General features: G+C 45.0%; 4 protein-coding genes across 4 annotated transcripts; 2 read left to right on the forward strand and 2 right to left on the reverse strand.

The window, feature by feature from the left end:
- Nucleotides 1-5594: 5594 nt before the first annotated feature.
- On the reverse strand, nucleotides 5595-30724 carry PANX1 (pannexin 1). The gene is made up of 5 exons (XM_075140132.1): nucleotides 30531-30724; nucleotides 19946-20085; nucleotides 9633-9856; nucleotides 7951-8621; nucleotides 5595-5893 (listed from the first exon to the last, which is right to left on the reverse strand). Exons 1-5 carry the CDS (start codon nucleotides 30709-30711, stop codon nucleotides 5808-5810), a joined length of 1302 nt encoding a protein of 433 aa, XP_074996233.1. The 5' UTR covers nucleotides 30712-30724; the 3' UTR covers nucleotides 5595-5807.
- Nucleotides 30725-34400: 3676 nt separating this feature from the next.
- Nucleotides 34401-70966, reverse strand: HEPHL1 (hephaestin like 1). The gene is made up of 20 exons (XM_075140400.1): nucleotides 70797-70966; nucleotides 61248-61492; nucleotides 60266-60478; nucleotides 58280-58459; nucleotides 57021-57275; nucleotides 55814-55982; nucleotides 54991-55130; nucleotides 54690-54821; nucleotides 52250-52461; nucleotides 51658-51808; nucleotides 50251-50463; nucleotides 43356-43569; nucleotides 41581-41720; nucleotides 40625-40765; nucleotides 37897-38003; nucleotides 37229-37451; nucleotides 36350-36489; nucleotides 35599-35758; nucleotides 34683-34763; nucleotides 34401-34603 (listed from the first exon to the last, which is right to left on the reverse strand). The coding sequence occupies exons 1-20, from the start codon at nucleotides 70964-70966 to the stop codon at nucleotides 34401-34403; spliced, it is 3489 nt and encodes a 1162-aa protein (XP_074996501.1).
- A 15361-nt stretch (nucleotides 70967-86327) lies between these two features.
- LOC142077967 (transmembrane 4 L6 family member 1-like) lies at nucleotides 86328-102149 on the forward strand. The gene is made up of 6 exons (XM_075140412.1): nucleotides 86328-86393; nucleotides 89362-89544; nucleotides 92974-93039; nucleotides 98510-98655; nucleotides 99431-99617; nucleotides 100131-102149. The coding sequence occupies exons 2-6, from the start codon at nucleotides 89374-89376 to the stop codon at nucleotides 100149-100151; spliced, it is 591 nt and encodes a 196-aa protein (XP_074996513.1). The 5' UTR covers nucleotides 86328-86393; nucleotides 89362-89373; the 3' UTR covers nucleotides 100152-102149.
- Nucleotides 102150-106831: 4682 nt separating this feature from the next.
- Nucleotides 106832-114643, forward strand: LOC142077972 (high affinity choline transporter 1-like). Its single transcript, XM_075140424.1, has 8 exons — nucleotides 106832-107112; nucleotides 108136-108249; nucleotides 109843-109998; nucleotides 110493-110641; nucleotides 111182-111325; nucleotides 112322-112475; nucleotides 113362-113579; nucleotides 114018-114643. The coding sequence occupies exons 1-8, from the start codon at nucleotides 106935-106937 to the stop codon at nucleotides 114537-114539; spliced, it is 1635 nt and encodes a 544-aa protein (XP_074996525.1). The 5' UTR covers nucleotides 106832-106934; the 3' UTR covers nucleotides 114540-114643.
- Nucleotides 114644-134814: the final 20171 nt, after the last annotated feature.

Below are 134814 nucleotides of genomic sequence, written 5' to 3' on the forward strand. Positions count from 1 at the left end.
AGCAAATAAACCTTTGGGAATGCTGAGTACCTAAAAATATAATACTATGCACTTGAAAGAGGAAAGCAGTGATGGGGTATTTTTAGAACTGCAATAACCTTGGACATACTCTGAACTGCTGTAAATCAGACCCATTCCCTGATCTCAGTTGCCCAAGATCTGTCCTATATGTTCAGTATGAATTCAGATTTAAATTAACATGCCAAAGCAGGGACCTGAGCCCATTTCTGCTCTACAGGAGAGAGAGAGGTCTGTAGTGTTGGAAAACCCTCTTCGTGAGAGTTTGGGAAGCTAGCCCATCCCTTCCAAAGCCCGTTCAGTGGACATTATCCTTTCATTTTTCCCTTTGCCTCTTCCTTCCCTGTAATTATGCAGCACCAATTTAATTTTGGATTCCCTCATAACCCCTTGTAGTCATCGTTATCAGTTTTCAACTGTTTAAACATTTCTCCCAGATACTAAAATATTTCCCCAGGAGAGGAAAACTGTGTGCGTGCACATATGGGCAAGGGATAAAGCAACAAATTAGATGCTACATTTGGTTCTCTCAGTCAAAAGAAAAACGGTCTGTGTTTACGTGCGGTTTCTAGCAGCAAGCGTTCACTCACTGGTAGCAAAGAGGAGGGAGAAGAGCGGTGAGGAGGAAGCTGAGAGGGGAGGGAGTATGTGATGGCAGCAGGAGGAAGAAGAGACTCGGAGACAGGACACAAGGGAAGGGGATGGCGTGAGGAAAGGAGATAGAGGGAGCCAATGTCATCTTCTTCCCACCTTCATTTTGTCACAGGTTTTATAAATGTTGAACAAAAGCATTTTGAAGGCTATACATTTGTTACTTTGTATTCATTAACAAAAATCTTTCTTTACTTGGATTTCTGGAATGGCTTTACTCAGCTTAAGTTAGTAATGAACAGAAGAGCTTCCCTGTCTGGGGCAAAACGGAGGAGAGTGAGAGCAGATCAAGAGACCCTTCCCCAAAGCATCCTTTCTTCACTCAGGGGAGCAAATGGTCAAGGCTACGGTTGGGTTTACCTATAGAGTCACCTGGCTTCAGGAATGGAAAATGTTGTCTACTTGTGTTTGGTTTTTTTTTTTTAAGAGTCTGCCCTTACGGAAATGCAATGTTTCAAATCTTCATATAGTATCCAATATTTTGCAGGATTCTTTCTCTGTTTGGTCTCTCAACGATTTGAGAGAGGAAGTCTGCCTGGAAATCTACTTCTGAAAGTTAGATTTTGCTAGTAGCTTGACCTTCTCCTCTGAACCTTCAAAGCATCTCCACTCCTGTGCATGGCCACGTGCCTGGCGTGGCTTCTGCCAGACCAACACCGTGGCCCCCTCCTGTCAGCATCACCTGCCGGCTGGGGAGAGCTGAGTGAGCAGGGCTGGGCGACCCTCCTCAGAAAACTAGAGCAACGCATTTTCAAAGTGTGATTCTGCTGTTGTCAGTCTTATCAAAGAGGAGAGGAAAAAATGATCTTTTGCATTTTGGATTCATCTTTCTATGCTTTAATGCTTTATTTTTTTCTGTCACATCTTCTGTCACAGTAAAAAACTGGCTGGACGGCCGAGCCCAGAGAGTTGTGGTGAACGGAGTTAAATCCAGTTGGCGGCCGGTCACGAGCGGTGTTCCCCAGGGCTCAGTACTGGGGCCGGTCCTGTTCAATATTTTTATCAACGATCTGGACGAGGGGATCGAGTGCTCCCTCAGTAAGTTTGCAGATGACACCAAGCTGGGCGGGAGTGTTGATCTGCTGGAGGGTAGGAAGGCTCTGCAGAGGGACCTGGACAGGCTGGATCGATGGGCTGAGGCCAACTGTATGAGGTTCAACAAGGCCAAGTGCCGGGTCCTGCACTTCAGCCACAACAACCCCAGGCAACGCTACAGGCTTGGGGAAGAGTGGCTGGAAAGCTGCCCAGAGGAAAAGGACCTGGGGGTGCTGGTTGACAGCCGGCTGAACATGAGCCGGCAGTGTGCCCAGGTGGCCAAGGCGGCCAACGGCATCCTGGCCTGTATCAGAAATAGTGTGGCCAGCAGGAGCAGGGAGGTGATCGTGCCCCTGTACTCGGCACTGGTGAGGCCGCACCTCGAATACTGTGTTCAGTTTTGGGCCCCTCACTACAAGAAGGACATGGAGGTGCTGGAGCATGTCCAGAGAAGGGCAACGAAGCTGGTGAAGGGCCTGGAGCACAAGTCTGATGAGGAGTGGCTGAGGGAACTGGGGTTGTTTAGTCTGGAGAAGAAGAGGCTGAGGGGAGACCTCATCGCGCTCTACAACTACCTGAAAGGAGGTTGTAGTGAGGTGGGTGTTGGTCTCTTCTCCCAAGTAACAAGTGATAGGACGAGAGGAAATGGCCTCAAGTTGCACCAAGGGAGGTTTAGATTGGACATTAGGAGAAATTTCTTTACTGAAAGAGTGGTCAGGCCTTGGAACAGGCTGCCCAGGGAAGTGGTTGAGTCACCATCCCTGGAAGTATTTAAAAGACGTGTGGATGAGGCACTTCGGGACATGATTTAGTGGGCTTGGTGGTGTTGAGTTGGCGGTTGGACTCGATGATCTTAGAGGTCTTTTCCAACCTTCTATGATTCTATGATTAAATGGGGCTCTAGGCCTGGGCCCTATACTTGTCATCAAAACTCCTACTAAAAAAACACCCAGTGCTCTCACTAAGAGAAACAAAACATGGACCTAAAATATACTCTTTATTCTGAAAGTGACTGACAACATCCAGAGGAGGAAAAGCAGCGGGGTACAGGTGCTTTTAGAGGCACACCATCTTCTACTGGAATAAACATTTTTACTCTCTTTCTGTGTAATGCAGTTTATATCACGTTTTAAATCTCACAAGGTAGCTACAACGCAAAGAGCATGCAGAGGAGCTGGTTGCAACTCTCCTGCATTTGGAGGACTATTAATACCCAAGTGATGGAGAGAGAAGGTTTGGACAAAGGATGGCATAGACCAAACCTGAATCTCAACATTGCCATTTTACTTTCTGGGGTATTTAAAAAAAGACAGATGGATGTAGCTGTTTCTAGAAAGAGTGTAGTGATGAAGAGGCTGAAGATGGACTCTTTTCCTTAAGATCTAAATTGGAGTTTAGTCCATCTTCTGAAAACGGCAAAATACAGCAGGAGCAGTGCCACTAAAAAATAAATAGAACTGAGCTGGGCAGCTGCAGAAACACATCTTAAAACAGCAAGATACAGCCGAAAAGCTCAAACATGCTGAGACTGTGGCCAACTTTTAGATGGCAACTCACACAATAGATAGGCTATTTATCACGTGCTGATGTTTTCTCAACAGTTTTTAAAGGTTAAATAGATTTTGAACTAGTTCATGTTGCTCTGACAATTTTATGAGAACAAAAATTAAAAGAACACAATTATAACTACTGTCCAAAAGTTTGCTCAGGATTTAGCATCAGACCACGTGTATTGCACTACGGGTTTTCAGATGGCGACATGCGACTGTTTCTGGAACCTTCAGTCACTTTTACACTGCTGTAGTTCACAAAATTGATTTTATTTAAATAACAAAGAAGAATTGATACATATTTTATTGAGCACTTTAGAAGACAATGAGAGATTCACTGCAGCAAGTCATATTTTTAAATACAAAATGGGAATTAGTAAAAAGTTAGGTTCATATCCAACATGAAACATGAACATGTTGCTTTCAGGAGCTTCGAGTTTTAAAGACTGAGAACTCTACTTATATCAAACAGTTCAAACACATCCACATCACAAAATCTTAGTATTGCACTATAGCTCCTTGTTCGAAACACACAACGCACAATGTGCATCTGCATTACCCACATATAAAGGGCCATCAGCAACATACCAGCACAGCCAGAAACGATCTAGAAAAGGTCAGAGGGGTTGTAGGTTTGCTGGGAGAAGTATGGCGGTAAAATTGAGCAGTTTGGACCACCAGTATCCAACACAAGCCCTGTTTCTTGCTGGTAATGCAACAGACATTAGGACTGCAGCTGTGCTACTGTCCTATGCAGAGGTAGCATAATACTATGGCTTTAAAGACTTTCTTTTAAATAAGGCTTGTCTTAGCCGAAAGCCATATAACAACTGAAGAGTTCTTGTAATACTAGCCCAAAGTATAGTATGGCAGCACTTTGGGATCCACTTCTTTAACAACAGCTGCCAAATTCAAGTAGGTGCACTCTCTTTGAAATCTGCTGCAGTACATGAACAGTTCTGTGCAAAGGTGGTAACACCAATTACTTCTTTTTCCCCCTCATCCTCAGCCATATGGAGAATGCTAACAGTGGAGAACACAACAGCAGGTGACACGATGAACCAGAAAATGGAAGTCCTACCTAGCTATAAAAGAGGTCCTACTTTGTCTAAAAAGACAACTTGGGAGAGGTGACAGGCAAAACGTTTCAGTTGCATGGACAATACGAAAAAACAAGTGAGCATACAACGTTTGTGGAAGATACACACTGCCATTGTGGTATTTAAACCCCCACCCACCTCACCTTGTGTCTAAAATTCAAGACAAAGGTCATTTTAATGTTCATTGCAGGTAGAGGTGCTGGGCAGCGGGGACGACGTTAAAGCTGAATGCTACTCTCCCAAACCAGTCCAGTAACAAACCAGGCCAGTTTTCCAATTTACAAACGCTTCCCCTTCTTTTGTCTGTTCCAATCCACTTCAGCATCTTCTCTTTAATTAAATTTAAGTCACAGGGTGTGCGGGGAGAACAACCTTTCAACCTGTTTACATCTACCTCACTTTGGCTATCGGGTGCTTGGCTCTGCTGAGGCACTCAGGTGCTACTGTAATACAAATAAGACTGTCTTCTCAAGTGGGCTTTGGAAAACAGCACAACTGATACTGCGTTTGATGCTACAAACACGTTGAAACAAATTCCACACATACAAACATCACAAAACAACTTTAACAAACCATTACAAAAATGGAACCAACTTCACTGATCTTCAGTCCAAACTCCAAGGTGGATTTGTTAGTCACTAAGACCGAAACAACTGAGAAATAGAAATTAAATTAACATTTAGCTTACTACCATTACATTTTGTAAAGTGTTAAGACATTATTAATTTATGAATACACAGAAAATTCAAAATCCCTAACATTTACAGTACCCCCTTAATACTAAGCCTCTTTGTAGTTTCTTTTCCATCAGTGCCAAGTAATTAATCCCAGACATCAATGTTGAGATGGCTAAGCAAGACATCTCAGGCTGAACAGAGCAACCTCTATTTTTGCTGTGAAGACACAGCCAATACCAGTGGCCAGCCACCACCTGGTACAGATTAACCAGACTCATTAAAAAAAAAAAACAAACCAAAAAAAAACCCTTTTCCAAGGCAGAGAGCTCCAAGATACCTCACTTAAACCCCAGAACTGAGATGGCCACTCCCAGCAGAGCAGCACTTTGGAATGCAACGTGGCCATCTCTTTTTGTTACCTCCAGGGTTATGTTTCCCATCCCCGTACAGTATGGTGCTAGCTCTTTCCTGCTGCCAGCTTCAACTGCATTCAATGCATGTCATTTATTACTCATGATAGAAATTCTTTGTTTTTGTTGTTCCTTGTGTGTGGTTTTTTTTTTAATAAATAATGAAAGTCTACAACATGCTTTTTCAGGTACATGATTGCTGATGATTATACAACAAGTAATCTGTAAACCAGTTTGGCCTCTGAGGAATTGTCAGGCTATCGAAACGGTTGCATTCAAAGAGCAGCACCTAGCGCTGAACACAGCGAAGGTGGCGGAGAAGCCCTCCTGCGGCACGAAGCTCCTGCCTGCTGCAGTGGGGAAGCATCAGCATGAAGAATCTATAAGTCTTTGGCGAAGTTTTTTATCTTCTCTTGGACTCACGTTGCCACTTGCATCATGGTCTGTCAAAACTAAAGAGAAAGCAAACCTTTAGAAGTGAAAGGGCCATCAAACGACATGACATATTCTCGTTTACAAAGGAATTGCCACCGAGACAGTGCTGCAAGGCTGGCTGTCCTGCGCTGTGCTGGAGCTGCTGAGAGCCTGCAGCTGCCCCCGCGCAGTCCGGATGCGGCACCCAGCGGCAGGATGCCCTGCAGCCTCTCCTGCCCTTATGGTCCAGGGTCAGCATCTACCACTGGTTTGTTAACACGGTTACTAATTAAAACACGCTGATGCCACTAGTGACAGAAGAAAAGACGATGAGCCACGGGTGAAGCTTTGCTGACGGGCGGTGAAGTCTGCAGCTGTACCCAGGCAGAAGGAGAAGGCTGCACCAGCTGGAGCTGGTGTTGAAATGGCATCTTCTTTCTGCAATGCGTTTTAACAGAGCTTCAAGAGTGAATTTGTTCTGCTCTGGAGGAAAACGAGTCTCTGAACTGTTTTTGTGAAATGAAAACAGTCTCAAAAGTCCTGCTTCCAGATAAAAATGAATCAGATTTTCTATTAGCTTTTTCAGCTCCTTGAGCAGAGACATCCACCTTGGGTTCTTAAATTCTCCTATCAAAACCCACCCACCTGTTATTTCAAAAAGGGACACATTTAAGAGGAAAACTATTTTCTGTCCGAATTTCTCCAAACTGCTGTACTAGCGCTGGCTGCCAGAAGCGCTGCTTCTAGTTTGAAAATAATTCTGCTTGTTTTTTCTGAATTCCCCTGTTGTATAAATTGACTTCTCCAAACCTCAGCCTACCAGAACTGCTTGACCAATGTACAGAGGAACAGTTACCCTTTGGGTGCTGCTGCTTCTTTTTTATTAAGCACAGGGCATAGCTTTCTGAAGACAAAGTAGATTTAATTTTTTCCTGCCTTTGAAACAGTTCTTTAACTTGCCCTCAGCATTTTGCTCACCTACTAAGGTCAGCTGCTAAACATTTTAAAGCATCTTCACTTCCATGACTGAAGGACTTTGTGAAGAGGCAGCCCACAGAGTCTGAACTACTTCATTCAGGGGATGTAGGCACTGGTGTCCTGCTGCTTCTGTGGGGACAGCTACGACAGTGGCCATGCTCACATCAAATGAAAGAAAGCTTTTCCATCCCTTTAGGTCTCTCCCTGGATATTTGGCTTCTCTTCTCTAATTCTGCACTTGAGGAGGGAATTGGAATCACATTTAAGATACACCACACTTTTTAGCACAGAATCTAAGACTACACCTCATACAACAGCAATTGCTCATCATGTCTGGGAACTGGTCGATCATGGCCGATCATGTCTGGGAACTTTGGGGAATATTCAGAGAACAGCTGCACCAATCCAGATCGACTCAGACCATTTGGGCAAAAATCACTTTACAGTCAATCTTCCTTTCTCTCTGTGTAAGAAGGAACGGGAGCGTGTTCACTGGCCCCAGTCCCACTTCCCTTCTTTCGTCATTTTCTGTTCCTCCGCCAGCGGCATTTCTGAGCATCAGACTTATTTTTACATTTCTAAGATTTCTGCCACAGCCTGAATGAAAAGAAGCAGCAGCAGTTACTACTCTTTTGAGCTAATCTCTGAAAAACAGATGTCCCGAAATCACCAGCTTTCTCACTGGAGCTTCTTCAAGCACAACCTACTGTAGACCAATCTAGTGCTCTTCTACTGGGCAGGTGGTCTTAAGGAGTTCAAGCTCAGACATCTGAAGCCTCTTACTGCTAGAGCAGAGATGTCAGCAAGGACCACCAACTTAACAGACACTTCAGCGTCCAGCCTGTGCTACTGACTTGCAACACCGCAATCTTCTGGCACATATATGAAGTTATAGCAGTTATACTGCAGACAACATGGCAAGGCCTAAGCAGGTCCATTTTCTTGTAGAATATATTAAATTGTTTTTGGTAGGAATACACATCTAGATGAAACCTGCTTTATTTTGCATGAATGAAGCTTTGGCTTAATGGATTCCTTATCTCTCTATACCAGCAGGTGGTTTTGTGGTGTTTCTTTCTTTGATTTTTCGTTTTAAGAAAAGAGCAGGTCACCTTACCTTGCAGCTCTGTTGCATTTTTTTCCAGCTCTTCTGTAGTTGCTTGTTCAGGCTTCTGCAACACAGCTGTCCCTGGCTTCCCATCCACGATATCTGTCTTAATAGTACCAAGGTTTACCAAAAGTTGCATGACATCAAACTTCTCAGAAACTGCAATGTTCTCCAGCACTTTGAGGCATTTAAATGATTTAAGTTCACTCACGTTTTCCTCAAGAAAGAGGAGGTAAAGGCTTAAGTCATCAAAACACTTTGACTTGAGTTTCAGAACATCGAAAGTTGGCAGGATTTCATACACTTTGAGAATACCCGAGTTCCACCTCCATGGAACAAACATTGCATACACTACCAGCGGCATGACTAGAAGATAGACTAGCAGGTTAATATAGCTGAGTACCTTGAAGACACCAACAGCAATAAGCTTGCACTGAACCACTTCTGGAACAGTTGTGTCATTCTTTAAGATCCCAGTTTTGATAGTGCAGAGAAACTCATCACTCAAAGAGGAGAGGCTAATGTAGTAGCCCAGGTAGAGACATGCAATGAAAATAATTACTAGAGTGAGTAAACGGCAGATAATGTATTTGATTATTAGGCATTTGGAATTCTTCTTCGTCTTCAGGTACTGCTCCACAATTGGGTATTTAAAGTGGCTTTCAGATATTTCCCACAAACTGAAAGAGAGAGAAAAAAACACCAAATCACATAGATCAGATGCTGCAGCATTCACCTACATCAAATTTCAAAGAAACCTAATACTCTAAAATAGACACAAGATTGGATTCGCTTACTGGGGTAAACCAAGGGTAGTTTTATTGAAGTCAATAGAAAAACAACAGAATAGCAGATAAATGAAGAATATTGACACTCTAATATAGAAAAGTCACTTTTTTGCCTCTTGGACCTCAAACATTGGAAAATGGAAAAGTATTGCCCTCGCAGCAAAAAAATATTTTTGTTCTTTTCCAATAGAAAACAGGTATAGTAAGCAAATCCATGAGGAAAAGCAGACTTCCCAAGCATTTGTTTGGTAATAGCACACTGGAAGACTTTTTACTTGTCAAGACCTAACTCCACATTTTAAAGATCAGACTTAAGTCCCCATTGCATTGCTTGTACCCCCACATGCTTGCACCCCCACAGAAACAGGTACCCTGACCTAGGATGAAGCAGAAACTGGATCTGGTTAGAAAAGTGCACCAATTTGATCAGAGAGGGGGCTTTTGCTTTTGTTGGTTTTGGTGTTTGGTTTTTATTGTTTTTTTTTCTTCAAACAGAAGCTTTGCAGATCTAGATCTGAAAGGACAGGAGATGACAAGTAACAGACTTTGCTGACAGCGTGCAAGTGACTGTCAAGAACATTGAGAACTGAGGACTGCAGCCATCCCTGTTTCTTATGCTGTGGTGGGTAAAACTAATTAACACCTACTACAACTAAAGAAATCAGGACATCTTCAGTAATCTGAAGAGCTCATCAAATGTTTTCTTTGAAAAAAGAAAGTTATAAGTTCCAGCTCCGAGTGCCCACAGTAATGATTTCAGATATCTTCTTTTTTTTAACCAAATTTAAAATTGTGTCAGGTCAACATTCAAACCTTTGCAATAAATTTCTAAGAGAGTGCCGGTGTCACATCTGTTAAGAGCTTAAGGAAAAGAGCAAAGAAAGCCAAGCCCCAGCATCTTACCTCTGTGTCAAGTTCTCATTAACAGCTGGAACCAAGTCAGTAGGGTCCCTGGGGTCTCCGCTGCGGATGCTATTAGCAGCTTTGATTGCCCTGTTATAGGCTTTGTCAAGTTCCTCCATAATAAATTTCAGGTCTGAAGAAAGGTGAGGTGCTGCAGTGAAGCGCCAGAACAAACATGGCAGATACAGCAGGATAGCGACGAGCAGAAGGATGTATGGGAAGAACTGAAGGCAGAAAAAATTCAGATTAGGCTCTACCTGTATATAAAATGTCAGCCAGTCACCATCATTCCCTACAAGTCTATTAAGTTCCCTGTAAGCCTATTAAATTCCCTATAATTTTGTTTAAATGCTTTTAGTAAAACCCACTTTTGTGGTTATTGGGGATATGCAGGGAAGCAAATTCTCTTTTCAGACAGCTCCAGTAACCTTGCTACTGCTTAGAGCTTTGCAACAAAAAAAAAAAAAGCAGAATAAAGTTTCCATGATCATGATAACATTGTCATTGCATATTCAGAACTGCACTGCTGGAGCTGAAATTGAGAGAGGCAGCATTAACCTGGGGAACAACAAATAGCAAAGGCAATCAAAGCAGCTATCAGAGAGGCTGACTGGAAGAAGAGGATAGTGTCACGTAACTCTCCCTCCCAAATGTGTCACCACTGTTCATAGCAACTAAAATGCTCCAAACACCAGCAAAATCTCTCCTGCTCTCCATTAGCTATCAGGAGGTTAATGAATAGACCATTTATAGTGCTGCATCTGCCTGCAAAGACACACGTCTGTTCAGAGTGCCTGACATACAGAGACTGTAAAGGATGTAACTACACTTGCAATATTTAAGGGTGTTTAAATATTTTTAGATGACTTGGTTTAGATGGAAACCAACACATGGCATCAGAATGGTCTTAATGGTGTTAATGCAGCGTTGAGAAGCCAGTCCTTACACAGTCCCCATAGCTTAGGGAAAGACAAAGGGTAATGAAAGACATGATGTAAGATCTAGTTAGACAAGCAGTTTTTGTTAACAAAGTGTAATGCAAATTTGGCTAATCTCTAATTCATTACATTCAACTTTTGATAGTAAGCACACTTAACTCAAATCCAGCATTAATTCCTACGGAATTTTAAATTAGTTGTGGTGAACAAATTTGAAAGAGATTTAAGGCATCTTAATTGTTACAGCCACGCACGTATGCACATTCATTGAAAAAGCCAATGGAGAATTTTAGAGGAAACCTGGACTGAAGTCATTAATCAGTGCAAGTGGAACAGCTCCACTTACATTTGTAGGTATTTAACAAGAGAAGAATCTGGACCTAATATTAACATGTTAATTTGTGTTTGCATTAATCAAGAGAGATTAAGTTTTGTACGCACAAAATAAATAATTTGATGTTATTGAACATTTTATCCAGGAAAGCTGCTTCTAATATCACCTACCATTAAAGCAAAATCCTATGCTGTTATTAGTACGAGGAAAGCATATGACATACTAGCACATAAATAAAACCTGACTTCTTAAAGGAACTGCATCAGCAACTGTAGACTGTAATATGAACCATCATTCTGGATGTGCATGTTCTCTACACAGGAGTCACATCAGAAATTTGTAACACACAGCATGACAAAGCCATGAAAAGCACTAAATAGCCACAGAAAACAGAGAATGCTGTATCTAAAGGTCAGCTTTCCCTTGCAACCCTTCTTATAAATTCATACTTAAACCGTTTCTGCTCAGTAGCAACATAACTGAACTTGGCCAAAATTGCTACTTCAGTCTCTAGATAAGCCCTTAAGAAAGAAAACTTCAGGAAAGGCTCACCTTTTAAAACTGAAACAGAAATCCTGCAGGGATGGGCTAACCAGTAACAAGATTGTTTCAGAAACCTAGTTAACAAAGCAGAGTTGGCTGTAGTTATATCCTACATCCCACTAGAGGTAGCTCTTCCTCACCAGCAAGGAACAAGCATCAACCCCGTACTGCTGTATCATACTGCCTGTCCCCTCTCCACCACAGGGGACTGACCGCACAGGCCAGAGGGATCCAGGGGATTCCTCCTGATCTCCTGGAATTGCTGGGGACTGCTAATCTGCCCAGTACTTCCAATGAACCCATACTGTCTTCTGCACCACCAAACCATGCTCACCGAATGGATTGTCTACAGTCACCATCAGGAATTTCTTCCCTCCAGAAACTCCTGCCTACACCAGCAGCCGAGACATGGGTCCTTCTGAACTGCTAACTGCTTTTGACAGAACTGAGCAAGTTCATTCTCTCAAAAACATGTCCTTAGTGGCTGTCGTCTCCCAGCTCTCAGCTCTACTTGCTGCACCCTTGACATGATCTTTCCCCTACCCCCAGCAGCCTGTAGAAACTGTGCAGAGCTCTGCCCTCACCACCTCCTCTCTTCCCTCTTTCTATACAGCAGGTAACCTCAGATCATCTGGGGTTTTCTTCCCAGATCTGTCCTTTCCAATTGAGATGTAAAGCTCTGGCATGTCAAATGTGTTTTTGTAGACATCTCGTCAACACAAACCCAAGAATCTGCCCTTCATATTTATCTCTGAGGACAATGCCACCTGGTCTCTCAGGTCAAAGTCCTGGATGCCTTGGTCTACGCAAAGCTTTATGGTTTCACAGCCAGGCTCTTTCAGTCTTCTGAATTCTGTATTATGTAGAAATAGAAATTACCTATCTAAGAACACAGCTTAAACTTATCTAAGCTCCTCTAAGCTGCTGCAACACCTTTCCCATAGGCCTTAACAAATGGCAGCTTGTATAAGACTGCTGCAAAGCCTGTTTGACTTCACTTGCTTCCGTGTCACACACCTCTTAGCACCCTTCCGCTGGTGCCAGGCGGGGAAAGAAACAACAAAGAAACATCTGATTTAGTAAGGAGCGGCCAAAGCTTCTTACATCGGTTTATACCACTTGTCTTTACCACTCACTCATTTGAAATTTTACAGGCGTCAGCGGACTTATGAATTCCCTTTCTGACCCTCAAAACTGGAAACGCCACCAGCAGTATCCGATTAATCCTTGAGATCTCTTTACCCTGAGGCCTACACGACATGCGGCAAGAGGCAAGATAGTTGACACACTGAAGTCACAGCCCAAAACCTCCAATGTCCCAGTCCCCATCTCTTCCTTTATACCTAGAAAAAGACTCTGTGGGCACGTTCTGCACTTGTGTAGCACATTGGCATCACCCCTGCTGCTCTGCCCCAGACCTCCTCCGATCCCACCCATCTACCCTGCCTCGTTACAGACTGTTGTCTTACGAAGACCGGCCTCTGCCATCTTCCCTTGCACCTCCTCCTCTCCCCGACTCCTTCACCACTGCCTCTTCACCTAGAAGCATCACACCACTGGGGCAAAGGCACATTTGCCACGGGTTTACTGGGCTTCCCCTCGCCGGGCTCTCATCACTCCCAAAGCTGTAGCTTATGGCAGCATGAGAAAACACTATGCAGCTCTTTTCTGAACGGTCTCAAAACCAGAGCGGCAGCGTGACCATTAGTCCAGCTCTTTTTGTTTGGAAACAAAAGCCTGTATTTGTCAGCCCTTCCACAGCACTTGATGCATGACTCCATCCTTCTCGGATTCTGGCTTTTTTAAAAATGAAAGATATGCTTGTTCTATTTGTTAACACTAGGCTTAGATAACTAGCAAATTGTTTTGAATCATTAAAATTTAAGGCCTGAACCAACAGGCAGAAGTGAAAATGCAAAGTCATCTGGCACGAGTCCTAGGTTTCAGAGCAACAGCCTCGGATTATCCAGCTCATCTGACTACATTTTACAGTCACACGTAATGACTTCCCATTTTAAGAAGAGGACTCCATGGTATTCATATACGGATAAGCATGTGCCATATGCCTTTCTTTTATGGTTTATGTGTTTACTTCCAAGGCACCAAATACACAAGGAGGAAATGCTACTTCAGTCTTGGAGAGTTAGTAGTATTTATGTTAAATGGGAAGTGTCGCTGACTTCAAGAACTAGATGGTCAAAGATATACCAGAGAAAGATATTGCCCTAAATGTAAAACTCAGTTTTTCCTTCGCTGCCTAGTTATCAAGTTCCTTTTCAATGGCACGTTCACAATGTTGGATTTAAGATGGTATGAGATTGCATAACTGAAGAAAGGTCCTCTGAAAGCAGATTAGAACAGATACATTAGAACAGACACAATATCCTATGGTGCAAAATGCTCCTTTCTGAACTTTATTAGTGAAAGTGCATTAAGGGCTACACCACCATGCTTCAGCCTGGATGCCCTGAGCCTTCATTTCCACCCAGCTGCAAGAAGAAAAGGACAGGCAAAGACGCAACAAGTTTGCTACTCAAAAACAGAGGAGCAGAGCTTTAGCTAGGCTGATCCAACTTTTTGGAAGGTACTAGGCATAGATCTGTATGATTAGTATTCAACATGAGACAGACAAAACTAGTAGCACATGCACCAGGGACTCAAACTAGATCCTCTATATGTTTTCTGCTAAGTATTGCTGAGCTCCTGAAAGCTAAAGATGATGGAAGCAGGTTCACCTGCCTTGCTTGTCCCTTAGTCTGATGGCACGCTGGGTGGGACAGCAAGCTCCCAAGGAAGCAGAGCACTAGGAAGCCAAGAGGTCAACTGCCCCTCGTTCTGTGCTGCTGCAGCTCACTTCATTTGACAGACCTTTGAGCACTGCATACGTTACAGGCTATACCCTTAGTCCTTCTGAAAGGCAAGAGCACCCGATACCTGAGCAGGATATGTCTGACAACTCAGCACCAGAAACCGCCGAAGCCCATGTTAACCGGTATTGATGAGGCACTGAAATCCCGGCAGAAATCAGTGCAGAGAAGGATTCCTTCCTCCAGGCTAAAGACGTGTGTGTTCAACATCACTGCTCTGAATAAGGAACTGAAATGGGAACTGCAGAATTAGTGCCTCTCTGTATCTCACGGCTGTACTCCGAGAGTAACGCATCCCACAGGGCAGCCAAAGACGAAAAGAGGACCAGATCTGACACCAGCTGTTTGGTAGCCTGTGGCACAACACTCCACCAAGCCCTGCAATACACAAAGCACGATCTTTCTGGACAGCGAGAGCTTAGGAAATAGGACGTCCAGGGGTGTTACAATGCAGAGCCCTGATCCCCCATCTCAGCACAACACGTTGTTTTCAGACTTGTGTTCTACTTGCAAAAGCAGCTATAAAGGTTATCATGAAAGCAAATAATTGATGCACATCAAAACGCTTACACTTCATAGATGTGTGCTGTTTTCTGACATCACTGACCATAAACAGGTTGAGCAATTTTTAATCAATACTAGCTATTCTGAATGGAGAAGAAAAATAACTTGCATGCATGCAGTCTGAGCTCTAGAAATCTATTTAACACACTGAACTCTTTTGAAGCCATGACCATTTATTCAAGTGCCTCCATTTGTTCCTCTCACGAAGATTACCTGCACAAACTGAATGTATATTTTCCAAAACAACTCTGTCTTACCAGAATTTGTGAACAGCTACATTCAGATAAATACTCAGAATGGCATGAACCATCTTCACTACATTTCAGTTCCCAATGCACACGCATAGCTTTTCACTGATAAATACACATACGGTGCTAGCACTAGAAATACCAAAATGAATTCCTGATATTCTCATGACATCATTTTTTTCAGCATTTATTGGGAGGCCAGGGAAATAAGCTTTGAAGACATCAGTCTGTTTAAGTTAATTTGTTAGAAACCAGCTAACTATTCCACCAGAACATATGCATGGGTGTAGAAGAAGAAGAAGTGTTTGAGTAATCTGTTTGCATAAGCACATAAGACACTGGAATCATGAAACTGTCTTTTAAAGATGCATTACCATCACACTCTCCTGAAGGTGAAAGGAAAAATCAGACAAAACCACACAATAGTCTATTATATAACATCCCCAGCTTCAATTGTGCTAAGATCCAGTAAATACACAGCAAATAAGTTAAAATTTTAAAAAATTCTTCATAAGCTCAAATATGCTTTTATCATCCAAAGAAAATATAGCTGCCAAGGGTGGTGTGACCCAATAAGCATTTTCAAGGACCTAATCTACAGGGAGCTTGCCAAGGTCTGGATAAAAATGGCTGGCAGAAGACAAGAACCACTTTAGCAACATTTAGAAAACAACAGTTTTCTAATTTTACTGCATCTTCAGTCCTTATTTCCTCCGGGCAAACACTATTAAAGTGACTGCAAGCATTCAGACTTCTGCCATACCTAATAGTGGTCAAACACTAACTTTAAGTACAATAATACAAAGCTGTTAAGCTGCGCAGGTCTGAATTACAGCCTTGAGAAAATTCATTGGCATACAGCACTCAACGAAGACGGAAGCACTCAAGTGTCTTCACTCACTTGAGATGAAAATATTTCTCATTAAAAAATAAGATCGTAGTGAAGTATCTGCTTCTTCAGTTCCACATTTCTATATGCCACCGTGAATAGCCTAAGCAAAGGCACCAGTCCCCAAACAAGCTAACAACAGCAACGACATGTTTCCAGAAGCAAAGGTATTAAGCTCCCTCTGGATATGATCCCATTCCTGTTTGAGCCGATGGCAGATGTTTCATTGGTTTTCAGGGCAGAAACGTGAGCTATAAATGACTCAACATTCTGAAAGTTGCCATGTGGTTGAGATAATATCCTGCCTCCAGATCTGAAAGTGAATCTCAAACCGTACATGACCTTTTTTACCCCACCTGTTACTTACTTTGTTTTGATACCGCTTAAAAACTTAAACAATTTCTCTGTGCACTACAGACTAAAAAGGCTTCGCAGTGCAGTCTCCTCTTCCACTGGACTGCAAGGACTGCCCACGCACAACGGCCAAAAGCTTGTTTCTATTCCAGTTAAGGATCAAGCTAAGTTTTATCAAAATAAGTTGTCAGGTGAAGCAGTCATCTTTAGAGACAAGAAGCCAACTATCTGCACAGAGGGAGCACGTACATGACTTCCATCCCACATCAGCACTGTCTGTCTCTCTTTCCCACTCGTCCTTAGAAACCAGTATCTCTGTTCTGACACTTCAGATAGATACAAGAAACCTCTTGAAGGAATTAAGCCTGAATGGAAAACCCCAGAAGAAAACAGAGACAACAGAAGAGCGAAGCCTGACCAGACTAAGTTTCATCAATGACAAACCTGAAGATGAGTCTTGTCAGAGGACTCAACCATATAAGCATTTTGTCAGCTTTTTCACTGACAAAGAGGAGGAAATCTTAGCGTTAAACTAAGAATATATGCAGGACATACCATAGTCTCTTCTTTCCATTTATCTATCTGCAGATAGTTTGTTTCTTGAATTGTGCATTTGAGTACAAAACTCCTTCTGCTTTCTGCTAAGGGTTATCCAGCGTGAAGAGTTATTCCAGTATCACTGGAAATTTCAAAAATCCTGTTCTCCAAGGAGAGAGGCCCTGGGCACCCTCTGGGAGTGCACAGAACACTAGAGAGGCAGGGAACCCAGAAAGTTGCAGTTTGCTCCTCCTCTCCACGCCAAAACAGTTTCCAAACTGATAAATTCAAGTGTTGGGAGAGATCTCCCAGAGCAGAAAGGACAGCAGGTAAAGGTGCCCAAGCTTCGGGGATTGCCCAAAACTGAAACATACATTTTACTGATCAAAAAACCAAAAATCCCAATGCAAACTTGTACTCTGAAATAGGAAGGAAATGGGAAGGTTTCACTTCTTCTTTAATGCAACCTGGTTTTGATAATCCTTCAGAGCAACCAGATGCCTAGAACAAAAGCAGGGCAAGTCGCTGCAAGTTGGCTTCTTCACCAAGAGTTACACAGTCCTGCTTCCACTCTATCCCATGATGAGCACTGTCCTAGGACGCAAACCTTTGACAGCACTTCTGACAGAGCACAGGGAGCATGCCATAAGGAAATCCATCCATTTCAATCAGGAATTGGGGCCTACAACTTCAGTCCTCCAAAACCGTAATCTAATGCCTCCTTAAGCATTTCTTATGGAGCCTTCTAGCACACCAATATAGCGAGATGCTAAGTGAGTCAGAGTATTAGAAAGAACCTGAGATGCTTTGCAAATAAAGGCACTGCTGCTCAGAAAGCAGAAAAAAAGTCTCAAGTGTTGTCTTAAGAAAAATTGGGCCTAACGATCCCCGCTGTCCCTCTGTGTGCATCCCTGCCCTTCCACTGCGGAGTCAAATCTTCTCCCACCTGAGCTTAGGAAGGCTCCCTTGTCTCATTAACATTTGTGCTCCCACAAATGCTCTGCTCTGCCCATTTTAAAAATGGCTATTCAGCCAAAATCTGCAGAGCAATGAGGTTGTACGTACTTTGCAGCGCACAGCCTGCACCAGGAGACAACCCAAGCCCTATTTTCCTGCAGAAGCGATCCGCCCCGATGGCAAGCCAACCAGCAGTGCAGCCGGCAGCTGCTGGCCCCGGATGCAAACAACAGCCAAACACCCTCAGATGTTCCCACCACAGTGGGACCCAAAGGTCAGTGTTAACAGCTGTAACACCGCTCCTTCCCTGGAAACTTGTTAAGCATGGAAGTTGATGAACAACCAGTAGAAGGATATTAATTAATACCGGCCTCCAAACAGCATCTGCAGCTCCTAGTGCCAGGCTCAGTGAAAGGGTAGGTGACTAAGCATGGATTTAGGAGATTAAGACGAGGCACCCAGCCTCTGCTACAAGCTACAGACTCAGCTGTTCAGACACACTTCTTGCAGCCAGACTGCAGGGCATTTACAAGGAAACATCACATACCATTAAGCTATCATGGAGGAACTGTGGGAAGAAGGGCCCTGCATCAATTCCTGAGACAGCACCAGTCAGCAAATTAACATGGGTTGCATCATAAAAGTATGACTACTTAAGCTATTAGTCATGGCTGACAAACTAGGAGACTTACAGCTATCAGCAGGTGACTATGGCATAAAATTCAACATAAAGAAATCGGGTAACAAGAACTCATTCCCTCAAGAGAAAGGGGCAGCAACTTATCCAGATTTGCAGGTGGAGTTTCCACCCACGCATGCCCATCTCGCATTGCGAGATGTCCCAGCAGCTTCGACTGGCCTCTGTAGAAGATTTGGCTGAAGTGAGTGGACAACTAACTGAGCAAGGAAGAGTTCAGGCTAGAAACCAACAAGTCTGGCTTTAATATTCATGAAACACAAGACTGTTGGGTCAAGGTTATGAGTGGAACTAACTGGAGAAGGCAGTAGTAGGTTTTTACAGTTAGTGATTTGAGTCAGCAAACGAATCAGAGACAGCCCTGAATAGTCTTTCAGAGGAGATACCACCAGCTGTCTGGATAATAAAAGCTGAGATACGGGATACACCAGCAAAACCCAAAAATACAGCTGCTGCAGGTCCCAGAAATTAGGTCCATCTAACACCAGGTTCTCCTCCGCTCCCAGGTACCAGGGGGGTTATTTGCTGGGGCAAGTAATAAAAGGGCTGGGGAAGGCAGCACACAACACCCCAAATTTGCAGAGCTCCAACAGCATTTCTTACTGTGGCATCAGCACTGCACGAGCAGGGTGACGCTGCCTCTCGAGCTGAGTCAGCTCCAGGCGCTGGCATGGCATTTACTCAGAGTTTGCAACTCCTGCCAAAGCTCGGCTAACCGCTTTGAGCCAGCTCAAGTATCTCAGTACCTACTGCACTTTTTACCCGTAAAATAAGTCTCTTACTGTCCATTCAGTATGACGATGCTTTCCCCGGAGCAGTGAAAGCCAGCTCACGGTTTGCAAGGGAACAGCCTGTGGAAGCTCAGAAGAGCACACTGAAGACAGGGTTAAACCTGTTGGTACCAGTGATGAATTTCATGTCTCCCAAAATGCCTATCTGCCATGAGTTCCTCTCCATGCAAAATTGGCCAAGTGTAATGCAATAAAAATACAAAACGTTTTTACTATCCTGTTTTCCTAAAGTAAGCTTTTGATACAAGCATTAGGGCAGTTGTTGTGTCTTGTATCCTGATTTTAAAATAGTTCCTGGCTAAAGCCAAGTGAGGCACTCAGCTCCAGGGCAACGCAGCAACATTAACATTACTCTTGTGTCAGATAACTGGTGATATTTGTTATTATAGCACGACAGACCCTTTATTTAAAAGCAGAAAATACTTTCTCTAGTACTACCCTCTTTGGAAGTAAGGGAAAGAAAACATTCTCTTTAAAAATAGAGAGTTAAGTCAAAGCCAAGGACTATAGCAGAGAAGAGGAGCAAGAAAAGTGAGGCAAAAGCAGGCTTCTACATGGGGACAATTTTTCCAGGAGAAGGAGATCTGTACATACTTTATGCAGCCACAGGGGAATGTTTTCTAAGTTGTTCAGGGATGGTTGCCTCTGCTGCACAGCTGCCCAGCAGTAGGAGTCCACGTAAGCAGCTTGTCGCCAGGAGAAGGAGCTGGGTGCAAAACAGCTTATCTGAGCACCTGGGAAAACAAAGCAGAAGTTATCATCACGTCCTCGGAAGATTAAAAAAAAAGAAATCAAGTTTAGGAAGAAAAGCTCACACTCGGGATTTCATGGTATCCGAAGCTATTAGATTAAGCAGCTCTGCAGGGAGGAGAGTCGCTGAATTGCCACTGCACTCAAAGGGTTAAACTCCCACAGGGACCCTCTGATGTCTCCTAAGGGTTGAGACAGTATATTAGAAGCACCTGTCTTTTAGGCATATTTTCTTAAGTTTTGGGGGGAACACAACCTCCAAGACCTGTCTCTCTCGCTTGCACTTGACTCAGGTTGGCCAAAGGGGAACCAGCAGATAAAAAGTGTGATCAGATACGGCTGGTTTCCCGAGGAAACAGCTACCATCACACACCATCATGCCGCTATGTTTCCCAAATGCACAACCTACCGCTTACATGTTTACTGAAACAAGACCTCAAACACCATTCCCACAGCCCAGAAGTCCTTGCAGTGATGCAACGGCAAGTTTGGCCCAGGGTGCTGCCACTTCTTCTGTCTCCGAGACTGCTCATGAGTTTTGAGGGGTTCAAGTTACACATGTGAAAACAAGGATCTCCTCATGTAACTTCTGGCAGAGCAATCGTGGCCTCCAGACACCTCCAAAGGGCGCCAGACCCCGCCTCACCGGCACAGTGACGTGCTGTGCCCAGGATCAGGTGTACCACCATCATGCCCACTCACTCCCAGCACCTCTCCAGCTGCTCGGGAGGTTCAAACTAAGATCAGGGCACTAACTGACAGCAAGAGCAGCTATTTAGCCAGCCTCAGCCTTAGGGTCAAATTCTGCTCTGACCAGCTACAGGCACCAGTTGACTCTTACTGCAGCATACCTCAACAAGGAAGAGTGGTTATTGGATGTGGAGTATCAGTGGCTCCTTGGATGAGACCTAGTAAAACTAGCTAGTAAAACTAGGATGAGGGGTTTTGATTTCCTTTCTGAAGCTTTGGTAGTGAAAGCAAAAAAACCCCATGTTTCCTAAATGCTGGAACAGGACAGCTGTTTCACCAAATGATGACACGAAGTGGAGATGGCTTTTCCATGAACATCCCTCTTCCAAGAGCAACCTCCAACGCTTCCTCCAACACAACACCAATATCAAAAGAGCACAAGGGGGGAAATATTGCTACTTTTTTTTTCTTAATATGTTCATCAAAATTAGTGCTAATGGCATCGCTGTGTGCTTTATAGGGAAAACGTATTTTGTATAAGATTGTATCATTCGTGCCTTTTTGCTCATTTAGCTTTTAGAGAGTAAGAACTTCTTTTGTAACAGGAGCCAACTGCATTTGCCTTGTATAGCCTTTTTACTGCATTTGCCTTGTATAGCCTTTTTACAACATAGCATGGTCAAGGAGCATTATGAATAAAAGTCTTTCCTTATGAGTCACTATTATAATTACTTCTAAGGCTGTAGTATCATAAGGACATGGTTTGACCTGTCACAAGCCTCCCTTATAGAAAACAAATTACTGTTTATCAGACCAGAGCTCATGTGATTTAGCAAAGTTGGCACCAGACAAGCACTTGCACTCTCCCAAAGCTTCGGGAGTCTCTGCTTTCCAGAGAATTTCCATTAGCTGTGGAAGCTCAAGAAATAATACACTGCAGAAAAAAAAAAAAAAAAGAAAAAAAAAGAAAAGAGCAGGCAATTGGAGTGTCTGTTCTCCACTGGAGAGGGACCATTTATGCTCTGCTCTCACTTAACAAACCTCCTGCTGCTGGCTGTGCCCGGTGTGAAGCAGCAAACAAGTGACCCTTTCAAAGGGCAAGCAGTGTTCAGAAAGATGCTTTGTCCTATTCATGTCTGTGTGTCTGCAACAAGAAACACATTCCATGTGTTCATTCTCGTTAACGGGTGGGAAACCACTGAAAGTGATGGAGTGTTTAAATTGGTGAGGAAAAAGGCAGCCAGCCTCCTTCTCCAAAATTAGTGATGAAAAAGGCAGCCAACCTCCTTCTCCAAAGGGTTATGTGCACAACTTCATACCAGAACAGCTGCTGCCAGCGGTGCAGCAGGGCAGTGAACCTGGCTCTTCTGATCCCCGGGGTTTCAGCAGGGACATTGGAAACCTTTGGCAACTTGACTTGGGAGCCAAGCAGATAGAGCTCAACATCAAGCAGAAACTGGGGACACTCTGGTTATTGCACTGGTTTTTAATTAACTTTTTGCAGTCTTGGTTGTAAACACTTGTTAATGTAAATTACAACTTTGCACTAACCATGTGAATGTTAAGGCTTAAACGGAGAGGTTGTTTTTGTGCATAATCTACACAGAACACAGATTACTACATGCATCTGAAAATGGTCACAATTTTCCATCTTTTTTTCCTTCCTTCTCCCCTCTAAAGGAGTAATAGCAATAAATCTATAGCGATTATTTACTTTTTATGTTGGGCTATTCTGGAGGAAGTGAAAAAGAAAATCTGTAGTTTTTATTAGAGGAGAAATTAGGCAAAGGGCCAAACACCTTCCACAGACCCACCGTGCACACATGCATGCACAGGTCTAGTTTATGAAAGGCTAATCGCTCTCTGCTATCAAAGGAACTGCCTCCTGGCTCGGTGACATGAAGCCATTCCCCATCCTTTGCTCCCACAAGTAACAGAAGGGGAAAAAGAAAAGCAGCAGCCAAGCCCACAAAAACAACAAGGAGTTAAAATGCACAGCGAGAAGGATGAGGAATAATAAATGAATGACTGCAATCCTTAAGCAGTTGCCACAATAGTCTTTGGCCAAGTTATCATTACATTTGGCAATGCACTTATTTTTTTAATCATTCCCTGGTACTAAATCAACTTTGGAGAGGGAGCGATGGGGATTTGATTTACACTTTTGCAAACAAATGAGGATAAAAAAATGCCACTTACTATGGTTGCCCTAAAGAGAGACCACCCGAAAGAGCCGCAGAAACTTAAGGCAGCAACAGGTGTGCAGCCATGCATGACAAAAAATCACTTTTACAAATGCACTAAAATTGCCAGACGGAGTTGGTCGCTGACGGCAGGAATTACTTGCAGGCATGCAACCGAGTGCAAAATGCAAGCCTGAGTCACCGCAGCCAGCGAGCAGCTAAGCCAAGCTGTCACCCCACCCAGCTGCGGCACGTCTTCATGTGTGCTCTGCCAACAAGCCCCCAGCTATCTCCTCCGTGTCTGTACCGGGAGAATCCTTTCCTTATGCAACTGGCTCCTAGACAGCACTGTAAAAACTGGCATGGGGCTGCCTACAGGTGGAGATCCTGTGCGCTGGTAACACCTTTTCATCCGCTTCGCCTAAGTCTTGCAAGCTTATTTGGGAAGGATCTGTCATCAGGTGTCTAAAAGAAGATGCCCCAATCCCAGCTGGGAGTTCTCAGAGTTGAGATGCAAGCAGTGGGCCTACTCCGGCTCCTTTTGCCCAAATGGGGGTGGAAATTTTGGTACTGATGCTAAATGAGCAGGATGCAAGTCACTTCTGCGATTCCCACCCTAATGCCCCTGTGGATGCTTTCCAAAAAAGAAACCTACCTACAAAAAAGAAACTCCCAGAATCCCAAGGACAATCTCAAATCTGAAGGAGAGAGTCCCTGTTCAGTATCCAGCTGCTCTGCTGGGGTGCAAGGCGGGACGAGCGGAGGGCTCAGCATCCTCTGGCTGCATCCCTTACCAGAGAGAACATAAACACAGCAAGCTGGACTGGCTTCCTCCCCAGTGGCTCAACACCCCTCTTCTGACTTAAACATCTAATTAAGAAACCACAGCTAACAGAGAGTACTTCCAAGAACCAATGCTAATCATACGCTGAAATATTTTTCCTGAAGAAGGATCAGGTGGTTGTAGTTGACAGGATTAAACCTTCAGTAAGTAATTATTTGGTTTCCAATACACAGCAATCACTGGAAAAAGATTTGCATAAGCTTGGATGAAAACCTAGCCATTAATTACTACTATAATTTCCACAAGGCAAAATGAACTAGCCATGATACCCAAACACCTGATTTTACCTAGCAAGAATTATCCACGTTAGCAGCCACTAAAGAAAAAACCACAAACAAGAAAATCAAGGCACATATAAACAACGTACAGACTGCCAGGCACCATCCAACACACATCCTCCACCCCAACATTAAAAAAGGTTTTAAAATATGAAAGAAGATGTCCCAATGCATGCCAAAGAAGAAGCAACTGTATGTGTGGGTGTACACCCGTGCATTAAGAGCGGACCAGAAGGAATGATTTTACTAGATTTATAGATGCTTCTCATGGACCAAAGTGGCAGGTTGGGTAAAACAGAATAAACACTATGTTTAAGAAGGAAGTATGGAGAGAGAGAAATGGGTGCACTGGAGAAAAGAACCTGTTCCCTGAGGTTTACTTTGGCCATGGAGTAGTAGCAGAATGTAAAGCAGAACGATGCAATGTTTAAGTGGAGTGGGCCAGAGGAGCCAGCAAGTATCTTTCCCTCTCCACGGGGCTGCCAGTTATCCCTCAGAGAAGTCTCAAAATCATGCAGTGGGAGAAGAGCTGGGTGTTTACCAAGCATTGCCTTCAGAGCCATAGGTTTTTTGATTCATGGGAAAAAACTTGTGAATGAAATTCCCATCAGTGAGATTTAAGGAAAACAAAAAAAAAAGTTTCCCTTCACCTGAAGGAGAAGCATCTCAAAACAGTGGTGATGATCATCTGGCTCCACTGCCAACATTGGTGGTACCCCAAATCTCAGGCAACACCCAAGGGCCATGATGCTTTTTAAATCAATTCTGGCCCCCAAAGCAGCTTACCATCATTTCCGTAGGAAATGTAAACCTGGCTCTGTAGAAGTTTAACAGAAAAAAATCTCCTCACCAACAGCTGAAGATGTTCACCCAAAGACAATTTAGACTTGACATTAAAGTGAATATTTTTACAAGTTTGTCCCGGCTCCCCAGGCAGGCCCGTTCCTGACGCTGGTAACTTCTGCTAGTTACTGAGGACTCCTCGTATGCCCAAGAGCAGCACAGCGAACGCTGCCGTTCTCTGGGGTCTGCACCTCTAACGAAAGATGCTTTGAAGTTCACAGTCTGTCTGGCTGCTCCAGACTGATGCTACTCGCACCCTTCTTGACTCAGTCCTGTCATTAATGCCCCGGGTTTCAGAGCACCCTGCTGAACTAAATGCAAGATGTGCAAACATCAATTATTAGCATACAGCCTGCTTCAGCAGCACTTGGAGATGTTTTTCAAGCTCTCAGCCAGCAGCTGCCATAGTAATAGTCTTTGGCCTAATTACACCCAACTTAACTTTAGCCCCCAGCCCTTACGGAAGTCACAAGATAGGATCATTTCCCAAACGCCTCCCCAGCAACTTGCGAACGTGAAGGGAGAGGGACATCAGCAGGGAGGGCCAGCGATGGGGTAGCAGGAGAGGGAAGGAGCCTAATCCAAGAGTTAAAACTATTTCTTGGTACATTTGTTATGATTTAGTCTCACAATTGGTTTTTTTCCTCCTTTCTATACATTTGATTCTCATGACTGAGAACCTGTATTAACCTGTATAGAGAGATAGGGGCCAGCTGGACGTACAACAAGGGATGCTGCAGGTGGCTACTGCAGAAGCTGTTGGACTGCGGCACCCGGAGTTCCCCACTAACACCCTTCACCCTGTGTCTTCTGCTGGCCAAAGCACCTCAGATCCCACAGGCAGTCAACTGAGGGGGTGAGAACTAAAACAAACAATTGGGGGAAAAGCCTTCCCAGAAATGAGGTGGAGATTGAGCAGGGGAAGCAAGGATTGTTACCGCCGGGAAAGCCCAAAGTGGTCAATGGGGACATTAACCCTGTGGTGTGTAGAGCACAGGGCAGGACTCCACTTCCCCATCTTTGTGCACCCTCCAGCAAGGAGGTAAGATGCATCAGAGAGCATCAGATGGACATAAGACTTTTTTAGTGCAGCAAATCTTCATTTTGACAGATTCATGCTGTGGGTTGGTCCATGGCCAGGCGCTTCTTAACCCACCATCCTGCCACAACTGACAAGCCAGTAGCACCACCCAGACCTTCACGCTGATTATACTCAAGTTTCTTAGGTGTCTTTACTTAACACATGATGATTTCTGGGGCCTGGGAAGGTTTCCAAGGTGATTCGTTATATTAGAAAATAGAGATGCTAAAACAAGAGGATTAATTAATTCATCTTTATCCGGGAGTGTAGTGATAGGACGAGGGGTAACGGTTTTAAACTGAAAGAGGGTAAATTTAGATTAGATATTAGGAAGAAATTCTTTACTGTGAGGGTGGCGAGACACGGGAACAGGTTGCCCAGAGAAGTTGTGGATGCTCCATCCCTGGAAGTGTTCAAGGCCAGGTTGGATGGGGGTTTGAGCAACCTGGTCTAGTGGAAGGTGTCCCTGCCCATGGCAGAGGGCTTGGAACTAGATGATCTTTAAGGTCCCTTCCAACCCAAACCATTCCACCATTCTATGATTCTATACTAGCAAACACCCAAACCGAACCTGTACTGTCGGTGGCCGCCACGAGATTCCCTTCCCCCCTCTCTGGCTCTCGCCCTCCCTCCTCGTCTCCCTTCCCAGCCATCACCTCCCTTGCGAAGCCACAGTGAACGCAGCCGGCACACGCTGCCCGCGGCACAGCGATGCCCGAAAGCCTGCGGTATGGAGAAGGTCAAACAACATCATTTGCTGACAAGCAGCCGTTGGACTTCAGCATGTACGAGCAATTCCCAATTCCCTTCCTACGGGAAAAGATGCAAATATTTGATGTCGACTGGACAGCTCTCACATCTGCTTTTCTTTCAGCTGCAACACAAGCCAGCCACTGGTATTTTTCCCATAACTAACTTGGAAGCCTCTGCCAAAATTAAGCAGCTTGTTTCGATTTCCTCTCCGCTTGACTGTCTGCTTAGGGCTGCAGCACTCTGCAACATGCAGTGCCTTGGTAATAAATATCTATGTTTTCAGCTAAGTTGTTTACAATAAGAAAGCATATCTCATAAGATAGACACACGGAGTTTAACAACTGGAATCTCAATCCTGGCTCAAAGGTATTCTTATTAAAAACATGGTCATGGAAAAATGACACAAATAAACTTCTACTGATTCTGTGGCTCATACATTGTTGAGGGTGCTCCTATCTTTTATTTTTTCCCTTTTCTAAGAGGGATGGGTGATTTAGCCATATTTATATGGCTTCTGTTACTGTACTACCTGACCACCTGTAGTATATTTACCCTAAGAACTGCTAAATAGTATTGGGAAATAATAAAAGGCCATAACAAGTAATATAAGCATACACAACACTCTTCAAATCCTCACAATCCTATTGCTATTTCCATTTTCAACTTCCCAGTATAAAATTATATAAAATTATATAAAACAAGGTCTAGCTGTAAAGAGATAACAGGTGCAGGATTTCAAGCAGCAAAGCTTCCCAGGGCTGGCAGGGGATTGCTCAATCACAACTAAGCACTACCAGAACCAGCCTAAAATCATCACAAACCTGCAGCTGACCATGGGTTTCTAAAATATAATCAAGAATAAACTTAGGTTAGTTCTCCTCCTGCCTCTGAAGATGCCGAAGTGCAGTGCAGGCACTAACCCCGGGAGTTTCGGCAGTGCTCGCTGGCTGAGCGTGGCAGCTGTGCTGCCCATGCCTCCGGCAGAGAAATCCTCTGCGATACCCAACCGGAATCTTATTTATTTCCTGAAACTTCTATCAAAACTAAAAGTTACTTGGTGGCTTCAGAAAACCTCCGTGGCCTTCACAAACATCATCTTCATTTTGCACAATTAACAACAACCGCATGTAGGAGGAAAATTGCAGTTATCTGACACCGCACTGCAATGAAACAGCAAAGCAGAGCGGGAAGGGAAGGTGACAGCTCGAGGTGCCAAGAGAATTTTAGGCGGGAAGAATGCAATTATCCCAACAGAAATAGTATCTGAGCATTCATTTTTGGAAACGGTGTTCAATTTTTGTACCTGGAGGCAGAGCTACTTCCATGCTGTGACTCACATATCGCTTTCACAACCACTCCTGACTCTGAGTTGCTCTTCTTCAGATCTAAAATGGACCCTACCATTCTCTCTCGATTTAGCACTCCTGAGCTTTTTCAAAGCACAATTGCAACAGGAAGCATTTGAAACCAATACTTGCTTTCTATTTTATCGCTGGCTGAACACTAGTGCTCACAGAACTGGGCATATCCAGCCCGCAGGACCTTCTCCATCCCAAAAAGCCTTAGTGGAAACAGCTTTGGGATCTCCCGTAAGCAGCCAGCCTGCTGAGCCGCAAGGACTGTGCAGGAAACAGGCAATAGCTGTAACAGCAGCACAGCTCATACAGTATCACTTTCTGTATGGAAACCACGTGGTGCCGTTTCACTCATGCCGGGGGCCTGGCATATTTTTCATATTTATTTTCATATTTGTTTTCCAAATAGAAGAGCTCGGTTTTAAACCCCACGTTTTCCTCTTACAGGTTTTCAGGATTAAAAGCAAAATAAAGCACATGGCACATCCCTGACATGCAAGATGTGTTGCACATTTTAATGCTTGCTTTATGAATCTACTGCAGTCACAGATTCAATCCGAATTACTTTAATACTGAAAGGACTTATATATACCATGCACTGAGGCCCAAATGTTTTAGTAGCAAAGATGAGAACTTAACTCATCCAAAAAGAAAGACACACTTTACCAAACTCTGCAATTCAATTGCACGTTGGAGCTTCACATAAGTAAGGAAAATGAAAGAAATACTTCTGCAGAGCTCATAAAAGAGACCTTGATCCGCAGGCACTGTTTCAGACAGAGGTGGATCCAGCGCTTTTAAAGGAGCAGCAGAAGTAATAAGAACTGAGGGGTCCACATATGAGCTAGTACGTGCACCTGAAATGCAAGCCCTCTTTTTCATTGCTTTAAGAGGAAGAAACGTGCACCTATCAGGAGCAGATCTAAAACTAAAAGCAACAGGTTAGATTACAGAAATACTTCAGTATCCATCCAGTCTCTGATTGAGCAGAGCTGCCACAGGGCTCAGATCTGGTCTGGGCATTGTCCTTGACTCCCCAGTATGGTTATTGCAGGCCACAGTGCTTCGGGTCAAAACCACATCTATTGCAATAGGTGTGTAGCTAGATGTAAATACAGCAGTCTGGGGCATCTTATCGCTTAAGCAGTCTGGTATCTGATTAATGTTATTCATTATGGTTTTGCACAGATTCACCACTAATTCATCATCCCATTCCAGCTTCCACTCTCTTGATATTTGCTTGACTCAAACCCGTAGGCCATGTATTTCAGTTATACAACACTGAATGCCAATAAACAGGTACATGCAGTAAATCAAACTATTTCTGAAAGTGTGGAAGAAGTCCTATTATTCACCTCTGTCTCAAAATGGACAGCAGTGCTGATCCACCTTCGAAATCTTCAGTCATATAGTGCCATTTAAATGCAGTGCAATTCTTATAAGCAATAGATTTTATAAGCGAGCCCCCAGGTTACAAGTCCTTGTCATTTGGATTTAAGTCATTTCAGACTCTGAAAAGGGCTGGCTACTAGGTTGATGCACAAGCACTTCTGTAACTTGGGGATGGGGAAAAAAATACAGCGAAATAATTAGGAAACCTGACCTTTCTCAGGTAAAGCATAGCTTCATCTACTGAGTCACAGCACAAGTTGAACTGGAACAGTTGCAGAAGCTCAGCAGAGCAGGGGAAAGCTTCAGAGAGCGCTTCCACTGCCCAGCCTGCCTCGCATCCAAGGAGAAGGTGACCAGCGTCGATACCCAACTGAGCCACCCGCAGTCCAAACGCAGAGGTCTGAGACCCCTTTTCCTTGGCACATATCCCTGACAGCTGCTGAATGACAGCGAGATCTTATTGCAAAATACTCCAAGCGCCAGGAACCGCAGCACACGGGCAGTTTTCAAGGCACAGCTGATGCTCAAGGCTGAGCAGTGCTGAGAAACAAAGAGCGGCATGGCTCCATCGCTCTCCTTAAATCACACCCACAGGAGAAGATGCAGCAGCTGAGCTGACAGGGCTCTTGCTCAGGAGGAGTTAGAGAATGACAGCGGTTAGGGAATGCCCCAAAGAGGAGGAGGGCATGGGCAAGAGCGGGAAAGGCCCGCCGGGATGCCCAGCATACCTGGGCAAGATCACCCGGAGGCACCGCCTGCTGCTAGGGATGCTCCCCAGGAGAGCTGCTCTCCCTCTTGCGCACTCCCCACGGCCCACGGGTGCCTCGCCCCCACCCCCGAGTGGAAACCCCTCCCGGCAGCTGGCAGCTGAGCCCCCACGGAGCGCTGCCCCCTCCCTCCGCGTCCCCCGCCCCGGAGCTCCGCTCCACCGCCCCCCGCCCCGCCGAGCCCTTTGTCCGCCGCGGGAGGCGCCGGGGGCCGTGGGGGGGCCTGTCGGGGAGGCCGGTTACCGATGGAGACCTCCTGGGCGAAGGCGAGGGAGATGAGGAGCAGCGGCAGCCCCACGGCGATGCAGGTGACGATCTTGTCCAGCGCCAGCTCCAGCCGCAGCCCCTTGTAGCGCGTCTCCGGCGGCTCCTTCAGCAAGAAGTCGGAGAAGACGTACTCGGTGGCGATGTGCGCGATGGCCATGGCGGGCTCGGCTCAGCACTGCCCGGCACGGCCCGGCCCGGCACAGCCCGGCACGCCGCGGCTCGGCCCCGCCCGCCGCGGCTCGGCAGCGCCCCCGCAGCCCGGCCCGGCCCCGCGCGGCTCCGCCCGGCGGGGCCGTGCCCGGGTGTGGGCTGGGCCTCCCCGCAGGGCGGTGGGGGAGAGGAGGAGGTGGGGTCGTGCGGGGGGCTCCGGGCCGTGCCAGGCGTCTTGGGGTGTCCCCAAGGATGGAGACTTCTGCAGTTTGCGCCCATCGCCTCTGGTCTGCTCGCTGGGCACCGCTGAGAAGGGCCTGGCTCCGTCTGCACTACACCCCCATCAGGTGTTGGCACACATGCATAAAAGCCACCTCTTGGGTAAGAGTCATCTCTTCTCCAGGCTGAACAGCCCCCGCTCTCTCCCCCCATTTCCTCTGGCAGATGCTCCAAGCCCTTAATCTACCTAGCACCGTGTGCTGTGGCATTTCAAAGTGTTTGGTCGCCACCGCCACATCTCAAGTCACTTTTTGTGGGAGTCAGTGGAGTGCCTTCACCTTTAATAATCCTTAATTTATTTCTGGCCTTACATTTTTCCAGTTGCTTTCTGAACCCCTGTAAGCTCGGAGCATCCTCAGCCCCCTGAGACCAGGTGTTATAGAGGTGGCTGTCCACCCCGTAAAGAGCCACCTCCTGTGCTGCGCTTTGCATGTAGCGCTCCCCTAGCTCATACTGCTTCTGCCAAAAGGGACAAATTGTTCCCTTCTTCGCTCAACTCTCCCTTTATAAAACCACTATCCTATCTGCTTTCAATTGACCTCTCTATTTTTCCAAGCCCCGATCCAGGGAGATCATTCCTCATACAGAAACTGTTCTACAACACTGATTCCCGTTTCCTGTTCTTTCTGTGCTGCTCTTGTGCTGCTGTGTCCTCTCCTGGATGGGGCCGGGGGATGTGACTCATGCTGCGTTCAAGATGCAGGTGCCCCAGACATTCATATAATGGTACTAAGCTGTCTGGTTGCTCTGTTCTTCATTCCTACTGATTCCTAATATTCAGTTGCCTTTCTGCCCACTAAAGAGTACTTGAGCTAACGTTGTCATTAAACTATTACAAATAAGATCCCATTTTTGAGATACTTAGACACTATGATGCACATAGGGTTAGGATTGCTTTTTTCCCACAAGTACTACTGTAAATGTATCACTACTGAATTTTATCTTTTTATCACTCATTTTTCATGCTACACGTACTTATGATTGTCACTTAACTTGGTCACCCTTTTTCATACCACTTATAGAAAATAGCGAAGAGCAAGGGTCCTTGCAGCACCGCATGAATGACTTTCAACATGAAATCTGGCCACTTATTTCTGTCTTTTGACCAGTTGTTTAACCTCCGTGGACCTTTCCTCTCATCCCATGATGATTCCATTTCTTTAAGAAGCTTTAACTAAGGACCTTCTCAAATGTCCTATGGAAATGTAAACAGATTATATTCATCAGGCCTCTTATCTACATGTTGAGTCCTTCAAAAACCTCTCTGAGACACAATTTTCTTTAAGGAAAAAAAAAGCCTCGATTCTTCCATGATCTGTTTTGTTCCTTTGGACACTTTTCTCTTTTTTTTTTTTTAACAGTTTCACCAGCTTGCCTTGTGTGGGTGTCAGAGCTGCTTATTCCTCTGGAAAGTTTGTAAAGATTGATCTTGCATTTGCCACCTTTCGAGCTTTTTGTGCTAGGACAGGTACCAACTGTTACCCAAGTTCATAGTCCAGATTCTTCACCCTCGAGGGCCTGTAGCGCTCTCTGGAGAACACACCTGTCCTGGTGACTTGTTCATTTTCTTCCTTTGTTCATTTTGGTGCTTTGCTCTCTGTTCCCCTGGTCCTTCAGCCCAACACAAATGCTGTCCTTCAACACAGGTGTCGGGGCACGGCTGGCCACGGGGCTGCCTGTGCCAGGCAGGCAATGTTAAATGCAATGCTTTACACTTTCTGTGATGTTTCACGCTCTCTCTGGCGGGCTGTGTCACCTGGGCAAGCAGCGGTGACGTCCTGAGGCCCTGAGGACCTTTGGAGCTTTTGTTCTTGTTTCACAGCCGCCATCCAGCTGAGAAGCGTGTCAGATGAAATGAACTGTGCCAGACGGTTCATACAAATAAACAGATTTTTATTATCATTGTCATCACTTTGGCTGGCTAGTTTCTATGGTCAAAAGATATTTATGATTCTGTTTCTAGAAAGTCAGATGCATTAGCTACTCTAAAAGGAAAGTACTAAATCATTTCCTTTATTAACAGTGTATATTTAGGTGAAAGGCTTTAATTTTGTATGTATAGAGAGAGCAAATGTTCTGCACAGACAGACAGGGGTTTTGCACAGAACAGGAGACCTCAATTTTAATGTTTACAAAACAGAAAGATGAAAGGCTTAGAGCATCTGTTTTTGTCAGCTCAAAGGGAAGATTTAGAGAAGGAGTCTGGAAATACTTATTGCTATAGTGTAACACCTGTTTGGGCTCAGTCCTGCAGTTCTACCTCACGTGTGTGCTCTAAAATGACTGGGGAAAACAAGGAATCAAGAAATAACTGAGAAACATCCAAGAAACTTCAACATATTGGTTAACTGGACATCAATCCAGGACACCATTAACCTACAATAAGAGTGATGGGCAGTAAAGTTCCCTAGATTTGAACATACTTCAAAATACAGAACTGGAAAAAAATAAAATAAAAAAAAAAAACAACCAGCAACTTGAATTTACATTCAAAATCAAATTTGGATAAACAGCTTCACGGGTGTGTTTGTTCTGGCGTTCCTCTGCAAGAGCTGTAGCTGATGTGAGCAGGCAAGAATGAGCACTATCTAATTAAAAATGAGCTATAAACATTCAAGTATCACTAAACATGACCTGATTCTGCCTGTCTTCCTCACAGAGCGCGGGGATCAGCCTCCTGATGGTTTCGTTACAATTAGGGAGTGAGGCGCTAATTGGTGCAAAGAAGAGGTACAGAATCAGGACCACAACGAGCAGCAATTACAAAGTAAACTAACTTTCTCGGAGGTTGCTCAGGGCTAGATTTTTAAAGGGATTAACAAAAACTATTAGAAAGTAACAGCAGGGGCACAGCTGAACTCCATCAGGTGCTAAAATATATTGGTAGGTCCCTAAATGCCTTTAAAAATCTGTCCCCAGTGCACAGTTTCCTCATTTAACAGGGCAAAAAAAGGAGAATCGCTTAAATGTCGGTGAATTCATTGAGCCAGACTTTGGGAAACCACAGCGACTTCCACATTGACACCTGCTCCTTCAGAAGCCAGCACGCTTAAAATAGTCCCTGGCGGTATTTATTCCCTAGCGTGAACCCCATGTTTCTGCACAGAGTGCATGGATGCCATGCTGTCCGCTCCTTACTCCTGTGGATAAATCCTTTGCAGCCGGTGTGGATGCCGAGAGGTGTGCTGCTCTGCTCGTCTGCCAAATTTGATCTTGGGCAAAGTTCAGCTGAACTCCGGAGGAGCGGAAACGGTGACGGGTGGTACGTGGCTCTCGGAGCTGAACCCTACAGCTCATGTTCACTCTTGTGAGCGCTGGCTACGGGATAGGACTCTCAGCATATGTCTTGCTCCAGTTTTATTAGCAGCATGTCATGAAATCCAGTGCAGCTCTGTGAATGATGCTAAAAGTGGGGATTTACAGGGACTCTGTTAGAAGTGCACTTTTGTCATGCAGAGCCATGTAATGGATCCTGCTTCCTTGGCGGGTGACGAGGCAGAAGAAGGTTAATACTGTTGACAGCAGAACAAGTCCAATGAAAAAAAAGGCTGCGAGTATCAGGCTGGCTTCTCCAGGACTCAAAGTTTTGCCAAAAAAATTGCCCCCTTTGCTGTCATAATCTGTTAAAAGAGAAGTAGTTAATGAGAAATCTATGCATTAATCTGAAGAGTTTTAAATGACATTTTAAGAAATCCTTACCCTTTGCAGTGGTCCTATTGTTTGCAGTAGTTGTATCGTATGCTCCAGTTGTGAGTCCTCCTTCTGAAGGAGCTTCCCACTCTGTGAGGAGAGAGAGAAACCATAGTTAAGCTGAAAATACCTTTTTGTCTTCTGGAAAAGTAGCCTTGATTTTATTTAATTCCTTCTACCTTGTTGATCTGAACAGAAATCATGATTAGATCAGCACAGCTATTGCTCTGGGCAGCTCCATGGGCAATGTTCCCCCTTCTCTGTAGGCATCTTTGTTACTTCACTACTTACTGTAGTGATAGGACGAGGGATAACAGTTTTGAACTGAAAAAGGGTAGATTTAGATTGGACATAAGGAAGAAATTTTTTATTATGAGCGTGGTGAGATGCTGACACGGGTTGTCTAGAGCAGTTGTTAATGCCCCACCATTGGAAGTGTTCAAGGCCAGGTTGGACGGGGCTTTGAGCAACTTGATCTAGTGGAAGGTGTCCCTGCTCACGGCAGGGGGGTTGGACTAAATGATCTTTAAAGGTCCCTTCCAACTCAAACCATTCTATGATTCTATGATTCAGCTCTGTATTTGCTTGTTCATTGAAGTTTCACAGCCCGAGCAAATATGTAGTATAAAATAAATTCACCTTGTCCAAGGACGAGTATTTTGGCTATGTTTGGCATTACATTTGTCATCCTGCTGTTACAGGGTTACAGGTACAAGGTGTGCCTGCTGGTGCTGTTGCAGTCCCTGCAGAGTGTAGCAAGCACAGCGGGGACTCAGGCAGGAGAAGCTGGGTCCAGATGTTTAGTGAAATTATGTGATGTGGAGACATTAACGCTGACATTACCTCTCTTCTTTTCCTCCCTGCCTTCCACCCGATCTGCTGCAATACCACCTCCAAGTCCTAGGACATGTTTCTGATACTGCACCTGATTTATTGATGGTGTAGGTCGTCTCCATGCCAGCGTGGATGTGATCGGCTACGTGGCAGTGCAGAAGCCACGTTCCAGGGTTTTCTGCTACGAGTTCAACTGTCTGGAAAGTCCCAGGAAAAAGGTCATATACGTCTCCTCTGTGGTCCTTATCTGTCTGTGGCAAGACAAAACCAGCATCGTAAGAGTCTTTCCTCAATATTCCATTTAGACTTTCAGCTCCTCAAGGCAGATCAAATGCTTCTTGTTATGTTTCTAGTATGCCTCATCCAGGGAAACTGAGGTCTGTGGACACCCCTCATTTAATCAATTAATTAATTAACAACAGGACACCCCTCCTGAGGACTTCAAGTGCTGATTGAGCATGGGCGTTTCTTTGAAAGACAGATTTTTGAGATAGTCCTGCCAGTGTCAAGCTATCACAACGTAAAACCATAGTGTAAGCAAGCATAACTCTGATTTCCTCCCTGTATATTCCCTTATACCTATGTGTAAGTATAGATTTTTACCCACCTAATCATTTCCTCTAATAGCGACATTTATTCATGTTTCATAACAGGTTCAGAGTGGTAGAAGCTTTGCAAGGATCTCATTCATTCTGTATTTCCTTCACATGCAAAACTCCCACTGACCGCAGCATCAGCCCAGGGCTCCGTGCCCAAGCTGCAAAACCAGGCTAGAACCTGGACTTTTTTGAAGAAATTTCCCATCACAGTATAAAGGTTTTCCTTTGATTAATTTTACCAACCTTAAAGATGAAGGTCTGTGCATGGAAGTGAACTGTATGTATATCCACTTCATTGCCCATTCCTATCAAATACCAGTTTGTCCTATCACCTTCATTCATCGTTAGACCCAGAAGACTGTTATAAATCTTCCCATTGATTGCTGGAAGAATGACAAAATAGGACTGATTAATAACTGGCCACGATATGGGTGTTGATAACCTCCACTTTAGGCACCTTTTGCACTTTCTCTCCAGAGAGACCAGGTGCCCGGCAGAGAGGGGACAGGCACGTGTGGCTTGGGCAAGGGCCCTCCATAATGACCTCTGCCATTGCAGGGAGACAGTCACATTTTTGTTTCAGTTTCCAAATCATCTAACTGCACAGCAGCAACCATTTTCCTGTCTTGAAAAGCATCAGGTATGTTTTTTACTGGTTGAAAACCTGAACAAACAGGATTTATGCTGAGAAGCTACATGGAAAAAGAGGGAATAAAGTTGTTGCCTAAAATAGGTATCATCTATAGAAAGAGAAGTTTGTTTTGTCAGGGCTGTTCCTGCCCCCGTCCACTCTGTTCTGCCTGGCTCCTGGGCTGGCTGCTACTACAGCCATGATTTTAAAATGTCATCCTTACACTCCTACCAAACAAGCCCGCAAGGAACGCAGCTCCCAAATGACAAGGGAAGTCTGGCAGGGCAGCCTCTTCCCATGAGTATAAGGTTAAACTATCTTGTTAGAAAAATATGTTGACTGGGCCTCATGAAATCTTTTTGTTTCCAGAGTTGCAGCTTATGAAGTTGTCACATGGTTGGGTAATTGCAGGCCAAGTCCAATGTCTTCCTAAAAGGGCTGTGAAAAATAAACCTCTGTCCTCTTGGCTGCTCCCACCGAGTCCTACATACCATGCATGCTGTTGCCTTCTACAAAGTTCTCAGTGGAATTAAAATCATCAGGATTCTTATGAAGGTATGTTTCAATATTTTCTTTCAAATACCAGGATTCATTTTCATCGAACACCATAAACAGAAGGGTAAATTCACGATCAATGTCTTTCCTTAGACCTCTTTCATCTAGAATTCCTTTTCTGCAAACTACAAGAGGCCCAATCAGACCGCTGTATGTGTCCTGAAATAAAATAAATACATGCATTACAAATTTTCTAGTTTAGTCAGTTATGAAATAGATACAGATTAACTACAGATTAAATAAAGATGAAATTCCATTTTCCTATCAGATGAGAACAAATCATGACTCTGATTAGAGATATCTTTCTCTGCATGTCCCTATGTTAATGTACCAAAGCAATGTTTTGCCTTCACCCAAAATCCCTTCAACTCTTCTTTAAGGAGGGAATCACATTACCATGGTGTGTCCCTGGGGATTTCAGTAGATTAAATTACCCAGGCATGTGCAACTGTTATCAAAGACGACAAAGCATCTAGCTCTGTAAGTCGTTCCTCTAGCCTGTGGTCCTTGCATAAATGAGAAGCAGGATCCTTTCAGAAACATTACGCAAGGCAGGATGCTTTATCCAGAGCAATGGAATATTTAATGACCATTTCTTGGTTACCTTTACAAAATTCACTGTTGAATAATAAACCCAAGTGATACAGTTTGGATCTGTTTTACCAGGGCCAGATCGTTCTGGGACGTTCCACCTGTAGGTGTTTATTTCCCCTGAAACAGAGAGAACAATTTTACCAAGAGCAGCTGGGTATTAGAGGCTTTGAATAGTATGTAACTGAGATCTGCTACCCTCCTCATCAAAAAATGATCTGTATCAAAACTATCTGTGAAAGCATGCAGCAATGGGATGTGGCCATGCTTCTGCCTTGCAGGAGGTCAGTGAGGTTCCAGTGGTGTAAATGAAGGCAGATAGCCCCCAGAAAAGGAGGTCTGCAAATGATGCTGGCAACAGTGGCATCCCCCAGAGGGAAGTTTGGAGACAGGACTTTTCATCTTTCTCTGTGGGCAAAACTTGTAGCAGATCAATGATCTTGGATGACAATGCTTAAGGTCAGCTGAAGGTGTCAGGAGCCAAGCTCCAGAAAATATCTGCTGGAGTTTCTCAGTTGAAAAGGGCACAGAGATGTGGCAGTTGCCCCTGGGATTTTGCAGACGGTGCTGCAGCCATGTATCAGCTCTGGGCCAAAAGTCTTCCAGGGTGACAAAAGCCAAGAACAGCTTGGGGACACGCTACAAGTCAGGGGAAAACAAAGAAATCACAAAACTCTTGGCCATGGTCTTAGTACAGCCACAACCCAACAGCTGGGTTTTATTGTACGGCAATAACTACAAAAAAAGAAATTGTGACTCTCCAATATCATGAGATGAGTCTCACGTAAATGCTGCAATATCATTTAATCTTACAGGACAAGCACCTTCTGTTCATTACAGTGTGGGTTTACGCACTTCAGCAGAGATCAGAAAGGCTTTCAAGACACAACACTACACTAATAGGACAGAAAACATGAACAAGAAACCCCTTAGCCTCAGAGGTATTCATGCCATGAAGACATACACCAGGGAAGAGTTTGGCATCCACCTGTATCTAACCTACATATCATCACCCCTTTTTAGAGGGCGTAATGTGAGAACAGAGCCTGGCCATGGTCCTTCACCACTTCCTTGCTTTTTACTCCTCACTTCAGGACATTTGAAGGCTGTAGATGGAAAAAATCTCCACTCTGCTTAAAACCTGAGACACTTCAGATGACATCCAAGACCTATCTTCGAAGTGCAAATGAAGCATAACCCCTGAGAAGACTATAAACAAGAGGAAAATGGATGTTTTCTCCCTTTTTCCTGCTGGGTAAATGGAGGAATGGACAGGGAGAGGACAAAGCTGTGGCAGCTGAAAGCTGTTTTGGCTTAGGCCGCTATGGATCTGCTCTCTGCATCTCTTTACCATGCCACCCACAGTCTCTTTAGGAGCTGGCAGTGCTCTGGGGAGTACAATTTAGCAGGACATAAATCTGGTTTATGATTGATGACTGGTTCAGGATTTAGTAGAACTAGATGGGCTCTGGGGAGCTTGGGGTGAGCAGTCCAGCCTGGCCTGGGAAGACAGACAACAAGGATTTCAAGATGATGGTGGGGACTGAAGTACCCAGGAATTATTCTTGGTTTGAGGGACTTGTTTTCCATACTGCTTCCAAACTCCTAAGGAAAAGTGTGGCCTTAGATCTTGCTGAAGAGTCCTTTCCTTTGGCTTACTGTCAAACGCAGACACCTTCCCTCATCTAACTCATCCCAAGCCTGCTCCCATGTGGGCACAGGAGACATGACAGTAGTGTTCCCAGTGTTACACCTCGACGGTCAACAAAACAGCATCGACAACATCATGGTGCAAATAACAAAACAAGGGAATCATATAAATCAGCTCCTTTTTTTTTTTTTCTCATATATTAACCGCAGGTATTCATTCATCAAACTCCAGCAAGGCAGATGCTGGCTCACATTTGGCCACATGAATTTATGTGTGATTGTACTGTATCGATGCAGCTACCTACAGGAAAGAGATTTCAGCTTCCAGAGAGGTTTAGTACATCAAAATTTCTTTTCATTTAGTTTCATGCTGAAGCTCACAAATACCGTGAAAAAAATTGCATGGGTGATGAACATAAAAGGTAAGTACATTTTGGATTGACCATAATGCCTACATTTGAGTTTGGCTTCCTACTAAAATATAAACCCAAGATAAAAATTGAAGTACAAAAATTTTAACAGGTGTTTTTCTACATGAAAAATCTCAGTGCTGTGAGAACTATTTTCCACTATTATCCTCACTAGAAACTGAGGCATATTTAGTACACTTCTTCAAAGACTTTTAAATCATGTGACAGTGACATTTTGCATGTTACGCATCAGCTCTGAATGCAAATGCCAATTCTGTGTAGATTAAGAGAGAGGCAGAGTTAACATGCCAACTCTACCAATGATTTTCTCAGTTTTTAAAATGTTGTAAGAGGGTCAGTCTGGAGCAAATGCAGTGCTGGCTTACACTTCTCTTTCCATAATTATGGGCCTGCTTCTGCTTTTTTTGGAGGTTGTCCAGTGATATTACATTCCTCTTTCTACCCCTGATAGGAACAAAGGTTCATTCCCTGCCCGAACATGCTCACTTGATCAAGAACCTACATGTATAACAACACAGAATCATATCTGAATAAACATTGAGCATATTATGCCTGGAAGAACATACAAGTATGCGTAAGCTTGAAAGAGGGATTAGCATTTAAATGCTTTTATATAGAGACTTTGTAGCTCAAAAAAAAAAAAAAAAGAGCGAGCCTTACCGGGGAGGGTAATTGGTGTCTCGGGTTGTTCTTCACAACCCACTTCTTCTATACCATGTGCGCTTATCGAATAAGGCCTGTTGGCTTTGTTCTTAAATACGATCAGTACAGAGTCACCAATCTCGGCATGGAGTAATGGCCCTAAATGAAAACAGAAGACGCCGGTGATTAATGCTGCTTTTCTGAATTTAACAAACTTCCAATAGGTGGCCTACGAGAGGAGCCAAGGTCTTTCTCAAAACCCTCGGCCTTTTCTATTTGTTCAGCAAACCCATCAAATTCGGTTTGTTATGTCAGCTGATTAAAAGCTCCATATATCTAAATAATCTTTTTTCTTTTCAGTCAATTAGAAGAATTGTTCACTCTGGAGACAGGTCTTTGGACAGCTTGTTTTTAAGGAAAACTCTTGTGGATGGTTTTATATCTTTCAAAATTTTATTTCTTAAGCTGGTAACAGCTTTTTTTTTTAACTATTTTTTTACTTTTGTACTGCAAAAAAGGAAAATATTCCTAAAATGTGTTGACTACTTCATGACCAGTTGTTGCCCACTTCTCACCCCATAAAAAACATGAGCTGATCGTTATTTTATGACATGCGTAAAATTTTGTCTTGCCCAATTTCAGATACAAATCCAGCCCCTTAATATTGCCTACAAGAGTCTCCCCCACATTACATACTCTGATGTTAAGGTAAATTCTGGAGTTGCCATTTTGGTATCCTCCCTGTTAGTACTCCTTAGGAAACTCCTTATTCATGTTTGAGAATGAATTCTCTAATTTGGAAAGCATCTTTACACTCAGCAATTGTACAAATTGGGTGTAAAATCACTGGTAACCTGGAATAGGCATCAGTGTTCTTTGTTTTTCATGTTAACAAAGCTGGAAAAACTCTTTGTTTTTGGAAAGCAATCCTCTCACTTATCAGGCTCAGTCTGTGAGCCATGAGAGCTACTTGCCCAGGATTTCTAAATGTTCCTCCTCCTCTGTCCTCACTTTGCGCTGCGTGAAGTTGCCGTTTGTGTACTCCCTGTAAACCACCTTCTTGTATTTTGAACCAATCAGATCTTCCGCTTGGCTCAGGAAAACATGCCCATAGCTGCAAAATAAAAAGGCAAAAATTAAAAGCACTAAACCTTACATATCTAAAGGCTAGTAACTGTTGTGTTATTCACATAGATGTGATAAGAATGCACAGCTTGGTCCAATGTGCTGATTGATGTGAAGCCCTGCATGCTGCAAGAGATTTTAAATAGCAAATAACAGCAGTGATAATCCTGACTAAATGTACATCCTCTTCAAACAGGTAAAGCTGAGGATGTGTTGCACTCACCACAAACTTTTGGGAACACAAATCCTTCACCAGAGCTGTCAGAGCAGAGATGAAGTTCAAGCTAAGAGTGGGTTTGGCCACTCTCTCCCGCTGCATCCTCCGCTCCCATAAAAGATACTGCCTGTCCCCGCAAACCTGAATCCTCTTATCACAATGGCTGCTTTCACTATCCTGGCTATTAGTCAGCCACAGGAAGATGATAACTGAAGCCTAACCCTGCAAAAGCAAATGCCATCATATGAGATAAGAGGGGCTGCTTTACCCTGCCCTCCTGCTGCTGTATACTGCGCAGGGCTGGATGCTTTCCCAATATGAAGGTAAAGTGAGAAATATATTTTCCCTTCCGCACCTGGCAGAGGATGCTTTTTGGTAACCTCCAGGTTTGTGCAGTCACCCACAGCTTGTTGTTGCTGCTCTTGTGGGCTGACTCGCCAGCAGAGGACACCCGCCACCAGCTGCGGAGGAGAGCGTTCACCCTCTTCTGAGAGCAGCTCTGTCTCCTGGCAGCTCATCTCCAAGGTGCCCCTGGCAGGGGAGTTGCGAGGTTGGCTCACAAGGTACTAAATAAAAATAAAAAATGCCCCAGGAATACTGCTTACTGTAGTAATATACTGCGTGTGCAACAGCAGTCTTTGACAATACTGGAGTTAATATTTTCTTTAAACACGTTTCATTCCCTGTGACTCTTCAGGTATATTTTCTACCGACTCCACTGTACTCTTTGTCTTTACAAGGTGCAGTTTCCCAGCCACTTTTCTAAGTTTTGTTTTTGAAGTATGTTCCTTGTTCCTTTTTGTTTTCACCAAAGTGGTCTTGGAGACCTCCCTCTGCAATGTGATCTGGAACATGTATCTTCTGCACACACTTTTTATTCCTTAGCACATGTAGACGTGATTTACTTGCAGTGGTTACTGCGTTCTGACTTTTCCAAGGGAGCCAGGAGCTCCCGCACTGCAGTGAAGCAGGCTCAGCACCTCCCTAATGCATCTGCACTGCCTGCAGGGGCTCACGTCTGGGACAGGTACCTGGGTTTCTTCTGTATGAAAACCAGAGCACTGGGATGGGGAGACTGGGGAGAGTGAGGAAAGGAGAGGAGGGGGCTGGGGGGCATCACTGTAGGGTCGAGCCAGGGCTGGAACACACACATGGATTTAGGGACTTGGAGGCCTTCTTGGGTTCAACAGCATTACAAGACGCTCTGAGAGAAAAACATTTGAAAATGCTTCCTATGAACTAGTCTAGTCTGAGAGGTTGTCACTTTATAAATATGTTTTCTCTTATTTTGTTCAGCAAAGAGTGCCTCCTAAAAAGTACAAGGCTGGCTTCATGAAAGGATGCTTCAAAGTTTCCCCTCCACTATGAGTGTGCCCCATGCCCACAAGCGTATTTTGCTTTGGGTACCTTTCCTCATTGCTGCTGACATTGTAAATCTTCGGTGCCGAGCTCTTATTTGAGGCATAGTCCCACTCCACCTCCTCCGCAGCGATGTAGTAGAGCCTCATGACTCCGTGCTGCTGCTGGGCTCGGGTGGTATTACGGCAGCTGCTGACCTCGTAGAGATGTTTCATCCCACCAACAAAGTGATCAAAAGTCCTGCAAACCACTTTGAATGTGCCTGGAAACAAAAGCACATGAGATCTAGGCAATTTTAAAAAGTTTAAAAAGCAGCTTAGCAAATTAGGTCCTATGCCTTGTACATCTCTGATCTGTCCTCAGACAAACCTAATCTCTGATGCTGCATGGAAAGTCAAGTGAAGGGATGCTTATATAGAATCATAGAATCATTTACGCTGGAAAAGAACTTTAGGATCAAGTCCAACCGTTAACCTAGCACTGCCAAGTCCACCACTAAACCATGTCCCTAAGCACCACATCTACACATCTTTTAAATACTTCCAGGGATGGTGACTCAACCACTTCCCTGGGCAGCCTGTTCCAATGCTTGACAACCCTTTTGGGGAAGAAATTTTTCCTAATATCCAATCTAAACCTCCCCTGGCACAAATTGAGGCTGTTTCCTCTTGGCCTATAACTTGTTACTTAGGAGAAGAGACCAACACCCACCTCACTACAACCTCCTTTCAGGTAGTTGTAGAGCACGATGAGGTCTCCCCTCAGCCTCCTCTTCTCCAGACTAAACAACCCCAGTTCCCTCAGCCGCTCCTCATCAGACTTGTGCTCCAGGCCCTTCACCAGCTTCGTTGCCCTCCTCTGGACACGCTCCAGCACCTCCATGTCCTTCTTGTAATGAGGGGTCCAAAACTGAACACAGTATTCGAGGTGCGGCCTCACCAGTGCCGAGTACAGGGGCACGATCACCTCCCTGCTCCTGCTGGCCACACTATTTCTGATACAGGCCAGGATGCCATTGGCCTTCTTGGCCACCTGAGCACACTGCCAGCTCATGTTCAGCCGGCTGTCAATCAGCACCCCCAGGTCCTTTTCCTCCAGGCAGCTTTCCAGCCACTCTTCCCCAAGCCTGTAGCGTTCCATGGGGTTGCAGGGACCCAAGCGCAGGACCCGGCACTTGGCCTTGTTGAAGCTCATACAGTTGGCCTTGGCCCATCAATCCAGCCTGTCCAGATCCCTCTGCAGAGCCTTCCTACCCTCCAGCAGATCAACACTCCCACCCAACTTGGTGTCATCTGCAAACTCACTAAGGGAGCACTCGATCCCCTCCTCCAGATCGTTGATAAAGACACTAAGCACAACTGGCCTCAATACTGAGCCCTGGGGAACACCACTTGTGACCGGCCGCCAACTGGATTTAACTCCATTCACCACAACTCTTTGGGCCTGGCCGTCCAGCCAGTGTTTTACCCAGCAAAGAGTGCGCCCGTCCAAGCCATGAGCAGCCAGTTTCTCCAGGACAATGCTGTGGGAAACAGTGTCAAAGGCTTTACTAAAGTCTAGGTAGACCACATCCACAGCCTTTCTCTCATCCACTAAGCGGGTCACCTTGTCATAGAAGGAGATGAGGTTAGTCAAGCAGGACCTGCCTTTCATAAACCCATGCTGACTGGGCCTGATCACCTGGTTGTCCTGTACGTGGCACTTGATGGCGTTCAAGATGATCTGCTCCATAACCTTCCCCGGCACCAAGGTCAGACCGACAGGCCTGTAGTTCCCCAGATGCTCCTTCTGCCCCTTCTTGTAGATGGGTGTCACATTTGCTAACCTCCAGTCAACGGAGACCTCCCCGGTTAGCCAGGACTGCTGGTAAATGATGGAAAGTGGCTTGGTGAGCACTTCCACCAGCTCTCTCAGTACCGTTGGGTGGATCCCATCTGGCCCTATAGACTTGCGTGTGTCTGATGGTGTAGCAGGTCACTAAGCATTTCCCCTTGGATTGTGGGGGCTTCATTCTGCTCCCCATCCCTGTCTTCCAGCTCAGGGGGCTGGGTTCCTGGAGAACAACTGGTCTTACTATTAAAGACTGAGGCAAAGAAGGCATTAAGTACCTCAGCCTTTTCCTCATCCTTTGTCACTATGTTTCCCCCCCCGCATTCAATAAAAGATGGAGATTCTCCTTAGCCCTCCTTTTGTTGCTAATGTATTTATAGAAACATGTTTTATTGTCTTCTATGGCAGTAGCCAGGTTAAGTCCTAGTGGGGTTTTGGCCCTTCTAATTTTCTCCCTTGTAATGCTCCCTTCTTCCAAAGGTCATAAACTCTCCTTTTTTTGCTGAGTTCCAGCCAAAGCTCTCTGTTCAGCCAGGCCGGTCTTCTTCCCCACCGGCTCGTCTTTTGGCACACGGGGACAGCCTGCTCCTGCGCCTTTAGGATTTCCTTTTCTTGAAGAAAGTCCAGCCTTCCTGGACTCCTGTGCCCTTCAGGACTGCCTCCCAAGGGACTCCGTCAATCAGTCTCCTAAACAGGCCAAAGTCTGTCCTCTGGAAGTCCATGGTAGCAGTTCTGCTGACCCCCCTCCTTACTTCTCCAAGAATCGAAAACGTTATAATTTTGTGATCGCTATGCCCAAGACAGCCTTCAACCATCACATCACCCACAAGTCTGTTCATGAACAACAGGTCCAACGGGTGCCTTCCCTAGTTGGCTCACTCACCAGCTGTGTCAAGAAGTTAACTTCCACACACTTCAGGAACCTCCTAGACTGTTTCCTCTCTGCCGTATTATATTTCCAGCAGACATCTGGTAAGTTGAAGTCCCGCACAAGAACAAGGGCTAGCGATTGTGAGAATTCTTCCAGCTGCTTATAGAATATTTCATCTGCCTCTTCATCCTGGTTGGGTAGTCTATAACAGACTCCTAGCAGGATATCTGCCCTGTGGGCCTTCTCTCTGATTCTTACCCATAAACACTCAACCCTATCATCACCTTCATTAAGCTCTAGACAATCAAAACACTCCCTTACATACAGGACTACCCCACTGCCTCTCCTTCCTTGCCCATCCCTTCTGAAGAGTTTATAGTCATCCATTGCAGCACTCCAGCTGTGTGAGTCATCCCACCATGTTTCCGTGATGACAACTATATCATAGTTTCCTGCTGCACAATGGCTTCCAGCTCCTCCTGTTTGTTGCCCATGCTGCGTGCATTGGTGTAGATGCACTTCAGTTAGGCTATTTATCCCAGTACCTTTTTGCAGGGAGAAGCCCTAATTCCTACATGACCAGTCTCAGGTGCTTCCATGGGTTCTAAAACATCCATAACCCTTGCATCTTTGCTGCTGCATGGATCTCCATCCCCTACCTCCACTGAGATGGCAGTCCGAAGGGCCTTGCTATCACACCGTCCCTCAAACATTGGCGTGTCATCCTCAGGCTTATCTCTAGCGAGCCTGGTTTTATCCCTTTCCCCCTTCAAATCTAGTTTAAAGATCTTTCAATGAGCCCTGGTAACTCCTGTGCAAAGATCCTTTTCCCCCTTTGAGAGAGGTGTACCCCGTCTGTCGCCAGCAGGCCTGGTGTTGTGTAGACCAACCCATCACCAAAAAACCCCAAATTCTGCCAGTGACACCAGGCTCGGAGTCAGTCATTGATCTGCTGGTTCTTCCTGTTTCTTCCCTCATCATCCCCTGCAACTGGAAGGATAGAGGAGAACACTAGCTGTGCTCATGATCCCTTAACCAGTCGTCCTGAGGCCCTGCAGTCTCTCTTGATTGCCCTCGGACTTCTTGTTGCAACTTCATTGCTGCCTAATGAACCTGCAAAATCAATAATGGGTAATAATCTGAGGGTCGTACCAGGGTGGGAAGTTTTCTCCTCACATCTTTAACCCGGGCCCCAGGGAGGCAGCAGACTTCCCTCAGAAGTGGGTCCGGTCTGCACATTGGGCCTTCTGTTCCCTTCAGAAGGGAGTCTCCTATGACAATGACCCATCCTTTTTTTCTTTATGGAAGCAGTTTTGATGCAGGGCGTAGGCCCAATTAACCTTAACCCTAAGCTAGATGAACCGTCGTCCTCGTTATTGTGGGGTTCCACTTGCAGAGCCTTGTACCTGTTACACAAGGGCACCTGGGGAGGTGGGGTGGTCACAGAGGAGAGGCGCCTGCTGTGCCGGGCAGGAACTTGTCGCCATTGACCCTGTCCCTTAAGTCCCTGTGTTCAGCCAGGTGGAGAGGGGATAGGGAATCCTCCGTGTCACGCGTCCTGCCTGCCTGTGGGGCCTGTCTCAGGGAAGGCAGGGTGCCATTCCAGCCGTCCATCTCTCTCTCGCTCTCCCCGATACTCCTCAACCTGCTCACCTCCTCCCGGAGCTCTGTCGCCCAGCGGAGGAGTTCCTCTCCCAGGGCGCAGCTCCCAGGGTGTGCCGGCTGCTGCCGGCCGGTACTGACCTAAGGGCCGGGCACAGCCGCAGCCTGGGCCCTGGGCAGCAGCTGCTCCCGCCAGAGCTCCGTCTGGGAAGCTGCGTCCATCCTGGTGGGTGCAGAGCTTAGAGAGGCCATGGCTGTCTGCCGGGTGGATGCCATTGCTCCCTGGTCGAGCCGGCAGAGCTTCAGCGCCCTTCCTGCACCAACTGCCGGGCAAACTGCCGCGCCGCGCCCTGGCCGCCGCGCCTCGCCCTGTTTGCCCACCCCGTTGGCAGCGCTCCCGGTCGCTAGCGCTCCCCAGGGGCTTCTTTTATACATGTGGGGTAGGGGGGGTGTTGGCCGCCATTGCTCCTGGCCCTGCCCAGGTCTCATCAGCCGCTCTGTTGCGAGCTGCGGGCTCCTGGCAGCTCCCTCGGCTCCCCTGAGGTTCCCCCGGTTCGGGAACCCCCCTGTGCACCGCGCTGGAGCGCGCCGCTGCCCATCCTGCCGGCACCAGAGCTGCTCACCTCAGAGCCCACTGGCTTTGGCAAATTAAGGGGACTGAAGGAGAAACTAGTTGATAAAATGGATGTGCACCAATCATCTCCTGTAGTCACCACGTGCTCTATGGTTCCAAGACATAAGAGGATGGGGATTCAGGCTGCCATTCACACACTCAAGAGTAAACGTGCACATAAGACACTGCAGGGTTGAGGTCTGTAACTCCTACATTACAACAGGCTCTTCAACTAAAAGCGAAATGTGAATGCAGACACAAATGGAGAACCCTAAGTCAGCAAGTAACTTTTTGCTCCGTAGGAAACACTAGCCTGCTCCATCTTTGCTCAAAAATCTCCCTAAATTACTTCTGACTATTTAAGTTAGATTAGCTTAGCCAAGGAAGCTCTGAAAAGCAATTGATTAGATGTCTGGCAGCAGGAACAAGCTTGCCAGTAAACCTTCAGCGGTGCTGCCCATGCTTCAGACGTGCCCACGGGGAGCACAAGAAGACGTGGGAGGAGTGCGCATTGCAAATACCAATACAGGCATAGAGAAACAGGGTGTGTGTTTCAGAGACGCTGTTTCCTTGTCCCTGAGCACAGAACCTCTGTGCCAGCCTTGGGTGCGTGAGACTGTCCACTGAGCCCCTGCAGTTGTCCGGTGTAATCAGGCTAATGGAGGCCTCTTAGAGACTTTGCAATACAGTTACAGACCCGTTATACAAAAATGCCTCTAACAAACAGGAGGATGCTGCTTACAACCATTTGTTTATATGCACCTATATGGTATAAAAATGATTGCGTTAAACTGCAACTTTCTGACCCTTTGCTCTCCCTCCATGAAAGGACAAACCACCATAGGCCATTTTTTTTTTATCGCTGATGGTCAAAGGCTGCAGTGACAGTGGAAGCATGTTCTGGCATGTCTGTGGGCAGATTTTAACGTTTGTGCTCTCCTTCCCATTTACTCAAGCAGAAGCTGACCACAATGTAGTCCTGCGTAGCTCCACCTGCTAGCACTCTTCTGAAGGAGGAAAGCATTTTCACAGCTGTTTTATACGTGAGTCAGTGATGGAACCAAAATTAGAAGCATAGGTCTGTCCAGACTGGATCTCAGTCCGTTCCTTGTGCTTCTAAGGCAAAAGTGATGAAAAAGGTAAAATAACATGCAGTTAAAGAAAATCACGTGCGTTGGTGATTGTAAAGATCTGATAATTCATTCAATTTCCCTTATTGCTGGTAGAAGGTTAGCTGGCAAAAATTAATAATCTCCTAGAATATATTGTTTAGTGTGAGTCCTGCAGTGCAGTTTCATGACAGATAGTGGAAATGTATGGGATATGCATAAGAAAAGAATCTGCTGTCTTATAGACACCAGCGCCAGAGGTCTAACCTGGAATATACACAGGGCCAACAGATATTTCTATCAGGGGCTCCGGCCAAGGATGACCTTGCTTTGACCAACTCTGATGACTCTGTTGATTTAAACAGAGTTGCACCAATGTAAAGAAAAGTAATGCTGCAGTCTGTCATGAAGAATGACTTATCTGGTGTCTCCAACAATTCACCCCCTCTGAGTCTGAAGAATGTATCACTGGATTATACAGGAGAATTGAAAGTATCTTTAATGTATAAGCTTCTGAAGAAACTCCTAAAGACTAACTATTATTGAAAAAACTATTACTGAAGTGCTAAAATACCTTAAATGATACTGACTATCTACATAGTTGTGAATTTTATCTTTGCTAAAAAGGCTTGTTTTGAGAGTTATGGAAATTCTGTGAGCATCCCATTAGCTATCTCTCTCCCTGCTGCTCTGCCTATCCCAAGGTCATCAAAGCCTCTGCTCTTTGGTGCATATACATATTTGATTTATAGCACCTTCCCAGAAAAGTAGCCCAGCCTGAATTCTCAGCTATGCCAGGTCCCTAGAGTCTCCACGCATTCAGGCTCCCTCGTGCAGAGCAGAGCATCTCACCGACTGTTATTTTGGCTGCCTGATTTCTGCACGTGCCACATCACCAAGATAAATTCATGTACATACCCACGCGGTCTGGCTGCATCAGCGCTGTCCCTGATAAATGAGGAAACAAGGCCAGCCCGTCCCTCGTCGTCCCTCTCAGGTCAACGGTGTTTCCTTGAAAATGAACCCCGTGCATGTCGTAGTGACTGCCCAGCCCAATGAGGTGCCAGGAGACCTTGTCATCCTTGCACATGGCCAAGCCTGGCAGATTACCAAACAAGTAGCCGTTGACAGCTGGAGGAGAAAGAAAGCCTGGTTGGCAGCAGGTCGATGGAAAGTCATCACAGAGCCTCCTACCACCTTGCTGGCAAGAGACTCGCAACTCAGCAAGTCATGGCATTAATTAAAGGGGCATTTTGTGAAGCAAAAGTAGCACTGGATGACACCAAATTAATATCTAAATGCTACTTCTATAAACTCTGGGCTTCTGCCTTTATTTTTTTAGCCTGTAAAATCTTGTAATAGCCCTTTGCAGTGATGTAGCACGTCTCCTCCGAGCTTTTCAGGATGCCTCGCAGACACCAGTTAAGTGTATAAATTAGGTACCTCCTTTCATCCTGGAGAATGTATAACTAGATCATTAAGGCCATGGAGTGGGCCACAAAGAGTCCGAGTTATAAATTCAGTTCTGATGGAGCCTTTTTATGTGATTTTGACCTTTGATTTCCACTTTTACTTCCAAAATGTCTCTCTCTTTCACAAGATCCTCAAATGCTTTCTGTGATCACTGGATGAAAGATATTATGGCAGAACAAAACTTTAGTATGAGATACCACCTCATAACGGAAGAATAAAATAGATGGGTCCAGAAAGCCCCAAGGTTCTCTAACAAGATATATTCTCAGTCCTCTTCAGAAAACTAAAGCAAAGAGAGGTTATGTGATTTGCTCAAGTCTGCCGTGTCAGGAATAACTTGGAGGAGGTCCATGCTGAAGTCAGATACTTACATCCAGAAGTGATGTTTTAAAATGTTATTGGCCATTCCCCTGGTCTTTGCCTCTCCTCTTCCAGAGGTGGTCACTGCCCAGGTGGGAGCTGGCAGAGCAGAGCAGGTGGACCTTCATTGTCTGAGTCAGCGCCAAGGCCAGCAGTGAAATTTAAATCACCAGTGAACATTGGCTTCTTCTGCAGTTGGTGCCTGACTCTGGCATTATGCCTTTTTATAGACCCAAGTGTTGTATCTAAAAGCTACACTCTGTTCCCTTTCTCCAGGTGGAGTTGGTAGGTGGATGCATTCATTGCTAATGTGACTGGGGTTTCAACAGGCACTCTAAGGGCATCAGGAGCTGGCCAAAAGCTGACTGGCAGCTTTCCACCCCATCCTCCAGTGCACTGCAGCTGGCTATGAATGATGATAAAATCTGCCAACTCATCTTTCTAATGTGATTGAAGAAAAGGTATCATTAACAGATATTAGATATTTCATACCATGCATTTTGTTGGATTCCTTGAAATCTGGATCATTTTCATCTACTTTTGAAGGGTCTCCAGTAAATGCTTCGATATTCTTGTTCAGATACCAGCTGTCATTCTCATCAAAGATTGAAAAGAGGAGGTAAAATTCTCTGTCTATTCCTTTCTGTAGCCAAGAAGGAAGCCAAGACATTAAAAAAAGTCTGTGCAGAATTACCCAAGTAAAAATGATTTTTTTTTTTAACAAAGCTTTCTTTCCCCCCCAAATTGCAGCTGCCTTCTTACTATGTCTTTGCAGAGACAGGGATTGGCACTCTTCCATCAGCCAGAAGGATAAATAAAGTGTCCATTACTTACTTAGGGTGGAAAGATGCATTCATTGCTAATAAGTGCATGGAAAAGATGGAAAACCTAGGGACAAGCCAGAATACTGGGGAATGACAGTTTTATCTTCCTAACCATCCCCTTAGGTCAGCTTTTACTTTGAGGAATGACATTCATTTAATCTCTTAAAACTGAGCTGGGAACTGGGCAAATTGGCCCATATGGGAACCCCCCCAGTGCACCACTCTGCTTTTAGGGACAACCAGATGTCCATGTTGGGCACCTGCGTCCCGTCGGGATTCAGCGTGTTCTTCCGACAGACCAGCAAAGGCCCCACGAGGCCCGAGTTGGTGTCCTTGACGGCATCAGTGGCTGAGTAGTACAGATAGGTCAGGCATGGGGGGTCACTCTCTGTTGGACCTCCATTTTCAGGCACCCTCCATTTGTATGTGAAGGTTTCACCTGGCTTAACGTGGGCTCCTGGCTTCAGATAGCCTGCAGAGAGAAAATTGAGAAGCACCAAGGTTACAGGAAGGTTTCGTCTTCCTGAATACAAGTGTTAGTGGGAGTCAGACATAGCTGCTGATTTCTGTGGACGAGCTCCCCTTGCACCCACAGCTCGAGCACCATCCCGTAGTCTGGGCACTTATGCCACGGGAACATCTCACCAGAGTCCTGTGCCATGGGGACAACCAAGCCCGTTCCCTGTAGAACAAGTTTAGCTGCTTCACCCAGACACCTTCCGACGCTATCTGGATTATCTGGATTCAATCAGACAAGACATGCAGAGCTCATCCTTGTGCTTAAATGGCTTCCTCTAACGTTTGTAGCCTACCCGCCCCGTCGTTGAGATTCATCTGCGGCATGAACACAGACTCCGGCTTTTCATTAAGCACCAACAAAGCAATTACATCAGCAAGAGGAGCTGCAGCCGTGGCTCTTTAGAAATTCAAAATAAATCTGATCCTGGTAATTGTTTCTTTTTGATTTTATAGCAATGCACAGGAACCTCTGTCAGAGTCTCCAGAGGGCGGTTGCTATTACTTTTTTTGGAAGCTACTTTTAAAGGATTTGGTGGATGTAGCACCACTCATGTAATTTAGCCACTGTAAAAGAGTGTTGGTATCCACTTAGAGAGGACTTACAAAAGGGAATTGAAAGGAAAGTTGGGAAAAGGGGTCAGCCCTGCACCCTTTGTAGAAAAGAAGTGCTAAGCAACCTTTCTGGTCTTTGCCATGAGGAAGATCAAATCAGAAATTTTGTTTAACAGTTAGGTACCCATTGACTGGATTTTGTCAGCACAGTCAGATGTGTCTGGCAGCAGCAGACTGCATTGATCTAATACTCCTCTCTAATACTCCAAGAAAATCCTCTTGAAAACTTAGACACGAGTAAAAATAGTGGTTTTACATATGAACCAAAGCGTGCAATATTGATGGGCGCTATTACTGGGGAGCATTAAATGAAAGCACGACAGGACTGCGAGCAGAGGGAAGCTGCACTTCCATCAGGGAACTACATCAGACATTTGTGGCATTAGGATGTGTGCAGATAACTTCAAGGCTGAACTCAAGCCAGTTGTTTCGTGATGCATTGGGGCCTGCTGGCAAATTTGTTGTGTTGCAAGGTCAGCAACTAGAGACAACAGAATTTAATAAAGCCTTTTGTATTTATTTTATTGTATGATGTTATAAGTTTTACATGTTGACCTAATTCTCTTAGCACAGTTCTCAAAAGAGGGATTATGTCCCGTGAGTTTCTTTCTGATGTGCTGTAGTGGAAACAAAGCCATTTAGACAACAAGAAACCTACCTTTCTTTTCAGTGCTGCAAATGCAGCAAAAACTTTTTCAGAGACCACAATATTATCTCTGTAGGCACTATGGATGGGATTCAGCTCACCTTACTTGAGCCATTTAAGCTTAGTCCCTAACCCAAACTCTAGGCTTCTTCTGTAGTTGATGGAGACAGAAACACATCTCCAGAGGGGCCTCCTAAAATAAGTGTTCAAAGTAAATGGGACTTCTCACCCTGTGAAGGGTTTGTTTCTTGTCACTGACTGAAAAAAGTGTCTACCAACTAAATAGGACCTTTAACATTTAACGGTTATACTTAGGTGATAAAATTCCTGTCCTTGCACAAAAGGGGAGGAAGCCTTTGGTAAATGCTCCGTTTCAGCGTTTACATATTTATGAGGATTAATAAGGATTATCGCTGCTTCACATTCCAGGTCAATCAGATAAAAGCTGCCTCTGACACTGACTATCCTGACAGTGAAGCAAGGGCAATGCCTGACCTGGATTAGAGAATCAGGAGTGAAGCAACCCAGACCATGTGGATAGCTATATCCAAGGACTCAGCAGGGGCATCATGCCAGATCCTAAGCTTCATAATTCTGGAGCATGTCCAGAAGAGATCCACTGACTGCAGTGGAGCGATATTAGATTAGAACTAATATAAATTGGATTGTGCTTGTGACTTTTGCTCAACATGGACCTCAGCTAGTTTTAGACACTTTGTCTGGCACATGTCCAAGGGAAAGAACCAGCACATTGGCAGACTGGATAGTCCCATGGATTGTGACCTGTAGGGTAGATACAAACTAATCAAATCATCCCTTCTGTGCCTTAGCAGCCACAAAAAGGGCAAACCTGCAGAGCAACAGAAGATCTTTAGACTCAGGCATTCTGGATGTGACAATACAGCAGTATGGTCAAAACTTACCATCTAAGTAGGGAGCACCTTCCGACAGCTTGCTGAAGCTTACGCCATGGGCCATAATGCTATAGCTTCTTTTGGCTTTGTTGGCAAAAGTAACTAGCACTGTATCTCCCACTTCAGCTTTTATAACGGGGCCTTAAAAAAAGGGAGTGAGGAAGGTATTAGAAGAACTACCCTGTATCATATTTCCATCTAAACAAGAGAGGGCTGGCTAGCAGCTGCATGCACAAAATTCCCCTCTGGATCCAAGTGGATCTGCATTCAAAACCGATGTAATGACAGGAGGGGAAAATATTCACTGTACCAAGTATTCCCAGGTGCTTCATGTCCTCTGACCAAATCTTCTTCTTACTGAACGTTGCGTCGGTATATTCCACATAGCGAACTTTCCAGTATTGCCCTCCTATTCTGTCAGTCCCTTGTGTGAAATATATTGCAGATTCGCTGTGGAGTTAACAAATCACACTGGTTAAATAATTGGAGGTTCAGGCAGGAACCTTCATTTTGGATAAAGTTATTACTCCAGATACAGGAGAAATGATGTCCCAAGTTACTAGTTTGCATACACATTTCTAGCAGACAAAGGGAGAAATTACTGGTCTGAATTACAGTTATAAATTAGTTAGCAAATGGGCATTCATAGTGCATTAGACTTTCATGTGTTTAACCCCAATTTACTTAGGGAGACATCTCTGTCAACTTACCTCTAACTACCTTAGGGCAAGACCTGTGCCATTAGCTGTGCACAATGTGTCTCTAATCCTCATTAGCTTTCTGGGAGATACTATAATACAATTCATCTTCATCAGTAATAACAGGGGGAAAAAAACTACCATTATGGCACCTCTGAGAAACACTGATTGTACGTGTGAAAGCTGCCTGAGGAGTCTCACCAGGGCTCACTTTCTCCATGGACTTAATGGAGCAAGATAAGTGCTTCCAGAAGGCAACTCCAAGCATTGCAGTTACGAATCTAACTTCCCAACAAGGTTGTTTAAATCCATTGCTCCCTGCCCCTTTCAATTAAAATTAATAACAGTGCAGGACCTAGCCCTGGTGAATCACTGGGGAAGTCTCACCCAGACTCCTGAAATTAAAGCACAACAGAAGAGGACAAGAAAGCTTACCTGCCAGTGGCGTTTAAACCCTGCCCAGTGAATTTATCGTAACCGTCAGGTCCATAATTCCAGAGCACTTCTTCGGCTGCGATATAATATCTTCTCTTGTGACTGAGTGGTGAAGGCCGAGACAGGTTTTTTTGGCAGATCTGAACATCATATAGTGCCTCCATGCCACCTGGGAGGAGAAAGAGTCTGGAGACAGTCCTTGGCCAGCTGCATAGTCAGCAATCTCATGGATACAAATGCACATTCAAAAGTCTCTAGGAGCTACATGGACTGGAAACAATTACTAGGGTAAATTTCTATTTTTAAAGACTTCCTCTGCCTATGCTGGACCAGATGCTAGCACCCTTCTCTTGCAACGTGGTACTTTATGCCACAGATGAAACCCACTGACATCAATGACACTCTTCAGTGGGCTTATTTACTCAATCCCTGAATCTGGGTAGGGATGGTAGAATGATTTTGGGGGCCAGAGTGCCTCCTGAATTGTGCAAAATGGCATCACCTCCCCTTGACTTTCATTGAAATAGAGGCTGGTTATTACCACACTGAAGATATTTGTTGCTTGCCAGAATCAAGTCTGTTTTGTCTGATGAAAATCCGGCTGAAATCAATGTGCAAGTTCTTAAAAGTAAAAATTCTCCCAACTCGTCTCTGATATGATAATTATACATTGCCTGCTATCATGAGACCTAGTTGATGATACGTGCTTTCGGGCTCTCGCACCACACAAATATCGCAACATCACCATCAAATTCTTTCACATAAACGTTTCTGAAAACACTGCCAATTTTTGTCTGATTTCTGTAAAGGAAAAAGCTATGAAGTGTTCAGCTGGCATGATTTCCCTTTATGTGTAAGTACTTATCTACAACAAAAAGTGATGATGAAGGCTCCTCTCATTGCTCATCAAAATCTCCGGTTTACATAGAAAGCGTGGTGTCAGCGCTGGGTCTAGCAAGCCTTCCTCATATGAATTACACAGCTAACTCATTCATACTAGCTGAAGATTTGGCCCAACATGTATAATTTCCACTGGTGACTAAACTCATATTCATTACGTTTATCTGGTGAAATACTTCCAAAGTGTTCAGTTAGTCGCAAAAAAAGTGTCAAATCCTGCTTCCCCTGGAAACATCTCTGTTTTCTTTTCCAAGCATAATAGAGGCTAGAACTTCTGAAAGGATCAGGGAGATCTATAGCAGCGTACCTCGTAAGTGCTCATTAACCTGGCACGTTATCAGCCACCTCCCGGGGCTCCCGGGGGTCATCTCTGCTGTGATGAACGTTGCTGGGAACAGACCGACGACATCTGCCCTCTGGTCTCTGTTAGTGAATGTGTGGCCGTAGAAATACGCAGCGTGGATATCTATCTCGCTTCCCATGCCAAACAAGTGCCAGGACATGGAAGTGTCAGCACACATCTCCAAGCCGGGGAGATTGCCGTAAATATAACCGTTAATAGCTAAAAACAAAAGTATGAGACTTTATGAGAGGTGAAAGAGAAGTGCCAAGTGCCTCTGACCTCATTTCTAAGGATGATCTTTTCCTGGCCCAGAAAATAAACTGTCTGAATGTCCACACTGAATAAGACCCTCACAGGCTCCTTGATGAAGAGCAACATCTTGAACATACAGCTTACAGCTCTGGATGATCAAATGGCCCAAATTCTCTGGTTGGGTCTGTGAAAAACTTTCTGGGTGATATCAAGATGTTGCAAAGGCCAAGTCATCACCAGAAAGGCTTGATAATGAAGTTAACTTGTTCTGCAGCTATTTAGCATGTCTAAAATCTATTTCCTCTTATTCTGAGTCATAGATATACCATTATACACCAGACTTAAGCAATTTAGAATTGAAAATTATGATATCAGTCAAATCAGTCTAGTCAGCTCTCTCTTCCTCAGCTGCCACACCTGACAATGTATCAGGACACTAGGAGAATGAGACTCATATTTTGTAAAATATTTTAGCTCCTAGGCTCCATGGAACAACCAAAATACAGAGAAATATCTGGATTTAACTTCTTACACCAGATCTCCAAATGGCACAAAGTACTATTGGCCAATGGATCTTTGAAGGGCAGGAATGGTTGTACCAGCCAGCCCACCATCTACAAGGCCCTTTGAGAAATGCTGGACTCTTCCAATACACTCAAAGTGCTCTGCAGCTTGCTTTTCTCTTTTCACAGCTGGTCAAACAGTCACCGAATGGCTTAAATCTGTTGCCTAAGATAAAATGCTGAAGAAGTGGCAGAGCTGGGCATGAAAGCCAAATCTCCTTTCTGCAAACCAGTGTGTTGTGTGGTATTTAGGGAGAGGCTTTTTATCAACATAGTACTTCAACATCCTGACCCATTCCTTGCTGACACAGATAAAGGAGAGACATCACAAGGGACAGAAAGTCCTACTGAAATTAAAAAAGCCTGGTCACTGCTGTAGGTCACCATTTGCTTAAGAGTCCTGCTCACCATGCATTCGGTTGCTGGTCCGGAAAGCTTCATCCTCTTTGTCAACTGTGGCTGGTTCTAAGCAGAAGGTGTTTATATTCTCATCGAGGTACCAGCTGAAGTTTTCATCTACAATGCTAAACATCAGGGCAAAAGCGTTAGCAGCACCAGTCCCTTCTATTGAGGTCTCATCTGCAGTTCCTAAATTGCAAACGAAAAGGAAAGTGATAAAAAAAGCCTTGGAGGGGATTGAATTTAAAAGCGACAATAATTTTGGAGCACTCGAGGAAATACAGTGCTCTGCCCGTGATCTATAGGGCAGGATGAATCTCACCTAACTTTGCTTTTCTAAGACATCTTGTCCCCCCTCGAACAGCCTTTGAACAGACGAGTGCCTCCAAAAGGCAGTTCATCTCATCTAAGTCAAGCTGACATTTCAGGATCTCTTTGATTTGACATAAGCACAAGTACTTGCCAATATCTGTAGTCCCATTTTCCCCATCTTTGGCCCACTGCACTCACCCCGTCCCTTTAGTCAGTGTTAGCATCTGTGTGCCAGTGAGCCAGGTCATGGGCCTGATCCAGCCAGAAACCAGTGCCTTTTTTTTTGACCAGGAATTAAGGAGAGGCAGTTCTGTTGCATTGAAGCGACTGGTGAGCCATGCCCTCAGAATGGCTGTCTAAATGTGCCTCACTCTCCACGAACTAACAAGGAAGCTTCGACAATTATCTAGGACTAGATACTTAAATTTAAAAAGGCTGAAGGCAGGATGAATGTAATCTATTCAGGCTAAGTTCAGTATCATTACCTGAGTGACCACTTGGGGAACAACCTGAGAATATAGGAGTGGTGGTACCGAGTAGTCTATTATTAACCATTGGCACGTTTAGACTTCACCTAATTGTCCAGTCTACCTCTGAACCCAGGAAAACCTTTGCTTTCCCTGCCTCCTATGGGAGAGAGCCCCAGAGCCTTGCTGTCTGTCCTGTAAGGAGCCACCCACCACTGTTGGACAGAGGACTACAGCAGTAACATCATGCAGATATCCACCTTGATGAATTCAAGACCAAACACGCAGATAACCTGGCCTTTCAGGCTAGGATTGTTTTGATTGTGCTATCTCCTAGCTTCATGTATTATCACATAGTTATTGGCTCAGTTTCACATATTCAGGCAGTTCTGCAGATTTCAAAGGCTCTCCAGGAGAAAAAAAGTCTGAGACATTTTAATTGTGTGAGTTAAGCTGGAGACCAGGCCTGTCCTTTCCACGTTGAAGTGTTTCTCTTCTTCATATATAAAACCTGTTTCACTTATATGTTCTCTATATAAAATCAGGGCTGATTTTGTACTTTGGGAGTTACTGGAAAGAGATGGCAGGGTTACACATGCTCAGGGGGAAAGGGGGCAACGGCTCAGCTGATAGAGGAGAGAGGGCTGGTATGTGGTCCCTCATGGCTCCAGCACAAAATTAGCAGGCTGGTACAGCACACAGTACAGGCTGTCACCTCATCTGTTCAGTGCACATCCCCTAATGGTTGTGATATACAACTTGTGAGCAAAAATAAATATATAATCTGTATGGGGAAAAAAATGACAAAGAACATTGGGGTTTCAAATATGTAAATGCCAATGCCGAAGTCACCCGCCCAGCCCTAATTTCATTTCCTGGGCAATGAGTCCTTTGCTTGTCCTGAAATGATCCCAGTTTGGGAACATTTATTTTTGGTCTCGGCCATGACTGGCTGGCCACAGAGCATGCTGCAGTCCCTCCACCAGCCGAGGCAAATCTCTTGTGAAGCCAAAGGGGAGCAGGAAGAGGGTTGTCCCAGAGCTACAATACCTACCCTGGGATGCTCCTGGAATGGCCCAGCTATTCCTTGCCCCTTTTTATGGGCTATGTAGGGATAGACTCTAGACCATCATGTTTATACCTGTAAGCAAAAATGACTGTTAAGATGCCAAGCTTGGCAGAGGGGTTTGCTTTATCGGTGTTTCTAGCTCAGTACCTTTTTTACAAACCAGCAGTGGCCCAATTAAACCAGATGCAATATCTCTTGGTGTGTCAATGTGAGAATGGTAAATCCAAGTCAAGCAGTTTGAGTCTGCCAAAGTTGGGGAATAATCTTTCCTTACTGGCCATGTGTATGTGTAATTTCCACCGGGAACAACAAAGTCGTCCTCTTTGCTTTTACCGCCGGTTCCATCAGGGTAAAGTGCTCCTAAACAGGAAAAAGGAAGTTTTTGGCCTGCACACTTAACTGTTTTCTTAAATAAATGTGTACTTTCTTTTATTTTATTACAGATTTATAAAATAATAACAGCACTCACAAACACTGAGAAATTGTGAAAAAACTCAGAAGTTCTGGTAAAACCATCAAAAAATATTGAGAGTTAAAATCCGTTATTTATCAGTAGACAAAGCTTTAAAAATTCATTAACAGACTCTAATTTTTCCTTGGCTCTTTACTCTCATCAGTCATCTACACATTTTGTCAGCTAACATTGCGTACCTTCTCACAGAAAACTGATGAAAGTAATGAATGTAGGCAAATCCATACAGTCCTCTAACCAAAATACACGTGCATAGGTTTGGGATTCTGAAAATTAAATCATGCCTATTAGAGCCCTATGGAGAGGAAAACATTTACTTACAAGAACTCCATCCATTCAAACATGCTAGAAGTAGAAGGAAGGAGGGAAGATGCTTTGGTGACTTCTAATTCACGAAAATAATTCAGGAAAAAAGACCTACCTAACCTGTTTCAGTACTGGATTTATCCCAGGCGTCGAAGGTTTGTGGCAAAAAGTTTTAAGAGGTGAGGCTGTACCTGTTTTTAGTCATCAGCTGCAATTACTGATGAGTTTATGAGAAGGTGATCTAAAGTTCTCTGATGTCAATGGCCAGAACAATAAATACTTGGACAAACTTTTAGCCATGATATTAGCTACTCAGGGGAAAAGGAGAGGAAAAGGCAAACCAGCTTTTACCTTCAGAGTCCTTGTCATAGAAGACCCCGTGCGGATGCACAGAGTATGGGCGGGAAGCAAAGTTTTTTAGGTGGACGATAAAGACATCCTCTTCTTCTGCCTTCAGCACTGGCCCGAGAAACCCCAGCCAGGCTGCTTTGGGGATCTCCTGGGAGTAAGTGTCATCTGTGAATTGCCTAAAAATAGCCTTTTTGTACACACGTCCTATCCGGTTGGCTCCTCTTGTCGCATACACACTTGCAAACCTAGCGTTGGGAAGGGAAAATAATTTAGAGACAAAAAAACTCCTTTAAGAGTTGATCAAGTAACTGGTGCTTGCAGCGCAGATAAATAGTTCCCTGGACATATCAAATAGCTGGTAGAATAAAAGCTGAGGAGTAAACCTGGACAGCAAGCGCTAGCAGGGTCCAAGCCCCTTTCTGTACAGTAACAGTCATCCTACTTGCAGGTCTGGTCTTTAGCACGGTTACTACAAGTCTTCACTTGAAGACCAGCCGCTCAGGCCTTTCTGTACAGTTTTAGCAGCTTCTCCCTCTTTTCAAGATTTGAAACCTCACATCTGAAAGCATGACTGTTCAGAAGGAAAAGAAAACCAAATCAAGTTTTTTCAAAAGCCAATAAGAGCAATTCTAATCAACTAGTTTGACACCCCAGAAGAGTAGCATGAAATATTTTTTGCATGAAATGCATCATTTCTACATTCCAGAGTCTATGTTTATAGCAACTTCAAGTGATGGTGAACCAACCGTATGGTCAGTGGTTGACATATTATAGCTATTAAATACCTGCTCCCTTCGAATCCTTAATTGCATTTGTAGTCTAATATCACCTAGCTCCACACTCCAACCACTGGTTCCCATCAAGCCCTCTCTCAGATCAAAGAAGCCACATACCATCAAGAGCTGCTTTTCTATGCAGGCACTTGCATAAGCTTTAATTAATTGACTAAATTGCCTCCTACCCTTCTTCTGGACAAACCAAGTACACTGACATTCTTTATGCCACAGATCTTTCCCAAAGCTCTTTTCTGAAAACCTTCCACTATTTCTCTCTCTCTTTTGAAGTCTAACACAAGAACTCCACACAATAGGCAAGTAATATTCCAGCTAAAGCCAGAGGTGCTCCCAGTCAATATTTCTTACACAACTGTGAATTACTTTTGCTCTTTTAACTATAACATAGTGGCAACCCATGTTCATCCCATCTGTTATGATATAAAACCTTTTTTTACTTCTGTCCAGGTTACAGCTGACAAATATGATACACATTTTTCATCCCTAAATATCCCACACAAAGAGGGTAGGAGTTAACCCCTTTGCTACACAACCAGCAGTGGACTGTATGACCAATTTCACCATAGTTGACTGCTCCATGAGTTTTTGCAATCCCTGAGCATTATTTGAACTTTCACGTTTCCTAACAAACTCATAAAAAAGCTGAGCTAAATTTTCCTGAAGCATCACTGGCAGAAATATAGCAATTTCATATTTATAGTGAGTTTTTGTGACTGGCCAGTTCACCTGCTTGAACCCATTTTGTTTAGGTGCTTTTGTGCAGTGCCAGCAACCTAAGTGGTGGATGTCACATGAGTTGAAAGGTATGATTTGCTATAATTTCTTCACCATAAGATCCACTATTCGCCCTTTTCAAGCCATCTCTGTTTGACACCATAACTCACAACATCCCACATCTGTGGTTATTACATCTCCGTGGCCACTGTCTAAACCAAATCCCTGAAGTGATCCACATACAAAAGCCTCTAAAAAGAATGCTTTTCCATTTGAAAAATGTGCTTTATAATAAGCCAAGAGCTATTTTGGCACAAATGAAAATGTTCCAGTGATACTGCTGTGGCAGAAACTGTTGGCTAGGATGGAGGGGAAGGGACAGAAGTTTCTTAGGCTGCTTCTTCACAGGATAATATATGTCAGATAAATACACCCCAAAAGCGTGGTTAAGGAACGAGTTGCCAAGAAGTCTGGATTTTCAGTCAATTAGCAGGTCTGTGGTAACTGCCTGTGTGCACTGCAAGAACTGGCAAGTCATACCATGCTCACCGAGGAGAAAATACCTTCCACTGCCTGGTGGGAAGAGGTGCTACAAGAGCCCTTACCACAGAGTAGTAGGTCAGCAGTAGTGCAGTGTAAATGCACGTGCTTCCTTACCTCATGGCCATGTATTCATGTGGCTATGCCCTAATTCGAATTATAAATTAATTTTTAAAATGGTTTATAACAAATTTTCTCCAGAAAAAAATCAAATAGATGTTTTTTCAGAAAGTACTTTTTTTCAGGAGATATTTTTCAGCAGAATTTTTTCCGTTTTTTCAATTTTTTCCATTTCCATCAGCCACCAAATATTTTAAATGAGTTGCTGCAGTGGCACTGTGCTTTCCCCATGAAGACAGTGCCCCTGGCTTTCTGGCCAGACAACATTGCACACTGTCCCATAACTTCACACCCCTGGGATACACTGCCTCTCCTGAAGAAGGAGAACTGTACCCCAGAAAAACGCACTTTTTGATCAGGCTTTGTCAAATGCTTGACATGAGCCTAACTCCTTTAAATGCATAGATCAGGGATCCCAAAATCCAGTTAGGTATTGAGGTTCAAGAAATCACCCTGAGAAAACCCTGTAGGTTTAGGCACCAGAGACTTCCTCAGTGCCTAAAGCCATGCTGTAGCACCTCTGTTGGCTAGATCTGTGCCTGTCTCCTACTTACAGCCATCTAGAAGTCAGAAAAAAAGTCTTTTTAGTGCTTAGTGAAAGGAGGCCCATTCAAATCCTCCACCCGTTCAGAGCTGCAGAGCCCACTGGCAGTGCAATGGGTATCAGCTGCAGCCAGTCACAATTTAGGTGATGCTCTTCTATGCAGGACATCAAGCAATGCAAGAGTCATGGAGCCAGAAAGAGATCACCGCACGAAAGGAGCAACCTGGCCTCTTGGCCCTTGGTTAATTAGGGGTTTTATTTAATCATTGTCCAAAAGAAAACAAGCAATCAGCTCTGGGAGACAAATCCTACATGCCACTGATGCCCTTGCTGTTGCGTTACAGACTCAGGCTCTTTCATAGCTTCCTTTCCTTCTAGATCCACGCTTTCCAAAGGGCAGAAGAGTTTCCTACCCAAAATGCCCTGGTGCTTGGGAATTTCCTGGGGTGCAGACACTTCAGCCTCACTTCTCCTTCTGTCTGGGAGGGGGAGAGCCCAGTTCTTCTACCTATACAGAGACATATATTTTCAGCACGTCCTTTTGGTTGCCCTCAGTACCCGAAAACAGAGCACACTGGTTGTTTAGAGTCCCACTCTAGGTGTCCAGACTGCCCCATTTCATCCAGGGGGACTTTTGGGTTCCCACCTCAGCCTTGCAAATAGCTGGTAGCTTGGTGCCTCTTTACAAGTGTTGCTGTGCTGCACATTACAGTGCTTAAAGTCCTTTGCAGAAAGACTATCCACACTGGAGCTAATGGTATCAGCCATAGGAAGCTGGTAGAAAGGATGCATGGGTGTGAGTGACTTCTCCTCTGCACACCCAGATGCCTGGATCATGGGCATGTGGCCACACTGTGGGGCTGGTACCTCCACCCAGTGCCACAGTGCAGCCAGTGGATGTGTCAGAGGGAGCTGGCACAGGCTCAGTCCGCAGCCCCTGCTGCTCCATCAGTGGGACACAGAGGTCCTGTCCCTCTTCTTTCTTTTAGTGAGAGCTGCTTCTTAGGGCTCCATGAAGTCTCTGCTGCCAGTGCCATTCGTACCAGAGCATCTCCCACCCCGCAGTTCCTTACCACCCATCTCCAGAGTCCCTCAGAGATTTTCTCAGCTTCAGGATAGTGTCCTGCTGACCTTTCATCTCCTGTCTTTGATAAGTCAAACACCATTCCCTGTCTTCTTTTGATGGCGTCTGCTTCCTTGGGAAACACTTCATATTTTCAGTCACTGAGTTAAACATCCCCTTCAACTGCATCTCCTGTTTCATTCTTTCCCATCCACTGACTTTCCAATATGTTATTGCAGCAGTGGCTTCTCCAAATGCTGTAATGGTTAAACACATCCAATTCTCTGAATCTGCCTTTGCCTCTTTATTCCAGTGGTCACAATGTGCCTATTCTACTGGGCACCCCCTGCCAAAATGGTCCTATCTGTCATTCCTCTCTTGTCACAAGAAGACAAACCTTCTCCCTGCTTCTTCATGCTCCCCTGCTCACTTCAAACTGCTTCATCCTCCTGGTGGCTTTGTGATATTGCTGCCTGAACCTCTTCCATCTTTTTGGTCTTGTGCAGATGTAAGAGCTGCTCTTCTAAATCTTGACTATCTCCCTCCAACTCAGTTGTCAGTATGCACTGCATGTGCAGAAAGTCGTGATCATCAGCCAGTCCCACTTCTTATAGGAGAGGGGAATACTCCATCCTCTGGAGCTGTACCCATGCAAGCTTCCAAAATTCCCTCCTTATCGCCTCCAGTCAGGCCAGTCTTGAGGTTACATATAGAGGTAAGCAGGCTTCTGAGTCAGGGCAGACTAAGAAAACCATGCAAATCCTGCCTTTATTTCTGTGCCTGATTTAATTTTGCCAGTTGACCACTCTCAGCAGTTCTTAAGCTCCAGGAAAAGTTGGCAATGCACATGAGTGGGACAGGGAGTTATTAATAGGGAATTAACTCTTATTCCTTAAAGTAAGTATTAATGTAATCACAGACATCCATCTCCCTGCAATGATGAGCACTACGACTCTTCCAAATGAGAGAAATAGTAAAACAAGAGTGTCATGTAGATTCTACTTCAAATCAAGACTAGACATGCAGATAATCTGCCATCTCAGGGTAGGACCATGAGTTAGGGTAGGACCATGACTTAAGTGTAATTTCTACACCTATTTCTTTTATCACACAGAAAAAGTATTTTGCCAACATTTTAACTGTGTTTATGTTATCTTTGATCTTAAGCAACAGAACTACAGCCTAACAGAGGTTATTTTTTTCAAGAGGTGCTTACATGAGTACTGTGTTACAGTGTGCAGTAAGAAATGGAAAGAGCTACACGTTGTGCATGGCCAAACAAACAGCTCCTCAGTAGACTGGAGACAGACGCCTCGCTGATACCATTTCAAAGCCTGCTGACTTTGCCACTGTAATCACCACTGAAAAATCAGCACTTCAGATAACTACCAGATGTGGAGTCCCAAATTTTCTCCTGCGGTTAACATGCCCAATAGCCACTGTACGCTTCTGGGTGCAACTATAGGCAAGTGCAAACTTTCTTTTATTACCATTGTTCCACTAAAGTCCCATAGATTTTACATTGACAACCATTTAAACAACTATCTTTATGGGTTTGTTCCCTAAAATCTGATGGTGGTGAAACCTTCCTTACTCTCTACCCTCTTCACATACTCTATGGCTGGGTTTATAACAGGTTTTTTTCCTGAGAGTTCCCCATTTTTCCTGTGGCTGGAGTAAGCTAGGACAGTGCCTGTGGCTCCAGGCTGCCCCAGTCATTTTAACCCCTGGGTCATGTGGCCTGTTCAGGGTAACTCTCTGCGAAACCATGACTCCTGTGCTAAGGCCAATGCAATGTCTGTGCTAGAGGGATGGCCAGTGGAGGGGGACCAGTGGTGCCAACTCACATTTGTAGATGGTGCCCTGACCATCAAACAACAAAGTTGTGTGTCCTCAAAAGAGAGAGACATAATGTCCTCAAAGGATGTTTTAGGCCTTTCCTGACCCACATGAGCCACAGAAAAGGTCAATCAAACCCATAAAATCTTAGATGAAGCTCTGAGGTGTCACTGGTTAAGTGTGACTATAATGGTTTCTCTCCTAGAATAAACTTCTGCTTCCCCTGAAGTCAATAACAAAACTCCTCTCAGGCTTCATTTGAGCCAGGATTTCACCTTGGATGCCCTTTTGATGTTGACCCTTCCCACAATGATCACCTCCACTGATGCAATTGGGTCATTTGGCCGCATGATGACTAATGCCATTAGCATTTGTGACAACAGATTCACTGTCATTTATCTGGGTGGGATCTCCGCATAGGCAAATTGCACAAACTGTATTTGATGCTGTGGTAACAAAAAACACCCGTTAGTGTTGGTGGGTGCAAGACTTGGCCCAGATAAATGTAGGATTGGTGGCCTAAAGAGAAGGGATGAGCTGTTACATCAGGCAAAACTTAATAACATCTACCACCAGCAGAGCAAGATTTAAGTGTCCACCATATAAACTAGTATCAAATTAATTTAAAAGGATTATCAACCAAACTCTAATCCTGAGGGCTGAGCCACAGTAGGGAGGGAAAGACTGATGGATGTCAAGCCACAACACCTAGTTGTATTTTTCTCTTGAAAGGTCATTGGCTATGTGACCATTAAAGGGAGCAGGCAATGTCTGAGCTCACCCTCCTCCTGCAGCAATATTCATGCCCTAACCCACAAAATCTCACTGGGATCTGCAGCACATCCAGCAGCACTGACAGCACCTTGCACCCTGTGTGTCCAGTCCACCATGGTTTAATGATGTCAACTCTTTCACCAGGTGGGTGGGGATGCTGAACACCTTCCCAGCTCACCTATACTCAGTGGCCGTAATTTGGATCTGTGATTTCCAAAGTCCTATGTGCTTCAGAAAACGTCAGCTTAATTTTCGAAGGGAGAACCGAGAATGAAATGTCTTGGTTTCATTCATAACACTCCAAATTATGAGAATTAGCAGAACAGCTCGAGGCTTCAAGTAGACAAGACAAATGGCAGAGGCAAACAGTCTCATTACTCTCTTTACATAAGAAGCACTGATGCACAGCAAGATACTTGCCCTGTGCAAGCTGCAGGCTGGCCCTTGAGCACTGCAGCAACACAAGGCATAATAAAAATTAGCATCCAAGCAGAATAGTTATGTTAACACAGGGCTGGGTTTGGGTTAATCAGCTCTGACGAGAGGCAGCCTTTTCAGCTCACACCCAGGGAGGTGCTGATGCAGCTCTACGGCTCCTGGCGCGGGAGGCAGCTCACTCAGCACCAGCACAGCAGGAACTGAGCAGCGTAGCCATGCCTGGTGCCAGAACCAGCTCGCCTGATTTCCAGCCCCATGCCTCAGCTACCGAAGTCTCCTTTCTCCTCTTTACTGCTAAAAACTAAAGGCTGAGGAAGGTATTATTGACTTTGGCACAGCAACATTGAAAATCGTCTCTTAAATCTCACTATCTGATCCAGGTAACGTAACACTTTCCATTACACACTTGCTAATTCAGCATTTTTATTAAGTACTAAAGAATAAGTGGTTTTGATCGTATCTCTGTGGGCTAGCTGGAATCAAAGGGAGCATTCCTTTATGTACATGCACCGACTCTTTTAAAGATAATCAGCTTGTCTGCAACCTCTTTATCTTCACTTCCCTATCAATAAAGCTGGGATAGTGCCCCATCAGATGGGTGCTGTGAGGGTGCATCACAAGGTGAGAAGTGCTAGACTCAGCGAGCCCAAGCGTTGCTGCTTGCAGAACACAGCTGGCTCAAAATGCACTCCTGTCTCTACCTAGGAACCGATCCTTAAACTTTGTTTATGGAACTACATTTTTTATAATATCCATAGGAACCAATTAATTAGCTAAAAAGTAACCCATTAGTATACTGCTTTAAATTTACATTAGATGTTATCCTAAAGAGCTAAATAGTCAAATAGCTATTACTGGTTCACTATTTAGTCCACATGCTTATGCAGACACACTACAATTCCAGAATATAGCACTTTATTCTGGCTCAATTCAATAAAGTTTGGAAATGGAGTAAACTAGTTGCAGGAATCACTTTATTATTCTGCAGTAGAAGCCTTTATGTAGGGAGCTCACTACAAACAGCTCCCCAGCTTTGAATGTGTAGTCTACCTTAAAATCCAAATTATATTTCCTCTGTCAGTAAACCCTTTGGAATTAACATTCTGTAATTATTACATTACAGCGATGACTGAAGACATAAGCTATCATCCCTCCCTGTCACGCCATGTAAAAGGCATCACATTTATGTCACAGACTTTAAAGTAAATGTGCCACTTGATGTTCAGGGAACACGAAGTGCAGACAGCCGTAAAAGTACAATTTACCAAACAGATTCCAAGTCTCTCTGTGGCATAAGGTGGATTTACAGGTACCTGCCCTTCACTTAAAGCTGAGCTATTTTTAGTGAGAGGTCTTCCAGTTTAGTGGACGAAGTTATCCTCTGCTAAAAAGAATTGGGAAGTGAGAAATTCAAGTGTTTAACACAACCGAAGAATAACCTTTCCAGCAAAGCCTGTTTTCATGGCCTGGGAACAAACTATTACCCTGAATTTTACCTATAAAGGTAACTCCTATTGACTTCGATGCTCTCTGGGATCTCCAGTGTTAAGAGCATAAGCATAAGTTTGTGTTGAAAAATAAAACTCTTTCTTGCCTCCTGCTTATGGCAAAATAATTTCCTTTACGAAATTCAGCTGAGAGTGATTCTGAAATTACCGGCCACTAGAGAAAAGTCCGGCATTGCTTGGGATTTCCTGAAAAGCCAGAAGGGACATTTCCATTTCTAACTCACTGGGACACACAGCATCCAGCTCCCAGTGTGCCTCCAGACCTGGTATGGACACCAGGACCTCCTCACTCACTCACAGCTCCCACCCCAAACCCAAGCCTAGACTCAGAGGAAGGACCCCCAAACTATCTCTAGGGTGTTGAAGATATCAATGAAATCTTAAAAATGTTCCCACGCATGTTTGAAGCCCGTGCTGTAGAGAGACACCAAGGGTCTGTGCCATCCCCATCCACTGTCCAGGCCAGCTCTCCCGGTGTGGGAGGGACACGCAGCCAACCCCAGCAGTGTGGGCATGAGAACAGACGCCTGTTTTCCACTGGCCGAGGCACAATTCATCACAGCGCTTACCTACGCACTCCAGTTTCAGCACGGGTGATCACTGGGACTTCAGCGTGACCATTCGCCATTGTATATTTAAGCACTTATCTAAATAGATTTCCTAAATGGAGGTCTCCATATTGCATACATTGCAGGGATATATGGACTGTCTACTTGTCTCTCATTCGTAGGTACTATACACATCTGAATTCTACAATGTCGTACCAAGGCCCCCAACTTTTACAGTCTCACAGGGAGAAAACTTACAATCTTTTGCCAGTTAAACAGACTTCTATTTCTCATTGCAAAGAGCTGTGCTTGATTATGGCAAAGGTGCAATTTGCCTTTGGACGAGTCCCGGAAATACCTGCATCTCCATGAAACACACACGGAATTTTGAACCCACTACCTGACACTATTTTAAGAAATATCAGGTCCTTAACGCCACTTTCAAATACACACTAACTATCACCTTGCTTAATCAACCATGATAGAAGAGAAGTCAACCAAAGTCTACTCTTGCCTTGAAGCTGAAATCCTGCCTATGACAACATCATTGGAAGAAAAACAAGAAAAAGGCCATCTTAAGACATTCACAGCAACATTAACCACGTTAGTAAATTTTCTTTGGAGTCGTCGATACATCTCCGATTTATCAGAGACCTCAGTGACTTACTTGTCCTCTAAGAGGTTTTGTCCTGTGATCAGATTTTTCCCAGATGGTGCATAGTCCCAGTTCTCTTCCACAATCCCTAGGTAATAAGTTCTGGTCTTTGCTTCCACCACTGCAAACAGCCAGAGGAACCCAAGAGCGCGAAGGCAGCCACCATGCTGCGTGGGAGGCATTTGTAGTTGTGATGGTGAGGCTGGCAGCGGGCAGGCAGCAGCAGGGTGCACCACAGAGAGCTCTCCCCTCCCTCCCAGCTCTCGACAAGTTATAAATAAGGAATGGACAGAGCAAAGCTCCTCCTTTTCAGCAGGTAGGACTCGGATAGGTAGAGAGCCTGACTATGCAGAGCAGGGCTAGGGAGGAGGTTGCTGCCATGGCAGGACCTTTGCCAATCCTTTGGTGAATGCATAAATTGCTCGCTTACCTGTCCAGACTAGAGCCAGTTGGTGGTTTTTGGAAGTTTAGGTGCTTTTTTGTCCTCCTTTTTCCAGACTAGGTGGTATGGTGTATTGGAGCAGCTTTTTGTTGGTCTTTTTGCCATCCCTGTCAAAACCCTTTTTTTTCAGTTTTAATTTAACTCCTTTACCATATCTGAGATTTCTAAAGCTCACATCTTGCTGCCTTCATTGGGTTTTGTCAATGGCATAACACTAGTTTACAATTCAGCATTATCAGAGAGAGAGAGAATTCTCCAGTACCTCTCCAATTTCTAGGATTTTCTGACCCATTTATTAAGATGGCAAGTGATCTGAATGTATTCAGTTTTAGAGTGCCCAAAATGCGGCCCCTTTTTACAAACATTTCTGGAAATCAGAGCCCTTGTAAAGTCTTTCCATTTGGACACCTAAGAACTGAGGCACACAAAGATCACCCTTTTCTTAAACTTGGTAACTAATGTGCCCATGTAGCTCTCTAGAAAATCAGTCCTTCCCTTTATAGTTTAACTTCCTCTAAGAGGACATCTCCATTACCATCTTGGCAAAGCAAAGTGTAAACCTATGTGTGTGTGAACTGATAGGATATTCTAAACCATTTAGGTAACATCCCCTAGGTGGCAAGAGACTCTGCAAAATCATGCTGCTCTTTTACTCATTTTTAACTGACCAAAGACATAAAAAAGTTGCAGTTCGGGAATACAGCATTACACTTGAGATTCATTGCCAGGTTTAACAGTTGTGAAATTCCCTTTCAGCTCCAGAACCATCTGACCTCTTCCCGTTGAAGCTAATGGTTACTCATGGCTAGGGGTGTAAGAGGCTTCTCAGATGAATTTGGTAGCCACAGATTTAACTTCGTCTGTCAAAACCTAGCAAAGTGATGTGAGTGGTTTTATGTGGCAGTCGCATGAGGTTCACCCTCTGGCATACGACAGCGACAGCTACACGTACGGTCAGCTGTGCTGAACGCCTCTCACCATCACTGGTGTGCAGGTGGCTCTGTCACACACAGAATGCAAAAAGCAGGTGGGGTTCATAGCATCCCAGCCTCCAGCCACCCGGACCATGGTGAGTCTCATCTAAATTCAGACACAAGGCACACAGACACACGGAGTATCTTACTAAAGAAGCTTTCGGTTTCTTTAGGCTGTTCATTGCATCTCTTTAGCTGTGAGGACTGAAAGTCCAGTGTACACAGGTAAGGATACAGTCAGACAGTTGCAGATGGTCATATTTAATGTAGTTGTAAAAGCAAGAGTCCCTCAGGCATAAGCTGCTCTCTGATACATGCTGATGTTCATTTTCTCAAGTCAGTTAACCGATGAACAACGAGGAGGAGAAGTGATAGGACAATACAGATGTTGTACAGAGATCCTGATCCTCAGAAGCGGCACCCACACACTTGAACTGATAACCTTGAAGACCTTGCTCATCCCTTCATTCTTCTGCTGCAAACCACAGGCAGCCCAACCTCTTGGCATCTCACGTCAATCTATGTCCTCTCTTCCAAAATACCAGTAGTTAAAAATCATCTCCCTTTTCCACTTCTTTGTTGTGTCACTCAGTTACTCAAATGATGCCAACTAATAGTACTGCGATGCTAAAAGGCGTAATTAGAAAGCAAAAGAAAAGACAATGACTGCAGGACAGGCAGAGGCTTTGCCAGCCGGTGGCACAGCTATCAAACGTGCAACTGTGGTGGGAACAACAGGCCAGCTGGTGGGCTATGAAGCCATGAAAAGGCCAAGGTGGCCTTTTAACAGGTTAGCAGATTCCCACTGTGATCTTTGCACAGGGCCTGCAGCGTTCTGCAGTGAATACTTCCCTTGCCCAGAGTAGCTGTCCTGAGCCAAGGCAACCTACCAACTTCATCTCCTGTCACTCAAGCACCTGAGTTTACAGAACTGGGTGCCTGTTATGCAAATGCTCATTGTTATAACATATGAACATTTGCATTTGAATAGGAAATAATGTTTATTTAGAGGGTAATGTGCACTTTGAATGAGATCGTGTAGAACTCAATTGCTTAAATCAGCCATTTGCATGGCATTAGACATATTTAAAGACCAGGTACAGTTTTGCTATGACCTCTGTCTGTTTCCTTTTTTGTAACTAAAGAATTCTGTTATATGTTTAACATAAATCTATATATATGTGGACTCATATAACTCAAGTGCATTGAGCTAATGGGGAATAGAAAGGGGGAGTGTCCAATTCTGAGCTGGCACCTGACTGCACTATAGTCATTTAAATAATAATAGTGCTATGTCCTACTTTTTCTATTGCTTCTCATGTGCCCAGGATTGGGTCCTGGTTGCTTTCGTGCTAGAATAACTATTCAAAATTCAAATACGAAGTTAATTTCTTTGTCTATTACCGTAAAAATTATTTGTGTGACAGGAATAATGTGTGGGCATTAGCACCCTATATCAGCAATGTGTGGTAAGTCTGGTAAACGCCTTAGCTTGGCTTCAGCATTTACTAGATCTGGCAACTTGTATACCCTTTGCATCCACACATTAACACTTAATTACCTTGTCACATCATTAAACCCAGGCACATTTACATTCCGGAGAGGTGCTGTGGGCATGAGTCAGAAAAAGATGAAAGAACAGCTGTTTTGCCCTTGCATCAGGAAAATTTCTGGGAAGCTCCCCTCCGGCGGAAAGGTAATGGGATTAAGTTTGTCCCTTTGTTCAGGATCCTTTCAGCAAAAAGAGTTGGATACTGGTTCCTGTGAGACTTTCTGTCCCTCTGAAGGCTAAAATTAGTGCATGGCTGGGTTTCGAAGTTTTGTAATGAGAAGCAATGTTCATAGGTCTGAAGTGCAAACATCTTGAGTACCAGTTTGTGAATGAGCCCTGAAACATCACCAATGGAGCTTTCTTTTTAAGCACATCAGGAGTGATTGCAATAATTAGCTTAAGTTAATCCAGTAAAGCCCAGACTTGTGCCAACTAATGTTGGTGAATTAGCTAGAATACCTAAGTTAACCTGGCGATGGCCATAAGGTCAATGAAGAGAGATGCTGGATGCGCAGATCTTCTGCATTGACCATACCTCAGTTCCTTGAAATTAGGCAACATGAGTTCAGAGATGAGCACTTTCTTCAGACTGCCTACCACTGAAACCCAGCTTGCATTCTCCATTGAGCAGATGATGAGTTGATGTTCGAGCAGATGATGAGCTGATATTCAAGCAGATTGACTACCCTGTTTCCTCTGCTTCTTCTTGTTAGCAGTAGAGTTCCCATTTGTACACACTTGTTCCTGGTCCCTCTGCTGTGTTGGTTTGTGTCTGCATTGCAATCCAGGTTGGGGAATTAGTCTGCCCATTTCCAGCAAAAGACTACCCTCAGCTGGTATTGCCACCAGACCTGGAGCTGTGCCTGTAGTGACCATCCCAAGGCAACAAAGAGTGCCTGTGGTAAAGCTGGGAACTGAGTTACACCCTCCCAAGTTTCACACCACTCTTTTAACCAAGCCATCCTTCCCCTTCCTCGGTTTTCCCACACTCTCCAGCCACGAACACATATTAAATACAAAAACCTCACAGTACCTCTGTGAAAAACAATTTCACTTGCACTTTCTAATCATTTTTTGAGTTGCAGCAGTAGCATGCAGAAGGTAAACCTCATGTTATAGTCTTGTATAGTCACACCGTGTGTATCTGAATTAGTGGAATTTTTGGAGTTCATGATGGAGGTTGGAAATCTCAAAAACCATCTGCCCTGAAGGCTTTCACCACTTCTATTTGCAATTCTGGATAGGACCTTGGTGAGAAAGGATTCCTGGTCATATACAGCACTTCCTAGGAGCACTCCAAGTCTGAGCACTGAAACAGTTGGAGGCAGAAGGACAAAAAAGCTGCTGAAACTCCAAGAATAGTTACAAGGATCTGTGATCAGTGAGGATATTAGAAAGGCAGCTGTAGCCCATATTACAGGTGGCCCAGTGTGGACCTGACTCATGTCTGCCCAGAAGTCCTTGTGGCAGGATGAGACTGAACCCAGCCCTCCAGATTCCCACGTCAGAGTCCGCACAGCTCCCCGGCGTTGCCCTCCAGCCACTTGCGCTCAGTCCATGCACCCAGCTCAGGGTCACACTTGGCATTCACTACAATGGTTGTCTGGAGATCATTAGGGCAGAATAATGTTCTCTGTACATCTCTGTGCAGACGTTCTCCTTGCAGAACAGCTGCTTTGGTACGTAACCAGCTGTGGACAAATCTTGAGCCAAGGAGCGAAATGGAAAAGAGGGCTCCTGTTATATCAGAAGCTGCCCACAGATCCTTTCTTTTCCATCATGGGTTTGAGCCAAATCCTGTATCTTCCACACAGACGACAAAGGACAATACCATAGCTGAACTTAGACGTTAGAGAAATTAATTATACATTGGAAAAAAAGATACTTAAATTCAAAGATTGTAAAGGGATGCAACAATGAGAAGGAAGGCATTTAACAGTGTACTGAAAGGAACTGCAAGTTTGAAGAGATTGTAATAAATTGCCAAATAGGCTGGGCAAGTGTAATGTGTTCAGCCTCAAAAGCCATTACAGCACGGCTAAAAAAAGGAAGTTTTAATCCTAATTAAGAGAAGCTTCTTGCGTGTGGTAACTCATGTAATATCTGCACTGTTAAAACAAGGCTAATACCTCGACAGAACTTCAAGGTACATTATTTATGGGTTTCTATAGTGCTGCCCATTGTAGCACGTAACAAACATGAAAGAGCTTAACTTTACGTCATCACTGTGGGGCAGAGCATGTTTATTAACGCTATTATACAAATGAGGAAAGAGGAAGGCTAGGTAACTTCCAGGCACTCATGCAGGAAGGCAGCCCGGCCTCCTGGCTTCCCATCCAGCGGTGGAAGCAAGGCAACAGCCCTCCTGCCCCACCACCCTGTGCACGAGCGTGGTGGAGACCGGGGTCTCGTTGGACTTTCATTCTTTGTGGGAGCGATGCTGTGACCCAGTTGCGTGGTGAAACCCTTTCATACCCACCTTTGCTGCCTGCTTGCAGGAGTGCCAGCACCAAGGGCCGCCTCGGCGCTCTGCCGAGCAGCTCCGCTGCCTGCCCAGCCTCCTCCGGCCGCCCCGTGGGCATCGTGGGATCCTCTTCCATCACGTCTCGTGGCACTGACCTACTTACTAACTCTAGAGGAAATGTGGCCCTTGTGTTTTCCTCCTATGAGGTCATTGCCCCATTTTCTCTCTGGGTAAATAGGGGAGTTGTGGTAAGAAACCCCAGCACTGGTATTTAAAGCAGGTAGCAGAAAGGAAGGTATCAAGCATTGCGGGAAGGAAAGAAAGAAGTGATGTGATTGCATCTGCACAAGTGGCTTCCAAACCTCTGCCAGGCGAGCCATGCCCAAGAGTGTTATAAACCTCCAAATTCCCAGCAGGCTTGTGACACTTCGCTTGGGGTCTGCTGATTAAATGGGAGGGTGTTGTTTGCGGTGGAGGAGCTGACAGAAGTCACCTGCTGTCCAGACAACTTCTCCTGTCCAGTTTCTCTGCCTGAGAAGAAGCAAGTGGGGAAAATGTGATGACCTTGCGCAAGCCTGTATGGCTGCCCACAGTGAAACGATGTGATTTATGGGATCTGCAGATGGTTGCCAACACTTCTAGTGTCTTTCACCTGTGTCCACAAAGCTGTGCAATAAAAAGCAGCCCTGCTGCTCTTCAGTGACTCTGTTGCTTCCTATTTGAAGAAGCCTGTATTACAGGCAGAGTGCCACTGGATGGAGTGGAAAACTTTCAGGTCTGGTATTAAAAAAGGAAAATAATTTCAACAGAATTAGAAATTCCACAACCTATGGATAAAAACCTCTCCCTTCCGTCATCCAGTTATCACCTTCAAGAGATTGCTGTGGTCTTCCAAAACATCATTTGCCTTTGTTCTATCATTCCGAGTTAGAACTGAATCTTATATAGCCCATACTGAGGATTTCTTCTGTCCTCTGCCCAGCTCTTGCCTAGTCTCTCTTTTCCCCTGCTGGCTACAATCTTGGGAGGTGCAGAGCACCCTTGGTTTAACAGAGACATGCCGGAGACAAGATGACTGTGGATTAAGACCCTGGAGTTAGGTCAGGGCTCTCGGCATCTTTCTTTGAAAGTAAGGGCTTGTGAACATTGTGGCAGGGACACAGTCTGATAAGCCCGCACCATGCATACAAGATTGAGCAAATTTGCCAACTCAGATGCAGATCCCTCTCTGAAAGGGTTATGAAGTGAAAGGCAGCACAATGCAAATGTGGCTGCACCACCCCTGGGTCCGAGCTGGAGTGTTTCTGCACCGGAGTCCACTTACGATTCCGAAACCAGGACAAACTCAAAAGAGAGTCACCCTGGCTTTGCCTGCTCACAGTGATACCAACACGGTGTAAGCAGGGCTTCCTCCTTTCCCAGGCCAGGCTAGTAGTTCAAGTGGGAAACTTCATGAATCACGGTGCCTGAAATGCCTCCTCCAGTTCCTGCAGGACCTGGGGCCGATCACGCAGGTCCACAGTCTGTATGTTTTAGAAGTAAAAAAGTGGACATCAAAACCCACCTTTGGGCACTTGAGAAAACAGCTTGAGCCTCAAGAAGTGCTGAGCAACCTCCCTCACTGGAGGAAACGTGGTTTCAGCTGACTAACTGTAAGCACTCAGTTAGCCTTCGCTTCTCTTGTGTGCTCATCTGCAAAGTGGGGATCATTATATCTGACTCCTTCTCCAGGTATTTGGAAGCTAATTTAGTTAATGCTTGTCAAGCACTTTAAGGTTTTCAGATGAAAGGAGCCGCAGATAGGCAAAGCATTACTATTACTATTAATTATTTCTATTGTGCAAGTAGACATGAAAGCAGCAAGGGTGATGATTACTCGCTTCCTTTGCAAGTGGCAAGACACAGTGTAAATACACAGACAGGGACCCTCCCTGCCCTGCAGTGCTCCTAATCTTACCAGCCAGATAAACCAGACAAAGAGCGAGGAAAGGAGCACAAACCCAGAGAAAAGCAATGCAGGTAGTGACTTACCACACACAGGGCTTTTTGCAACAGCTGCTTTTTAAAAGTGCCCTGTTAGCCAAAAAGCACAGTATCACTATTCTGGGGTATTTAAAAATCACAAGTCAGGCTCTCAAAAAAAGAAAAGTTTTTTACAAAAGATAGTAAATGCTAATTCTCCTTATTTGGCCTCTGATTTTTGAGCAGATCAAGCTTTGAAATTTTTCTCTGCAGCCACGAGGACTGAAAATATTTCACTCATTTGAAAAAAGTCAATATTCTCAGAGAACAAGTTGAAGTATTCAAATATGTAACAAAAATTCCTGGTGGTAACAGGTTGCTGTCAATCAGCAGCTCAGCAGGAAGGAGATGAGCGTGGGCTTGGTGGCAGCTCATCCCTCTTCCCTCCCGGGCGCCCGGTGAGTCTCTCACAATTAGTTTTCATTCTCCCTAGGGTGCCAGGGGCTGGGTGCACACCACAGTGGAGTTTACATGCAGTGATGAGATGCTCCGCAGTAATTTGTTCCTTTATCTAATGCCTGACTAGACAGGCAGATGGACAAAGGAGCAAAAAAACCAAGTGGCTCCCAGCCAGATGCTGAAACCTCTCATGCGTGGCTGCGAAAGGGCTGGCGCTGGCTCAGCAGCGGGGGTGGGAAGCATGGCCAAGGCCAGCGGTGTAGCGGGACTGGGATGCTCTGGGGTGAGACATGCCAATCTGAGCCATCCCACCTTTCCTTCAGAGTGTGAAGGCTCTCAGAGGCAGATCCTGGGCCAGGGAGTACCGGGCTAGCCCAGCAGTCGGGCATCTGCATCCCCCACCCCCTTCAGAGACAATTTCAGCCCATCTGTGGAAGGAGGTTGTAGCTGGATCCACAATGTCCGGGGTGAATCCAGCAACCGCTGAACCTTCCTCTGACTGCTGCATGAATCCATATGGTTTTCTTGTTTGCTTTTTCCCAAGTAGAAGCATCCAGTTCATTTAGTATCAGCTGGTGAACAGGCTTGAGACAACATCAGCTGCATTTTTTGGTGAGCTTATGGTGGGATGAGGATGCCTGATGCAAGCTGTTATAAAACTATTAAACTACTCTTAAAAGAATCTCAGCCTCTTTCAAAAAGCAATTCTTGTGAGGAAGAAGCAGCAGTGTTTCTGGCAGGTCATAGGGAAGTGCATCCTTTTCTCATAATAACCATATACAATACTACAAGCATCATAAGGATATTGAAAATAGGTTTAAAAAGCTGAACCAACTGTCCTCCATGCACTGCTTCAACTTTTCAGGTCTGCATTTCATCCTTGGGCTCTCACCAAGCTCCCTCTAATGGCCACAGACATCGTGTTTCATTGCCTCCCTGTGCCGCTGGCCAGGCAAGACGCAGGCACGAAGCCCCAGCATTGCACAGGGTGAGAGGTGTCTAACAGAGCAGGCCCTCCAGGTTTTTATTTTTTTAATGTGTGTGGGTTCATCTCTCACCTAGCTCTTTTATGATCCTGTCTCCACCCAGTATCTTCCCTCTTAACACTTCCCCGGGTTCTTACCTTTCTCTCCATCCTCTGGAAACCTGCTGTCATCGCAGAGTTAATGCACGTCCTGCCCTTAGCTCAATTTGAGCACACACCCTAATATAAAGAATGGATTACACCGCCAAGGAATGACAGCAGCATATGCCAGACAGTTTGTACATCTTCTTAAGTCCAGCTTTTTGATGTCTTCCTCATGCCAGCTGTAGAGGAGCTGCGGGCTCAAGCCAGCTCTGCTACAAGGACAAAGGCCATGGCAGCACAGTGCCACTGCTGCTAACGTGACCGCAGTGCTCGTGACCAAGGGCAGTGCAGCTGGCCCTGAGCCACACCAGCGCTGTGCTGCTACCCCTCTCTGATATACCACAGTCCTTCACAGAGCCACACAATCACAGAGCGGCTGAGCTTGGCAGGGACCTCCGGAGGTCATCTGGTCCAACCCCCCTGCTCAAGCAAGGCCACCTGGAGAAGGCTGCCCAGGACCATGCCCAGATGGCTTTTGAATATTTCCAAGGATGGAGATGCTGTATCTCCAAGGATGGAGTCAGACAGTTCACACCTTTTCAGAAAGGACCTTTAATTATGTCTCCTTTTGGTACCTAATTTTAGACAACAAACAAAAATGCCTGCAGTCCACCTTCCTCAACATCCCCTCACCCTCAAAAAAGCCTTGAAACTGCCTTCCAGGGAACATAGGGGCAGAAAAGTATAAATAGTTTGAAGATGGAGATTGCTTCATTTCTGGGAAAATTTTGTGATGTGGTTGTCTCTGCAAGCAGAGAATCACTTTCAGAAACCCAACAATGCTAAGAAGTGTCCAAAGGCACTTCCTACTTTGGGCAATATTGCCCTAAGTGCCTCGGGCCCTTCTGCTACATAAGATATGTGGAGATTTAAAATACACAGTGGGCCCAAACTAACAACTTCAGGGTCAGCAAGGGGATGGATTGTCCTTTCTTCAGCCAGCCAGCACCAGCTGGGAAAAAGAGACAGACCTCAGGATCTGAAGACCAGCTGTATTTCCAAAGGCTTATCCATTTTTTCCACATATATCAGTTTCTCCGATACAGGCAAAGTAAGTAGTAAGTACTTTTACTAGCAAGCAGTAATTCTGGCTACAAATCTGGCCTCATGTACATGTTTGAAACATTACAGCTATGCACACACAACTAGTATTGATTTTCCTTTTTTTTTTTTTCTTTTGGCACAAAACCAGATGGGGGTGGTTAACGAGAGGACAGTCCCCCTTGCAATAACAAAACACTTAACGATCGTTTCTAACCTCTCGGCTGTTGCCCTCCTCTTTCATTCTGGTGGGAGTCGCTGCTCCAGGTGCCTCAGCCTCGCCTGGGAGTTTTTAATCTCTCACGGGTTACCTGGCCGAGCCACGTGTCTCTCAGTCTGACCAAAACCACCAACCTCGACTACAGAAACTTTCCCTCCTGACAACGTCAAACAGCTCTAAAAATTGCAACGAGCATTTTTTGACAAAACCCATGTTTCTTCAGTATATTCCCAATATTTGCTCTTCATTACTGAAGGGTTCCTGAGAGACCCAGGGCAGTTCAAGGCAAGTTAGGAAGGGAGAAGAAGGATCACCAGAAGAAGAAACGTTTCTCCCGTTTGGTCAAGTAAACAGGGGCGTTTTCCAGTGGGTACTGCTTTTAGCTCCTAATTCACTTGCACCCTGAGCACATACTTGGACAAACCCCAGTGACAAAACATAAGGATGAGAAATGACTTTCAGCCAAAACCAGAAAGAAGTGTTGAACGAAACCGGTAAAATGAAAGCACAAACCTCTAATTATTTTAATATTGGATAGTGACAGTGTTGTTCTTTGTTAGGAGCACAAACAACCCTTGGCCACAGGTCATGGTTCATTGCCATTTTAGAAAACATGGGGCTGCCACAGTGCTGTCCGTGGACAAAACACTCAGGTAATTAAATATAATGAGCTTTGCAATAAATCAGATGAACGTACATACACTCAAGCAACCAGTGGGTAATACTTTGCGTGGATGGGCAGAGCTGTCTCTCTCCCCTCATTCTGCAGAATGTTGCTGTGCAACCCTGGGTGCCCCAGGCTCACGGAGTCACTGATAACCACAGGGTTTTATTCCTAAGGGACTGTCTCTCTTTCTGGTGGCACTGCTGTCCCAGAGTCAATGATGTGTGCACCATCTTCAGAGGGGGAAAACTGCTCAGCAAAGACTCTGGATGTCATCTCAGGGAGGAGAGAGAGGCTAAGTATGTAGGAGAGGGACTTGTGCATAAAAAGGAGATGCAAGGGAAAAGGAAGAAGGAAAAAAAGTCAGAAAAATAGGTAAAACAGAAAAGAAGAACCATCCGTGTGACATTTAAGCTGTTGTCTCTGTGGAGTGCACATCCAGAACAAGCTGTGTGTTAGGACCACACGTGTGTGACGGTGCCGTGCAGTGAATATACCCCCAAAGAGTGCCTATTTCAAACTTGGTCCAGAACAACTTCCATAGCACCTCTTCAGACTCTCATATATTCTTAATATAAGAACCATAACATGCACCACTCAATTATTCGATGTTATTTTTTATGGTTATCTCTGATCTGATTCAAGACTTGAGCCTTTTTGCATTGAGCTGCTTCTCATCTTTCTCGGTGCTCTTGCCATGCCATCAGCTCTTTGTTGGCTGGGGTTATGTCTGGTGATACTCTGGATAAAGGAGACCCTGAATAACACTGGTGCTGCTGTTTCCACCTTGCTGTTTCTACCTTAACAGGGCATCTGCACACTCTGGATACAGGCAGGCATGTTAACCTGGGTACCTGCTGCAAGAGCCGGGAGCGCCAGCTGGGGCTCCAGGGCAGGTTATCTGCAATGCCTAAGCTCATGAACCTTCCCAGAGCCAGCTCATCTTGGAAAAAGCCTCTTAACAGCAGTTTGCTTCCTGATTCTTCCTCAGGAAAATCAACCTCCCTTTCCCTCGGTTGAAGAAAACATTAACAGCAAAGTGTCATAGGAAACAGCAGCAAGAGACAATTTGTGTCATGGTGCCAAAGTGGAATAAATTAAATTGAGTGGAGTATCACTGTGTACTTGGAATAAAGCTTTGACTTCAGAGAAACCGCTTAAGATTTGTACTGGAAAAAATGAGAGCAGACCTGCCTGGCTCCTTTTTACACAGGGTATCAACAGCAAAATGGGCATTTTCTCATCAGTGCACTGCAGCTGCACTCCAAATGGGGCAGATCTATTAATAGAGTAAGTGGGCAGTCAGATATGCCCTTCAAAAACCTGCACGGGGCTGTAATTCTTCAGTTTCTAACTCACACATTGCACCACCCAGGGAAATTGTAGGGCTGGAATGCTTTTCATTTCTAGCGTGATGAACAGGACTTTTCGCATATTTACATTTCCTCTCTCAGTACTCATGCTACGATGTGTAAATGGAAAATTAATAAAGAATTTATGGCTAAAAAGATAGAAATAAAAGGAGGACCAGAGCTGATGTACAGTAAGTCAATATAATCAGGAGGCATTGATCAGTGGAACACAAAATGCTTTCATTGTCTTCAAAATCGATATTGCAGGGGGAAAAATAGATGTACACAATCGTATACACTCAGCTTAGCCACTAAACATTTCAGAGTCAAAATTCAGTTTTTCTAAGTATATCATAGCTTCTGGGGGTTTTTTTCATTTCTTTCACTTCAGAAAAACAGGTAGGAGTCAGGCTCTCTGGAGTTAATACAAGCTTTTATTGTGCTCTTCTTTTTGTCATTCCTTCTGTACCCCACAATGAGCAGTATTTCAGGCCAGAGCATTGGTTCAAAATCCCAGAGACTGAGTGGCATCATTTGCACTCAGAAGTCTGCATTTCAGAATGAACCAACAAGACTCTGTTCAGGAATGAGAAATAAGCTCTTCCCTTGGTCCTGATTTTACAGTACTGTGAAATCTCATTAAATCTCACAAGTACTGAAGCCTCCTGCACTCTTCAAAAGAATTTAGTTCCGTTCTCATCAAAAAATGAATATAGATCCTACTCAGCAACACAAAATCTAAACATATTCTTGAAGCGGTAAGAGAACTGTGTTTAATATAGCTTACCAGTATTTTTATTTTTCTGTAATGGCTAGAAGCACTAGTCATTGGTTAAACCCCTGAGTGCAAAGTGTTGCACAAACATAGATGAAAACACTGAACTTGTCCCAAACATTTTAAAGTCTATGTAGTAGAATAAAAGACAACAGATTGCTGTAGGCAAACGGAAAAGCATAAAACTAATGCAATATCGGTTCTGCTCATTGTGTACTTGCTTGAAAAACTATTAAGCATTCAGTGGAGAAGGGCACTGAGAGGTATTTGAGATTAAGAGACACAATCAAGTCTAGGTATCCAGTCTAGACACTAAATGATAAGTGACAGATGAAGTATGGTAGGCCTGTGGGATAGGCTTTGGAAGGTGAAGAGAAAAAACTTAAAAAGGTCAGTAAAGGGATGTATAATGCTGGGAACACAGTACAGATGAGAAACTACAGAGGTGAGCCTTGCACATCACCCTGGAGGGCTATGAGCCGCACAAAATCAGAGAAAAGCAGAATCAAAATCAAGGATGCTGAGCCCAAATGAGAGTGTTAGCTATGTGAGAATGGGAAACGTGGTACCTTAGAGATATTATAGAGTAAGAGCCTATAAAAACTCCAACCAACCAGGATATGAGACTTAGGGGGAGGTTCATCTTAAGTATCATTATGAAGTTTCCTTATTTGCTTCTTAGCTGTCTGCATAAGCTGGCAGGTCCCGCCCAGGTGCCCCAGCTGTCAGTGCAAATTGCTGATGGTCTTCAAGTTGTTCTAAATTTAATTCTTTAAATGCTTTAAATGCCATTAGACCTTGTGCCTTTGCCCTGTCTGAAGATTCTCTGACACTTACTTTGTTCCTTTTCCTTGGGGTTGAAGCACCACCACTTAAAACATGGTGAAATGCTGTTGCCACTGATGTCAGTTGAAATTTGGGGCATTGGGTTCAGTGGGTTCAGCTCAGTTTCCCTCCTTTTTGCCATTTGTACTGTAATGAAGTTTATTTGCCTGAAAATAAAGCTCACCCTATGGGCTTTTTAAGATTTTCACTAGCTGTGAGTCAGTGCTGAAGACAACCTTCCCTGCATCCTCTGACGCTGCTGGTATTAAATATGCAACCTGGGAACCGAAGTCCCAGGCTCTGCCCCTGTGCTTCTGCAGCCACCCTGCCACACTTGGCAGTCCTTACGGATGGGATTCATCTGACCACAGGTGCCAACATTTAGGTCTGAACAAGTGTTGAGATTCTTTCACCATTAATGATTTATTGTACCCTACAGTAGCTCCTAAAATAGGTCCGGTGATTTTTCCCTTAAAAGTGTCTGTTCCTCTCACTAGGAATAAAGGCAGTCCAGGGTGACATCTACCTCATGGACATCTAAAGTCATGTGAGATGAATTCCACGCTACACAACCATTCTTTCATAGTGAGAAATTTTCTCCAAAGACAAGAATGAAGATGAGAGACAGTGGGGTGGATAGTGGAATATTTTTCATCTTTGCTTTCACTCACATGCCCCTTTCGTTGATGTTTTTGTGATCAAGTCACCCTTCCATCTTGATTTTGAGAACAAGGGAACGGCAGATATCTGCCAGAGGGGACATGTTTTCAGTCGAAGAGAGAGCTGAGCATATTCCCAGCATGACTGGGACCAAATCTAACCTACTGTGTAACTTATATATTTATATGTTTTAGTGTTTTGGCATATTTTAACAGTTATTATTGTCACATTTTCTACAAAAGAAAATGGCTACATCCCTCTTTCCTCAGTATGAGTATTCTCCAAGTTTAATTTTAACATTTCTTCATACCCTTTGCTGTGTTTTTTATTTCTTGGCCCATCCCTAGTGTCTCTTTTACCTTTCTCTTCTCCTTTGCCAAAGCAAACCTTCAGTTTCCCTTCCATATTCCCACTCTCTCCTCCTTGGAATTGTGTTTTTCTTTCCTTGTTTCCTCACTTGGTCACACCTCTCCCTTCTCTCCAGCCTTTCTGCCCTTCTCCATCGTTTTTCTCCTGTCTGACTGAGAATTTTCTTTCCTTCCCTTCCCGTCCTGACTCTCCTCACCCAGCTCTCCCAGCAGCACGCTTTGGAGCAAAGCCGATGCCAAATTTTGTGCGGAAGATGAATTCGCACCAGCAGCTGTACTTTGCTGTGCCACCACCTCATGCTTCAACCACATTTTCTGCCACACACTCGTTGTTCCTCTTCCCGTGCTTGCGCTCCTGCCATCTCCTGCCTCTCCTCTTCTGCCACACTGTGCACGGCTGAAATGGTTGCGGCAGTAAAAAGGTCTCCGCTGCTCCGATCTGTGTGTCCCGGGGGGCCGAGGCATTGACCACTGGAACACTGCCTTAAAATAATCAATAACACTGGATGGCATGCCAACCTCGTGCTGGCCAACCAGGGATAACTTGGGGTATTTCCTCATTCTCTGGAGAGAAACAGCTATTTGTTTAATAGAGACCGTCATCCGAAAACGTCGCTGTGCCTCCCTCAGACCACCACGGTCCAGGAGCGAGGAGCTGGAAAGCCTGAAGCCAGCTGCGGGGAACTCTGGAGCCTGGAGGCCATCTTAGCCCCGTGTAGAAGGTAAGCAAAGGTATTTACCTGCTTCCCTCAGCATTAAAAATCAAAACTTTCTAAAACCCTAGTTAAAAATTAGAAGCTTGCTCTAGCCACCTTGCATAACGAAGCTGTAGAAAGTGCCTTTGTTTGCTGAATTAATAAAATGTTTTCAGTGCTTCTGGCAATCCAGAGTGTTTTCCTAAGCTGTAATAACACGGTCAGATCCTCTGATGTACACAGGTAGCAAAGTAGCATGGATTTTGGTGGTAGAGACTCTCGCTAGGTCTGGTGATTGATGTTTAGGTAAGTTCTCCTTGCAGTTTGAAGTGGTATTGAGATAGGTCAGAGAGAAAGGGCTGTAAACCCCTGTTCTTCCAGCCAAAGAAGCGTTGTGTTCCTTCACATCGGGCGAGAATTGGGCCCTCCAGCTATGTGCGAAAGATGCAGAAGAGAGTTTATAACTCGCCTACAAGACTTAGCTTTTATAGAAAGAGGCCAGGCTGTGCCTGTGCTTGTTTGCTTCTCTCTGGGAAGGGGGGAAGTAGGTGAGGTTGGGCAAATGCACGGAAAAGCAAAAGTTGGAACAAGATGGGAAAGCAGACAGGCAAAAGTCAGTGTAAAAAAACAGCAAATGCATTGGGCATTTGAGAGAAAGATGGCTGAAATATCCGATATTCTTTCCATTTCCCTCCACTCCCACCCTGCTTCATCTTTCATTTGCACATTGTCGGTCTGCTTAGATTTTTATCTCTTTGAGCTGGGGCTTGCAAAATGCCCTGCTCAAGTTTGAGCACTATATAAACAACAGGTCATGACTGTAAACCAAGAAGCATCTCTGTTAAAAATGTTCCTTTCTGGAATAGTTTAATGCAAGTTAACTTGTTTAAAGCTGGATTAAAAAGCATAACGTGATTGTAAAGTGCTCAGAAGATAAGGCATATAAGCACAGTGCTCTTATTAAACTCGGAGCAGCAGAGAACAATGCAAATGTTTTTCTATAGAAATGCAAACTCAGAAGAAGTCTCTGGCAGTCTCAGCTACCTCACAGCAATATATGGCATCCCATAAAGTCTTTCTGTTTTCCCTCTCAGATACAGAGGTCTGAGGACATTGGTCTGTCTTCATGCCTTACCTCACCTCTTTGCTGTCTTCGTTCTGTCAACGAAGCCGGTTTCAGCCTTTCTCAAATATCTTCATACTGTCTTTCACCTGGGCTTTTTTGCTTGGGAACCCAACCTCGATTGATTTCCATAATCCTGGCCCGCTTAATACCTTTTCAACACCAACTTCTGTCACAAAACTTTCAGGATTAGCCAATGCACATGACTAAATTGAGGGACATTTCACTGCTTACTGCCTTGGTTATTACAAAAGCTATTTGCATGTAGCAAGCGTAGGCATGCGCGCGTGCATGGGTGCATGTGTGTGTGTAACATGGGTGTGTGTACTGAAACGGTGTGTATCTAGATTATCTTCCTTCTCTTACATTTTATAACTTGCTCATGGTAGATCAAAGCCATCTTTGTCATGAACTGTCAGCTTTCTCTGAGGGCAGAAACCTGCAGATTGACATTTTGTATTTTTATGCATTTGAAAGCCTTGAGCTGGAGTGAAACTGTGATAAAACATCATGAAGAAGTTGAGATCGGTTTATGCCATGAAGTTAATGGCAGTGTGAAAGTTCAATAATCTCAGTTACAATGGTCTGAAATTTCCAACCTGACATGCAGAAATATTTTTGGATCCACTTTTGTATTGATCAGCCTTTTCTCTTTGGCTATAGATCACAGCATGGGTGCAGTATGAGCTGGGGTTGCTCACTTTGGTGAAGGGGGATATAATAGCAGCCTACATCAAACTTGTAAGGGAGTGACAGAGTTGATGGAGTGATGGGAGAGGATATAACGAGGAGCAACAGCCACGTTTACAGCTTGGGAGATTCAGGTTGGACATGAGGAAAGACCTTTTCACCAAGAGATTGGGGCAGCCCTGCAACAGGTCACCCACAGAGATGGTGGTAGCTTCATCCTTGGGGGTTTTCAAGGCTCAGCTATGGAAAGCCATGGCTTACACAGCAACCTCGTGTTGGTGGTAGTCCTGCTTTCAGCTGGAGGTCGGACTGGAGACCTGCAGAGATCCCTTTCAACCAGTGCTTTATGTTGATTCTTTGATTTTAAAAGACCACTGTGAAATATTGAGCTGCTTTTTACACATTGTGGCATGAAAATGAGGTGGGATGGCTTTGTGACCTGCCCTTAGCAAATAGCCACAGGATTAGACACGCTTCCAGTTTTTCAGATATTTTAGCGTGGGTGCCAAACAGCCCCGTAACCTACAGTCTTACCTGCAGAATAAGCATGTCACAGGAAACAGTAATGAAAGTTTCTCCAGTTCTTGCTGACAGTGTAGTTTTGACTGAAATGGAGAAAATGCAGCTGGACGGTGCCCTGGTGAGGCTCCCCAGTCTGCCCCAGCGCCAAGGCAGGGTTGAATGTTTCTTTGGCGTTTCTGGCAGTCATTTCCTTCTCTTCTAGACCTTCAATGCAGGAGATTTCAAACCAGCTTCCCAAGACAGTGGTCCCAGACAACCCGGTGCAGCCACCTCCCCTTCCACCCAAGGCCTTAGCCCCACCATGAAGTCTGCCAGGCAGGGTATCAGTTTGTGCGGACGTGGTTGTCTTACTGATATTCCAAATGGACAAACAATTGTCCGTTAACAACTAAAATGAAACTCTCTGTTCATTTCATACCAATACATGTTTAGTCCTGGCAATTTTAAATAAATTCAGTTAAACATCCCAGTTTTTAATAATTCCATTTTAAATAAAGTCTCTGAAGGGAACAGGCTCTGTAGAACAGGATTATCTGTGTAAGTCTTAACTGGAACATTTCTTGCTTCAAAACTGATTCTTCTTTCATTAAAGAAGAAAACTGCTGAAATCCCGTGCTCCCTGCGCTGCAGTAACCCAAAGCTCCCTGCGTCTTTCCTCAGCAGAGAGCTACCATGTGCACAGGGAAGTGTTCGAAGTGCATTGGGATCACCCTGTTCCCACTGGCGGCATGTGCCATAGTCTCCAACATCCTCCTGTACTTCCCCAACGGACGAGTTCTGCAGCTCAGCGAGATAACCGATCTGGTCTGGTTTTTCCATGGCATTCTGGGAGCTGGGATACTGGTAAGAGAGAAGTTTTGCTACTGTTACTTATGGGGTGGTTTTTTGTTTTGTTTTGTTTTAAATTCAGGGCTAAGAGAACCTCTGTTAACAAAAAAAGTCAGAGAAATGTCTTTTGTATAAACATGTGAGCAGATTAACTGGGAAGTTGGGGTTCAGGACTGAGAAAGTACATTCAAGACTGAAAAGGTCCCTAATCACAGGAATACAAGGCATTCCTGAAATAAATGTCAGGACTCCGAGTCAGGAGGAAGCAATAGGACTGACTTCTCACTGTGGAGAAGCGTGACATGGGTGTTCATGTCTCCATGAGTCAAAGCAAAGCTGAGGTCCTAAGCTGAGCTGGAGGTGGGAAGTTTTCACTATTTGCTCGTTACTCCTCTAACTGATTTTATGCTCACATAATTCACAAAAAACATTAAGGGCAAAATTGAAACATGTTTCAGTAGGTGTTCGTTAGAGACCCAGCCAACACTCAATGAATGTGGAGCCCTGTGTTCTCAAACACCCACCTACCTCCTTTTGGGTTTGATCTGGTTTGTACGCGCTCTTCTATAACCAGTTCTCCATTCCACCACTCAGGAAAGATTGCTTTTATGTGAATATCCATAACTAGAAGGGAACATGTTTGGGAATACTGATCCTTCCGGTTCATTAGAAAGCCTGCTCCCTTTACGCTCTTCCAATTATCTACCCAAGTGCAGATAAAAAGCTGAGCAAGTAATATGCATATGACAAGTACTGGCTGTTACGCAGCCAGTGGAGATGGTAAACTGGCACAGAGCTGGCTACCTGCACGTCAAAAAAATGAATGTTTAAGAATAATTAACTTACTTACTTAGAGAAAAGCAAGCCGCATTCACAGTAAGGCTATGATGCAGCTACCACTTAAGTGTATGGAAAAGCTACAATGGATGTGGTTCAGACTCATATTTCTCAAAGCAGAAACATGGTATAAGATCATTCAATAAATTGTTCTCCACCAGCAGCTTGCCTGCTTCTTCTTCCAGCTACCACTTGGGCCTATTACTCATGCTGAGCTTGAACGTAAGCATGAGTTTGTGGAAGGAAGCCTAAAGGAAGAAGTGGAACTACATGAGAGACCTGTGGAAAATTCGTATCACTGCAAGCCCAGGAGTCGTTGGCGTTCAATGAAAGGAAAGGCAGATGTTAGGAATGAGAGCGTCACAGGCTCATTGAAAACGTGCCTTCTTTTAAGGCTTCCACAGAGGCTTGCCTGTGGCCAGCACCACATACATCAAAAATGAGAACAGCAAGTGAGAGGGGAGGAAAAATTTGCATTGACCTTCAAAACACAGCATTAGGAGTAATTATTGATCCACAAACAATGCTGTTGAGTGTACGTGTTTTCCAGAAAACAGCATGACAAATGCCCACAGGTGAAGAGAAGGGGAAAGAAAGAATTATCATCAGCTCCATTTTCCAGGTGCTGGAAGCATGGAAAAATGAAGACTGTCTTCTGGGCCTCGTAGGGAGCTAAGCAAGGGGCAAGAGTGCCCTGTGACTGGCGCCTGGGCCGTATCCTGATTCCACAGTGAGGACAGACCGGGCTGCACTCTGCTCCCCCATGCACCCAGCTTCTCCCTAAAGGAAACTCAGGAAAGTCATGCCAACAGGTTGCCTGACCTTGGAGAATCTCCCTGTAACCAGGACACAGCCTCCAGAGCCAGGACTGTAGGGGAAACTTCATAACAGCCTGGCCTGGCTCTGTGAGCCAGAAAACCTGTCTCCACCTGGGAACTTCATCCCCGGACCGATACCTGGATCGTCAGCGCGATCTTTGGCTGAGCAGCCAGCCCCACCCTTTCCTCCTCCTCTGCTGCTTCTCTAATGGAAATTTATATGACGTGAAAACCTCTCCATTTCCTTATTTCAAAAGTTTAGGGTGTAAAGAGAGGAAGAGTGGCTCCGTGTGTCATAGTGACGCCTTTCCTGACGGAAAGCCTATGTGCAACACTGGGAAATGCCTGACTGAGCCATGGCTCACGCGCAGCCCTCATTTTACTGACAAAAGCCCAATCTAGCAAATTCTCATTCCCGTGTCAAAAGGCAGGTGTTTATAATCAGGCACTGCAAAAAAAGAAGCTGCCAAGCAAACCCTTCATCCTGAGCCAGGCTAATAAACGACACAAAGGTGTTCACAGCTTAGATGGGAAACCTCCAAAGAAGAAAGACAGCCCTGGAGGAAAGGGAGTGTTGGTTTGAGGTATTAGCTCTCCTGAGTGCCAGGCAGTGGCATGCTGGGGCTGAAGCTGCCTTGGGGACCACCTGTGATTATTTAAGAGCTGACTTCTTTCCAGGAAGAGGAATATCTTTTTAACCTCAGTGGTCTACATCTGCAGGCCTCCAGCTGTGGTCCAGCGACCACTGCAGCCTCTGGAGTGTGCATAAAAGGCAACAGAGAGAAAATCCTTTGAAAAATATTTAGGGGCCTGCAAATCTAAGCAGGTCTCATAACACTGTCCTGCACAATCTGAGATATTCACACTACACACATAAATTCCCCGGGCTTCATTCTTCTCTTCCTGCCCTACATGGGACAGTATGTCTCCAACATCTAGTCAGGCTGTTTTTACAGCTTTTACCTTGTTTGTTTGTTTGTTTGTTTGGGGGGTTCTCCTTCTTTCATTAACTTTATAGGGACCGTTTCCTACTTTCTCACATACTCATTTTCTTGCGTTGCTCTTTGAGATGCCTACACAAGCAGTGGCGGGCAGAGGCAAGGCAGCAGGAGTGCTCTGGTTGCACAGCTAGACCCACAAAAGCTTTCTTGCCCTCTAGCCACCAAACTAAATGCAGCTTTGCCTATCTCCAGAGTGCCTCTGTAAGGTGGCCTTATATCCTGAGACACAGATGGTTGCTGACTCCATTGTACCAGTCCAGCTCCACCTGATAATTACCATGGAGAAAGCTGATGTGAACTGGGAGTTCCCTGTTGAGTGAAGTGCTTTTGTAGGTTTTCCAGAAGCTTAGCACAAAGAACCAATATGTCAGATGTGTTTCAGGACGCTTAAGACTGGTTTCCCAATGATAACCCAGAGCAGGATGCTCAGAAGATTTACACTGACATAATTCTTACTCCAGTGATGCATCTTTTCTGAGCAGCAGTTCCATTTTCTCAAAACTGACATGTTTGTTCCTGAAAAAAAACAACACACCCCAGCTGAAAAGAAGCAGTATAGCTTCAGCAGCCAGAATTACTGTACCAGAAACTTGACAGCCAGCTCTAGCTGTAACCCCACGCTTCTTCCTGAGTTACACGCCAGCAAGCACCAACATCTAAGCAGGTGTAACTCACAGAGAAGAGGCAGAAGGTGCTTTGCATTTGAGGCACATGGTGCCCCAGCTCCTAGACTTTAACGATTCCAGCAGAAGTACTGCACACCAATTCAGCTTGTGCTTTTCTCACAGGTTATTTTGCCGGCGTTCATGATGCTGGGAGCAGGCGGAACAGGATGTTGCGCTAACAGATGTGGGGTAAGTGGATATTTATGTGTTGAAATGGCACTATAGGGTTTGCACAATAGGTCTTAAATGGCTGCTCAGCAGGTGGAAACGTACAATGACAAACCATCACACCACCATCAACAGCCATGTCAGGGAAATGCAGAAGAAGAGCTTGATCTGCAGCGTCCCTGGGCTGGGGCTGAGAGGTCAGTTAGCCAAGAAGAATGTTATGATATTGCAGCCACTGATATGAGGGAAATCATACTCAGCCAGGGCAGGTAGTGGAGCATTTAGCCACATCGCTGAGGGCAGAGGGGGACAAAGCTACTTCACTTCACCCCACATAAAGTAAAGCACAGCTCCAGCTTCCTCCTGCTTGGGGCGATCCTAAAGATTGTGACAGCTGCCTGTTCCTTTTGCTTTCACCTGGTCCTGTTTCCTCCGTACCCTTCCATGGCAATTTGCTTTTTCACAGGTTCATCCCTGCTTATCTCTGCAGGGACAGATAGGTCCCCTACTTTGCAGGCCCATGCTAAAAGCCTGAGCTGCTGCTGGCACTAAGGAGCCAGCACTGCTTCCTGGAGGCTGGGCCCCATGGAAGGCTTTGACCCATAGCATGCATCTGCCCAAGCGTTATGCACATGAAAGGTGCAAATGCAATTTGGGCTGTCATCCAGAGAAAGGCCAGAGAGACTTTTTCCCTTGATAATTAAGAATATTATAAAGCAACATGTTATACAGGCATCTCCATTAATCCTCAAGCCCTGGGCAGAGACTTCTATGTGGCTATCATTATTAGCAAGAATAAACTGACTTAGAAATGTTTTTTTAGTCTGCATCCTTCCCAGAAGCAGCCTGGAATGAGAGATTCCATACAATAAAGCATGTCTCTTCTGTACTCTTCAATTAATATTTAGTTTGATCCATAAGAAGACCTTTACCTCCTCAAGATGTTTTACTTAAGTTAATTCATTATTCATAATACCAAAATAACATTCTTCATTAAGATGTCAGCAAGTACATCCCAAGGGACATGTCATTACATTGATTTTACCAAATGTCACATGCACAGAGAGGACGCTAACAATGGCCAAGTAGGCCAGTTGCAGAGCTGGGATGTGAGCCTAGGCACCCTGAACCCAGTGCCTGAGCCAGCTGCTTCTCCTGGTTTTGAGTGATGTAGAAAGCGATGGTGAAAAACAGCCGTACTGTGGGTGTTCCCACGCTCTGCTGAACGTGGTAAGTCAAGAGGGGAAATTCAGTTGAACCGGGCTCAGTTCACACAGCATCTCCGGGCTCCCTTCTCCATCCTTCATCCCAGCAATAAATATTACAAAGCCAAGAGTCAAACTTCCCCAGACTGGCTGGGTTCACTCCCCCAGCCCACCGATGCAGGTTGTAGCACAGTGCTGTCCAGCAGCCCACATCCACAGACCCCACCATGTTCCTCCGCTCCCCTCCACCACCCTCTCGCTGTCTGAGCCATTCCTAGCAGCAGCACATGGGTGCCAGGTATCCTGTCTGCACCTTCCCATCACTGATCGGTTACCTACAAGCTGTTCCTCCTCTTCCTTATTTGCTGTTATAAAGCAATACAACAGACGATGCTGAGAAAGTACTTTGATTATGCACTACGATATTTGTATAAAGAGAGCTAGCTGATGGCCGGGTGATGAAGCCACTCAAACCAAACTAGACAACAGGCTCGGTGAGGACAGTATATCTTTGAAAATGTTATCTTCTGGGACTGTGGAAATCACTCACCTCTTTAAGGTGGAAAGGGGTGAAGCCCTATAAGTCACTCTATGGTTTAAACAGAATGTGGCTCAATGTAGAGATGAGATGGGGACATGAGCAAAGAGTGAGTGGCTATGAACGGCATTAAAAACAACGATTTCCCCTGCACAGCTCCTGGGGAAGAGTGATTTCCAAGCATGCAGAAAGAGGTGAGATTGCAGGGAGATCTGAAGGCTAATGATGTGCTTCTTCAGAAGAAACCTCAGGGAAACTTTGCTTTGGGGATAGTGGGAGGAAATGCAGACACCCACAGCAGGGTTATTCAGGTGCCCTGATCGTATGGGCTGTATACCCAAGGTGGGGTATGGTGTGAATCACCAGGCTCTGGAGAGCAGAGGAGCCCTGGGACTGGTTCAAACATGCGTGATGGCAGCAACTTCCCAAGGTGCCAGAGCTCCTTGCGAGGTGGGTCTGGGTGGACCTGATACTGGGTCCCCAGCTCTTGGTGACTTGTCCACCAACTTCTACCTACTGGCATAGAAATAGCCTCCACACTGGAGCTACTCGGGAGCCTCTGTAATCCAAAGGTTAATTTGTCCACCTTTCTGCTTTGGGCACCTTAGGTATAAAATTATCATTTACATTGATACTCAGCATTGCTTTTCACAGGGAAAAAAAAAAGGCTAAAGAACTAATACTGATCAGAATTATTATTCAATCAGAACATAACCATTTTCCTCAGGGTAGGGACTCTATCCTATTATATTTTGTGCAATCCCTGGTTTAATAGTTTCAGACTTCATCACAGCCTTTACATGCCACTGAAGTGTCAACAACAGTAATAATAATTACTAAATTTCTTATCCTTTTATTCATCTTATTGAGTTCTCCAGTTCACAGTGATTATGTGCTGCATTGAGTAAGTTTTTTCATTAATCCATTTTGAATTGTTGCCTGCAAACATACCTACATGCCTTCTTGTCCTTGCATTATGGAGTAATGATTTTGGAAAGTAACAGATTTAGAAAACTTCTGTGTCTTGCAGCTTAGTGTGTACACATCTGAAAGCATCAACTGCACTGGCATAATGAGGAAAAAAGGTCCCCCAAAATACAGCTTCTGTCATTGCATCAGCAAACACACTCCAATATTTCTCTCTAAGCTTTCCGTAAGAGTTACTAGTAGAACAAGAGTAGCCATAGCAGCTTTCCAGACAAACAAACGTAGCTAAGCAAAGATATCTGGATAAGCAGACAGGATATTAATTTCACAAAAAAACACCTCCAGAGAAAGAAACAGAGAAGAAAAAATGTGCATGAAAACAAGAACCAGGGCAATAAAGAGCAGCACAAGTTGGGACAGGAGGAACTTGGTAACTTCACCAAAGCAGCTGATGCAAATGCTCAAAGAATGAATGCTAAGTCTTCATCAGGTAGCCAGAGACAATCCAATTGTGCAAAGGATAAAGCAGGGAAAACATTAAAAGAAAATCAGCAAAAATGATCAGCTAAACCTTTGCAAGAGGTAGAGAACAGGCCAACTCCATGGGAAACTAATTTCAACAAACTCAAGCACCCCAGCTTAGACCTCATGTTGCAACTGAAGGAAATAAAAAATTTTTAAAAAAAGTGATAAATTAAGATGGTACAGCTAGGGAAAATGCTGAAAGGTTGAGATGATGCGATAGTTAATAAAATTGTTGGATTTCCGTAGAATATGGGACAAGCCTCCAGAAAAGACTCCAGAAGAGTAGATATAATGGGGAAATGCCACTGTGTGTCTAGAAAATGCCCAGGAGAGCCAACTTAATAGCTGCAGCAACTTCAGATTCCCCTTTCAGTGACAAGAAGTCTTTGTCTATATAAACATGCGCACAGAAAAGGAAGTAGGTGAGATGAAGCTAGCCATACAGCCAACAGATTTCAACTGAGAAAATCATGTGTCAAAGAAGAGTCATCAAAAACAGCACTGATGAGTACTACCAGTACTAACCACTATCATAAAACATAGTAGTAGCAAAAGACCATTTGACTTTTTCTATTATAATTGTCTTTGGGATGCCCATACTGCTATGCTGTGCTAAAACTAATCATTAGCATAATTAAGATCCTCCAACCAAGATGCAGAATGCACAGTTGAAGTAAATGAGAAAATAGGTGGGGAGAAGTGGTTCAGCATAGGTAGGAGTTTCAGACAGTCACTCACCGCGAGGCATGGCTGGTGATCTTACTATGAGAGGCAGTGCATCAGCTAGAACCCAGCACTGCTTTGGTCTGGGACGATATGCTAAATTACCTACATTTTGCTGACAATGAAGCTCTGCTAAGAGGCAACTCAGCCAACATGCAGATAAAGACAAAAAGAGTATCCAGCTTTGCAAAAAAACCCAGAGTTATTAATCAGTTATGATGAAATAAATCTCATGAGAAATCCCAGCAACTTCTAACTCAAGGATTGCTTTAGAGGCAAAAGGACACACAAAATGAGTCAATGCACACACTGGCAGCATGCGAGGTTGTACAGAAAGCAGTAAGGTCATCAGCTGGCAAGTTGGAAACTGCACTCATCAGCTTGAACACGTTTGGGTAGTGAATAGTTTTCAAGACTATGTCACAAATCTGCAATGTGGATGGTGGATATTTCCATTTGACTCTGTAATGCAGCGCTCTGTGGAGCAGCTGGCATTAGGAGAAGGTTTCTACCTTCCTTGTGGGCTATTAGATTTCACTGGTATTTGCTGGCAACAGGGAAATGTTGCCAGAGGTATTTGGCTTTAAACCCACGTCATGGACAGGAGTGTTTCCCATGGGCTTCCTCAGCCGTGCCTCTGCCCTGACTCCGAGGCAGTCTTGCCGCCTTGCCCTGGTCCAGGTCTTCCCCCGGCTCTGTCAGTCTCTTCCAGAGTTTCCTTTTCTCTTCTCCTTCTTGGCAGAGTTGTGAACAACCACAGGCAGGGACTCTTAACAAGACTAGTGGGAAGCCTGTTCCAGATACACCACCAGTAGCACCCGCCTGAGATTCTTGTTTCTATATACAAACAGCAATCAGATACATTCCATCCATTAATAGAAAACTACCCCAAAACAGAGCAAAGGTAACGTTTCTGTGGGAGTGGCCAATGTAAAACGTACAGGTGCATTACATCTAATTCGAAGTCACTGCTGGTTCCTTGCCACATGCAGCATAATTAGATTTCTCAACACTAGCAGTGGTAACCACATGTCATGCTGTTGCAAAATGAAGGAAAGCAGTAATAAGAAAGGCTCTTTTGCATTCCTCCTCAATTAGCAAAAACAACAATGCATATTCTGTTGCTTTCATACCTGGCTCGGTAGTTGCTTGCTAGTTTCTGTTGGTAAAAGGGCTGAGAAAAGTGCTTTTGGTGAAGAGGTGGAAATGCCAAGGCGCATGGTGTGGACCACATCAAGCCAGTACTGGCTTCATACTGGCTTTTTGAAAGAAGATCACCAGATTTTTCATAATTGATTGGTCAAGTATAAAACTCTGAATAATTAAAGCTCTGGGCTTACCCACTTTTAAAAGCAAAACAAATACAGTCTGAAATCCTTTCAGATCTAGGATAGCTGCACTAGTCAGAAAAAGTCAACTATTTTTTTTTATTCCCACAAATATCATACTGTTATTATGAGTTTCAGCATATAGTAAGAAACAGATAAAGATCGTTTCCTTCCCATTCAGCGTAAGCTTTCCAAGTTACTCAGTGCCTCTGTGCATGTGATGTTGAAGGTCTTTTCCCTTTCAGATGCTGCTGTCAGTGGTCCTGGCTGTGCTGGGATTCGCGGGAGGAGCGTATTGTGCGGTCATCTCCTCACTGGCGCTGATTGGGGGCCCTCTGTGCGACACGGGTGATGGAGAATACCTCTACCCTTTCAGAAACGACACTCTGGAGTGAGTATGACTTACAGGCTCCTCCAACTTTGCTTTCCCTAATCTACTCCCCCATCTTTTTATAGCAATTTTTTTTATAGAATTTTTTGAAAGTGAACTGATGGTCCACCCAGTCTACAATTAAATTCACATTTCTCTAAGCCAGCATGTTTCAGCTGGTCATCTCTTTGACCAAGGAGCAACTTTGGGCAAACTGCCTGAGTTTCTTCTGTTGTGCTTGTCAGCAGCCCCTTGTGCAAGTTGCACCACGTTTTCAAAAGGCTGCTGAGCTGTGACTCCCATCGGAGTCAAAAGGAAATGTTCCATAAGTATGCCACATTAATCTGTTAAATCATCATGAATTGAGTCTACTCTACCTACTTTTGAAAAGCAAAACAAAAAACTTTTCTAGCTCTTTAAAGTTAACCTCGGCAACCACACTCTTCAAGCTAGAGCTAGAGGTGATGGGTGGACTGGGCTGAGATACCACAGCAGGAATGGAGAATATGGAGACACATTTTAAAACCACAAGGGACCTTCCCCTTTAGTTATTAGCACTGTCATAAAACAAAAGGGAGATTCTTGTGAATGCCACAAAGTACAGATGTGGCTCTCTTCCCTAGTCATCAATCTGCAAAGGCAATTCTGAAGATAATCACCAGCTTTTAACAATTATAGTAGAATTTGAGACTCACTTTGTGCAATCAAGCTCTGAAAATATAATGCCAGAAAACACAGAAAGCATTCTCAAATTTTTATTTTCTAATACATTGCCAATTATTTTTCTCTATCACAGAGACAATTATTTGTTCAACCAGACAACATGGAGCATTTGCAAAGAACCTGAAAACATCATCCTTTGGAATATCGTCCTTTTCTCTATTCTCCTGGCCATTGGTGTGATTGAAGCTATTCTTTGTTTTATTCAAGTAATCAGTGGACTTACCGGCTTCATATGTGGCACGTGTATGAGGAAAAGAAAGGTTGGTATGCAGTAAAAGGTATCAGAGTGCTTTACGTTCTCACCACTTTTATTTTTCAGGATCTGGGAATGGTACATGATCAGAGAGACCTGCACAGCCCCTGAATGAGCTCCTCCGGGGAGCTGAGGCAGTACAGATGCATTTGCACACTCTCTCTCTCTCCCTCACATTGTAGTCAGGGATAACCCAGTCCTCAGATGTTTTCAGAACAGTGGAGCAGTGTGATGTATTGACATACTCAGTTGCATGGTTGTGTGTTCCTATGCAACTTTTTGATAAAGTATAATGACCCCCCCAGCATCTGTAAGTGAGAGACATGAGAAGTAGAGGTGGTTTTAGTTGGTCAACGGTAGTAAAAACGTCATTTTACAAAACAGAAGAAAACCTCTTTCAAGCTTCATTTATCACCACTGCTTCCTTTTCACTGATTATTTTCATTGTACAAGATGCTTGCAGTAAGTCTGATATCCCTCTGCAATATTAATTAATCATCTTTCATTCATTGCCTTTCAGACAAATATTTCTGGAATGTGAATGATCTACAGGGAATGCCAGGACAAGCCCCGAGCTGCCGATTCACATACAATAAGGATAGTGCACTGTGCTGTATTTATGGGGGGGGAACAAAGAAAGCCCAAAACGTTCAGGAGTTTCATGGAGCAAAATGATTTTTTATAAAGAAATCAGGGTGGAAAAAGACTAGATCATTTAGATCTGAGACTCCAAATTTTCATCTCTCTAAATATTCCTGCTCGTCTCAGGTATTGTCAAAAACTCTAACCTGTCTGGCCCTGGCTGCTGTGCTTGTGCGTAAAACACAAAGGTCCCTAGATCGAAGCTCACCACTCGCCCTCTTGTGTAGACGGGAAACTGAACCGTTGTTAATGTATGCATTTATCAGCTGCAGGTGCTCTCTGGCTGGATGTAAATAACCTCCTGTCCCCTCCAAATCCCACCTTGAGCTCACCTGTCTGTACCCAGGCACTCCCAGATTTAAATTAAGATGTGCAGAGAATATATCGAGCGGCATTTGTGACACTGCAGAGGCAATTGAAGCATGCGGTTTTCAGCCTCCCTCAGCCACCCTGGAGCCAAATCCCCTTGTGCTCATTTGGTAGCTTGCTATCGTGTTTGACAAAGTCCAGTGCACTTCTACATCAGTTCTTCAGGAGCATCTGAGAGACGTGGTAGCCCTGGAGGGGCATTTGGGTCAATATAGACAGTAGGGTTTGGAGCAAACAATGTCCGGTTTAACTAAAAGGAGGAGAACCTCAGCACCAATTTTGCCCTCACGAGACTGCATAGGAGTCTCACTAATTTTCACACAGGTCTGTAGGGTGTTCTAGAATAGATCACATGGACAAGCAATTAGCTGGTAAAGATGATAAACATTAAATGGATAAAGGTAGTAATTATGTGCAGCTTAGTAACAAATAGGAGATATAATTTCAAAGGTAACAAATTGCATCAGTCTTAGTGTTACAGCAACAGTAATTCCAACCAGGAACTGTGTAATTCCCCATCATCACTCAAGATCAAGCCCTTGATGCTAAAGTCCGTGACTGGCAAATTTCAGAAACTCCATCATTTCAGTGACTTCCTCAAAGGTTAATTCTTGGACATGCCACTGAATTCCCTGAGTCAGCCAAACTGTAAAATAATCTTCATCCATCCTGAAGGCATGTATGCAGTTACAAAAATATGAATATATTTAAAGCACCTGGAGTCTATTTTTCAAAGAGAGACATTTATGTTTTCTCAGTCAAAATTTGTACATATTTCTGCATTGTAGCATGGGAGCAACTTATTTGAACACAGTTATTGCAGACACACGTGGTTGGTTGTGCTGTCCTCTAATGCAGCACACAAATCCCTTTACACAAAATGGGAAAACAATGCCAGCTATGCTAAGATGTGGAGCACATGTACACTTCCTTGGAGCATAGCTTTACGCCTCGAAGCAGGAAATTTGACCATAAAACTTAAAAGTACCTTCTGTAAAAAAGGCATAAGACTTATTGAAGTTTGCAGTCATGACTAGGTGCATCCAAACCTGCCAGGTGGCTTAAAAAGCTCATGTTCATTGTCAGCAGTGAAGCCCGGACAGTGCTATCATATAAAGTGGGCATCAAAATAAAGCCAACTGATTCAACCAGGGAAAGAGTCAAGGAGGCAGCTAGAAATAAGGGTATTCAGCATGTAGCCAGACCGAGAGAGACATCAGCAGCCCCTAAATATCAGCCCTGCCCTCATCCTTTAGTTTTGTCTCCCTGACTCCCATCTCTATGATAAAGCCGGTTTTGGGCTGTGCCAGCAGCGGGAGAGGGAGAGGTACCCACCGGCACCCACCACCTCCAGCACAGGAAAGTAAATGCACTGTACTGCTGCCATCTGCTTGTTCCAAGCTGTCCTGCCCTGGGGACGTTTAGTGTCACGTCTGTGTGCTAACGGGGACGCCCTCTGTCCTGCCAACTGTGCAATCACTGGCCTCACTGATATATGTAAATATTAAATATTGTTATTCTGAAGTTATTTTCTGGCTTGATTCGTGTGACTTAAAGGACTTGTGACTTCAAACTAGCTCTGGTAGGAAGACACACAGAATAACACAGAAAGTAGACTTAAATTCATCTTGTCTAACTTGAACCACTGAAAAGGATTCTTTTCTGGGGTAGGCGTCAAGCCACGTAGTCCACGGAGAGAGGCAGCCTTCCCCCAGCCCATACTGGAGGCAGGAGGAACTGCCTCTCCAGGCAAGATTCAGTTGTCCACCCTAGACAGGAGCATCTGGTGCCATTTGAAGCACAGCAGAGCATCCTGCTCAGCCTCCAGATGCCACTCGAGGCGGCAAGGGTCTCCCACGTGTCCTGTGTCACACCTGAGAGCCACTCACAGATCTCTAGAGACCCAGGTATCTCAGCTGGAGCTAGCAACACGGAGGTGTGCGCGACCAAAGCAAACGCCTGTCTCTTGCAAACACAAGGATGCTAAAAACTCATTTAGCCAAGATACCTAAAGGTGGCTAAAATTAGGTGAAATCATTTCAGTTCATGGCTTTTCGGATCCCCCAAATCACCTTTTACATCTGTGTCAAAGCTTGAGCTCTCAGAAGTGTCACCAGAGCCTTCTCCGGGAGCTGGCCGGCACATCGCAACAGGGGCGGCTCCTCGCACTGAGCACTGCAGAGAGACATGTAGGAAAATGACTACATAATAATAATAACAATAATTTTGGTTTGGACAGAGAGTTGGCTTGACTAAAGATAAAATATCATGTTTCAGAATTGGTATTACTACAGATTTTAATTTTTGTTTTTTCAAAATAGGAAGAATTATTTCAGTGAAATCTCCTAACAAAGGAAAAGAGGCATTTTGTCTCTGAAACGTTTTATGTATTGTACACATGAAGAATTTAGTAAAACTAAGGAACTCATAATACTCCTCTATATCTATCTTTTATCTCTATTCATCTTCTATCTATCTATCTACGAACCTACCTACCTACCTACCTATCAATCTGTCTTCTCTATATCTACCAATCTTAAATAAATAATGGTCAAAAACTCACACAGGCATAATGACAAAATAGTTGTTTAATTTTTATAGTTATTACTCACTGTGCTGCCTCACCACACAGGCTCTCATACAAGGAGTAAAAATGTGTTACTTTCTAATCAAATTATTCCTCTCTCTTCTGCATTTGAAACTCATGCAGATCAGCCACTTGCCAATCTGTGTTGGTTGGAAGAGATAATACTTCTAACACATGAGGAAAAAATGTTCCTGGGATTGACTTGGAGTAAGAATAAAACTTTCGACCAAGCACACCATGTGAAAAATTGTAAATGTTTGGAGACAAATGGCCTGGTGTTTCAGCTGCCAGGATCAAGGACAGGATTCAAATACCTGGGCTGGAAACCACAGACTAGTTCATACCATCTCATTTCAAGAGGAACTGCCAAATCATTTTGATGCAAATAGCTCAGACGCCTCAGGCCCCAGTGCTTTGGTTTTCTCGGTGAGCAGAGCAAAGCAAACCAGTGAGAGGCTGGTCCCCGCAGACCTGCCTGTGCCGTGGCCTCTGCTCCACAGCCCCATCCCCAGCTCCTCCCAGGGAGCTCCTCACAGCAACCACTTCTTTGCAAAGAAACTTCCAAAAAATCCCAAAGGAAATAATAATTTTAAAACACCAAACAAAAATGACCTTTCCAGATTCTCAGAGTACTTTATTTCATTTCCTACAGAGCACCAGCTCACTGGGCTTGTCCCTTTCCAGAGGAGTGACAGGGGACAACCACCCTTCAGAAATGTCCTTCCCTGCTGGACCTCTCTCACCCCACAGCTCCCCTTTCCTCCTGAGCCCATGGGCCACAGAGGGCTGTCTAAAGCTCATCATCAATAACGTAGCACATTTAACCCAGAAAGGCAGGGCAAGGGTTTTATCTCAGGCACAAAGGCCACAGTTTTGTCCATCTTTATTTCTTCCTGTCAGTTAGCTTCAAAGCTGAGTACCTGTAAGTGCTCACTACAGTGCAGATGATTTCCACCATAGATAGAAAACTTCCCTAGGACAGAGCACTCCTCACTTTCTTCCAGGGACTCTTCTATTTTTATCAACCACCCATGTTAGAGTTTGTTCCATCAAGGTCAAGTGATAAGGAGAGAGTAAGAGCTCAGCTGAGTATCTAGATAGATAGATATCTACTATCCCTCAAGTAGATACTCAGAACCATTAGAGATACACCAGAATATCCTGGCTGCTGCTCCAGAAGGGCATGTGTCTCCCACAGGAGCTATGTAATATCTGCTTGCCCGTGTGGACATCTCAGAGGCTTTAGAGCATCTCAGGTGGCACCAACCATCACTATGTCAGCATCTGAATCAAGCCCTGAAACATCTATTGGGTACAGCAACACCGCTCTTAAAAGCAGCCCTGAGTCCATCAGACTGAGATCTGCCCTCGCCCTGTGCTGCCTCACAGGACTTAAAATAGGTCAGTGAATCATCTCCTAAAATTGCATATTTGTCCCCATGGGTTACGCACGGAGCTTGGAGTGAGCGGTGCAGCAGCTGGCACCCAAAGCTGCAGCCCTCCATCACGAGTGGGGAGGTGAAACTCAAACATCTCTCCATTAGTGAGATTTCTTTTTTTTGGTAAAATAGTTTGCATTAGCTGAGAGTCATCTAGTGGCAAAAGAGCAAAACAGATTTAGTGAGGAATTGGTCTTCTTGATATAACCTCACGCTTTTACAATCCTTCTTCCATGCATTGTATATCATCAAAAACACTCCAGCTTCACTTACACATACCTTTTCTCTAAGTCTCCTTCATCCCACTGTGTAACGTTTTCACTTACATTTTGTCCTACCACATCTGCCTTCGATCCCTCTGGGTCTTTAAATGAAGTTTCCCTGCAGATTTTTATGCCTGCCACTTTTTAGAGGGTTTTTTTTCAAGAGATGATAAAAAGCAGAGTCAGTCCAGACGTTCTCTGCAGATGTCAAAGAACAAATTCAAATCTTGCTTTGGACATGTTGAATTTAGTTGACCCCCACATGAAGGATGCAACACCAGCTATTCCCTCCCAGGAGCGCCTGGCTGCAGAGCGGGCTGAGACCCAGCTGTGCGCACCTTCAACCCTGTTCTGTTCCTGCCTAGGAAACACGCTGCGAAACCTTTGTTCATAGAAGAAAGCTTAGTGTGTGTTTGTGTATAAACAGCATTTTAAAAGTTTTTGAAACATCCCATTTTGTGCAAGGAAAGCAACCCAGAGAAACCAATGGCTCCATTGCCACTGACAGCTGCAGTTTCTACAACTCTGTAGCAGGTACATTTAAGGTGGAAGGGAGTGTTTCTAATTACCACCCAGAAAATGTGCCTTTAAAATGAACAGTGTCCCTTTTTGTACATATATTATTGGGTCAAAGTTAAAACCTCTTACTCAGTCAAAATAGCATTTGATTTTAAATATAAAGGGATATTTCTCCTAAGGCAGGATAAATAATTATCTGGTTGTCCGGCTTTTTCATCTTTTTTTAATTTTCACTTTTTTTTAAACACTTCCTATAGACTCTTCCCACCAGATCACTGCATAACTTACTGAAACCCTTATTTTCCCTTGTACAGAGAGGTGTCACAGAAAACAAGGGGTTCCTGCACTTCTCCCCCCTCTTCCCACAGCCATCGCCCACGTGCCCGTGTGTTCCTACCACGTCCTGCCCGTGGGACATGCTTGACCTGTGCCACTGTCATTTCTACTCCTGGCTGTCTGCAGGAGATGGGACACTGCAGAAAACCCTCCTAAAGATTTGGGCTTTCGAACTCCTGCTCAGAGTGCATCCGTGAAGAAGAAATCTGCGATTTCCACGTGGAAAGGAGCTACCCGCTCCACAGATGAACACGAGTATCCAGGAAAGCCAAACAAGTGCCCTAAGTAGGGCAGTTTTTACATAGAATTGGTTATGAAGAATCATACCTGGACAGATGAAAAAGATTCACAGGGCAACTAAAAAGATATCGGTATGGCAGCTCTATAATAAATGTAACCAACTGAATTCCTTAACGCATATGAGTTTTTCTCAGAATTATGTCTGTTTAAAGGGAGCTTCACAAAGTAGTTTTAAAAAGTCTGTATCTTTCCTGTAGTTTTATTGCAGAGTCTAACAACATCTTGCTCTCCTGCCTGTTTCCAGCAATGAAATGATAATGCACTTGCTTTGAACATCAGCGTGCAGCTCCTTCCTTTGGTCAGCGGTCAATTTTCTTTTAGAACTTGTTCAGGAGCTTCAGAAGGACCTGTTTCTTAGGTTTATTTTGATGATTATTTTGGGCTTCGTTCAGTCAACTTTAAACAGACAAATTCTTAGCCCTATCTTCTGCGTTAGCCTTGTGCCTAGAACCTAGAGAAATATGGATTATTTTCATACCATTGCATATCAGACAAAATATAACATTTCCCCTCCTTTAAGCCAAGCTAGTATTACCCCTCACATCAGTGCTCCATTGCTCTTATCAGCACTAATTCCTACCCTCTTAATCTCCGCTCCCCAGAAAAATAAGACTGGATATCTTCTGGACGACTGAAGAATTGCCAGTAGTCCTCCAAAGACAGACACCCTGCATCCAGTTCTCAAGACGTTTGGGTTTATGGCTCTGTTTCGTACTACAAAGTACAGCAAACTAATACTTAGCAGTTTCTTTACAAGGCGGCATTATTTTTTCTGACTTTTTCCTATTTTTTTCTGATTGTGGACTCGATCAAAGAATATTATCATCAAGCCATTATTCCTCTCTATGATCTAAATTAAGCAACAGAAAATGGCTCTAAATATACCAGGCTTAGTATCTTTGAGTGTGTTTTTTATGTTAACTTTAGCTACTGGAATTTGGGCTTCTTGGAAAAGCAAAAAGGACCAGCAGAACAGAAATCCAACTGAAATGGCCATAGTTGGAGGCAGGAATATAAATGTTTTCATTGGATTGTTTACTGCAACAGGTAAGTTTTTATTAAAGGACTTTTAAAAATTCTTCTTAAAACACATGCATTACATAGATCTGGGGGACTTTTCTTTCAAAGCAGGTAAACTCCTTTAATGTCAGGGCAGATTTTACCTAAGTGTGGATTTAAAGGAGTATGGTTTCATGAATCATTTTGGGATGGATTCTTCCAAACCTCCTCACACTGAGCAGAACCTAATGTTTATGTAGATTCTTTTAAATTAAAGAGATTAATTTAAGAGTTCAGTTAGGAGTTAAAGAGTTTAATTTAGGAGTGACTGAAGAATACGACACACTTCATTAAGGAGGACTGTGGTCTTAATCTTGAACCAGTTTCTGTTATCCAGCAAAAAAGAAGAATTTTACTCCTGAAACAATCCAGTTTTGTGTAGAATAAATTGCTACTTATGGCGAGCATCAGCCTCTCTCCTAAAGAGAAAATGTTTCCCCACTGACTGCTGCCCTGCGCTTCCCTTTTCTCTCCTTGCTGCCCGGCATCACCTGAAATTTGCTTCCCTGCCCCATTTTTTGTGAAGGCTTCCCCAAGTGGTATTTGCCTGGCTAAGACACTTAAGCCCGTGTTGTAGGTTTGTATTCTGGCTGCAAAGTCTGCTTGCATTTTTTTTTCCTAATGTCTCTTTTCTTAGACTGTGTAAGTGAAGGATGGTCTATCGGTCACAGCAGAATAACAAAGGCGATTCTGTTTGCTCTAGCAAAAGCCTTCCACTGAGAAAAATGAAATTAAAAATGAGTATATTCAAATCGCCTCTAAATTTTTAAACATTGAGCTTTTCCATGCACACATAGATATTCATTCTTGAACCTGAGAAATTATTTAGGGTGAGATTCTAATACTGTTACCTGTACTCAGCAGGACATCTCACTATGGGAGAAAACTTTGTAAAGAAAATAGAAGTGTGATTAAATATTTGTATAAGAAAAAGGTTTACAAGTTCTCAGAGTGTTCTACAAGACTAGTTGAGTATCGCAATTCTTACCTTTCCGTCTTCCATTTTTACAGCCACCTGGGTTGGAGGAGCATATATCAACGGCACAGCTGAAATTGTCTACCTGCCTTCAAAAGGACTATTGTGGGTCCAGGCGCCTGTGGGATTTGCCTTGTCCCTTGTTATCGGTAAATAATTCACATAATCAGGACACACAAGCTTTAAAAAAAAATCGTATGAGTATATTAAGATGCGTAACAGAGTATAGAGTGCATTTTAAAGGTGATTTTGTTTCTTCAGTCTCCCATAGATCCAGAATAAGCATTTATAATGCTATCCTCTAAACTGAACCGTAAGAAATTGGGGTAGCTTGGAGCTAGTGTAGAGTTTTGCCTGCTTGGAGTAATTTATAGGACAAAAATCTTATCTGAGAACTTTAGAAGCATGTGCCTATGTGCATATTGCTTTTTTATCACGGTCTCTTATTCACAGACTATTGAGATTATTGGTATAATTTTAATTTTTTCTTCAAAATTTCTGTGTGATGAACTAAAATTAGCTTGATTTTTCCACTAACTTGCATTCTTCTGAGTAGTCTCATCTCAGGATGAATTTGTAGTGCATCTAGCTTATCCCATTTTACAGCTGGTCACTATTTTGTTGAAACCAAGCTAAGTTTGCAGTGTCCTATACCGAAGTTGCCATTTCTAACTCCAAGAATTATTGGACTCACGCTGAGGTTCAGCTGTCTTACCGAGACCAAAGTTTCTTTCAGTCCACACCGAGTTATACCGTAACGCTCTAGGGACACAGGATGAATAAAGCAAGGAGACCAGTGCAGACCTTGCACAGGAATTTCTAAAAGAACAATAACCTTTATTCTCAAGTCAGAGAATAAAAGAGAGAAAAGAGTCCAACGGATGTGAATATGAATCAGGCTTGGAAATATACTGCCAGCATTTCTTATATGAGTAATTCTTACTAATGAAATTGAGGAGTGCAGGTCTGATCCTGCAATCTTTACTCAGGTCAGTAGTGCCCAGACAAGCAGTCCTGTTGGCTTCAGGGTTAGGCACAATACGTATTCTTTGGTTTTAATGAGACGGCTGTACATCTGAAGTCTAATATTTAGATGAAGGCGGGTGGGACTCAGCTCAATGCACAGATTAAAACAATATAGTTCTGGGAAGAGACAATGAAGCCACCAAAATGAAAATGTAACCATAAAAGGAACATATATCAACATGTTGCATCACATGGTCAAGGACAAGTTTGTCTCTTTTTTAGCCAAATATGAGTCTTCAATGCCTCATTCTGCCTACTGACATTTTCCACAGGAAGCATTTCAGAAAAGTTTGTGTCTCAGGTTGGTAGGTCACGGGAGATGGAGAGGAGACTATATGTGGGTGTCCCCTGAGCTAAGTCCCTGTTACAGTCATACAAGTATCTTATGCCGTTTGGGGTGCCCTAGGGGGACCTACCTGGCCCTCAGTAACCACTCTGGAAAGATGTAGGTCTCCCAAAAGTGGAGGGTCATATCTGTCAGCTGTAAACAGATGTTCTTTATAACCTGGGACCTCTCAGATGGTTGAAGCCCCACATTTAGGCAAGTGAATTGAGGCCCTGGTGTCTGGTTGGCTGCATCATTCTCCAGGGTCCATTATGTACGAATTCCACACTCACTATACGGGTCTGATACCCAAATACCATAGTATTCTTATATTTTTTTCCTGGAATATAATACATGCAAAATTCTACCAAAATGTCATCACTTCTGATAGGTGGTTTCTTCTTTGTAAATCCAATGAGATCCAAGAATTATGTGACAGTGATGGATCCCCTTCAAGAATCTTATGGGAACGTGATGGGAAGCTTACTCTTCATTCCACCACTGCTAGGAGAGGTGTTCTGGTTTGCAGCTATCCTGGCGTCCCTGGGTAAATACTCACTTTGCTCTTGTATTTGTTAAAGGTCATGTGGTGCAACTACCAGAGTACAATACACATTTGGGAACTGTGTTGGACTAAGCCGTGGAAAGTTGTGCTTCATGTCTCCTTTTGTGAGAGGAACACAAGCATTTCTCATTTCTGGAAAACATGTTTTTAGGTTTAAAACAAATGACAGTACTATATATTAATGATATTATAATAGACAGGTCTGGTGATAGGAGTTATTACCTTACTCTTGCCTGTGAGAGAGCAGATGTAAAAAGGCAAAGTGCCTTGGCAAAGGCCATACAGCAAGGTAGCAGCAAGAGCAGAAAGGGAACATGGGCTCTCCTGAGTCCTCACTCTGCCCATTCTCTGTAGACCGTGCGCTTCTCATACAGTGTCGTGTGCTGGCACCAAGGGAATAACATATCCTTATTTATTCTGTATTCTGCACGTACAAAATCTGTCTTAAAATACTTGACTGCTGTCCTTGTCTGCAGGAGCAACAATGAGGGTCATCTTGGATATTGGAGGCTCTTTGGCTATCATCGTCTCAGCATTCACTGTCATACTCTACACTCTACTGGGAGGCCTCTACTCTGTTGCATACACAGATGTCATCCAGCTGGTTTTCGTTACCCTCAGCCTGGCAAGTCCTGTGCATTCCTTTGTTACCAGTTTCCTAACTAACGGAAAAAATCCTGCTCTTCTTTTCAGTATGTCTCAGACCAAAAATAACTCCACCAATACTGGCCCTTGCCCTACTGTTCTTCTTAGGGAGAACAGGTCTCCTGAAACATCTTACAGCCCTTGTGCATTTCAGACAGTGCTCACACAAGCTATTGGCCTTGCTGGGTGAAGGCAGCAAGGTCTGCAGAACCTGTCCAGAACAATTTTGGCTGGAAAGGAGAGAGATCTGTCTGCTGAAGGCACCAATTGACCCGAATTACGGACTCATGTTCTTGATGAGGCCATGAACAAGAAACATGTAGATTTAGAGTAAGGAAGGGGGAGAAAGGAAGACTCTTAGTCTGGGTTTAATCTTATGTAACTTTATGTTCTACATCTACCTTAATTTCAATATCTGAATAGATTCTCCAAGAACAAGAACCCTGTTAAGGTTGTGGTTAACTTTTGGTTAACTTAACTAACATAAGGAAATGGTTAACTCTTTCCGTTTCTATCCTAGTGGGTCTGTATCCCCTTTGCCCTGGCAAACTCTGCAACGGAAAGTATTTATTACACTGCAACTCATCAATCTTACCAAGACCCTTGGATTGGGACGATAGAAAAACAGTATCTTGGAAGGTGGCTGGATGACTTCTTCTACCTGGTATGAAGTATTTCTTGGACACGTGGTTGGGAGAAGGGATTGTGCGGGGACTTTCTGTCTGGAAAACTTGTGGGTTCTTCCAGCCAGGAGCCCTACATTGCACAGTTGGCAGGGGCAGGATGATGTGTAAAACCTTCTCTCAACCACTCTACAGCACACTGAATGGACTGGGGAGATCCAGGGCTCAGCTGTGGGAAGGAAAGAAGCAGTAGGGACACTCGATCCTTTACGCTCATCAAGGAATGTACCTCTTGAGTAAGATTATCTAGGCAACTAGTTCCACTCCTGGCACCTAACTGAGGCATTTCCTACGTTTTGAGAGGTTGGTCTTGCAGCCTCAATAGTGTGCTTTTAACATAATTATGTAAAATTCCCTCTATTTGAAAAAAAATATTAAAATGACACTACTGCAGGTCATCAACAAGCATGGTGTCATTGGCTCCACTGCACAACTCACCTTTTGAGCTACCAATATAGCCACGACTACAGGAGGTTGTTACGCTCTTGCTAGATTGGTAACAGGGACACACCGAAGCTTGAGCTTGTTTGGTGAGGACAGAATCTTCAGATTTTATCTGATGAAAATTGTCTGCTAAGAAAGTGAAAATGGTGATTTTATTTTTAATTTTAGATTATACTCTAGCTAAGTTTGGGTAGATTTTTTACAAAAGTTGCATTCCTGAAAAGCTTCTCTTCTCTCTTCCCTCCTCTGTGCTGTTTCACTATGCCAAGCAACCTATTTTTCAGCTTTCTCAGTCTGCCAAACCATTAACCTGTTTTGATCAAAATTTCACATTCATCACAATGAAAACAAAGGAAAAGGACACCCTCAACCATCAGAAATATCATCCTCAATAGTTAAAGCTGGGCAACGTTTATGCATTTGAAATGAGAGTTTTGTAAGAGTAAAGATTATCATCCACCTGAAAGGATGGATGACGCTCTACAGCAGCCAGCAGCCTGGTGAGTACCACCGGTAACATCTGAATGTTTCAGGTGCTTGGGAGCATCCCATGGCAAACGTACTTCCAAAGAGTGCTCTCCGCTGCCTCACCAGGACAGGCAAGGCTCATCTCCTACCTTTCTGGACTTGGGTGCTTTTTAATGGCCATCCCCTCTGTGCTCATCGGTGCAGTTGCAGCATCAACAGGTAAAACTAATTGTTTGTCTCTGAATAATGAACATGTTTTTGTCAAAGGTGATTAAAACAATTTAGACTTCAAATTTAGAATTCAAATTACCCAGTCATGTGTACCTAAAAGCGTAGTCCTGGCCATAAGCTAGGTGGTCTGTACCAGAATTGTGGAGCCCTCTGAGGTTCAGTGCACAACTACTTAGAGATATTTAAACAGTCCCAAGACCTGTTTAAAGCTATTTCATGATGATGAAGTGGCTTTTCATGGACCTTGTGTTGAGGAAAGATGAAGGCAGACCCTGTAAAACCCTGTATAATCCTATTTTCCAAGAAACCGTATGCTTGCTTCTGCTAATGCCTTCTGCATGTAAGACCCAGCAATATTACTACAGATTGTTAATAAGGTTCTGAAGAAAACCTGCTTGAAGGAATCAAGAAGTTCAGTCCTGTAAACTCACAGACCCCGCCCCGGGGATCAGTCCTGTGCTGGCTGTGAGCAAGGGTTGAAGAGCAGCCAGATCACCGAACATTTAAAGAAATGAGTTGAACTCATTAATTCATCTGTCACTAGGGGCATCAGAGCAAAACTCCCTTCTCCTCACAAGCAGGGTCTAGAAGGTTGACCTTTAACTGTCACAGTTTGGAAACACACGAAGCACAGCTATTTCTATACATGCTACTGGGGAAAAGGAAAATCTTTGATCTAGTGAGAGCTGCAGCGTGCTAAAGGGAATCACAAGAGATCATAAGAGAATCCAAAAGATTAATCCAAGTCCTAAAATACTGAGTGGGTCTCAGTCCTTAGCCCTGCTGTGACTGGTCCCTGTGGAAAGGCAGCTTCAAAGAGAGCAGAAACGTCAACAAAGGACTTGTTGTGACTTTTCCTTGTTCTGTTTTAAAGACTGGAACCAGACAAGCTATGGTCTTCCAAGTCCACTCGAGAGAGGGGAATCAGCGATGATACTGCCACTCGTTTTACACTATCTCTGCCCAGCATACATCTCCATTGCTGGTTTGGGAGCCATCGCTGCTGCTGCAATGTCTTCTGCAGATTCATCTCTTCTCTCCGCCGGCTCCATGTTCGCTCACAATATCTACAGGAAAATCCTGAGGAAAAAGGTACTTGGTTACAGCATTCAGTAGTTTTGGTGTCAGGAAAGATGCTTTTGTTTCAAGACCGTTTCAAATTCTGTCTGTGTGGTCTGTGACTAGAGGTGTCTGTCCTTCAGCTGCTGGACTGAGCGCTGGAGCCAGAGCTTCAAACATAGGTCAGGGGTGTCCATATCCTTGGTAGGGATACAAATACCCACACTGGTGAGCTTTGCTCTTTATAAAACGACTGCTATAAAATTTGGACTAGGATATTCATGGAAACAACATAAAACTATGACCCTTAAAATTACAGAGGGCAGCTCCATCTCCAGGGGTGCCTGCCTTGGGCGGCTGCTGGTGGCAAGCATTGCCTGAAAGCAGCAAGGGCTTGGTGAGAACCAGCCCAGGGCAGGGCAGTGCTGGTCATCCCGCCGTGTCTGTAATGTTACAATCTCTGTTTTACAGGCTACGGAGACGGAGGTCTTATGGGCCATGAAGACCTCCATGCTGGTGTTTGGGGCTGGGGCTGCCTGTCTGGCTTTTTACTCCAGCTCTGTCTATGACCTCTGGTTCCTCAGCGGCGAGCTGGTGTACGCCCTGCTCTTCCCCCAGCTCTGCTGCGCCCTCTTCGTTCCCAGCACCAACACCTACGGCTCGGCTGCCGGCTTCTTGGTTGGGCTCCTCCTGAGGCTGCTGGCAGGGGAGCCTGCCCTGAGCATCCCCCCCGTCATCTGCTACCCAGCCTGCTCCCTGGTGAACGGGACCTACGGTCAGCTCTTCCCCTTTAAAACATTCACTGTGCTTCTCACCTTGGGGACGATCGTTGCTGTTTCGTACCTGGCTGCGGTTTTGTTTCAGAGAAATCTCCTTCCCCGCAGGTGGGATGTTTGCAATATCATGGGGGGAACCGGCACCCTCATGCCCCTGCAGCAGATGGAGGAACAGATGGGTTCGCCAACAGCTGCACTAGAAGAGAATCGTGATTAAATGTGGGGCCTCGCTTGGAAGGTCACGGTGCATTCAGCAATTAGAGTATGGCACAAACAGCATCGCTCTTCCCTTTGCTTTCTCCAGTAATGAATTATTTAAAGTCCTCGCAGAGTAATAAAGATGCACTCTCTTCATCCAAGGAGAATGTGTGAGCTCCAAGTCTGCAGTGATTAAAGGCGCGTGGTGATGGAGCACGATCTTGTGGTGGTGACCACAGGGCACCTTGAGGCCCAGCAGTGTTTGCTTCGGGGAGCCCCTGGTACCCCACCCAAAAGCAAGGCTACAAATCACGCTCCAACATTTATGGCATTCTCAAGTCACATACTTTTCTCACCACAAAGGAGACAAATTAATGTTTAATAGATTGGGTATTCTTGATTAAAAAAAAAGGTGAGCAAACCTGTTTCCATTACAACAGCTAGAGTTTTAGCATAATCATCCCTGGGGAGCACCTATAAAACCTATAAAAACACAGATTACGGAATGCAGTGCAACCACCACAGCAGTCCAGCAGTTATATCAGTTCTGCACCATTCTTTGTATGCTTTACAAAGCTTTCCTTGATACCACAAAAACTTTTGCATATGCCTCTCCCCAGCCGCGGTCTCAGGCCACACAGCCAGTCTGCTGCCACATGGCTGAGGAGAGGACATCCCCTCTCTCATGACCTGGTAGGGCAAAAGCAGATGAGCAAGATGAAGTAACAGCCCTTAATTACTGGATAAGAAAGTTTTACACAGCCCTTATTTAGAAAAACTCAACCAGCTGGAAAAATGAAGGTGTCAGAGAGACCCTTGAATGAGTCTTCTCTAAAACACCTGGTTAAATCACTCTTGTGAAGGTGTTACCCAAGCACAGCGGTGGGATGGTGTGGGACACATACACAAACTGGTGTGAGAGAACTCAGAGGATTGTGATGACAGAAAGGTGCTGGAAACAGATCCTGAACCTGCCTTTAGAGACACGAAATCCTGAGGGCAAGATCCCAAAAGATTCAAGCCACAGGTCTGTGCAGACCTGTGAAACCCTGTTGGCTAAATTCTCATGCCCCTGAAACCCTGTTGGCTAAATTCTCAATGGGTCAGAAGAAAAGCAACCCAGATAACTAGTGAGTTTGGCCTCTAGCCTGAAGTCTGATGGACCAAGACCATCCCACAGCGGGATGGGTCGTTAAGATGGGAGCTGAAATAAAGATTCAGAAGGATCCTGCAGTGATGGCTCATGGATGGCTGTCACTTTATACTTCCCTCGGCAGCTGTGCAGTGGCTCACCAGGGGTCAGTCGCAATCCACCCACAACAGCCGCAGGAACCGCGCTCTGCACAGCCCCTCACCACAAAACCTTCACAAAGTGGTTGTGGGAGCTGCTGTGCGTGGAAACACCTAGCACTGTTGGAGGGAAGATATTTACTGACATATCCAAAATACCCCGCAGCCGAGCAACCCTGACAGCCAACTGAGCTGCTGAGGGTGAAAACAATATGCTGCTCCGTGAATTTCTTCCAGCACATGCTGAACACCCCGCTGTGCATGCACAAGACGAGAAACTCTGCTGGTGCCACCACGCATGGCTGCAGCAAGCTCAGCGAGGAGCCACGTGTCACTCTGAACTGTACCAAGGCAAATGCAGTGGCCCAGGAGGAGTTCTGGCAGCCCTAAGCTCTAGATACGGCTTTGATGACTCCCCCATGGGGAGCATCCATCTCCTTTAAAATACCCACCCTCAGCAAGGTGGAGATTCTGCTCCTCATCAGAAAAATATCACACAACTTTACGCTTAGTGTTAGTAAAGACCTGGGCACACTTAACTTCCCGTGCACAGCAGTCCTGTTGATAAGCTTTGTTAAACCAAGACCAGAAATTCTTTCCTGTATCTCTACAAACTGTCATGAATTATTAATTATAACGTGTGTCTAGAAAAGGGAAAAAAAACTGCCTTGCAAATTAAAAGCATTACCATTAACTATGGCCCTAGGCGGTCACCCACTGAAGTTTTTCACACCCCAGTGATTGGAGTGGGAGCACGCGAGGTCGTGCTTAGCTAAGGGAGACACCAAAGCTATCATTACCACCGCGCTAGAAGAACTGGGCTGTTGTTGTTAAATCACAGTTACTGTATACTGATCTAAGCATACTCCCCTGAAAGATTTAGGGATGACCTAGTGTGGGGACCTGTATGGCCCTCTGTGCGGAGCAGACCAAAGCTGGCATAGTGCACTTGCACAAGGGCACAGACCTGCTGCATGGCCCAGATGAGAGCGAAACTCCAGCCTCCTCATGTCAAGGTCAGCATCCCACTCACCGACCATCCCACTTAGCGGCTCTGAAAGGCAAATGACTACATCTGGAGATATCTTTTCTCCACACGGCCGTGCCTGACTTCTCCTGCTGTTCCCTGCAGTGTCACGAACTTTGATATTAAAGCCTTTCCGTGCTCACGCGCTTGGCCTGGCGGGCAGTAGATCCACAGCGCTCTGGGGTAGGACATTGCTGAAGAGCGTTACCACCACCATCACATCACCTCCCAGTGTCACCACAGAAAACTCGCAGTGACTTCAAACAGTGCTGTAAGGGGTATCTGGCACACTCAGCAGAGACACTTTGCCCTTACAAAGCTTCTCTGAATTTCATACCACTAAAACACGCTCTGCTTCGCGTGGAGAGACGAAAATGGCAAAGACACAATTACTGTAACTCTCCTGAATGTTTACCATTTTCCATCCTGTCGTGGTTTAACAGGACACATCCTTATATGACTCCCTCCTCAGAACATCCCCCAGCAAGCTTAGAAAGAAAACATTCATCAAGGTCAGGCAAAGTTTTGAAAGCAATTAGCTGCAAGTAAAATAAATATAATAGCAATTGTAGCCTATACTTAATGACAAAATTCCTAGTTGTTCCAGCCTAGCACACCCAAAGTCCTTGAGGTGTTGCCAGCACAGGGGATAATGACCCAGCTCCCATGAAATCATTCTTCTGACAGGTTACTGCCTCCAGTTCAGTATTCCTTTTTTTTCTCCTTGCCTCCTCTTTATAAAAAATTCGCTCAAGCAAAAGCAACTGGAGGGTCCCAGTTTACCCCTCCACTTCTGGATTTACCTCCTTTGCCTCCTCAATGTGTCCATGCCAATGACCCTGTACAGTTCCAGTTTTCATTAACTTCTTCCAGCTGCTACCTGTTTCTGGCATTTTTGAGGTTAATAATACCCTATCTCTCATGTCTAATTAAAAAAAAAAAAAAAGACCTACAAGTTGGGAAGCATTTGGTTTGCAGTGAGTTCTCAGCATCTCATCAGATCCTCACCAGGCTTCTTTGGATGTCTGGTTTACGTAGATGAGAAAAATAGGAACATAACACTCCTGAAGGGAAATCTGCATCTCTTCCCTTCTCACTTATGCTCATTTTTAGGATTTCCTAACTGTGTCCTCACTGGAATAACAGCTGGCATCCAGCAAGAAAGCAAAGAAACACTCGCAGTTTTGCCAGACATTTCTAGCGCTGTCAGGGAGATACTTCCATGGGAGCAATGAGCTGCGTGGGGCCAGGGCGATCCTCTCATCATTCCCACATGAATGCCGTGCTCTCTGGCTTTATCCCACATGCCACACACCAATTTTCCCTCGCAGTTCTCAGACTTTACGACAACCTCTGCTGGAGAATACATCAGGTCAGCTAGCAGAGCTTTTCAGTCTTCTAATAACTTTTCCTGTTCTAGATCACCACTGACTTTTGTGCTCCTTTAACAAGGAAGAAGAATTCAAAGGCATTAATCCCCCACAACAGGACATTTGTAAATCCAGAAAAAAAGCAAGCTTGCTTTGCTGATCTTTAAAACTTTGAGGCAATCCATCATCCCTAGGGCTGGGAATGCTGCTGCAGGGGCCAGGATCACCTTTGTGACTGGAATTTGGGCTGTCTGGAATAATCAAAAAAAGGAGAAAATTGTGAACTGGAATAAGGTTTCCATTATCAGACACAAAAGCATGAACATCCCAAATGATGTATAGTTAAAGTTTTCCTTAAGTCTGCCGAGAAATATCTTTCTTCAACACTAAACAACCTCAAGAACAGACAGCATTCTGTTTCAGTTCTTTGGCCAAATGGCCAAATGGTTTTTTTGTGGGTTTTTAAAAATCTTTTGGCAGGTCTCTTGAAGTAATACACAGGGTCTGCCTTGGCAGAGGTGTCCATTTTCCTCCTCCCCTCCTCAGCTTCCCTCCACCAGCTATCTTATCTGACCCTGGAGCTATTGCTGCACAAGTTAGACTTTGCAAATCTACCTTAGGCAACTCACTTGACTCACTCGTGCTTTACTTTCCCAGTCCCTTGAAGAGGGACAGCATTTTAATGGATTTTGAGATCTTTGGAAGAAAGCTCTGTTATACATGGTGAACACTCATTTTGCATGAGTTGAGAACTTCTGTTCATAGCTGGAGGGCAGTTTTCCTGGTCAGTTTAATTCACAATCCTGAACAAGTGGAGGTTGTTTATCTTTGCTTTAGCAAGGCTTTTGACACTGCCTCTAACAAAGTCCTCACGAGCAAACTGACGAAGTACAGGTTAGATAAGTGGACAGTGAGGTGGACTGAAAAGTGGCTGAACTGCCAGGCTCAGAGGTCTGTGATCCACAGCACAAGGTCCAGCTGGATGCCAGTCACTAGTGGTGTACCCCAGGGTTTGACGGTGGGACCACTACTGTTTAGCATCTTCATTAATGGCCTCAGTGTTGGGGCACAGTGCACACTCAACAAGTTTGCAGATGATACAAAACCAGGAGTGGCTGACACAGCAGATGGGTGTGCTGCCACCCAGAGGGACCTGGACAGGCTGGAGAAATGGGCTGACAGGAACCTCGTGAAGTTCAGCAAAGGGAAGTGCAAAGTCCTGCACCTGGGGAGGGATAACCCCAGGCAGCAGCACAGGCTGGGGGTCGACAAGCTTGAGAGCAGCTTTACAGAAAAGGACCTAGGGGTCCTGGCTGCCAACAAGCTGACCATGAGCCAGCAATGTGCCCTTGGGGTGGAAAATGCCAACAGCCTCCTGGGCTGCATTAGGCAGAGCATTGCCAGCAGGTCGAGGGACATGACCCTCCCCCTCCACGCAGCCCCGGTGAGGCACATCTGGAGTGCTGTGTCCAGTGCTGGGCTGCCCAGTACAAGAGAGACATGGACTTACTGGAGACAGTCCACTGAAGGACTATGAAGATGATTAAGGGCTTGGAACATCTTTCATATGACAAGAGGCTGAGAGAGCAGGGACTATTCAGCCTGGAGAAGAGAAGGCTCAGGGGGATCTTATCAATGTATATAAATACCTGAAGGGGGGAAAAAAAGAAGACAGAGCCAAACTCTTCTCAGTGGTGCCCAGTGAGAGGACAAGAGGCAATGGGCACAAACTGAAACACAGGATAATCCGCAAGAAAAGTCTTTTTCACTGTGAGTGTGATCAGGCACTGAAACAGGTCACCCATTCCATCCTTGGAGATATCAAATCCAACTGGACACAGGTCTGAGCAACCTGCTCTCGCTGACCCTGCTCTGAGCAGGAGGTTGGACTAAACAATTTCCAGAGGTGCCTTCCCACCTCAGCCACTCTGTGATTTTGTGACCTTGGAAGACTGCAATGCCAGTCTCATGGCAGCATCAAGAAGCTAAACTCCTTCAGCAGCAGCAGCATCCCTTCAGTGGGTTGGTCTGGGACCCTTTTCAGATATGTTCTCACTTCAGTCATTGGTAATAACAGAAGTTGAATCCTAGAAAGTTTTCATTTTGAAGTTATCATAAAACTATGCTTTTTTTATTGCTGTACAGTGATCTGAACCCAAAATTCTCCAACATAACAGAAGTCCAGCTTAGCCGGCTGCACGCAAGTGTTTGTGAAAACTAACAAAAGCTGGAACAAAAAGGGCAGAACAGTCTGGATCATTCATGTGAATATGGGTGTGATAAAGAGTCTTCAAGGCTCCTGGTGTCGTTTTGGTTTGTGCATGATAATGAGCAGAAAGATTCTAAAAATGGGAAAAAGAGCTTCCAGATGAAAAGAGTGGGTGGACTGGGTTTTGGTCAGCTACCTCAAAGGAGATGAAGAGCCTCCTGGACATTGCTTGTGCTGAGTCACTCCATGGGGCAGGGAGAGGACCCAGTGGACTCAAAGGTTATGTCTACATGACTAAACGCTTCTGCATGACGGAGCAGTCCTGGGCCCCTAGGCCAAGTTGTAGAGTGAATGCAACCAGACTGGGGGGGTGCAAAGCCTGCTGGAATAGAAATGGAAGGCTGCAGAATTTGGAGGAGCCAAATCTAGTTCAATCTCAGTCCTCTGGAGTGATTTGGAGTGAACTTTCTCCACAATAGCACCTGAGTTTTGGTTTCAAAGAAACCAGTTGGTTCATTTCAAAAGAGACCCAGGAATGCATTAACATTCACGCAAAGTGGACAGTCAGCAGCCCAGGACCTGGGACTGAACTGAGAGGATAAAATATTTGCAGTAGACAGACTTAAAGCAGCAAATGCCAGCATCTGGGCAGCGCTCTACTGTTGCCTGGGCTGGCACGATCCACTGAGATACCCTGAGGCTTCCATTGTCTTGGTTTTCTCTGACATTTTTAGACTTCATCTCCTGTGGAGCATCTGAGATGGTATCAGACAGAAATTTGATTAAGAAACAAGAACAATACAAAATCAATGCCATGTACATTAGGTGGATTAACAACTGGCTAACCGACAGGTCTTGAAATGTAATTACAAGTAGGAAATTATCATCCAGTATCTGAATCTCTAGTAAGGTTTATTCTTGGCATTATGCTATTGAACTGCACTTACCAGTGACTGGGTAAGCAGTGAGGAGCAGTCCACATCGTGTGCTCAGCTGGGCAAACAAACGAGATGCACTTCAGTATGGGCTAATGGACAATCTAACGCAGATGTCTATAGACAGATCAGGTGAATCGGAGTCTAAAACTGACTATTGCCTGTGTTGTCCTGCAAGGAAGCCCTGAGTGATGCTATGCACTCTAATGTTGAAATTTAGATGAGATGAATCATACCCAGAGCATGTTCCTGCTATTTTGATAATGTCTCTTCTCTCGCAGGCAGGGCTTATGACAAGATCCGACGTCTAGATGTTAAAACTAGACAAATTCAGACTACAAATGAGGCTCAGTTTTTAAGGACCTTTTAAGGTCCTTTAAATGTTAGAACAATTAGCCAAGGATTGAGGTAAATTCTTCATCACTAAAAATGCTACAGTGAAATTGGAAGCTTTTCTGAAAGTGATCCTCTGTTTTAAGGAGGAATTCATTCGGGGAGCCCTAGGGTATGTGACATCGAAGCCAGAGTTCAGATTGGCAAACCCCAGTGATGCCTTCTGTTCCTTCTTCTTTCAACCCTGACCTCACGGCTGGAGATCAGCAACCAAGTACCATCCAGGTATTACCGCTTTTAGCTTAATGCTGACAAATGCTCAGAGCCTTGCTTTACCCTTGAGCTCCAACCATGGAGAAGAAGTCAAGACCATAGTGCGACTTGGGAACTCTTGCTATGCAACTGCAAGCTGTGACACTTGCATTGTACAGCAGAAAGGGCACGACAGGGTTTCCTTTAATACAAATGTGGGATTTATTTTCTCCCAGAGTTCACCTACGCTCATAATTCAATAATAACAGACAGAATTGGAGAGAAATATTACATTATGGGACTAAAGCAAACTGAAAAATTTCCAACTTTTCCACATTTTTTACAATTTTGGTGAACAGTGCAATGTTGTATTGTACATCGCATAATGCAGCTCGGGACAGGGCTCAGGGCACAGCCTGATGAGCACAGCCCGAGGACTGATGTGCAACAGAACTGAACAGGACAGTGTGAAACGATGCCTAGCAGAGATTAATTCCCCTGCACATCCCTTAATCATGCTAAGTTTTCAAGCTTAACTGTGATAATTAATTGCAAAGATTAACTATCTAATTGGTGATTATCATATTGGATGGAATTGGCCTGGAGCACAAGCCTTATGAGGAGCGGCTGAGGGAACTGGGGTTGTTTAGCCTGGAGAAGAGGAGGCTGAGGGGAGACCTCATCGCGCTCTACAACTACCTGAAAGGAGGTTGTAGCGAGGTGGGTGTTGGTCTCTTCTGCCAAGTAACAAGCGATAGGACGAGAGGAAATGGCCTCGAGTTGTGCCAAGGGAGGTTTAGATTGGACATTAGGAGAAATTTCTTTACTGAAAGAGTGGTCAGGCCTTGGAACAGGCTGCCCAGGGAAGTGGTGGAGTCACCATCCCTGGAGGTATTTAAAAGACGTGTAGATGAGGCCCTTAGGGACATGGTGTAGTGGGCATGGTGGTGTTGGGTTGACGGTTGGACACGATGATCTTAGAGGTCTTTTCCAACCTGTATGATAAAAAAATTAGGAAGGAACAGGTAGTGAGCCCTGCCAGTTTGAAAGTGTTCATTGGTACAGGCAAGGAAACAAGAGAGAAGAGCAGAAGAGCCACAGGCAGGAAAGAGAGAGACACACATGGGAAACGGGATTGAGGAGCACAGCACAGGGTAGTCATTATATGCTGCTCAAAGTGAGAATATTCTCTTCTATGGGGAAATATTCCTCCTGTGACAATAAGGCACTGAACAATGACCGGAAGCTCAGCAATTAGTAACACCCACCTTCACCCAAACCTGCCTTTGACATAAGAAAAGGATCTATGTTGGATAAAATTACCCCATTGTCCCATATCATCATTAATTAAAGGAGAACTGGGATGTAGGAGTGGAAAGTTTAAGGGTGGTAAAGGGGAACGTTTGGTTCTACTTTCTCAAGTAGCATTCTTCCCAGTTAGATATCACACATACTGGACCTTGAATATTATGAACTATGCAGTTGTTATCATTTCATTGGGTAGTGAAACAGACATAAAGAAAAAGGGGCCCATTTAGGTACTGAAAGCGCTTTTTTCATTTTTTTATTTCTTGGCCTCACTACCCACTTACTAATTGTAAATGTAAGAAGCACTTTATGGACAGGGAGTTATATACTGGACACAAACCAGAGCCATTTGGGTTCCAGAAATTAGTTATTTTATGCACTACTGGTGTGTAGCTTCTCCTTGGATGGACGTGGCTGGTTAGAGACAGGCTTTCATACCGCTGCTCTGGACCCGAGGAGAAGGGATACGGGAAGCAATCATCGGGTCTGTAGTGGGAATGCAGGCAGGTTATGCCCTCTCTGAGGTTCTCGGGCACTGAGAATAACACACTACTCTGAAAATGAAGTCTTTGATGTTTATGAGCACTGATGGCCACCAGAGCACTGGTGGCCACCTGAACGGCAAAGCATAAATGAAAAGATAGCCTTTAGCAGCACTGCAGTCACCAAAGGCCATGCAGAGGGTGTGTCCTGACATCATTGAAGGAAATTAATGCCGCATTAGCATAAATTCATGCTAACTCGCATGCAGTCTATGAAAAATTACTGCTCAGTCCCATCAAGGTAGATTTAGACCAATCTCGCTGAAGCTGCTTTGGAAAGTCAGGAGGAAAGTCACCTTTGCACGTATCAGTCTGGGAATGAGATTGTGAAAAAAGTGGAAATGAGGCTGAAATCAAACCTCTAATCTCTGCCCTGGGGCTCCTTCAGTTCCTCCAATTACAACACAGATCCTCCGCAGACTTACAAGAGGTTTTCCCAAAAGCAGGAATCAAACATCAAACGTTTAATGAGGATCAGAGATAAATACAGATTGAATATCAAACTTTTTTTCCCAGTTGCTGAATTGATGTTTCTACATCAATTCATTAAGGGTCCACCTTTCCAAAGCCCTTCCAGGTTCAGAGAATTGTTTAGACATTTGAAATAGAAGTCTGGGATACAGAAGTATACAGGTAAACTTAAATTTGCAGAAAACACTAAATTCACAGAACTAAAAGGCCTCTTAGAAAAGTAAACCGTACAGAAAAAATTAAATGCTGTTTGAAGTAGATGAAGGCTGGGCAACCCTTTCAAGAGCACTAGATGAACTGCCCCTGCTTGCTGTCCTTAGGACCAAGCACTTATTTTAATTCCCTGTGTAACTTGATTTATGGGAGTACTCCCGTTCATGGTGATTCAAATCTAGGGAACGCTACACAAACTGAGGTCGTGGTCTTGCAGTGATCTCTCTGCATGTGAGGGTCAGTGCACACACATGAAGCTCCAGGAAGTCCTGGGGCTTTGGACAAGGCTCTGAGCTGATCAGCTGCACGTGCTGTTGTGTAGCCCCTTCTTGGAAACTCAAAATGGATCCCACAGGGTGGCAAGACCACAGCTGGGGAAGGCTGTAGAAAAGACAAGGGGCTACAGCTTGCAATATGGGTCATAGGTTTGGCCACGTTAGACCTTGCTTTTAACTTTGCAGTGGAGATAATGTCTCTCAGATTGGCACACTACTGTTAAAACCAACAGCAAAACTTAAAACTGGCTAGTTGGATATAAAACCTGGAATTTCGAGCTGTACTTCCACTGTGGAGTCCAACATCATCACACCCTGGCCCTGTCGCTATGAAGGACCAAATTCGAGGTCCTACACATTTTTTGTAAAGCGAGCACCATATCTGAGAGCCCTTATCCAAACACTCTGTACGCCAGGGCTATAAAACACCCAAGAGGGAAAGGATGCCTACCTTCAAGAGGTGAATGCGATACTAAAACTCACTCAGGCTCCAAATTCCTGCAGGCAGATTTGATATGGGAGAAGCCCCACCGTGCTCTGCCAAAGATGACCACCACCCTACCCGGTTCTCCTCTCCCCCACACAACTTGCAGGGCAATGCAAATGCCTGGTGCCAATCCTGATGTGCATGGCAAGAAAGGAGAATGGGGTTTCTTGGGAAGTTGGAAGAAATAGGACCAGCAGGAGAGGCAGGATAGAGGCTGCGCTTGCCGCTCCTCCAGTTATGCTCTTATGGATGAGAGAATGCGTAAGTCACATTTTGGTCTGTGAATTTTTATTTGGACTGTATCACTCTAAATATTCCTCTGGTGGGAATTTCAGGCAAGGATTTTTGTCACGGGATAAAACTGGAGGGTCTCCTGTTCTTCCAATGAAGTTTTGAGAACATACTAAAAAGATAAGACTATTGAAGTTTCTTTTTCCTTAAACACTGCAGCCCTGGCATGTCCTGTGAGATGCGACTTATTGGGCAGTGCCGAGTTCACCCGATCACCATTCTTCACAGATGAATGTTGCCGAACTCTCCATCCAGACACCCAAATTGCAGAAAGGTTTTAATTATTTACTCTCTAGCACCACCTAAGTGCAGCCCCAAGTAACACAAACCAGCGCTTCCCTTTCAGAGCACACCTTTCCCCGCGCCCTGAATGAGGCTCTCCCAGTATCACCAGAAGTGTCCTCACCAGGAGGTGCAGACTGCCACCAAGGACCGTCGCCTGCCACTTGCCAGTCAAATATGCATCTCCCCAAGTGGCCAGTGGCCTTTGGGCCCTGGCAAGACACCTGCAGCTTGTCCCAGGTCACCATGCACCTCTGTTAAGGTTGTTGGGAGGTCTTCTGCTGTCATTGATGGTTCTGCATGACCTCCTCCACCAGCCACCTACCCACACTGCACTCCTGCAAATTAGAGGCAAAAAATAAATGAAGTTTCCATCTCTGATATGTTTGGAGCAGATCCTAAATCCTCCCAACACACAGGTGAGGTGGGGAGCTGGGGCTAAGGCTATAATTGACGTTGTGATGTCCGTGGTGCTCCAGGAGGAAACCACCCATGGTGCATTGGAAGGGTCTGAGCTGTGACTGCCCTGAGTTACCCGCACTTGCTTCCGCAGAAGACACCATAATTACACCACCATTGCTCAGTCATGCTCTTTATTTGAAAGGCGACATGCCTAAAATGCTTCAGCAGTCATTCTGCAGGGCCAGATGGGCCTGACTCGATTCGCTTTGGTGCTGCGTATTCCCAGCTGCCCCGCAGGCGCCGTGTCCAGACGTGGGAGCCAACATGGGCAGCGAGGCTGCCCACAGAGAAGAGTATCAAGCCTGGCTTTCCAGAGAGACCCTGTGGCAGCTCCTGGTCAGCCCTTCTGCAAAGCCAGAGAGCGCCTAAATCAGTGGTAGAAAAAGAGGGTTCTGGTTTCAGCAGCTCAGTTAGACCATGTGAGGACACGGCTGTGCTGACAGGGCAGGTCAAAGTAAATTCTTTGCACCAAATTTACACCAAATGAAATGGAGAGGTGCTCAGGTGATCCACATAAAAAGAGCTGTTGAGACTCAAGTGTAGATATTTAAATGGCCCATTTCAACTAGACCAGCTTAATCATGCTTAATTATTGACTTGTTTAATTATTACTCATGCTTAATTCTATTTAAGTTCTGACCTAATCTGTACATACCACTACTCTTGCATCTTAGGACAGTGACCGAATTGGAGATGGGAGACAGGCTTGAGCGCCTCGGGCATCCCAAGATTTGGGATGACAAAACCTTGTGCTATTCTGGTAACGGTGAGGAGAAAATCAAAACTCACAGGGAAAAAAGGGAAGACACAAGAGTCCCTTTGTGTATTTTCCCCTTTTTGAGATTGTTTTCATTCTGCACACAGTGCATAGATGTGCCATTTGCTTTGCTGAGTTCTGCAATTTAAATTATTCACACTGTTAATAATCGATAGTGAAAAGCACCATGGATCAGCAAAGTAGAACTAGAGTATCTTGGAAAACAGTCAGATGGTCAGATCTTACATGTGATAAAAGCTTCTTTTATATTTTTTTTGTATGGTGTAACACTAACCAGGCCCTTTTCTAGACAACAGACAATAACTTCAGACATTGAGGTGAGGTGAGGGTTATATGAATGACTGACCTTCTGGTGTCCTGGTCAAACTGGAACACAAATATTTTTATTTAATCAGAAACGCATTATTATTTTGATAGTGTTACTTTGTCTTTTTTTTTTCAGAAATTAAAGCCTACTTTATTCTGTGGAGTTAACATTTCGAAGTAAAAGGAATGGGCATCCAGTTATTCTCCTCCATCCCACCTCCCCAGAATTGTCCACATTTGACCTGGGTCACCCGTACTTGGGTGTCAGCTTCTACCCCTGATCTGTTGAGTAAAAGGCAAGAGGAGAAAGACAGTACACCCTGCTTATGGGCTTTCAGACTCTAGGCTGGGAAAAGAATCATGAAAATATTCAGCAAACGGGATTCAAATTCTTGAGCAGCTTTAGATGAATCAAAACAAGTTTTTGATAATAGATTTACCTACTGGGTGATGCCTGGGATTCTTTAAGCCTCTTTGATTTATAGAGCTGGACTATAAATCTGAGAAACAAGCCTTCAGGTGACACATATACAGCTTTCTGGGAGAGCCAGCCTGCCTGTGTCACTAGACACAACATCTCCAAGGTCCCCAGAGACACGCACCGACTGCGCCAGGCTGGAAATCCCAACCTAGTAGTTGTAGTAAAAGTGAGGCGTGGATGCAATCACTGTCTTCCTTCGGTCTCTGGGAAGATCTTGAAAGCAGAGCCATACCAGAAAGCCTTTGTAGCCAACTCCTACAAGATTTACTTCCAATTTCACAGGATTTGAGTAAGTTTTCATGGCTGTCACACCTGCCCGATTGGTGCCATAGTTGCTTCTCTGGGTCAAGCAGTTTTTCTTGGCATTGCTTGTTGCGCAAGAATTGCAGCTGGTGTTGATAATCAATGCCCCAGCGTCTCAGGCATCATCTGCAGGCAGGTGCATTGGGCATGATGAACTGGACAAAGAAGGAGGAAGGAAGACAGAGAGAAAAACACTAATGAAGACCTCAATGAATTGCAGTGGTCATACGTGTCCTGCTACCGTAGTGCAAGCCTGCAGCCCTGTCCCTGTGCTGGCTGTGCCCTGTGCTCTTGTCACACCTTCTGGAAGGGATAAAGGCCACCTCAGAGACTCAAGAAAGTGAGGATTTTTTTTTCCTCTGTTTTGCCATGAACTTCCTAGAAAAAAGCAACTTCATGCTTTGGTTTCCCGTTGAAGGAAAATGGAGGTATTGCACTCTCTGTAAACACCGAAGGAGGATGTAACATCTTGGAAGAGTTTCAATGTCACGTAGCAAAAGCCTGTTTCATTTCTGACACTGAACAGTGCCTCGTGGGCGAATGCAATCCCCCGGCTATCCCCACCAAGGTGTGCTTTGAGTACCTCCCGTTTGATAAAAGCTGTTTCCAAATGTCTCCCTTCTGTTAGGCATCTGTGCATCCTCAGATACACATTTCTGCATCTTTCAAGGTTGAGTTTCACGTCATTTCATTTTTTCCTCTATTTTCCTAACCCCCAAAACCACAGACCAAAACCACAAGGAGACTCAGGCAGTCTAGAGAGCTTAAAAAGTGGAGGAATGCTGACAGACCGGGACTGCCCATGGTCTCTCCTCTTACAGCTATTGATTGATTTGGGATAAGAGAAGGGCTTTTTGTACTGCGCCTCTGCCAAAAACATAAAAGGCAAAAAGAAACCACTGACAAACAAAGTGCAGATTTGGCCAGGTTCTACTTCAGATGCCGAAAAAGACTTTTTTTCATCTTATATGGATGGAAGGAATGCTTTTACACACTGAGACCTCCCAACAAGTGTTCTTTTCACTTCCAGAAGACCAGAATAAAGTAAGCCCACCAACTTCATGTGAAAGAGGAGGGTCCAGCAGGATGTTACCAATTTTTCTTCTATACCTGTGCCTGGCGTACATTTCTCTTGCTGGTTCAGCTCTTTCCTGCTCTCTGCCAGCTGTTTTGCCAGCTCACTGCATCGGCCAAAAGCTTCTCAAGGCAGTGGCGAGCAGCCCCCGCAGCCCTCTGACCCCGCAGAGGCGATGCCCTGCAGTCCCTGTTAACATTTCTTTGCTGAATTTTCTCCCATGGTTTCTCACAGGATGAAATTACCTCTAAAGTGCTATTGCAGGTCTAGAATCTCTGTGAATTTTTTAACTCTGGTGGTTTTTATCTTTTCTTCAGCGAAAGACAAGGTCAAGCATTTTGTTGAGTCCGAAAAGACATTAAAGGAAAAGGGCGAGGGAAAAAAAAAGCAAACCCTCTGTATAAAACATTTCAGAGTACTCATGCAGCATATTAGAGAGCAAAAGGAGCTTTCTGGCTCCTATCTGGCTGTTGTTGCAATTGTTAATGTGGTTTTGTTCCATTATTAATGACACCAGAAAGAGAAATCAGGCCTTCCAGACAAACTTGAGAGACTCTTAGATGGCAAAGAGAAGGAAGGGGAAAAAAAAACCCTTAAAATAATGGACATAAGCAAAGTGAAGGAGAGGGGAAACTTAATACACCGAGCACGTAGCAATAAAAATCTGCAGGTGTCTATAGCACTGTAAGGATGGTGAACCGAATCTTTTACAAAGCTTGTAAATCATTCCCAGAACCTGCTAGTTTAAGGGCACTTTGTAATTAAACCAGGAAAAACTAATTTCTTACAGCCTCTACTATATCGCTTGATACATTCGTGTTTCCTAGAACTGCTGTTTGACAAGCAGAGAAAACTAAAACCAGAAAAGCAACATTAATAGACGAAACCTCTGTAACCCGGAGCGGCGTATCATTAGCCTCATCTGAATGTGGTTGGACAGGATTTCAATAAAAAGCTTTGTTAGGAAATTACATCATGAATATGCCAAGGTAAGTAATCTCAGGATTAACACTCCAGTCTGGCTTTCCTGTAAAGTTACGCTGAGTTAGCTACCAAATCAGCATCCCTGCAGAAGAGCCGGGCAGGGCGCACCCCTTTGTTCCCACTCGGCAGAAACAGCTCCACTGCCGAAGCCTTGCGCTGATGCCCGAGCACCGAAGCCCAGGACCCACCACTGGCTCGTCAGCAGCATCCTCTTCAAACCCCATCCCTGACGGAAGGAGAGATCTGCTGAAGCTCATCCCCCATTGCATTTGGGGTGCTGGGAGGCAGGCAGATGCTGCGGGGGCTCAGAGGGGCCGGCCTGCCTCGGCAATCCCCCCCGCCCTCCGCTGCTCCGCTGCCCTGCCAGCGGGCTCCCACCCTGCCCAAAGCGCTCACCCATCGCTGCCGTTTCACACCCTTATGCACTTCTGCTTAAGAGAAGCCTCCTCCCCTGCAGAGGGGATGTTTGCAGCACTGGGAGAAAGCTGTGGTGGTGCATTCCCCCCACACCTCTCCTGGGCCGCTCCACGATCTCAGAAACTCCCGTTAACCTTGGCCTTGGTGTAACGAGTCAGGCGGTGAGGCGTCCCTTGACCGTATCAGGAACTCTCGCATAGCTGAGGTTGGGGAACGTACTGACCGTACCAGGAGTCCTGCTGCCTGGCCCAAGTGGGGGACGAGAGCGGGGATAATTGTCATCCCCTGACACCCCTATCTGAGTCGTAACTCGAGTGGGACGGTACCATTGTTACTGAAACCTTGAGAATTTTCACGGATGACTAAAGCCAGCCATCTTGCGACCCTATAAAGAGCGGTCCTAAGTGAGGCCCTTTGAGGTCTCCTGGACCGCAGCGGGCTGCGCCCAGCATCTCCCTCTGAGCGGGACGTCTCTCAGAGCTCGTGAGCTCTCGAGTTTGCGATATTCAGAGGACCGTCACTGACGACGGGGCTGAAACACTCCTCGAGGCTCAACCCCTCGCCTGTTGAGAAATGCCAAGACATTTGACGTGGGTGTTTCACTGGACTTGAGGGGAATTTTTAACAGGTATACCTTTATAGATTTATCTGTCTCTGTGTCTGTGTGCATGTGTGTGTGAATTGATGGAGGCACCAGCTAGCAAGTATAGTATAAATACTACCATCTCAAACCTATAATTAAGTCACTGTCATGATTGTAGTAGACTCTACTAACTTACCGTGTAAACATTAAATTAGTCAATGATTAAGTGCTGCTAAAATCTTGTGATCTACCTTAAAACTGTGAATGAACCTTAGACTGCTGCTAAAAAAATATAGTCCCTTAGACATAAACCGTTGACCAAGTCTGGGACTAAGATTGGATCCAGCCGCACCTAAGCTCCATCAGGAGTTTAGAAAGCAAGGGGGTCTTCTCTGAACCTCATGACTCAACGGGAGGGTCTCCCTTACTCTTTTCATCCTCGGCCTCTGTATAAATCATTCTAGCTCAATTCTATCTCGATTTTCCTTTGTATGCTTCATCCATGTAGTAAGTGATAGAGTGAACCTTGCCATCGAACTCTGTTAAGTCATGCTTTTATAAATTTCTATTAAAATCACTTTCTGCTGATACCTTTGACTGTGATTCTTTAAGCAGCCTCTAAACCACTCATTCGTGACAAAAGCATTGTTTGTAATGGGCTCTCAGGGAGAGAGGCTTTCAGATAAATAGGGTTTATAGAAATCTGATTAAATGCTTTCTTAATACTGGGCATTTTGTCATATGTGTCCCTGTATTTCTTGAGGTGCAGTTTATATTAAAAAAAACCCAACCTCTAGACATTTTATAATTTTCCCTTTAAAAAGAAGGAATCTGAAAGCTCTTTGCTGTTAATTATTGATGCTGAAAACAAACACTCGTTTCTTATTCCCAAACTGAACATTTGACCTATACTGCAAAGCCAAAACTGCCAATATTTGGGAAGAACTCCAGACCTGGATTTCAACTTCATGACTAATATCTGTCTTTCCAATAGAGTGGATTAAATTGTAAATTACTCAAAGCTCAATTCATTTTGTATGAGCGTATGCCCCATATGTTGTGCTGCCAAAATAGGTCACTAGGCCAAGAGCTAAAAAATAATTTAAATAGAGGTTTAAAGAAATGAAAAAGGAAAATGACATAAATTTACATTACCATGAGACCTTCTTTAATGCTTTGAGGAATAAAACTGCCATGAAGCAATGGGGTCAGGAAGAAATTTTGCCGCTGGGGATCTCATTTTCAGCAGGGACACCCAGACACGGTGTTGGCCTGACGCAGCAGAGGGGATTTGGCAAAGCACAGGAGCAGCTCAGACAGGTGCGGTGGAGGGGAAGCACGTCGTGGGCTGCCTTTGCAGATGAAGTGCAACCATTCTTTCAGGCACCCTCAGCACCACGGCAGGCTGCAAAACCTACGTGAAATCAAACATTCAGGCAGTATGTCTTCACTGACCTCTCTTCCCCCTGTCCCTTCACCTGACTCCCATTGCTGAAGCTTCAAGAGATGCACCAGAAGTCAGGGAAGCTGGAGATTTTATTGCACCCTGAATAAAAGATGGACCCTGGAGCCCATGCAAATTGCACCCTCTCTTGCCAAGGCCTGACTTAAGTCCTATGAAGTCCCCCCTGAGGTGTGCAAGTGCGAAACCCCAATGCCACACGGAGGCTTTCACCTGGCTGCACAGGACAGCGTCACACTTGTTGGAAAGGTGCAGTGGGAGCAGGTCCCCCGCAGCTGAGCCCAGAGCAAGCCCAGCCCCGCTCCTGCTCGGCCCCCTGCCCGGGGCTGTGCTTCAGCCACCCAGACCGCCACGGGCTTCACTTGGCATCCTCGCAGGCAAGCAGTATGTAGGGAAACCTGCACTAGTCCATACAGTGCAGTGAGAGACATGGCTGCCCGGTACAGGGGGCTCTGGCAGACCCCAGCCGTCCCTCCTCCTTCGGGGAGCTGCCCTTTCCTCCCACCCATCTCGAGAAGCCTGGGTTGATGCGCAGACTGAGGTGTCTCTCTTTTATCCACACCTTACTAAGGAAAACTTGAGGGAGGGAAACACGAGGAAGAGGGGGACGGAAGAGCTGCAAAAGGACCACCCCAGCGTGTAACCCTTTTACCACTCACAGGGGCGGCTCTCCTGGGGTGCATATGGCCTCTGGCAGCATCCGCCCCTGAGTGAGGGTGAATTTTCAGGATTGGAGCACTCACATGTGTGTGCCTAACTCACACTGTCCCATGCTTTCTGAAAGAAGGACAAGCATTTCTGGGGACCTCCTCTGGAAGACGGTGGAAGGGAGGAGCACCCAGTCCTTGTCCTGGGTACGGTGGAATGGGAACCCGGTGCACTTTCCAGCGTGGTCATCTGAGATGACCCCTGGGGACACAGAGCTGCTGCTGCCCAGCCCCGCCATCTCACCCGCAGCATCACCAGCCTCCTCGGGGCAATAAAATCATTTTTAACACCCCGAAGGTGTTAAAATTTCCCTCGTGGGTACGTGTTCCCTTAGCAATCACACACACAAAAAAAGCATCCTCGGCCGAGTGTCCCGACCCCCGGGCTCGGTTCCTCCGCTCCGGCCGGGGCCCGGCGGGGCACGGCTCGCTCCCCCGCCGAGCCGTGGCACAGCCGGGCCGGGCTGCGCGGCCCCCGCCGGCGGCCCATTAGCGCTCATTTCCTGGCTGGGGCGATGGCAAGCGGCCGGGCAGCACTTTCCCTTCCTCAGCCAATTGCATCTTCAATCCGTATCGGAGGATCGCGGGGTGTGAGGCGTGGGAGAGCCCGGGGCCGGTGCGGCGGGCGCCGGGGGGGGAGCTGCCACCAGCCCCGGTGCCGCGGCAGGAGGGGGAGGAAGAGGAGGGAGAGGAGCGAGGAAGAGGCCTGGGGCGGGCAGCCCCCGGGGTCGGGCCGCGCTGGCCGGCTGAGCCGCTTAAATGCAACCTCTGGGGCATCGGCTTCTCTCTGATGAGACCGCTCCAGGGCTGCCGGGAACGGGGCGTCGTCGTGGGGACCGTCACCCTCTGCCTGGCCGCCGGGTGGGCTCTGCAGAGTAAGTGTCCCTTTCTCTCCTCCGCTTCCTCCCCTGGCCCTTTCATCCTCCTCCTCCTCCTCCTCGCCGCGCTACCCCCGGCTCAGCCCCAGTGCCCGGCATCTGCGCGGGGCGGTGCGGAGAGCCCGGCCGCCCCTCCGCCGGGCCCGGGCCCGGCCCAGCCGCCCGCGCCGGGCTGCCGGCAAGCGGGGAGGGCTCCTCCTAAGCCGGCCCTAACCAGGAGTGTCCGGAGAGCTGCTGGGAGGGGATGGGGACGGGACTTAGGGGGGCTCAGGCAGGCATCGCTGCTCCCTGCTGACTGGAAATGGTCTGGGAAGGCTCGTCCCCGCTCCTGCTGCTCGGAGGAAACGGGGGAGCCGAGCGGCGCCGGCCCGCGGCTGCAGCCCGGCCGCTCGGGCGGGGAGCCGCGGCCGCGGGGGGACCGCCCCGAGCAGCCGCCGTTCCCCTCTGCATGCCCGACAGCAGAGAGCGGGCAAGGAGGAGGAAACACATCCCGGTTAACCAGGGCTCGGGTCACGCCGGGAAACGTGGCGGTGAAGGGGGAAGGTGGATTTCCACCCAGCAGCCCACGGGGGG

This window comes from Calonectris borealis, chromosome 1 (genome assembly GCF_964195595.1).
Source record: "Calonectris borealis chromosome 1, bCalBor7.hap1.2, whole genome shotgun sequence".
In the NCBI taxonomy this organism is placed as follows: Eukaryota; Metazoa; Chordata; class Aves; order Procellariiformes; family Procellariidae; genus Calonectris; species Calonectris borealis.

Coding starts and splice junctions, on each gene's coding strand:
- PANX1 (XM_075140132.1), bottom strand. CDS start 30,711: ATGGCCATCGCGCACATCGCCACCGAGTACGTCTTCTCCGACTTCTTG. Junction 20,086..30,530: donor CGCCCAGGAGGTCTCCATCG/GTAACCGGCCTC, acceptor TTGTTTTCCCAG/GTGCTCAGATAAGCTGTTTT. Junction 8,622..9,632: donor AATGAGAACTTGACACAGAG/GTAAGATGCTGG, acceptor TCTCTCTTTCAG/TTTGTGGGAAATATCTGAAA.
- HEPHL1 (XM_075140400.1), bottom strand. CDS start 70,966: ATGCCTCCCACGCAGCATGGTGGCTGCCTTCGCGCTCTTGGGTTCCTC. Junction 51,809..52,249: donor TGAATCCCGACGGGACGCAG/GTGCCCAACATG, acceptor TCTTGGCTACAG/AAAGGAATAGACAGAGAATT. Junction 35,759..36,349: donor CACAGACCTTCATCTTTAAG/GTTGGTAAAATT, acceptor GTCTTGCCACAG/ACAGATAAGGACCACAGAGG.
- LOC142077972 (XM_075140424.1), top strand. CDS start 106,935: ATGGCTCTAAATATACCAGGCTTAGTATCTTTGAGTGTGTTTTTTATG. Junction 109,999..110,492: donor AGCTATCCTGGCGTCCCTGG/GTAAATACTCAC, acceptor CCTTGTCTGCAG/GAGCAACAATGAGGGTCATC. Junction 112,476..113,361: donor TGCAGTTGCAGCATCAACAG/GTAAAACTAATT, acceptor TCTGTTTTAAAG/ACTGGAACCAGACAAGCTAT.
- LOC142077967 (XM_075140412.1), top strand. CDS start 89,374: ATGTGCACAGGGAAGTGTTCGAAGTGCATTGGGATCACCCTGTTCCCA. Junction 89,545..92,973: donor TTCTGGGAGCTGGGATACTG/GTAAGAGAGAAG, acceptor CTTTTCTCACAG/GTTATTTTGCCGGCGTTCAT. Junction 99,618..100,130: donor CGTGTATGAGGAAAAGAAAG/GTTGGTATGCAG, acceptor ATTGCCTTTCAG/ACAAATATTTCTGGAATGTG.